Source organism: Phyllobates terribilis, unplaced genomic scaffold (assembly GCF_046119375.1).
Source record: "Phyllobates terribilis strain yellow unplaced genomic scaffold, ASM4611937v1 Scaffold_13__5_contigs__length_258822181, whole genome shotgun sequence".
In the NCBI taxonomy this organism is placed as follows: domain Eukaryota; kingdom Metazoa; phylum Chordata; class Amphibia; order Anura; family Dendrobatidae; genus Phyllobates; species Phyllobates terribilis.
Genome location: NW_027362773.1, coordinates 7408451 through 7552629, shown reverse-complemented (window position 1 = coordinate 7552629; position 144179 = coordinate 7408451).

The window sequence follows — 144179 nt, the reverse complement described above, 5'->3', positions numbered from 1 at the left end:
AATTTTCTGCACAGCGAACTCACATTTCTCCAGCTTAGCAAAGAGTGAATTATCACTCAATAACTGCAAAACGTCACGTACACTCTGCCAATGGGGCTCTAAATCTGGTGAATAAATCAAAATGTCATCCAAATACACAACCACATTCTTACCAATAAAAGGTCTCAGGATGTCATTAATAAGGTTCTGAAAAAATGCAGGTGCATTGGTAAGACCGAAGGGCATCACCAGACTCTCAAAATGACCTACCGGAGTGTTAAAAGCAGTTTTCCATTCATCACCCTCCTTCACGCGTAACAAATTGTATGCCCCTCGAAGATCAATTTTTGAGAACCACTTGGCTCCCACTAACTGGTTAAACAAGTCAGGAATTAACGGCAATGGGTAGAAATTGCATACGGTAATCTTATTAATTTCACGAAAATCCAGATATGGACGTAAACCGCCGTCCTTTTTCTTAGCAAAGATGAATCCGACTGCCACAGGCGACTTAGAAGGTCTAATGTGACCAGCAGCCAGGCTAGTCTCTATGTACTCCTCCAAGGCCTTTCTTTCAGGGATAGTAAGATTAAACAAGCGACTTTTGGGAAGAGTAGCACCTGGAACAAACTCAATGGCGCAATCATAATCCCTATGAGGAGGTAAAACTTGCGACTCCTCCTCCGAAAAAACCCTCCAAAAATCTTGAATAGGTACTGGTAATTCCCCTTTTTCCACAGCCGCAATGCGACCATTACAACATTTATCATAGCACTTCGGACTCCAAGACTTAATCACATTAGTAGATCAGTCCAACAAAGGATTGTGCAGTTTTAACCAAGGCAATCCTAGAACAACTGGAGAGGGCAAATTATCCAAAGCAACCAAGTCCAAAATTTCTTGGTGAACACCATTGATAGTGAGGGGAAATGCAGCAGTCTTGTGAGTAATACATTTCAAAGGAGTGTTATCAATTGCAACCACAGAAATAGGAGATGAGAAAGGTTTGGATTTCAATTTAAGTTTTTCCAAAAACCCTTTTTCAATCACATTAAGTGTTGAACCACAATCCGCAAATACCTGAAATTCAACCAAATCTCCCTGCAGAGTAGTACACTCAGAAAGGAACACTCCTGCAGAGCGTAAACAAGTTATACGGGTGTAACTGACCTTTTTTTTTTCTTTACTTAAACGACGCTCACAATACTTAATCAAATGATCAGCTTTACCACAATAAATACACAAACCTTCGGCAAATCTCCGATTTCTTTCCTGAGAGCGGAGTGACATCGCCCCCATCTCCATTGGTTCTCCGCTGTCAGAGCAGATTTTCTGGGAACTAGGACCTGAAGCTACAGGAGTCTTTACATCATTGACCTTGGACCTTATTCTCCTGTCCACACGAACAGCTAACTGCATAGCTTCCTGCAGAGTCTCAGGTGCAGGGAATGCAATTAGCAAATCCTTAACCCTTTCACTCAGACCAGCAAGAAATAAACTTTTCAGTGCCGAATCATTTTACTTAACTTCTGAGGCCCATCTCCTGAAGTGTGTGCAATAAATTTCAACATCATCTGACTCATGATTCAAACGTCTAAGTTCTGATTCAGCAGATGAGATTCGATCAGGATCATCATATATTCTGCCCCATAGCAGAAAAAAATTCCTCAACAGAACTTAAACACGGATCATTAGGTTGAAGAGAAAAGGCCCACCCCTGTGGTTCTTTGCGCAAAAGTGACATAATAAAACCAATGCGCTGTGATTCATTCCCAGAGGACCTCGGTCTCAAATGAAAATATAAAAAACAAGCATTTTTAAAGGAAAAAAAATCTTGCTGTTTGCCATAAAAATTATCAGGCAGTCCTACCTTCGGTTCCACAAAATGCACTCCAGGACAGCTACTCACGTGTTGCTGAAGCTCGGCCACCTCCAGAGACAATCCCTGCAGGCATTGAGCCAACTCCTGGAAGGAAACCATATTGATCCCCGAATTTCTTTCCTTTTAGGTTTTTTTTTTTTGGGCTGGACTTACTGTTATAATCTGCAATATAAACTAAGGAAAGAATGGGAAAAGCTGTCCCTACAGTAAGGCTAAGCTGAATCCCTACAATGTAGCGGGCAGCCTGTTCCTTGTGAACAGACCCCCCTTCGTCCTCGGCTAGTCTGAACGGAGACCTATAGAATAAAGAGAGGGGTCCCTGAAAGAACTAAGGACTGGGACAAAAATGGGACACCTTCTAACAGAAGTTGTTGCATAGCAAAAAGACAAACTGACAAAAAGTACTAGAGGTCCCAGAGGACCAAGCAAACTAGACAGAAATGGGTACCGAAACAGCTGGCTAGAGAGACAGGCACCCCTCATCCTGGTATGCAAGGCACCCCTCATCCCCAATCCTGGTATGTATGGCCCCATCATCCCTATCCTGGTTTGTATGGTACCCCTCATCGCTATCATGCTGCACACACACACAAAAATAAATTCTTACACTCACCTTTCTTCCCTGTGCTCCAGCGCAGCGTCCCGTTCTGCCATAGGCCGGGGAAGGAGTGTGGCACTGGAGTACACGTATGCCCATATCGCGCTGTCTGGCGCCATTTTGGTGAAGACACACTACAAATGTGTCTTCAGTAAAATGGCGTCAGACAGCGCGCTATGCGCATGCACCGATTCCGACACTGCGCTCCTGCCCCAGCCTCTGGTCAGAATAGAAGCACCGCGGCAACTCTCCTCCCAGTCAGGTAAGTATGTCCTTATGGAACCGGAGATCGTGGTATGCATTCAGTGTCTACGCATACAGAGATCTCCGGTGCTATACACTCGGTTAGGTGGATTTTCCCACTAACAGCATTTTTGAGGGCACGGCTAATGTTGTAGGACACGTGCTCATGTAATGCAGGGACGGCACACCGGGAGAAATAGTGGCGGCTGGGGACAGAGTACTGAGGGACGGCCGCCGCCATCAGGTTGCCGAAAGCTTCCGTCTCCACAAGCCTAAAAGGCAATATTTCCAGCACAAGCATTTGCGATATGTGTGAATTTAGAAGTGTGGCCTGTGGGGCATTAGCTACGTATTTGCACTTGCGTTCCAAGAACTGGGGTAGGGACAATTGAACGCTGCTACAAGGACGTGGACGTGCTTGCTGATGGTGCTAGTTGAGAGTGTTCTCAACGACAGCGTTCAACGACAGGTGTGCACGCACATCAGCGGAACAAGCAGTGGTGTCACCCGCAGACACTGTTACTGGACCCTGGGGTTCGACCCACTTAGTCTGGTGCTTTGCTGCCATGTGTCTGATCATGCTTGTGGTGGTCAGGCTGCTAGTTTTGCTACCCCTGCTGATGCTGGCCTGACAGGTGGTGCAAATGGCCTTTTTGGGGTTATCTTCAGGGTCTTTAAAAAGCAACCAGACTCGGGAAGACCTAACAGTTGTACTGGCAACTTTCTTCGTGTTGATAAGAAAGGGTTGCCTGCCTTCTGTCTGCAGCCACCACACTGCTTGTTCTTGCCTGTTGTGGTGCTATGCCTTCCTCCCCCTGTGTGCTGCTGTCCTCGCTCTGCATGTCACCTTGCCAGGTTGGGTCAGTGACTTCATCGTCCACCACCTCATCTTCCACTTCCGTACCCTGGTCCTCCTCCTGACTTTCTGGCAATTGTGTTTTATCATCATTCACCTCTTGTGACAGTTCCCATCATTGCCTTCATGTGACCGTGGCTTCTCAAATATTTAGTCATGGCTACATGCGATCTCCTTTCGCCACGCTTCAAGTGGACTGGACGAGAGTTCCGAATCTATAGATGGAAAAGTGAACAGCTCTTCGGAGTGTCCAAGTGTGGGATCAGTTGTATCTGAGCACTCAGCATGGTGGGAGGAAGGAGGATCAGGGTAAGGAATATGCAGTCCAGACTCACGGCTACTGAGACTTGGCTGGGTGATGGTGGTGGCTAAGTGACTGGAAGCATTATCTGCTATCCAACTAATAACCTTTTCACACTGCTCTGTGTTTAATAGTGGTGTTCTGCGGTCCTCTATTAATTGGGACAGGAAGGTCAAGCGAGAAGATGTGGGTGTTTGTTGTGGCACAAATTCCACAGCCTCAGCCTCGTCCTCTGCATGCACCATCACCATCTCATCCACCTTCCCGTCCCTTGCCACACGCCTTACCCATTTTAAATGGAGAACAATATTTTCTACGCTCACGACACATGGCTGTATTTGAACCGAAGTGATATGTGATACGTGCAATGGAAAGCAACAGATTTAAATAGCTGGCCTGTAGGCTACTATTTTTCACAGCGACCTGGTGTCAATAACTTCACTAACACACTGCAACAAAATTTACATGGAGGCCAGAAAGCTCACAACATGGACACGTGGACAAGTGCTTGTGGGCAGGGATCCCTGATGGCACACTGGGTTATCATAGTAAAAGCCGGGATCCAGTGGGACCTTGGGACCGAACACACCCTCCAGATGCCAAGGATTGCGGGCCCTGGGTCAATCAGGGTAGCCCCCACATTCTACATCTCCTGCAACTCCTCTTCTCCTCCTCCTCTTCAGCATCCATGTCTGAAATGACCACATCAGTCGCAAGCTGGAAGCACTAGAGCACTGCCTTGGCCAAGCGGCAACAGGCTGTGCTGAAGCTAATATGCTTAGGTGACAAACTACACAACGCAGAAGAGTTTTGGACAGCTCTAAAAGAGCAGGTAGATCTGTGGCTGACACCGCTCAACCTACAGCCAGGTATAGTCATGTGTGACAATGGTTGGAACCTGGTGGCGGCTCTGAGGCGAGGCGATCTCACTTTTGTACCATGCCTGGCCCATGTGCTTAACCTTGTGTTTCAGTGGTTTCTTAAAACCTACCCGGAACTGTCGGATCTGCTTGTCAAAGTACGCCGCCTGTTTGCCCATTTTAGAAAGTCAGCTACAGCTTCTGCCACTCTTGCTGTGTTTCAGCAACATTTGCAGCTTCCAGCTCACCGACTGGTGTGTGATGTCCCCACGCGTTGGAACTCTACATTGCAGATGTTGGGAAGGATTTGTGAGCAGAAGAGGGCAATTGTTAACTATATCAACAAGGCTGTTGGTATTCAGGTGAGACTCCACACATAAAACCTCAGGAGTGGACATGGAGGTCAGACATATGTACCATATTCCAAATCTTTGACGACTCCACCAAGATGGTGAGCGTCAATGATGCCATAATTAGCATCACCATCCCACTTCTCTGTCTTCTGAAACGCTCTTTGCTCTCAATTAAAGAGGATGCATTGGAGGCGGAGCACGATGAGATAGAGAAAGGAACCATTCAGGGTGATTAAGCACAGCACAGACTCATCTCATTTCAACCTGGATTGGGTGAGAATGAGGAAGAGGAGTAGGAGGAGGAGGAACAGGAGCTATTTTCCTGCGCTATAGACGGTACTACCTGCACAACTGTCATACCATCTGTTCAGCATAGATGGCCTGAGGACAGGGAGGAGGAGGAAGAGGAGGAGGATGAGGAGGAGAGCATGGTCAGTCGTCCTCTTGGTGAGGACACGGAAGTCTTGCCTGTTTGCAGTCTGGCACACATGGCTGATTTTATGTTACGCTGCCTTTCCCGTGACCCTTTCATTGTCCAAATTTTGGGTGACAGTCATTACTGGTTGGTGACGCTTCTAGACCCACGCTATAGGGAGAGTTTATGTCACTTATTCCCTTGCAGGACAGGCCTAATAAAATAGGGCAGTACAAGAAGGCCCTTGTTGCGGAACTATTAAAAAAATTCCCATCTGAAAACGCTGGCGGCAGAGGTCACAGTTCGTTGGACAAACTAGGAGTACAGGCGAGAGAGACACAAACGCAATCCAGCAGAGGCAGAGGAACACTGTCAAAATTCTGAGCCAGTTTTCGCAGACCGTCCCATCGCACAGGTCCTGAGGTGCGGGGGGTATTCTCACAAAGAGTGAAAGATTCGTAAGATGGTGAGTTAGTACCTTGCCGACCATAACAAAGTCCTCTGTGATTCCTCTGTGCCTTATAATGGGATATGCAACCTGGACACGTGGCATGAACTGGCTCTCTATGCCTTGGAGGTCCTTGCCTGCCCTGCTGCTAGCGTTTTGTCAGAGCGGGTTTTTAGTGCCTCCGGTGGAATTATAACCGATACGCGCACCCACCTGTCAAGTGAAAATGATGACAGGCTGACTCTTATAAAAATGAACAAGGGATGGATTGGGCTTGACTTCTCAACACCTCCGAATGAAAGCAGCATAACATAAACTCAAATACAGGGTCTTTATTTGGGGAAGTCTAACTCTATTCCCATGCACCTCTTTCTTCACACCCAAACATAGGTATACGCTTAATGATTTTGTCTATTTGCTCTAGTTCTCCTCCTTCTCCGCATCCTCATCCTCCACCACCATATCAGCACCATATTTACCATATCAACATATCTATTTCAAGGGGCATTGGAGTTTCTTCAAATTTTTGGTAGCCATTGCATTCACTGCATACGTAAACAGTATGGGAGACCCACTCCTTTTTAATGGGAACATGTCATACTCCTCAAAGTAGCCCAGCTCCATGTGTGTTTAAATTGTTAGTAGGGTTTTTCCTAACTTTTGGCAGCCGTTGGACTCACTGCATACCCTATCACTGTAGACCCTCTCCTTTCTAATGGGAACATGTCATTACTGTGGCCTAGCTCTACTTGTCTTTAAATTGTTAGTGGGGTTTTTCCTAAATTTTGGCAGCCATTAGACTCACCGCATATCCTATAACTGGATAGCAGACCCTCTCCTTTCTAGTGGGAACATGCCATTGCTGTGGCCCAGCTCTATGTGTGTTTAAATTGTCAGTGTGGTTTTTCCCAAATTTTGGCAGCCCTTGCAGTCACTGCATGGGCATTACCACTATGGAGACCCGCTGTTTTATAGTGGGAACATTTTTTTTACTGAGACCCTCCTCCATGTCTCTTCTAAGGGGCACTGAGGTGCATCCAAATTCTTGGCAGCCCTTGCAGTCACTGCATATGCAATAACAGTAGAAGAGACCCGCTCATTAATAATGGGTACAACAAAGCATAGCCGACTGCTGGACCTTTAAGAATATACGATGCAAAGTCATATACGGCACTTTTGTAATTATTGGGAGTGGTGCGCAAGTAGGGCATCCGGACTATAAATAACAGAATAAAGAACTTGCCACTCAAAGGAGAATATAGTGAAAAATAAAGTTCCTTTTATTGCTATCAGTTTAAGGTTAAATGTTTTCGGTCTAGCTGTAAACTTTCAGCAGAACTGAATGTCGGTACAGGGGTAGCATTTCTGCAGCAAGGCATGTCCTCTGAAAGTTGGAGGAGTGTCGACTCCAGTAAGGGAGGAAATAGGAGAGCAGGGCAGGCCAGGCAGGGGCTGATAGTGGGCGACTCAATTATTAGGGGAAAAGATAGGGCAATCTGTCACAAAGACAGAGATCGTCGAACAGTGTGCTGCCTACCTGGTGCTCGAGTCCGGCACATCGCTGAACGGGTTGACAAATTACTGGGACGGGCTGGTGAGGACACAGCAGTCATGTTGCACATTGGCACAAATGACAAAGTTAGAGGAAGGTGGAAGGTACTTAAAGATGATTTCAGGGAATTACGCTGCAAGCTTAAAGCAAGGACCTCCAAGGTGGTATTCTCTGAAATACTACCTGTATCACGTGCCACGCCAGAGAGGCAACAGATGATTAGGGAGATAAATAAGTGGCTCAGGAATTGGTGTAGGATGGAGGGGTTTGGGTTCCTGGAGAACTGGGCCGACTTCTCAGTTCGCTACAGGTTCTACGCTAGGAAAGGGCTGCACCTCAATGGGGAGGGTGCAGCTGTGCTGGGGGAGAAAATAGCTAGAAGGTTGGAGGAGTGTTTAAACTTGGGATTGGGGGGAGGGTATTCATTTTATAGGTGGGGAAGATAGTGCAGATAGTGTCCTGGGCACAAATAAAGAAATTGGGGTGGGGTTTGAACAGTCAATATAGTAAGAAGGAATAGAGGTACAGAGAGATACATAAAATGAAAGTACATTAATGCCAGAAGCCTCACGAACAAAATGGAGGAATTAGAATTCATTTTGTTGGAAAATAATTATGACATGGTGGGGATATCTGAGACATGGCTGGACGAGAGCCATGGCGGGGCAATTAATTTACAGGGCTATAGTCTTTTCAGAATGACCGTACAAACAAGCGAGGGGGAGGAGGGGTGTTTATATGTAAAATCATCCTTAAAACCCATCTTGCATGAGAATATAAGTGAATCTAATGAAAATGTAGAGTCCCTGTGGGTGGAGAAAATGGGAGGGGAAAAATAATAAATTACTGATAGGGGAGTGTTATAAGTCTCCAAAATTAATGGAAGCAGCTGAGAATATCCTCATAAAGCAAATAGATGAAGCAGCGACTCTAGGAGAAGTCATTGTTATGGGGGATTTTAACTAACCTAAAATAAATTGGGTAACAGAAACCTGTAGTTCAAGCAAACTGGTTCAGGACCCAACAAGAAGGGCTGCACTGTTAGACCTAATATAAACCATCAGGCCAGACCATAAAATCAAATATACGAGTTGGGGGTCACTTGGGTAATAGTGATCACAAAATAATAAGTTTTCATGTATCCTTTAATAAGATGTGTAGTAGAGGGGTTACAAGGACACTAAACTTCAGGAAGGCAAATTTCCAACAGTTGAGAGATGTCCTTAGTGCAATAAACTGGGACAATATTTGAGACATAAAATAGGACCTGTGCACAAACATGCTAGGAATAGGAGGAAACCACTATGGCTAAATAGAGCTGTAAGGGGCTCAATAAGTGACAAAAAGAAAGCATTTATAGAACTAAAGCAAGTAGGTAGTGATGAGCCCTTAAATAAATACAGAAAATTAAATAAATTCTGTAAAAACCAAATCAAGGCAGCAAAAATTGAGACAGAGAGACTCATTGCCAGAGAAAGTAAAAATAATCCCAAAATATTATTTAACTACATAAATAGTAAAAAACTAAAAAATGATAGTCTTGGCCCCCTTAAATACAGTCTAGGTGAAATGGTGGATGAGGAAAAAGCCAATATCCAAAATTATTTTTTTTCAACAGTATTTATACAAGAAAATCGCATGACAGAAAACAGGATCAGTGATGACAAAAATTCTCCATTAAATTCACTTGCTTAACCCAGTAGGAAATACGGTGGCATCTTAAAATCACTAAAGTTGACAAATTCCCAGGCCCGGATGGGATACACCCGCGAGTACTGCAGGAATTAAGCAACGTCATACATAGACCATTATTTTTAATCTTTAAAGATTCCGTAATAACAGGTTCTGTACCACAGGACTGGCGTATAGCAAATGTGGTGCCAATATTCAAAAAGGGGACAAAAACTGAACTTGAAAATTATAGGCCAATAAGCTTAACCACTACTGTGGGTAAAATCCTGGAGGGTTTCGTAAGAGATGCTATACTAGAGTATCTGAAGAAGAATAACCTCATGACCCAATATCAACATGGGTTTACGAGGGACCGTTCCTGTCAAACTAATCTGATCAGCTTTTATGAAGAGGTAAGTTCCGGACTGGACCAAGGAAAAGCAGTGGATGTTTTGTATATCGACTTTTCAAAAGCATTTGATACGGTTTCACACAAAAGGTTGATACGCAAAATGAGAACAATGGGGATAGGGGAAAATATATGTAAGTGGGTTAAGAACTGGCTCTGTGACAGGAAACAAATGGTGGTTGACTCAGACTGGGTCTCAGTTAACAGTGGGGTACCACAGGGGTCAGTATTGGGCCCGCTTCTTTTTAACATATTTATTAATGACCTTGTAGGGGGCATACAGAGTAGTATTTCAATATTTGCAGATGACACTAAACTCTGTAGGGTAATCAATACAGAGGAGGATAATTTTATATTACAGGAGGATCTATGTAAGCTAGAAGCTTGGGCTGATGAATGGCAAATGAGATTTAATGGGGATAAATGTAAGATAATGCAATTGGGCAGAGGAAATAAAATGTATAATTATATGCTTAATTGTAATTCACTGGGCAAAACTGTAACTGAAAAAGACCTGGGTGTATTGGGGGATGACAAGGTCACGATTGGTGGCTGCTGCAAAGGCAAATAAAATAATGGGATGCATTAAAAGAGGTATAGATGCTCATGAGGAGAACATAATTTTACCTCTATACAAGTCATTAGTGCGACCACACTTAGAATGCTGTGTACAGTTCTGGTCTCCGGTGTATAAGAAAGACATACCTGACCTAGAGCGGGTGCAGAGAAGAGCGACCAAGGTTATTAGAGGACCAAGTAATACCAAGACAGGTTATTACACTTGGGGTTATTTAGTTTGGAAAAACAAAGGCTTAGAGGTGATCTTATTACTATGTACAAGTATATGAGGGGACAGTACAAAGACCTTTCTACTGATCTTTTTACTCTGAGGCCTGAGATGGGGTCAAGGGGGCATCTTCTACGTCTGGAGGAAAGAAGGTTTAATCATAATAACAGACGTGGATTCTTTACTGTAAGAGCAGTGAGACTATGGAACTCTCTGCCGCATGGTGTTGTAATGAGTGATTCACTACTAAAATTTAAGAAGGGCATGGATGCCATTCTTGAAAAGTATAATATTACAAGTTATATATAGTGTTGAGCGAGCACTAAAATGCTCGGGTGCTCGAAGCTCGGGCCGAGCTCACCGTGAAACTTGGGTGCTCGACCCGAGCAACGAGCACAATGTTAGCCTATGGGAGACCTGAGCATTTTTGCACGGCACCCCCGGCAGTCTGTAAAAAGCCTAAAAAGTGCCAAAACAATAGTGACAGTGCTCAAATTACATGGGGGCAGCATGGGGATCGCCCCAGGAAGCATTTCTGACACCCAGGTCACTGCTGTCAACAACGTGGTCAGAGGTATTAAGCCACTTTTACGGGCTCACAATAAAACGTTCAAAAACGAAACTGAAACTGCTTTCCTGTGAAATATGTTAAGGAACATCCTTTCCAGGGTAAATACTTGTGTATAAGGTTAAATAAATAGCCAAAAACATAAATACTCCTCCATACCTTGGGCTATGTTCACAAGTAGCATTTTTTATGCGGTTTTGCAATTTTGTATTGCTTTCAACCGTGACAAATGCATTAACCGGGAAAGCATCTCTGACACCCAGGTGTAACATACCTGGTGGCGGGCTTGCATGGTGCACCATCTCTCACCATGCAAAATCGCAAGCTTGATCATCTGTCCAGTCTGCTAGCCTGACTTCTTTCCATGCTGTCTGCTTGCCTCTGTTCTGGCTGCTTAGGGCGGCGGCTCGGTCACTTCCTGTTTCTTGTTGCTGCGGTGGGCACACCCCTAATGCGTCCTCAGCCTATTGCTGTCAGTCACTGGATATTTAAACCAGCTTCACCTGGAAGCTGATGCATGAGCAACGCTTTCATTCAGTGTGCTCTTTGCCTCTGAATGTGCCAGGTCCTGTTCTGTTCTTATCTGTTTCCGCCGCTCTGGGGACTGTATTCCCAGACTGGCTCCTGTATCTCTTTCAGTAGCAGTTCCTGTCTGAACTGTATCCTAGCCTGTTCGTCCCGCCTTCTAGTGGCTGCATACCTAGATCTGTTATCTGTGTTTTATTGCCTGTCTGTCCGCCTTCCTGGAGGCTGTATTTCCAGGCCAGTCTGAACACGCTCCTAGCCTGTTCGTTCCACCTTTACTGGGGGCCGCGTACCTAGACTCGCTCCTGTATCTCGCTGCAGTGTCAGTTTCTGTCTGAACACTCAGTTCCTGTCTGAACACTCTCCAAGCCTGTTACCTGTCTTTCTCTATGTCCGTACCTTCACTTTTTCTCCAGAGTCTGAACCTGCACCTAACTCCTACTCGTTGTCGCTGTACTTCCGTTTTTGAGTTTAGAGTCCACTCGCTACTTCATTTCAAGTATCTTGTGTGTATCTGGTTCTGCCTTTCCCTTCCAGTCTGTTCCGTGTGAACAGAGCCCTGTCCCCTCTGCCCTGCATTTGCTCACCGCTCCGGCGGTTTATCTCTGCTCTGCCTTTGCTCACCGCTCCGGCGGTTCTTGCCCGCTCTGCCTTGCTCACCGCTCCGGTGGTTTCTGCCCGCTCTGCCTTGTTCACCGCTCCGGCGGTTTCTCTCTGTTCTGCCTTGCTCACCGCTCTGGCGGTTCTTGCCTCCTCTGCCTTTGCTCACCGCTCCAGGCGGTCGGGCTCTGCTCTGCCTTTGCTCACCGCTCCAGGCAGTCTTGCTCTTCTCTGCCTTTGCTCACCGCTCCAGGCGGTCTTGCTCTGTTCTGCCTTTGCTCACCGCTCCAGGCGGTCTCGCTCTGCTCTGCCTTTGCTCGCCGCTCCAGGCGGCCTCGCTCTGCTCTGCCTTTGCTCGCCGCTCCAGGCGGCCTCGCTCTGCTCTGCCTTTGCTCGCCGCTCCAGGCGGCCTCGCTCTGTTCTGCCTTTGTTCGCCGCTCCAGGCAGCCTCGCTCTGCTCTGCCTTTGTTCCCGCTCCAGGCGGTCTCGCTCTGCTCTGCCTTTGCTCACCGCTCCAAGTGGCCTCGCTCTGCCCTGCTCTTGCTCACCGCTCCGACGACCTCGCCCTGCTCTGCTCTTGTTCACCACTCCGGCGGTCTCTTTCCACTCTGCTGGTCTACCGCATCTGCGGTTCTGTTCCTGAATCCCCGTCTGTACTGGACCCTATCCAGCCTGTGCTCCAACCTGCTAGTACCTCCCCGTCTGCACGCCAGCCGTACTTGTCAGTACCCCCCTGTCTGCATGCCAGCCGTGCCTGCTAGCATCCTCCTGTCTGCACTCCAGCCGTGCCTGCCAGAGCCCACCTGTCTGCATGCCAGCCGTGCCTGCCTATACCCACCAGTCAGTGTGCCAGCTTAACCTGACTGTTCCTGTATTCTCCGGTGTGGGTCAACAGCCGTTTCCGTGGTCTGACCTGGAGTAGCACCTGGTCCCTCTGCTCGGTTCCTCCCTGGTGCACTGGCGTCGTTAGCTGTCATGCGACCTTGGTCGGATCGGGTAGATACTTAGTTACGCCCCTCCAGGCACTCTCCGGTTCATGGTCCAGTGGGATCACTAAACACGCACACGCCAGTCAGCCCGGGCGTGTGCATAACACCAGGTCACTGCCTAAAAGTGTGTCCATCAGAAGTGATCCTTGCCACATCAGTAGATGCAGACTTGCTACTATCCCCGTGCAAGTCCTTGTCCCAGGGCAGTGTTCAATTGTAACTCCCCCATTCCTTGCAATGCAAGCGCAAGTATGCAGCCTGCCACCCACCCACCCCCAGGCTGCAATACCATACTGCTAGCTTGCTTGCACTTGAAATGAGGCCTTTTGGGCTTGTGAAAGCAGACACCGGCCACCACGTCATGGCTGCATCGGAGGCCTGATATCCATACTCAGTCCCCAGCCGCCCGGCGGCCGAGTGTCCACACTCAGTCCCCAGCCACCAGGGGGTGGCTGGGTGTCAATACTCGGTCCCCAGAGGCCCCTATTTGTCCCGGTAACCTTCCCCACACTTTTCTTAGCCTGGCCTGCTTTAGGGCAGCATTGGCCGAGCCCATCAGACAGCCAGACTCCTCTGGTGGGCCCTAGCTTCTCCATCAGGGGAGTTGAGAGTGACAAGGTGAGGAGCATGATGATGATGATAGAAGTTATCATCGGCTTTGTTTTCTTGGAATGCAAGCGTAAGTGTGCAACCTGCCACCCACCCACCCCCAGTCTGCAATACCATACTGCTAGCTTGCTTGCACTTGAAATAAGGCCTTTTAGGCTTGTGGAGGCAGATGCCGGCCACCACGTCATGGCTGCGTCGGCGGCCTGGTATCCATTCTCAGTCCCCAGCCACACAGCAGTCGGGTGTCCACGCTTGGTCCCCAGCTACCAGGGGGTGGCCGGGTGTCCATAAACGGCCACTATTTGAAGGACAGCCTAACCACAAACACATGGACAAGTGAATGTGGCCAGGGATGGTCCATCTCACTGACGCCTTCACACTGGGTTAATATTGTGGAAGCCGGGACACAGTTGGACACTGGGATGCAACACGTCCTCCAGACATAGGGGATTGTGGGTCCTTGGTCAATCAGGCTTCAGCACAAAGTTCAGAAAGTTGACAGCAGCAGTGGTCAGCCTCCTACACAACGAGTAAATTATTCATGATCATGAGACCATCCATCTCCTTAGCTTTCTGTTCCTTGGAATGCAAGCGCATATATGTAGTAGCGGCTGGGCCTGCGGTGGTCAGAGTTTTGGCGCATATCCTACCTCCTCCGAGGATTGCTGGATGTTTTCCTGCTACTATCCCAGTTCTATGACTCCTGTTAAAACAAAGCTTCAGGTGATGAATGATGGATGAGGTGGTGACAAAGGAGAAAGAGCAGGAGGAACAGGGACCATTCATATCAATATCATGCCAGTCAACCACACATGTCTTGTAGGATATGTTTCTGTACCAAAAGGAGCGGTTCGGCTACACAGTTATAGGGCATACAGTGAGTGCAATGCCTACCAAAAATTTCGAGGCACTCCAATGCCCCTTGGAAGTGACATGGAGGTCAGAGGGCCTTAACTAAACCATTTCTTCCATTTATAGCAACTGGGTCTCCTGTACACTGCTGGCCTAAGCAGTGAATGGAAGGCTTGCCAAAAATTATGAGGAACTGCAATGCCCCTTGAAACAGACATGGATTACAGCGTACTAAAAATCTTCTGTAACGGGTCTGGAAGGTGGAACCTCTGAGCAACTATACAAAGGGGCAGTCCTTGTAAGGAAACGGGTGGCTCCCAGGGAAGGCGGGCAGGCAGTCACGGCTAGTGATGGGGACAGTCTCTGGGTAAGAGGGCAGGAGGTCACGGCAAGTGACGGGGACAGTCTCTTGACAGGCGGGTGGTCACGGCAAGTGACGGCTAAGCCTCCAGGTAGGCTAGCAGGCAGGTAGAAGGTGGACGCTCCCAGGTGAGCGGGCAAGAGTCTCTGGACAGGCAGGTGGTCACAGCGAGTGATGGCTGAGCCTCCAGGTAGGCTAGCAGGCAGGTAGCAGGTGGACGCTCCCAGGTGAGTGGGCGAGAGTCTGTGGACAGGCAGGTGGTCACAGCAAGTGACGGCTGAGCCTCCAGGTAGCCTAGCAGACAGGTAGCAGGTGGATGCTCCCAGGTGAGCGGGCGAGAGTCTCTGGACAGGCAGGTGGTCACAGCAAGTGACGGCAGAGCCTCCAGGTAGGCTAGCAGGCAGGTAGCAGGTGAGCGTTCCCAGGTGAGCGGGTAAGAGTCTCTGGACAGGCAGGTGGTCACAGCACGTGACGGCAGAGCCTCCAGGTTGGCTAGCAGGCAGGTAGCAGGAGAGCGCTCCCAGGTGAGCGGGCGAGAGTCTCTGGACAGGCAAGTGGTCACAGCAAGTGACGGCTGAGCCTCCAGGTAGGCTAGCAGGCAGGTAGCAGGTGGACGCTCCCAGGTGAGCGGGCGAGAGTCTCTGGACAGGCAGGTGGTCACAGCAAGTGACGGCAGAGCCTCCAGGTAGGCTAGCAGGCAGGTAGCAGGTGAGCGTTCCCAGGTGAGCGGTCAGATTGATCCATAGACAGACTGGCAGGGCTGGTAGGCAGACTGTCGGACCGAAGATAGATAAGAAACAGGCAGGAATCTGGCAGGTAACTGGCAACGGGACCTGAGGGCTGATGTTACAACTCTCCTGTTAGTTTTCTTTTAGTTTGCTGGTCACATGACCATTTTGCCTATTTAATCCGGCTCCGCCCTCCTGGCTTTGCTGGACTTCATTTGTATTTGCTACTGTTGAGCTAGCTTGTTGCTCTGTTGCCGTTCTCTGTTAGTTTTGCTAGGTCTTCTGACCCCTATGCCTTTTTGTTGTGTGTTTGTCTTTTACTGCTACTATTTCTGCTAGGAGGTGTCCAACTTTTCCCAGTCCCTAGATCTTGTAGGGATCCCTCCCTCACATCTATAGGTCTGCGTTCAGACTAGCCGAGGACTTTAGCGGGTCTGATCGCAGGATCAGGTTCCCCGTTACATCGTAGGGATCTAGTTTAGTTCTATTGTAGGGACAGATCTCCTCTCTTTCCTTAGTCTCTGTAGCAGATCATAACAGTAAGTCCAGCCATAAAAAAAAAAATTTTCTCTAAGGAAAGACCTCCAGTTTTCCATCATGGTCTCGGTGCAAGATTTGGCTCAACGCTTGCAGGGACTCTCTCTGGAGGTGACCAAGCTCCAACAACACGTGAGTAACTGTTCTGGAGCGCATTTTGTGGAACCTAAGGTACGTCTGCCTGATCTATTTTTTGGCGAACAACAAGATTTTTTTTCTTTTAAAAATGCTTGTCTATTATATTTTTGTTTGAGACCCGGATCCTCTGGTGATGAATCACAGCGCATAGGGATCATAATGTCACTTTTGCGCAAAGATCCTCAGGGATGAGCCTTCTCTCTCCAACCTAGTGATCCGTGCTTTAGATCAGTGGATAGTTTTTTTTCTGCTTTGGGTTTGTTGTACGATGATCCTGATCGTGTCTCATCTGCTGAGTCTGAATTAAGACGTTTGAGGCAGGGATCAGGTAATGTGGAAAAATATTGTTCTCACTTCCGTCGGTGGTCTGCCCAGGTGGGGTGGAACGATTCTGCTTTGAAAAGCTTGTTTCTTGCAGGGCTATGTGAAAGGGTAAAGGATTTACTGATTGCTTATCCCACACCTGGAAACTTGCAGGAGGCAATGCAATTAGCTATACGGGTGGACAGGAGACTGCGTGAAAGGGTTAATGAGAGCAAATCCCCTGCTATGTCAGCTTCGAGTCCTGAGAGGTTCTGTGCTGACAATGGAGAGCCGATGGAAATTGGGGCAATGGCACCCCGCTCTCAGGAAAAAGACCGCCGACTTTCTGAAGGCTTGTGTTTCTATTGCGGAAATTCTGGTCATTTTATTAAGAGCTGTGTGCTTCGTAAGAAGAAAGAAAAAAAAATGATCAGTCATGCTCGTATTGCCTGTTTAAATTCTAAGGGAGTATTCCTATCTGCCACTACTGCTGCTCAGGATGAATTAATTGAATTTGTCCCTGGCGCGACTCTTCCTAAGAGTCGTTTATTTAATCTTACTATTCCTGAAAGAAAGGCTTTGGAAGAATACATACAGACAAGATTGGCCGCCGGTCACATTAGGCCTTCCAAGTCTCCTGTGGCTGTTGGATTTTTTTTGTAAAAAAAAAAGATGGCGGTTTACGTCCTTGTCTGGACTTTCGTGAGATTAATAAAATTACTGTACGCAATCCTTACCCACTGCCATTGATTCCTGATTTATTTAACCAGTTAGTGGGGGCCAAGTGGTTCTCTAAAATTGATCTCCGGGGGGCATACAATTTGTTGCGCATGAAGGAGGGTGATGAATGGAAGACTGCTTTTAACACTCCTGTGGGTCATTTTGAGAATCTGGTTATGCCTTTTGGTCTCACCAATGCTCCAGCATTTTTTCAGAATCTTATTAATGATATCCTTAGACCTTTAATCGGCAAAAATGTGGTTGTGTATTTGGATGACATTTTGATTTATTCGCCGGATCTGGAGTCTCATTGGCGGAGCGTACGTGAGGTATTACAGTTATTAATGGACAATTCGCTTTTTGCTAAGCTGGAGAAATGTGAGTTCGCTGTACAGAGAATTAGTTTTTTGGGCTACATTATCTCCAGTGAAGGTTTTGAGATGGACCCGGTTAAAGTTCAAGCTGTGCAGGAATGGCCTAGGCCTATTGGTTTGAAATCGATACAGAGGTTTTTGGGTTTCGCCAATTATTACGAAAATTCATAAAAAAAATTTCTATTATTGTCAAACCGCTGACCGATCTCACCAGGAAAGGTGCTAATGCGGTTCAGTGGACTTCTGAGGCCATTGAAGCTTTTGTGTTTCTAAAGGAGAGGTTCACCTCTGTTCCCATCCTTATGCAGCCTGATGTGACTAAGCTGTTTTTGGTTGAGGTTGATGCTTCTTCGGTGGGGGTTGGTGCGGTGCTGTCTCAGGAAAACAAGGATGGAGTACATCCCTGTGCCTTTTTTTCAAAAAAAATTTCCGAGACTGAACTTAATTACGATATTGGTAACCGGGAATTGCTGGCGATTAAACTCGCATTTGAACACTGGCGTCATCTCTTGGAAGGTGCTGAATTTCCCATTCAGGTTTTCACTGATCATAAAAATCTGATCTATCTTGATGCTGCCAAGCGCTTGAATGCCCGTCAGGCTAGGTGGGCACTTTTTTTCTCGCGGTTTAATTTTTCCGTTACTTACATCCCGGGTACCAAGAATGTTAAAGCGGATGCTTTGTCTCGCAGCTTTTCTCCCATGGTCGGTGTTGAGGAGGAAGAGGAGACCATTTTACAAGAATGTGTTGTGATTGCTGCTTTGGACTCCGTTTTGGAGGATGAGATTCTTAACGCACAGGAGAATGCCCCATCTAACACTCCCCATGGGAGGTTGTTTGTGCCTAGGACCTTTAGGAGAGATTTGTTTGTTGAGTGTCATGAGTCTCGGTTGGCAGATCATCCAGGAATTTCTGAGACCAAGAGACTAGTGGGTCGCAGTTTTTGGTGGCCTGGATGGCAGAAGGAAGTCATTAAGTGGGTGTGCCAATGTACTGTGTGTGCAAGATCCAAGTCTTCGCATGCTCCTGCTGCGGGGTTGCTTTGCCCTCTGGAGGTTCCTAGTGCACCTTGGACACATCTGGCTATGGACTTTATTACTGACCTTCCTCCCTCTGAAGGTTTCACGGTCATCTGGGTGGTCGTGGACCGTTTTAGCAAGATGTGTCACTTGGTTCCCTTCATCAAACTGCCTTGCGCTAAGACACTCGCCAAGGCCTTTGTCAAGGAAATTGTCAGACTACATGGTGTTCCTACTGACATTGTTTCTGATAGGGGACCTCAGTTCGTGGCTCGTTTTTGGCATGCCTTTTGTAACAGGTTGGGAGTTCATTTGTCGTTTTTCATCCGGATATCATCCTGAGTCTAATGGCCAGACAGAAAGGAAGAACCAGGATGTTGAGCAGTTCTTGCGTTGTTTTGTGGCAGACAATCAAGAGGGGTGGTCTGAGTTTCTGCCACTTGCTGAATTTGCTCTTAACAACCATACATCCTCTTCTGCTGGGTGTTCGCCTTTTTTTTGTTGTTCTGGGAGACATCCGTCTTTTGGGTCATTTTCCAAATTGGTTTCGGCTGTGCCTGAGGAGGAGAGTTTTTCCGGTGATTTGGAGAGAGTTTGGACGGATGTCCGTGGTAATCTTCAGGAGGCTAACAAGAAATCTAAGAGGTACTTTGATAGGAAACGGCAAGAGGTTTTGTTTGCTGTTTCCTTCTAAAAAATTGGGTCCCAAGTTCGTAGGGCCCTTTAAGGTACTTCAGATAGTTAACCAATCTGCTTTTAGGCTGGAGGTTCCTACGTCCTGGAGGATTAATCCGGTGTTTCATGTTTCTCTGTTGAAAAAAGCTGATGTGTCGGATGGTGACACCTCTGCCACTGTTCCTCCGGTGGTGGAGGACGGGGAATATGAAATTTCCCGCATCCTAAATTCTAGACGGTATAGAGGGAGTTTGCAGTATCTCGTCGCTTGGAAGGGTTTCGGACCTGAGGATAACTCATGGGTGAGGGCGGATGATGTTTCTGCTCCCAGACTTGTCCGAGCGTTTCACAGGAGGTTTCCTGGTAAGCCTGGGCCTAGGGGATCCGGAGGATCCTCTTAGAAGAGGGGGTACTGTTACAACTCTCCTGTTAGTTTTTTTTTTGTTTGCTGGTCACATGACCATTTTGCCTATTTAATCCGGCTCCACCCTCCTGGCTTTGCTGGACTTCATTTGTATTTACTACTGTTGAGCTAGCTTGTTGCTCTGTTGCCGTTCTCTGTTAGTTTTGCTAGGTCTTCTGACCCCTATGCCTTTTTGTTGTGTGTTTGTCTTTTACTGCTACTATTTCTGCTAGGAGGTGTCCAACTTTTCCCAGTCCCTAGATCTTGTAGGGATCCCTCCCTCACATCTATAGGTCTGCGTTCAGACTAGCCGAGGACTTTAGCGGGTCTGATCGCAGGATCAGGTTCCCCGTTACATCGTAGGGATCTAGTTTAGTTCTATTGTAGGGACAGATCTCCTCTCTTTCCTTAGTCTCTGTAGCAGATCATAACAGCTGAAGCAGAGTTGAAAGGCTTTGCAACAATATTGCTCGGGCACCTCCATTTTGGAGGAGGTGCCTTATATATGGAGAGATCCTCCGGCCATTGGCCGGGGACTCTTTAGGACGGCACGCGCAGCCCGTTTAAGAGAGGGGGAGCGAAGGGCGCGCGCCCTAAGCACAGTGGCCGGGAAGGAGCGCGCGCTACCAGCAGAGTGGGAGGAAGACGCCGGTCACGGAACGGAGAGGTGAGGGGAACAGCGTCCCAGCCTAGCAGGAGGCCAGGACGCCGACGCTACAGTCCCCCCCCTTTAGGACCCCCCTTTTTTAGGCCAGACAGAAATTTATCAAGGATGAGAGGGGCATGGATGTTCTCCCGGGGCTCCCACGTTCTCTCCTCAGGACCAAACCCCTTCCAATCTACTAGAAAAAAGGTCTTTCCTCTTACCCTTTTGGTGGCCAGAATGTTCTCTACCTCAAACTCGTCTTCAGCAGAAACCGGAGCAGGAGACGTACCTGTAGACTTGGAAAAAGAGTTAAGTACCACGGGTTTGAGGAGAGATACATGGAAGGAGTTAGGGATCCGCAAGTTGGCCGGGAGTTTCAATTTATAGGCCACCGGGTTGATCTGTTTGATAACCTCCAGCGGGCCGATGAACCGAGGCCGTAACTTGTAGGAAGGAACCTTTAGCCGGACATACTTGGACGGGAGCCAAACTTTATCTCCAGGACGGAATTGTGGAGGATCCAGGCGTCTTTTGTCAGCGTGTTTTCTCATCCGCTCGGACGACTGAAGGAGTGCGGATCGGGTACTCTCCCAAATGGAGGAAAATTTGCTAATGAGGGATTCCGCAGCCGGATTGTCCACCGAGGTGGAGACGGGAAATGGGATCCGAGGATGCTGACTACAAAAAACGGGGATTTGGAGGAAGACTCGCTCTCGTGGTTATTGTAAGAGAATTCGGCCCATGGTAGGAGATCCACCCAGTCTGAATGGTGGGCATTAACGAAGTGCCAGAGGTAACTGGTCAGGATCTGATTGATCCGCTCCACTTGACCATTGGACTGTGGGTGGTAAGCGGAGGAGAAGTCCAGGGTGACGTCTAGCAGCTTACATGTGGCTCTCCAGAAGCGTGAGGTGAACTGAACCCCACGATCCGACACGATGTGGAGGGGCAGGCCATGAAGACGGAAGATGTGGCGGATAAAGTCTTTAGCCAGCTCGGGTGCAGACGGGAGGCCCGGCAGCGGAATGAAGTGAGCCATCTTGGAAAAGCGGTCAGCGACCACCCAAATGACCGTACAACCGGCAGAGACAGGGAGATCTGTTATAAAGTCCATAGCTATATGCTGCCAGGGGGCAGCAGGTACTGGAAGAGGAAGAAGGCGACCGGCTGGCAGGTGTCTCGGAACCTTGTTGCGGGCGCAGGACACACAGGCAGAAACAAAGTCTATTACGTCCTTGTGCAGGGTAGGCCACCAGTAGTGCCGGGTAATAAGCTGGAGGGTCTTTTTCTGACCGGCGTGGCCAGCTAGCTTAGATGAGTGACCCCAGTGTAGGATCTTCTCCCGATCAGGTACAGTTACAAACGTCTTAACGGGAGGGAGACGATTTAGATTCACGGGAGCCACCTGCATTACTCTGGCGGGATCGATGATGTGTTTAGGTTCCTCCTCGAGATCAGACACCAGGAAGGATCATGACAAGGCGTCAGCTTTGATGTTTTTGTCAGCTGGGCGAAAATGAAGAACGAAATCAAAGCGGGCAAAAAACATGGACCACCGGGCTTGGCGCGGGTTAAGTCTCTGGGCGTTCTGGAGATAGGCCAAGTTCTTGTGGTCTGTGTAAATTATTACCGGGTGAAGAGCCCCCTCAAGCAGGTAACGCCACTCCTCCAGTGCCAGCTTAATGGCCAATAATTCTCGGTTTCCTATAGAATAATTGCGCTCAGAAAAGGAGAAGAGTTTGGAGAAAAAGCCGCAGGTTACCATTCTTCCGGAAGATGACTTTTGGCTAAGTACTGCCCCGGCTCCGGAGGAGGAAGCGTCAACTTCTAGGCCAGATTCTCCTCAATATATTCTGACATGGACCGGGTCTCTGCAGCGGACAAAGGGTAGATGCGCCCATGGGGAGGAGTAGAGCCGGGTATCAGGTCGATTGGGCAGTCGTATGGTCTATGAGGGGGTAATGTCTCTGCTTCTTTTTTATTGAAGACATCCGCATAAGACCAATAGGGAACCGGTAGACCGGGTAGATTGACTGGGGTAGGAGAAGGACGAGCAGGATGAACGGGAACTAGACAAGTCTTATGGCAGTCCTGTCCCCAGCGAAGGACTTCTCCAGTCTGCCAGTCAAGCACGGGTGCATGTTTCTGGAGCCAAGGTAGGCCTAGCAAGAGTGCGTGAGAGAGTCCAGGCAGAACATGAAAGGAGATGCTCTCAGAATGCAGCATTCCCACCTGTAGAGTTAAAGATTTGGTGATGAGTTGGATGGGATGTGGTAAGAGGCCCCCATCCACGGCGGCGACAGATAAAGATACGGCCAGAGGTTTGGTGGGAATGCGGTATTTTTCTACCAGGGATTGAGAGATGAGATTTCCAGCACCTCCTGAGTCAAGTTGAGCCAGTTCAAAATAGCGGTTCTCTCCGCAGATGATAGAGACTGACAGCATCAGGGATGGAGAGGGTTTACTTTTGTCTAGGGCGACCTCTCTGAGCGATCCTAGACACACGCGTTTCCCGACCTCTCTGGGCAGGAACGGATCCGGTGCTCCTTACTGCCACAGTAGAAGCAGCTCCCCTCGGCACGGCGTAAGTCTTAACGGGTTTTGACCATCTTGGTCTGGTCGACCTGCATAGGCTCAGGTGAGTGTGTCTGGGGAGTAACGGAGGGAGTGACGGGTTTCTGTAAGGTAGGGGCTAGACGTGGAAACCTCCTCTCACGGGTGACCTCTTTGGCACGTTCCTGGAACCGGATGTCAATCCGGGTGGCAAGTGTTATTAAGTCGTCGAGAGTGGTAGGAATGTCCCGACCAGCGAGTTCATCTCTAATACGGCCGGACAGACCCTCCCAGAAGACAGACACCAGGGCGTCATTATCCCAGGCCAGCTCCGAAGCAAGGGTACGGAACCTTATGGCATATTGACCCACGGTGAGGTTTCCTTGATGGAGGCGTAGCAGAGATGATGCGGATGAGGTCTTCCGTCCAAGTTCATCGAAGACTTTCTGGAAAGCCATGAGAAAGGCTGGCAGGTCGGACACCAGGGGGTCTCCTCTCTCCCATAGAGGATTTAGCCAAGCCAGTGCCTCCCCCGTGAGGTGGGACATGATGAAGGCTACTTCGGCCCGGTCGGAGATAAACTGGTGGGACAAGAGTTCAAAGTGCAGGGTGCACTGGTTTATGAAGCCCTGAGCTTGAGCGGGGTCACCTCCGAAGCCAGGAGGTGCAGAAAGCCGGGGTCCGGGACAGGATACCATGGTATTGGTGGGCAGCGGCGCTGCCGGGTTGCGAGTCATGACACTAGCGGTGGTTGCAGGTGGAGCAGTGAGAATGTCCAGGCGAGAGTTGACATTTCGCAGGTGACTCAGGATGGACTCCTGTTGGGACCTCTGACGGGACAGTTCATGACCTGGACAAGCAGGTGTTCACGGCAAGTGACGGCAGAGCCTCCAGGTAGGCTAGCAGGCAGGTGGCAGATGTGCGCTCCCAGGTGAGCGGGCAAGAGTCTCTGGACAGGCAGGTGGTCACAGCACGTGACGGCGGAGCCTCCAGATAGGCTAGCAGGCAGGTAGCAGGTGAGCGCTCCCAGGTGAGCGGGCAAGAGTCTCTGGACAGGCAGGTGGTCACAGCACGTGACGGCGGAGCCTCCAGGTAGGCTAGCAGGCAGGTAGCAGGTGAGTGCTCCCTGGTGAGCGGGCAGACTGATCCATAGACAGACTGGCAGGGCTGGTGGGCAGACTGTCGGACCGAAGATAGATAAGAAACAGGCAGGAATCAGGCAGGTGACTGGCAGGTGACTGGCAGGTAACTGGCAACGGGACCTGAGGGCTGAAGCAGAGTTGAAAGGCTTTGCAACAACATTGCTCGGGCACCTCCATTTTTTAGGAGGTGCCTTATATATGGAGAGATCCTCCGTGCATTGGCCGGGGACTCCTTAGGACGGTGCGCGTGGCCCCTTTAAGAGAGGGGGAGCTCGCGCGCGCGCGTCCTAAGCACAGTGGCCGGGAAGGAGCGCGCGCTGCCAGCAGAGCGGGAGGAAGACGCCGGGCACGGAGCGGAGAGGTGAGGGGAACAGCGTCCCTGCCTAGCAGGAGGCCGGGACGCCGACGCTACATCGTGATTATTGTAAGAGAATTCGGCCCATGGTAGGAGATCCACCCAGTCCGAATGGTGGGCATTAACGAAGTGCCGGAGGTAACTGGTCAGGATCTGATTGATCCACTCCACTTGACCATTGGACTGTGGGTGGTAAGCGGAGGAGAAGTCCAGGGTGACGTCTAGCAGCTTACATGTGGCTCTCCAGAAGCGTGAGGTGAACTGAACCCCACGATCCGACACGATGTGGAGGGGCAGGCCATGGAGACGGAAGATGTGGCGGATAAAGTCTTTATCCAGCTCGGGTGCAGACGGGAGGCCTGGCAGGGGAATGAAGTGAGCCATCTTGGAAAAGTGGTCAGCGACCACCCAAATGACCGTACAACCGGCAGAGACAGGGAGATCTGTTATAAAGTCCATAGCTATAAGCTGCCATGGGGCAGTAGGTACTGGAAGTTGAAGGAGGCGACCGGCTGGCAGGTGTCTCGGAACCTTGTTGCGGGCGCAGGGCACACAGGCTTAAACAAAGTCTATTACGTCCTTGTGCAGGATAGGCCACCAGTAGTGCCGGGTAATAAGCTGGAGGGTCTTTTTCTGACCGGCGTGGCCAGCTAGCTTAGACGAGTGACCCCAGTGTAGGACCTTCTCCCGATCAGGTACACTCACGAACGTCTTACCGGGAGGGAGACGATTTAGACTCACGGGGGCCACCTGCATTACTCTGGCGGAATCAATGATGTCCTTAGGTTCCTCCTCTAGATCAGACACCAGGAAGGATCGGGACAAGGCGTCAGCTTTGATGTTTTTGTCTGCCGGGCGAAAATGAAGAACGAAATCAAAGCGAGCAAAAAACAAGGACCACCGGGCTTGGCGCGGGTTAAGTCTCTGGGCACTCTGGAGGTAAGCCAAGTTCTTGTGGTCCGTGTAAATTATTACCGGGTGAAGAGCCCCCTCGAGCAGGTAACGCCACTCCTCCAGTGCCAGCTTAATGGCCAATAACTCTCGGTCTCCTATAGAATAATTGCGCTCAGAAGAGGAGAAGAGTTTGAAGAAGAAGCCGCAAGTTACCATTCTTCCGGAAGGCGACTTTTGGGTAAGTACCGCTTCGGCTCCAGAGGAGGAGGCGTCAACTTCCAGGAAGAATTGTTTGTTGCCGTCCGGACGATGCAGCACCGGTGCGGAAGAGAAAGCCTGTTTTAAGGAAAGAAAGGCCTCCTCTGCTTCGGGCGGCCATTCTCTGGGATTAGTGCCCTTATGGGTGAGCGCAGAGATTGGGGCAGTCCGGGAAGAGAAGTGCGGTATGAAGAGGCGGTAGTAGTTGGCGAAGCCCAGGAACCGCTGAATAGCCTTCAACCCCTCTGGTCGAGGCCACTTCTGGATGGCAGACAGTTTCTCAGGATCCATTCGTAGGCCGGTCTGAGAGAATATGCAGCCCAAAAACAGAAGCGAGGTCTGCTCAAAGAGGCATTTCTCATATTTAGCATAGAGGTGGTTCTGCCTGAGCCTGAGCAAGACCTGACGAACATCCCTCCGGTGAGTGAGAAGATCCGGAGAGAAGACCAAGATGTCGTCTAGGTACACCACTATGCAGGAGTAGAGAAGGTCCCGAAAGATGTCATTGACCAACTCTTGAAAGACGGCGGGAGCATTACAGAGACCGAAGGGCATTACCAGGTATTCATAGTGGCCGTCCCGGGTGTTGAATGCCGTCTTCCATTCATCCCCCTGACGGATACGGACCAGGTTATAGGCCCCACGGAGGTCCAGCTTGGTGAAGATTCTAGCCCCCCTCAGACGGTCAAATAATTCCGGAATGAGCGGAAGGGGGTATTTATTCTTTACCGTGATCTGGTTAAGGCCTCTATAGTCTATACAGGGACGGAGTGAGCCGTCCTTCTTTTTGACGAAGAAGAAGCCTGCTCCCGCCGGGGAGGTAGATTTCTGGATAAATCCCCGGGCCAGATTCTCCTCAATATATTCAGACATGGACCTGGTCTCAGCAGCGGACAAAGGGTAAATACGCCCACGGGGAGGAGTAGCACCGGGTATCAGGTCGATTGGGCAGTCGTATGGTCTATGAGGGGGTAATGTCTCTGCCTCCTTTTTATTAAAGACGTCCGCATAAGACCAATAGGGAACCGGAAGACCAGGTAGATTGACTGGGGTAGGAGAAGGACGGACAGGATGGACAGGAACTAAACAAGTCTTATGGCAGTCCTGTCCCCAGCGAAGGACCTCTCCGGCCTGCCAATCAAGCACGGGTGCATGTTTCTGAAGCCAAGGTAGGCCTAGCTAGAGTGCGTGAGAGAGTCCAGGCAGCACGTGAAAGAAGATGCTCTCAGAGTGCAGCATTCCCACTTGCAGGGTTAAGGATTCGGTGATGAGTTGGATGGGACATGGTAAGAGGCCCCCATCCACGGCAGCGACAGATAAGGGTACAGCCAGAGGTTTGGTGGGAATGCGGTATTTCTCTACCAGGGACTGAGAAAAGAGATTTCCGGCATCTCCAGAGTCAAGTTGGGCTAGTTCAAAATAACGGTTCTCCCCGCAGATGATAGAGACCGACAGCAACAGAGATGGAGAGGGTTAACTCTTGTCTAGGACAACCTCTCTGAGCGATCCTAGACACAGGCGTTTCCCGACCTCTCTGGGCAGGAACGGATCCGGTGCTCCTTACTGCCACAGTAGAAGCAGCTCCCCTCGGATCGGCGTAACTCTTGATGGGTTTTGACCATCTTGGTCTGGTCGACCTGCATAGGCTCGGGTGAGTGCGCCTGGGGAATAACGGGAGAAGTGACGGGTTTCTAAAAGGTAGGGGCTAGACGTGGAAACCTCCTCTCACAGGTGACCTCTTTGGCGCGCTCCTGGAACCGGATGTCAATCCGGGTGGCAAGTGATATTAAGTCGTCGAGAGTGGTAGGAATGTCCCGACCGGCAATTTCATCTTTAATACGGCCGGACAGACCCTGCCAAAAGACAGACACCAGGGGGTCGTTATCCCAGGCCAGCTCCGAAGCAAGGGTACGGAACCGTATGGCATATTGGCCCACGGTGAGATTTCCTTGACGGAGGCGTAGCAGAGATGATGCGGATGAGGTCTTCCGTCCTGGTTCATCGAAGACTTTCCGGAAAGCCGTGAGAAAGGCTGGCAGGTTGGACACCAGGGGGTCTCCTCTCTCCCATAGAGGATTTAGCCAAGCCAGTGCCTCCCCCGTGAGATGGGACATGATGAAGGCTACTTTGGCTCGGTCGGTGGAAAACTGGTGTGCCAACAGTTCGAAGTGCAGAGTGCACTGGTTAATGAAGCCCTGGGCCTGGCAGGGATCTCCGCCAAAACGAGGAGGGGCGGAGAGGCGGGGACCGGGAAGAGATGCCATAGTGTTGATGGGCTGCGACGGTGACGGGGAAGTAAGTGTGCGAGTGGAGGCAGCTCCCGATGAGGTAGTCAATGTGTCCAGGCGGGAGTTAACACTACGCAGGTGACTCAGGATGGACTCCTGTTGGGTCCTCTGATGGGAAAGTTCATGACATAGGTCCGAGAGCGAGGGAGCTTGGGTGCCACCGGGTTCCATGGCCCAAGCAAACTGTAACGGGTCTGGGAGGTGGAACCTCTGAGCAACTATACAAAGGGGCAGTCCTTGTAAGGAAGCGGGTGGCACCCCAGGGAAGGCGGACAGGCAGTCACGTCTAGTGACGGGGACAGTCTCTGGGTAAGAGTGCAGGAGGTCACGGCAAGTGACGGGAACAGTCTATTGACAGGCGGGTGGTCACGGCAAGTGACGGCTAAGCCTCCAGGTAGGCTAGCAGGCAGGTAGCAGATGAGCGCTCCCAGGTGAGCGGGCAAGAGTCTCTGGACAGGCAGATGGTCACGGGAAGTGACGGCAGAGCCTCCAGGTAGGCTAGCAGGCAGGTAGCAGGTAAGCGCTCCCAGGTGAGCGGGCAAGAGTCTCTGGACAAGCAGGTGGTCACGGCAAGTGACGGCAGAGCCTCCAGGTAGGCGAGCAGGCAGGTAGCAGGAGAGCGCTCCCAGGTGAGCGGGCAGACAGGTCCATAGACAGACTGGCAGGGCTGGTAGGCAGACTGTCGGACCGCAGGAATGTCAGCAGATAGACACGTATCAGGCAGGTATCAAGCAGGAAACTGGCAGGTAACTGGCAGGTAACTGGCAGGTATCTGGTAACGGGACCTGAGGGCTGAAGCAGAGTGATAGGCTATGCAACAACATTGCTCAGGCACCTCCATTTTGGAGGAGGTGCCTTATATATGGAGAGGTCCTCCGGCCATTGGCCGGGGACTCCTTAGGACGGCACGCGCGGCCCCTTTAAGAGAGGGGGAGCGCGCGCGTGCCCTAAGCACAGTGGCCGGGAAGGAGCGCGCGCTGCCAGCAGAGCGGGAGGAAGACGACGGGCACGGAGCGGAGAGGTGAGGGGAACGGCATCCCATCAGGGACGCCGACGCTACACCTTCTACCCATTATTGGGGAGTGGGTCTCCCTTAGTGTTCGCCTGTGCATTGAAAAGCAACAGCTGACTAACATTAGGAGGACATGCAATGCCCGTTGGAAGAGACCTGGAGGTTAGAGTTAATTAAAAACAACATTTCAATGCCTGTTGGAAGAGCTGTGGAGTTCAGAGTGGTTTAACAAGACAGTTTTAATGCCCCTTGGTAGAGACGTGGAGATCACAGTGGAATAAAAAGGCAATATCAATGCCCCTTCGAAGAGTGGTGGAGGTCGCAGTAGCTTAACAAGATGGTTTTAATGCCCCTTGGTAGAGTGGTGGAGGTCGCAGTAGCTTAACAAGACGGTTTTAATACCCCTTGGAAGAGTGTTGGAGGTCACAGTAGCTTAACAAGATGGTTTTAAAGCCCTTTGGCAGATACGTGGAGGTCACAGTAGCTTAACAAGATGGTTTTATTGCCCCTTGGAAGAGACGTGGAGGTCGCAGTAGCTTAACAAGACAGTTTTAATGCCCCTTAGAAGAGTGGCGGAGGTCGCAGTGGAATAAAAAGACAATACCAATGCCCCTTGGAAGAGACGTGGAGGTCACAGTAGCTTAACAAGATGGTTTTAGTGCCCCTTGGAAGAGTGGTGGAGGTCACAGTAGCTTAACAAGACGGTTTTAATGCCCCTTGGAAGAGTGGTAGAGGTCGCAGTGGAATGAAAAGACAATATCAATGCCCCTTGGAAGAGACGTGGAGGTCACAGTAGCTTAGCAAGATGGTTTTAATGCCCCTTGGAAGAGTGGTGGAGGTCGCAGTAGCTTAAAAGGACAGTTTCAAAGCCCCTTGGAAAAGACCTAGAGGTCACAGTAGCTTTACAAGATGGTTTTAATGCCCCTTGGAAGAGACGTGGAGGTCACAGTAGAATAAAAAGACAATATCAATGCCCCTTGGGAGAGTGGTGGAGGTCGCAGTAGCATAATAAGACGGTTTTAATACCCCTCGGAAGAGTGGTGGAGGTCGCAGTAGCTTAACAGGCCAGTTTTAATGCCCCTTGGAAGAGTGGTGGAGGTCGAAGTAGCTTAACAAGACGGTTTTAATGCCCCTTACAAGAGCCATGCAGTACAGCATATTAAAAACATTATTCCCATTATTCGAGAGTCGGTCTCCCATACTTTTTGCCTATGCCTTCCAAGCAAAAGCTGCCAAAAATTAGGACGGAGGAACTTGCAATGCTGGCAACATGAACCATGGTGGTATAGTGGTGGTGGAGACTGAGGAAGTAGAAGAGCAAAATACAACCGAAATGAGGGAGCATATACCCATGTGTGGATGTGAAGCGGTGCATGGGAATGCACCTCCCAAAATAACACATTGGATTTGACTTTATTTTACTCTGCTGTCATTTGGTGGCGATGAGTAGTCTGGCTAAATCCAGCCCTTGTTCATTTTGATAAGGGTCAGCTTGTCAGCATTGTCAGCTGACAGGCGAGTGCGCTTATCAGTTATAATTCCCCCAGCGGCACTAAAAACACGCTCCGATAACTCACTAGCGGCAGGGCAGGCCAGGACCTCCAAGGCGTACAGAGCGAGTTCATTCCAAGTGTCCAACTTGGATACCCAATAATTAAAAGGCACAGAGGAATCACGGAGGATGCTGGTACGGTCGGCAAGGTACTCCCTCACCATATTTTGAAACTTTCCACTCCTTGTGACAGTTCCCCATGCTTCAGGACCTGTAAGCTGGGTGGGTCTCAGAAAACTGGCCCAGAATGTTGACAGTGTTCGCCTGCCTCTGCTGGATTGGAGTTGCATCTCTCTCGCCTATACGCCTCGGTTGGTCAATGAACTGTGACCTCTGCCACTAGCGTGTTCAGATGGGAATTTTTTTAGCAGTTCTGCAGCAAGGGCCTTCTGCTACTGCCCCTCAGGAATAAGAGGGTGAAAGTTCTCCTTGTAGCGGGGGTCTAAAAGTGTCACTAACCAGTAATGACTCTCACCCAACATTTTGACAACGCGAGGGTCAAGGTTAAGGCAGCGTAACATAAAGTCAGCCTTGTGTGCCAGACTGGTAATGGGCAAGACTTCCGTGTCCTCACCAAGATGACGACTGACCATGCTCTCCTCCTCCTCCTCCTCCCTCCTGTCCTCAGACCACCCACGCTGAACCGAAGGTATGACAGTTGAACAGGTACTACCATCTACAGCGCATGATACCAGCTCCTGTTCTTCCTCATCCTCCTCCTCCTCCTCCTCTCCATCATTGTCCCCCAACACACGTTGGGATGGGATTAGGTTGGCCTGTGTGTAATCACCCGTTACGGCTTCTTGATCCATCTCATCATACTCTGGCTGCAATGCATTCTCTTTAATTCTCTGCAGAGAGCATTGCAAAAGACAGACAAGTAGGATGCTGACGCTAATGATGGCGTCATCGCCTCTCATTATCTTGGTGGACTCCTCAAAGTTTGTCAGGATGGTACATATGTCAGTCATCCAGGTCCACTCCTGAGGTCTTATGTGTGGAGTCTGACCTGAATATCGACGGCCTTGTTGCAGCTGGTACTCCACAACTGCTCTCTTTTGCTCACAAATCCTTTGCAACATGTGGAGGGTAGAGTTCCAACATGTGGGGACATCACACACCAATTGGTGTGCCGGAAGCTGCAAATGCTGCTGCAACACAGCAAGGGCGGCGGAAGCTGTAGCCGACTTCCGAAAATGAGCTGACAGGCGGCGTACTTTGACAAGCAGATCTGGCAACTCGGGGTACGATTTAAGAAACCACTGAACCACGAGGTTAAGCACATTAGCCAGGCATGGTACGTGTTTTATCTCGCCTCGCCTAAGAGCTGCCACCAGGTTACGGCCATTGTCACACACGACCATGCCTGGAGGTAGGTTCAGCGGTCTCAGCCACAGATCTGCCTGCTCTTTCACAGCTGTCCACAACTCACAAGCAATGTGAGGTTTATCACCTAAGCTTATGAGTTTCAGCACAGCCTGTTGCCGCTTGGCTGAGGCAGTACTGCAGTGCTTCCAGCTTGTAACTGATGGGGTTATATCTGAGATGGAGGCTGAACAGGAGGAGGAGGAGGAGGATGATGCGCAGGAGCTGAACACTGTGGGGGCAACTCTGACTGACATAGGGCCCGCAATCCTCGGTGTGGGGAGCATGTGTTCCATCTCAAGGTCCGACTGGGTCCCGGCTTCCGCTATGTTTACCTATTGTGCCATCAGGGAGATGTACCATCCCTGGACACAAGCACTTGTCCACGTGTCCGTTGTCAGGTGGACTCTCCCAGTACCTGCGTTGTTGAGGGCACGGCAGATGTTTTGGGACACGTGCTTGTGTAGTGCGAGGATGGCATACTGGGCAAAATAGTGTCGGCTGGGGACCGAGTACCGAGGGACGGCCACCGCCATAAGTTTGCAGAAGGATTCTGTCTCCACCAGCCTAAAAGGCAGCATTTCCAACGCAAGCAGTCGTGAAATGTGCGAATTTTGGACTGTGGCTTGTGGGGCGTTGGCTGCGAATTTGCGCTTTCGTTCAAAGCTCTGGGATATGGACAATTGAACGCTGGGTTGTGGAGGGGGACGTTGATGCTGTTTCTTGAGAAACTGCCATAACAAGTGAAGACTGAGAGGAGGGGGCATCTTTGCATGCAGTATGGACACGAGATTGCCTTGCACGCACAACAGGGGGTTCTCTTACACACAAAACAGCGGAAGAAGCAGTGGTGACATCCGCTGACACTGGTCGTGGACCCTGGGGTTCGCCCCACAAAGTTGGGTGCTTTGCTGACATGTGCCTGATAATGCTGGTGGTGGTCAGGCTGGTAGTTTTGTCACCCCTTCTGATGCTGACATGGCAGGTGGTAAAAATGGCCTTTTTGGGGTTATCAGCAGAGTCTTTAAAAAATTTCCAGACTCTGGAAGACCTACCGGTTGCATTGGCAACGTCCCTCATGTTGGTGTTACGGGGAGCTGTTGCCCGCCTTCTGTGTGCCGCCACCACACTGCTTCTTCCTGCCTGTTGGGGTACTCCGCCTCCCTCCCCCTGTGTGCTGCTGGCTTCGCTCTGTGTGTCCTCCTGCCACGTTGGGTCAGTTACTAGATCATCCAACATCTCCTCCTCTTCCACTATCGCACCACGATCCTCCTCCTCACTTCTTGGCAATTGTGTCTCATCATCGTCCACCTCTTTTGACAAATTGCCAGTGTCGACTCACTCTGGCCATGGCTGTTCAAAGATTTGGGCCTTGCTACATGGGATCTCCTCTTCCACCACTTCTAGCAGAGCAGGCGAGGGGCACAAATATGGAAATGGACCAGTGAACAGCTCTTCAGAGTGTCCAACTGTGGGATCAGTTGCTGTCAGATGACACTCGGCATGGTGGGAGGAAGGAGCATCAGGGTGAGGAGGAGTATGAGGTCGAGACTCACGGCTACTAAAACTTGACCGTGTGGAAGACAGACCGGAGGTGGTGGTGCCCAGGTAACTGGAAGTATTATCTGCAATCCAATTAATAACCTGTTCACACTGATCAGTTCGCAATACTGGTGTTGTAGTGTGCTTCCCTAGTAATTCGGTCAAGAAGTGGGAGCGAGAAGATGTGGCTGTTGGTTGTGGCACATTTTCACCTTGGCCAAGGCCCCATCCTCTACACGCACCAGCACCAAAACGTCCAGTTCCACATCCCTTGCCACGCACCTTGCCCATTGTAAATGAAGTAAAATAGCTTAGATTCGCACTGTCAATGGAAAAAGGGTAATAAAAAGGAGATTAGAACTGTGGAAGAGGAAAATCACAGTTCTATTTCTCTGGCATACATCAGAATCTTTTAAATAGATATATTTGTGTCTGAGCAGTCAGGGAGACACTATTACTGTTTTTTTTACGGAAAAAAGGCCAAAAGCTGGATAATACAGAGATTTGAACCATGCAACTGCAAAACCAAACTTCTAGTTATCTGGTCTACACCAGAATATTTTAAACAGATATATTTGTGTCTGAACAGTCAGGGAGACACTATTACTGTTTTTTTCACGGAAAAAAGGTTAAAATCTGGATAATACAGAGATTTGAACCGTGGAACTGCAAAGCCAAACTTTTAGTTATCTGGCCCACACCACAATATTTTAAACAGTGTGGCAAGACGACTCGCTCCGCTCTCCCGGAGGTAGACTCAGGACACACGTTCTCAGGTTACCTTTCTGCTGGTTTATCATCTGGCATAAACTCATGCAGGGTTCTGCAGGAAAAATAAACAAGCCCCCCCTGGATTAAACAGAAAAACTAACCAAAGTATAGCTCAGTCCATAGATGAGCGGGTTCCGCCCGCTCTCGGTAGCATAAACTGCACAGGTAACAAGCTCTGCAGCTTCCACAATACTGTCTGGAGACTTCCCTCTCCAGACCACACTCCAGAGAAAAATAAAAGGACTGAGCTTTTACACATTGCTCAGCTACACCCTGAGGAGAGGTAGGGGGAATGGCGTCCCGCCCTCTTTGCCATTCCCATAAAACCGCACACCCTTTAACAGAGTATATATACCAGCATATAACACGCTGGCAGAAAAATAAAGTAGGTCTTAGTTCACACAGGAGAGCATCCTGAGTGACACATACCTCCTCTCACATATAAAACCAGTGACACTGTCACATATTCCCCCCCTCTGCCCAAAGCTGGGGGTTTGGGCGCCTTCTGACACCAGGCAGGGAATCCTAGAGAGGGCATCTGCATTCCCATGTAACTTCCCGGGCCTATGCTCCAAGTGAAAGTTAAAATCTTGAAGCTCTAGGAACCATCTAGTTACCCTGGCATTTTTACCCTTCTTCTCCCTCAACCATCTTAATGGGGCACGGTCTGATACTAATTTAAACTTCCTGCCTAGTAGGTAATATTTCAGTGTATCCACGGCCCATTTTATGGCTAAACACTCTTTCTCTACTATGGCGTAGTTCTTCTCGCAGGAGGACTGCTTTCGGCTTAGATAGAGAATGGGATGTTCTTCCCCATTTATTTCTTGGGAGAGTACAGCTCCTAGACCATCCTCTGAAGAATCTGTCTGGACCACAAATTATTTCTTGAAGTCTGGAGCGACCAGGACCGGCTGCTTGCACAGTGTTAGCTTCAACTGTTGAAACGAGGTCTCCGTTTCTTCCATCCATTTCACCATGGTTGATTTGGTGCCTTTTAGAAGATCCGTTAGTGGTGCGGCAATCATAGCAAAATTCGGGATAAACCACCGGTAGTATCCCACCATTCCCAGGAATGCTCTCACCTGCTTCTTCAAGAGCGGTTGTGGCCAGGATTGAATTGCCTCCACTTTCTTGATTTGCTGCTTTATTTCACCTCTCCCAACAACATAGCCCAGGTACTTGGCCTCCTCTTTTCCTATGGCACACTTTCTCGGATTTATGGTAAATCCTGCCTTTCTTAGCGCCTCCAGAACGGCCTGTAGTTTAGGTAGGTGACTAGCCCAGTCTGGGCTAAAGACCACAATGTCGTCGAGGTTGCCTGCGGCATACTTCTTATGTGGGGCTAGGATCCGATCCATAGCCCTCTGGAACGTGGCTGGGGCCCCCTGTAGTCCGAATGGCATCCGCGTGAATTGAAAACACCCATCAGGTGTTGAGAAAGCCGTCTTCTCCTTAGCCATCTGGTACATGGGGATCTGCCAGTAGCCCTTCGTCAGGTAAAGAGTGGTGATGTACCTGGCTGGTCCAAGCCTCTCGATGAGTTCATCGACGCGGGGCATCGGGTACGCGTCACACTTGGATACCTCATTCAGCCGGCGATAGTCATTACAAAACCTCCACTCTCCATTGGGTTTCGGCACAAGGACGATTGGGCTCGACCACCCTCTCTTTGACTCCTCTATTACCCCGAGGTAGAACATCCTCTTCACCTCAGCAGAGATCACCTCCTGGCGTGCTTCCGGAATCTGATACGGCTTCAGATTCACTCGTACGTGCTGCTCTGTCTGCACGTCATGCTCTACCACTTGAGTATGCCCCAGCAACTCTGAGAACAGCTCCCGATTCCACTGTAGTAATTCTCGACACTGTTGCTTCTGGGCTGGTGATAGAGTCTCTGCAATAGTGACTTCCTCACCTTGCCTTCTGGTGCAGCTCCCAGGAGAGGAGTTTCCACAGGTTCATGGTCCAGCCACGGCTTGAGCAAATTTACATGATATATTTGATGCGGCTTTCTTCGGCCAGGCTGGTGGACTTTTATAATTAACCTCGCTGACTTTTTCCACAACCTCATATGGACCTTGTCATTTGGCGAGGAACTTGCTCTCGTCTCAGTCCGAGGCTACAACACTGTCAACCCATACTATCCGTCGGTGTCTGAATGAAAAGGGACTGTATGGTAGGATACCCGGGAAGACCTCACTTCTTACACCAAGACATAAAAAGCCAGGCTGGAGTTTGCCAAAACTTACCTGAGAAAGCCTAAAATGTTTTGGAAGAATGTTCTCTGGTCAGATGAGACAAAAGTAGAGCTTTTTGGGAAAAAGCATCAACACAGAGTGTACAGGAAAAAAAAGAGGCATTCAAAGAAAAGAACACGGTCCCTACAGTCAAACATGGCGGAGGTTCCCTGATGTTTTGGGGTTGATTTGCTGCCTCTGGCACTGGACTGCTTGACCATGTGCATGGAATTATGAAGTCTGAAGACTACCAACAAATTTTGCAGCACAATGTAGGGCCCAGTGTGAGAAAGCTGGGTCTCCCTCAGAGGTCATGGGTCTTCCAGCAGGACAATGACCCAAAACACACTTCCAAAAGCACTATAAAATGGTTTTAGAGAAAGCACTCGAGACTTCTAAGGTGGCCAGCAATGAGTCCAGACCTGAATCCCATAGAACACCTGTGGAGAGATCTCAAAATGGCAGTTTGGAGAAGGCACCCTTCAAATATCAGGGACCTGGAGCAGTTTGCCAAAGAAGAATGGTCTACAATTCCAGCAGAGCATTGTAAGAAACTCATTGATGGTTACCGGAAGCGGTTGTTTGCAGTTATTTTGGCTAAAGGTTGTGCAACCAAGTATTAGGCTGAGGGTGCCAATACTTTTGTCCGGCCCTTTTTTGTAGTTTTGTGTGAAATGATTAATGATTTGATTTTTGCTTCATTCTCTTTTGTGTTTTTTCCTTGCAAGCAAATTAAATGAAGAGAATAATACCAAAGAATTTGTGATTTCAATCATTTCCAGGAAGAAACTGAGTATTATCTGACAGAATTGCAGGGGTGCCAATACTTTTGGCCAGCACTGTAGCACCCGCCGTCTGTATGGCCCCGGCACTAACAGCTGTTCCACTATCTCACTGCCCCTCAGTTTGTCCACCCGATATAGCAACTCCCCCTGCACTGCAAAGTGGGGGAATCTGGTGTCGGCTCCCAGCTCTTGGGCAACCCTATTACATACAGTAACCTGGTCGAACGCCCCTTTTAAGGTCAGGTCTCGAACTTGAGCAGTCCCAAAGTACTCTCTGGACACCGCAGGGAGGTCGGCCTCCTCGGTCACCGTCTCACCCTCATCATCGACAAGGACGCACAGTGGGAACTCCTCCATCTGAGATTTCATCGGGGGTTCTTCTTCAGGGACCTGGCTTTTCCCCATGCTACTTAGTCCAGTTCCCTTCCTCCACAAGTCCCAGAATAAGGAAAAATCACGGCTCAATATGACGGGGTGTATCAGGTTTTTTACTACCCCGACTTCATGGGACTGGGCACCACAGTCTGTCCCCACTGTCACTGTGGCCACGGGATAGTCCTTGGTGTCACCATGGATGCACCAAACGCCCTGGGTTTTGGAAGGGATCAACTGGTGGGGAAGGGTTGCTCTGATCAAGGTCACCAGACTCCCGGAGTCCAACAGCCCAAGCACTATTACGCCATTATTGGACACTGCACACACCTGCGGCCCCTCGCCGGGTCGACAGTCCACGCCACAGGCTGGATAGGCATAATAGGAGACCTGTCTGCCTAGGCTGCAGTCCATGGGCTCAGGGGATATTTGACACCTGGTGGCTACATGTTAAGGGTTGTGACACCGCCAACAAACTATATCTTTACCAACCTTTCTAATGGTACCTTCAGTGGGAGTGGGACGTCCCCAGTGATGGCTCTAGACCCCTTCCATGCTGAACCCGCCCCCTTTTCGGTATCCCAGTAGGGAGAAGTGACTGCATCCGGGTTCCCAAGAGATCTCTCAACTACCTGGTATCTCTCTACCAGGCCGATGAAGTCATCTGCGTTTTGGGAATCACCCTGGGCAACCCAGGTCTGTACTGGCTTGGGAAAGGAATGCATGAATCTGTCAATCACCACCCGCTCAACCATCTGGGCCGGAGTGGAGGACTCCGGTTGTAGCCACTTCTGAACAAGATGCAGGAGATCAAACATCTGCAAGTTAGGGGGTTTGTCGCTAGCATACGCCCAGTGATGAACTCGTTGGGCTCTCACCGCCATATTTACTCCAAGACGTGCTAAGATCTCTGTCTTTAGTTTGGGTTACTCCTTAGCATCATGCAGCGCCAAGTCAAAATACGCCTTCTGGGGTTCACCCGATAAATATGGCACCAGAACCTCTGCATCATCCCCAGGGGTCATCTTCTGCATGGCCCGCCTTACCGCCTTCCTGACGTGAGAATCATCAGTCGGCCCTGGGGGTAAGGCGTCTGCCCTGCTCTGGATGGCGTCCGCCAAAAGCTGTATCTGCTGTTGCGCCTCCTGCTGGTGCTGCTGCTGCACGCTCTGCTGGGCCTGCTGCATACTCTGCTGGCTCTGTAGGTGTTGCTGCTGCATGCTCTGTTGGCTCTGGACCAGGTGCTTAATGAGCTCCTCCATGCTGCTGTATTTCTCTGGCTGGCAGGCAGCCTTCACCCAGGACATCCACCGGTCTTTGTGGCAGGTACACGTGTTCCTGGAATCCTGCCTGCATTCTCCACCAACTGTGGCAAGACGACTCGCTACGCTATCCCGGAGGCAGACTCAGGATACACGTTCTCAGGTTACCTTTCTGCTGGTTTATCATCTGGCATAAACTCATGCAGGGTTCAGCAAGAAAAATAAGCAAGACCCCCCTGGGTTAAACGGAAAAACAAAACAAAGTATAGCTCAGTCCATAAGTGAGCGGGTTCCGCCCGCTCTCGGTAGCATAAACTGCACAGGTAACAAGCTCTGCAGCTTCCACAATACTGTCTGGAGACTTCCTTCTCCAGACCACACTCCAGAGAAAAAAAAAATGACTGAGCTTTAACACATTGCTCAGCCGCACCCTGAGGGGAGGTAGGGGGAATGGCGTCCCGCCCTCTTTGCCATTCCCATAAAACCGCACACCCTATAACAGAGTAAATCTACCAGCATATAACAGGCTGGCAGAAAAATAAAGTAGGTCTTAGTTCACACAGGAGAGCATCCTGAGTGACACATACCTCCCCTCACATATAAAACCAGTGACACTGTCACAACAGATATATTTCTGTCTGAACAGTCAGGGAGACACTATTACTGTTTTTTTTTAATGTAAAAAAGGCCAAAACTGGATAATACAGAGATTTGAACCGTGCAACTGCAAAACCAAACTTCTAGTTATCTGGCCTACACCAGAATATTTTAAACAGATATATTTGTGTCTGAACAGTCAGGGAGACCCTATTACTGTTTTTTTATGTAAAAAAGGCCAAAAGCTGGATAATACAGAGATTTGAACCGTGGAACTGCAAAACCAAACTTCTAGTAATCTAGCCTACACCAGAATATTTTAAACAGATATATTGGTGTATGAACAGTCACAGACACACTATTTTTATTTATTTTTTTTTTGGGGGGGGGGGATACCAAAAGGTTAATAAGACGCGTATTTGTACAGTCTGACTGAGGAACAAAAAAATACAGGATTTAGATGAAAAAAAAGGATTTTTCCTGGCCCCTGAGACCTGGGGATAAGTCTAGCAATTTGACCAGCAGGAGCACACAGGACTGTAATGCAGTGTTTGTTGGTATAGCCACTGCATCTCCTATACAGCCTGCCTCCCTGATATCTGGGATGGATATTAGTCCTGAGAAGGACTGTTTGTTTGATTTGGCAGGCTTTAGAGACCCTACACTAACTATTTTGCAGTATAAATCTCTCCCTAGCACTGCAGCACTGAACCTACACTGTCTGATCTGGAGCGACTGTGTCCAAGATGGCTGCACCCAGTTTTAAATACTCGAGGTGACACTGTGCGGCCAGCCAATCACTGTAATGCCCACAAACAACATGGCTGTGGCATTACAGTGACTGGCTGGCAATCCCTGCATGTTCATTGGCTCTGTAAAGAGCGCCAAACATGCAGGGCGGAGACCCGAGCTCCCGTCTGAGTAACCCGGAAATGCTCGGTGCTCGCCGAACATCCCTAGTAGCGAGATGCTCGGGCGAGTACTGAGCAGTGTCGGCATGCTCGCTCAACACTAGATATATCTATACAGTATATACTAGATTCTTTCATACGGCGTTGATCCAGGGAACTAATCTGATTGTCTTACAGAGTCAGGAAGGATTTTTTTTCCCCAATGTGGAGCTTAGTGTTTGCCAAATTTTTTTTTTTTTGCCTTTCTCTGGATCAACATGTTAGGCAATGGGTTGAACTAGATAGTCTTAGTGTTCCTTCAACCTTAAAAACTACAGTATGTTACTATGTTACTATGAATGTATGGAACTGGAACTATGTGGATTACTGCGCATGTGGCTGTGAGCTGCGTCACTTAGGAGAGGGCAGCTAAGGGGAACTAAGAGGAGTTGTTGAGTACCAGCTTCAACACACCCATCGGCATTCAGGTTAGCCTCCGCATGTAAGAATTGATGATTGGGCATGGATGTCTGACATCTGTGACGTCCTCCAAAACTTTGAGGACTCCACCAAGATGGTGAGTGTCGACGACGCCATAATTAGTGTCATATCCCGCTTCTCTGTCTACTGAAATGCTCGGTGCTCACAGTTAAAGAGGAGGCATTGCAGGCGGAGTATGGAACTATGCTGCCCAGACTCATCTCATCTCAATGTGGATTTCGTGATTATGAGGAGGAGAAGGATGAGGAGGAGAACATGGACAGTCATCCTCTTGGGGAGGACAGGGAAGTCTTGGCTATCTTGGAAGTCTTGATACCCCTCTTTCAGTCTTTGAGAAAGCTGTATGACTTTCGCTTAATGACCTTCAGTGGCCTAAACAGTAGCTTTGCTTATGCATGCAATTTCTGAAAAGACATTGCAGATCAGGCCATTGTCCAAATCTGTAGTGATTAAATTAAAGGTTTAAAGAAAGATTTTTTTCTGTGACTCCGCACCACCGAGAAATATGAGCTGATGTTGGACGGGCTGCCATTGCTTATGCAACAAGTTCCATTAAAGGACTTCCTGGGAGAAATGACAGCCTGAGTAGATATGGTTTCCCTCTATGCCCGTCCTTTTACCGAGCTAAAGAACATGGCTGTGGTGAAATACAACTCTCACCGAGAATCAGTGTCAGACTGAAGAACATTGAGCCCAACATAGGATTTGATTCTGATTGACGAACCATTTCCCCCACTAAAGAGCCCCATAGCAGATGCACGGTTTGTGCTATGAACTCTCCTGAAGGAGAAGCCCGGGCCCACCGGAGGAGTCTCCGGTTCTCTGGTGGGCCCGTCCAACACTGCAGGGAAGCATCCCTGGCTAAGAAAATTGTGTGGGAAGGTTCCTGGACACTCTATGGCTGTTTTTTTAATATGGACTGGCTTCCATACCATCCCTGGCCACATTCACTTGTCCACGTGTTTGTGGTTAGGCGGTCATTCCCAGTAAGTGCACTGGGGAGGGCACAGGTAATGTTCTGGGACCCATGCTTGTGGAAGGCGGGGATGTCAATGGGAGAAATAATGGAGGCTGGGGACCGAGTATGGAGACCTGGCCACCGCCGCCATGAGATTTGAAAAGCTTCTGCCTCCCCGAACCTAAAATGCAACATTTCAAGTGCAAGCAGCTGTCCAGAAATGTGGCAATTTAGTATTGCGGCCTTAGGGTGGGTGACTGGCTGCATGCTTGCGCTTGCATCCCAAGTAACAGAAAACTAAAGAGATGAATGGCCTCATCATCATCACAACCTGAAAGGTTTCTGCTCTGAACTCTCCTGATGGAGAAGCCATGGCCCACCGGAGGATTCTCCGGTTCTCTGGTGGGCCCATCCAACCCTACCGAGAAGCAGAACTGGCTAAGAAAAGTGTGTGGGAAGGTTCCCGGACCCTCTATGGCTGCTTTTTTACTGTGGACTTGCTCCAGCAATCCATAAGATTGCAATCCATTAGATCCCTTCGCTGGGTCCTTAATGTCCAGCGTATCCAGTTCAAACTATTAACACAGATGTACAAAGCCATCCGTAACCTTTTTTCTCCATACGTAATCTCCGGTCCTCCCAAAACCTCCTACTTTCCACACTTATTTGTTCCTCACCCAATAGCCTCCAATACTTCTACCAAATATCCACCATCCTCTGTAATTCTGTGCCTCAACACATCCGATTAGCCACCCCATTCGGATCCTTCAGACACAACCTGAAAACCCATCTCTTCAAGACAGTCTACAGCCTGCCATTGCCTCGCTGCCTCCTTACCTCAACACCACTGGAGCTAATGCAACTCCACGACCTACTGTCTCTTTCCCCACCATCCTTTAGAATGTAACTGTTACGGGTCCGGGTGGTGGAACCTCTGTGCCGCGGTGCAAGGAGGGACCCAGAGGGGCGTAACTAGGTATCAACCAGAACCGACCCTGCTCGGATGGCGGCTAACGACTCCGTGACCAGGGCGGATCCGGGCAGAGGGACCAGGTGCTACTCTGGGGACGACCTTGTAAGAGAGCAGGTGGCTCCCACGGGTCAAATGGCTGGGACTGAACGGTATGACGGAGGGGCACAGCAAGCAGGCAGAAGTCTCTGGTAGCTGACAGGTGGTCACGGTACGTGACAGCAGAGCAAGTAGTAGTCTCTAGGTATATCAGGCAGGTGGTCACAGCTAGTGACAGCAGGAGCCTCCAGGTAAGCTATCAGGTGGTCAGGGCAAGTGACGGCCAAGCAGGCTGAAGTCTCCAGGCTAGCAGGCAGGTGGTCACGGCAAGTGACGGCCAAGCAGACTGAAGTCTCTAGGCTAGCAGGCAGGTGGTCACGGCAAGTGACGGCAGAGCCTCCAGGTAGGCTAGCAGGTAACAGGCAGGTAACAGGCGAGTGCTCCCAGGTGAGCAGGTTAGCAGGCACGGCAGGTAGTAGGCAGGTAACTGGCAGGTGCTTCCTGGTAATCAGGTGGACTTGCCAATAGACTGACTGGCGGATGACCGGGGACAGACTGTCGGGCTGGAGAGTAGACAAGAAGGCAGACAGGACTGGAAGTCAGGCTGGCAACGGGACCTGAGGGCTGAAGCAGAGGTAAGTATACTTGTGCAACAACTTTTGCTCGGGCACCTCCATTTTGGAGGAGGTGCTTTAAATATGGAAGGTCCTCCGGCTATTGGCCGGGGACTCCTTAGGGCGGTGCGCGCGGCCCCTTTAAGAGAGAGGGAGCGCGCGTGCGCGCTAAGCACAGTGCCCGGGAAGGAGCGCGCGCCGGCCGCTGCAGGAAGAGGAGTGCTGGAGGATGCCGCGTGGGGAGCGGTGAGGTGAGAGGGACGGCATCTCTGTCTGACAGGAGGCAGCGACGCCGAAGCTACAGTAGCGCCCCCTTTATGCCCCCTCTTTTTTAGGCTGGCAAGAAATTTTTCAAGGCGAAGCGGGGCCCTGATGCACGGGATACTCCAGCAAGGAGGGAAAAGTTTTGGAAGATGCTGAAGAAGTGTCTTGCTGACCATACCAATGTCCTCCGTGATTCCTCTGTGCCTTATAACTATTGAGTATTCAAGCTGGACATGTGACATGAACTGACTCTATATGCATTGGAAGTCCTGGCCTGCCCTGCTGCTAGCATTTTGTCAGAGCAGGTTTTTAGTGCCGCCAGGGGCATTATAGCTAATAGGCGCATCCGCCTGTCAACTGAAAATGCGACAGGCTAACTCTTATCAAAACGAACAAGGGCTAGATTGGCCCAGACTTCTCATCACCACCAGATGATAGCAGTGGAACATAAAGTCAAATCCAGTGGCATTTTTGGTGGGGTATATTACTATGCACCTCGTCACATGCAGACATGGGTATATGCATCCTGATTTTGTCTATTTCCTGCTGTACTTCTCCTTCTCCTCATCCTCCACCATCATATTACCAGGGTGACTGTAATGCAACACCCACATAATTTTCAGGGTGTTTATGATGCCCGAAGGAAATAGTTTTAGAGACCTACCTCTAACATTCTGCATGTTATACAGTATATTCTGTTCATTTATACCCCCAAGGGTAAATGTTTTTCAGCCCATGCACTTAGTGCATGAGCATTACCAGTATAGGAGACCCAGTCCTTAACAACGGCAAATTTTTTTTTAATGAGGACCTCCTCTACGTCTCTTCAAAGGGGTATTGACATGAGTCAAATTTTTGGGCAGCCCTTGCAGTCATTTCATGGGCATTACCAATATAGGATACCCACTCCTTAACAATGGGAACATTTTTTTTACTGAGGCCCTCCTCTATGTCTCTTCAAAGAGGTATTGGGGTGTGTCCAAATTTTTGGCAGCCCTTGCAATCACTGCATACATAATAACAGTATAGGAGACCCACTCCTTTGTAAAGGAAACATTATTTTTACTGAGGCCCTCCTCTATGTCTCTTCAAAGGATATTGGTGCGCATCCAAATTTTTAGCAGCCGTTGCAGCCACTGCATACGCAATAACAGTATAGGAGACCCACTCCTTTATAATGGGATTTTTTTTTATACTGAGGTCCTCCTCTATGTCTCTTCAAAGGGGTATTGTGTGCTTCCAAATTTTTGGCAGTCCTTGCAGTCCACTGCATATGCAATAACAGTATAGAAGACCTGCTCCTTAATAATGAGAACAACAAAGCATAACCGTTTGATGGCCATCTAACAATAGTGAGAGCTGACTGCTGTCCCTTTAACAATAGAAAGGGCCGCCTGATGACCCTGTGAAAATAGGTTTTTCGACTTTCAGAATCCCTCCTTCTTAAATTAAACAGGATGTGACTGATCATGTCTCACACACTACATAGGCAGATAATGTAGTAAAATGTTAAAATTACATTTACTGGTGAATGTATTTATCACAGTTGAAAGTAATGCAAAAGTGCAAAAACGGATCAAAAACGCTACATGTGAACATAGCCCTTGCAGTCACTGCATACGCAATAACAGTATAGGAGGCCAACTTCTTTAAAATGGAACATTTTTTTTTACTGAGTCACTCTTCTATGTCTCTTCAAAGGGGTATTGGGGTGTGTCCAAATTTTTGGCAGCCCTTGCAATCACTGCATATGCAATAACAGTATAGAAGACGCGCTCCTTAAAGGGAATCTGTCACCCCCTAGGAGATATCAGACCTCTAATATGGGCATACCGGTTATAGAAATGTAAATCTATACAAACCTGTATGTCCCATATTAGCGGTCTGCTTACAGAGAAATGTAGTTTTATAAAATCGGTTTTCATCTGCTTGGTGCCCGGAGGACGAAAATAAATCCCCGCCTATCTGCTTAGGAAGCCCAGAAATACCCACCTATCAGCTTATTTTGCATTTTTCCCCTCCCCAGCACTTCACAGGGCGCCGTGACGTGCACTCTTCTCATTGACATCCTGCACATGCGCAAAGCGTTGCTAACATCAGGAGCGCTTTCTTTCCTCCCAACCCTATTTTTCCCTGCAGTGCTCTAGTGCGCAGGCACCAGGGAAGTCACTGTGTCACTAGAGCACTGCAGGGAAAAATGGGTCTGGGAGGAGAAAAAGAGCTCCTGATGTCAGCAGCGCTTTGCGCATGCATGGTGTGTCAATGAAAAGATTGCACGTCACAGGGCCATGTGATGTGCTGGGGGGGTGAGACAAATGCAAAATAAGCTGATAGACGGGGATTTCTGCACTTCCTAAGCAAATAGACAGGGATTTCTTGGCGTCCCCCGGGCACCAAGCAGTTGAAAACCGATTTTCTGAAACTACATTTCTCTGCAAGCTAATATGGGACATACAGGTATGGATAAATTTACATTTCTATAACCCGTATGCCAATATTAGAGGTCTGATATCTCTCAGGGGGTGACAGATTCCCTCTAATAATGGGAACAACAAGGCATAGCCATTTGATGGCCCTCTAACAGTAGTGGGGGCAGACCTCTGGCCTTTTGACAATAGTAAGGGCAGCCTGATGTTCCTGTAAAAATAGGTGTTATGACTTTCAAAGTCCCTCCTTCTTAAATGAAACAGGATGTGTTTAATCATGTCTCACACACCACATAGGCAGAAAGGTAGTAAAATGTTAAAATGACATTTACTGGTGAATATATTTTTCACTGTTGAAAGCAATGCAAAAGTGCAAAAATGCATCAAAAATGCTACCTGTGAATATAGCCCAAGGTGTGGAGGAGCATTTTTTGTGTGTGTGTTTTTTTTTCTCTATATACAAGTCATTACCCTGGAAAGAATATCCTTTAAATTTTTTTTCCAGAAAACCGGTACCCGCCACGGAGCCAGCAGTGAAGCTGGGAGCAGACCCAGGCCGCCGGAAAGATGAGTATAAGGTTATTTTTTATTTTTTACATTCTAATTCTTTTTTTTTTAAATTATGTTGGTCACACAATATAAATCCATGCCAGTTGCATGGATTTATATTGTGTGACCAACTTTCAAGCACTTTTCCAAGTGATGCTAAAATCACTTTTGTTGACAAAACCATGCAAAATCGCATGCTAAAAACGTTTGACAAATGACTGTCCCTGGCAGAAAAAATGCATGTAAAATCGAAATGCGTTTTTTCTGTCAGGGAGATGCAGAAACGCTCAAGAAAAATCCGCAGCATTTCTACATCGTGGGTACATAGCCTTATTGTGAGTTCATAAAAGTGGCTTAATACTCTGACAACATTGTTCATAGCAGTTACCTGGGAGTCAGAGATGCTTAAAGGGGTATTCCCCATGCTGTTCCAATGTCATTTCTGCACTATACCAATCGATTTAGGCAATCTTTAGGCCCCCTGTAGACCTCCAGGGGAGGCCGCCCGAAAAATGCTCGAGTTTCCCATTGACTTATATTGGTTCCGTTGCTCGAAGCAAGCACTCGAGTATTACGATTTGCTCGACCCAAGCAATGAGCACCTGAGCATTTTAGTGCTCGCTCAGCACTACTTCTGTGTTTCATGAGCATTTTCAATTCTGTACAGCTAGTCACAAATTACATATTTAATAGAACTAAACAGAACATGTCTATTTTTAATAGAACAAAAGAATCCTCTTCAGTAGCATAGAGTCATGGGGCTTTTAAGGCTATGTTAATGGAGGCACAATTTAAAATTAAGCCTCTAAGCCTTCACATCTGTTCTCCTTTCTAATTTTAAATATACAAAGAAAATATAAATCATTATAGCTCTGCATCAGGAGATAATTCAAATATAGACATGTATCTCAGGCTGGATACATCTACTTTATATAATTGCTTTGTACTATTCTTATTTAATATTAGTGAAAAAGTGAACAATATGCAAATTAGATTTTTTTTATTTTGTTTTGCACATATGTTTTGTCTTATTTCTGCCAGTGTGAAGGAGATTATCATCATCTCACTCATATGCAGCCTTTGCTAATAAATTGTTTACAGATATTGCACAATTTAAATAGTTTCTTTTCCTTATGCATGCTGAACTGGATAAATGATATAATATTGACTGCACAGAAAAATAAAACATTTTCTTTATTTCTTCTCTCTGTTGTGGAGATATTAGCAATCAAAGTATTTGGCACCGAATAAGTTATCTTTTTTAAAGTCCAAATGGGTGTTGTCACATAGTTTTCATGGGGGGCATGTGCTTCTTCTCCCTGTATGAGTTATTCAATTATAAGCAGTGAGTAGAGATGAACGAATATTTCAATGTTCGGTTCGGAAATGATCGTCGAATATTTAAACATTCGCCAAATTTATTCGTCAATTGTTAGAAGAACATTTCCGAACACCATAGGATTCAATAGGGGACAAAAAAAATCATATACAACTCCTTCAAATGGGCCCAAAAAATAAAGGGTAGACACCAGGAAAGTGCCATCAATTGACCCTGAGTACAAGAGCTATAATTATTATTACTATTACAGCAACATTTATTCCGTGAAGAGTTACATGTGAAAAGGAGTCACCGACTGGTACAAGAGGAGACAGGACCCTGGCCGCGAGGGTGCACAAACAATGTACAAGGGATGGGTAAGGGTACAGTAGGTCAGGGTAAAGCTAGTTGTGCAGCAGTATGCTGGAGCGAGGGTTACCGCAGATTGTACGCTTGTCACAAGAAGTCGGTCCTCAGCTTCCTTTTCAAGGTTTCCACGATAGGCGACAGTCTGATGCCTTGGGGTACAGCGTTACACAGTAGGTGAGATGCACGGGACAAATCTTGTATGCGATCGTGGCAAGAAGGGATAAGAGGGAAGTAGAGAAGGAGATCTTGGTAGGATGGGAGGTTGCGTGCAGGTAACTAGTACAGGGAGACTAGGTCACACATGTATGGAGGAGACAGGTTTTTGATGGCTTGCCAAAGTTAGGCCTTTCAACTAGAGTCTCTAGGCAACAGGAAGCCAGCGCAGGTATTGACAGAGGGGACAAACCTGGGAATAATGGGGTGACAGGTGGATTATTCATCCAGCACAGTTTAGGATAGATTGGAGGGATGCGAGAGTGGTAGAAGGGAGGCCACAGAGCAGGAGCTTGTAGTAGTTGAGGCGGGAGATGATAAGGAAATGCACTGGTGTTTTTCTAGATTCATGGTTGAAGAATGTGTGGATCCCTGAGATACTTTGGAGTTGGAGTCAGCAGCAAGTGGAAAGGGCTTAGATTTGACGTTTAAAGGACAGATCAGAGTCAAATGGTGGGACTGGGAAGAGTGGGCAGCCGTTTACTTTGATGGATAGATCAGTTGAGGGGAATGAATGAGATGGTGGAAAGATAATGCATTCTGTTTTATCCATGTTAATTTTTACAAATCTAGCAGAGAAGAAAGATGAAATACAGGACAGACATTGTGGGATTATGGAGGTGATATCAGGTCCAGAGAAGTAGATCTGTGTGTAGTGTTGAGCGATACCTTCCGATATCAGGAAATATCGGATCGAATTGGATCGGGCTGATACCCAAAAAGTATCGGATATCGCCGATTCCGATACCGGAAATCAATGCAAGTCAATGGGACACAAATATCGGAATGAAAATAAACCCTTTCTTTCCTTGTAGGTTAATTCTACATGAAGGAAAACAGCTAACAATAATGTAGAATGTATTGGGGGAGGTGTTTGCCCAAATCGATGGGAACAGTGCTCACAGTGAAACATGAAAAGCCGGCAATTCAGCAGCGGCATACACCGGTACTCGACAATTTAGAACAGAAAGAATAGAGCTTCACACATAGATTAGATAGATAGAAACATGTCAGTCACATATATATGAAGTACAGTGACAGTGTTGCTTACTGTACTTGTCATTTAGTGTAAAGGATTTATTTAAAAAAATATTAGTGTTTTCATGCACCGTCTCTTTAAAAAAGCCGGCCGGCAATTCAGCAGCGGTACCCGACAATTTATAACAGAAAGATAGAGCATCACACATAGATTAGATACATAGAAACATGTCAGTCACATATATGAGAAGTACAGTGACAGTGTTGCTTACTGTACTTGTCATTTAGTGTAAAGGATTTATTTTAAAAAATATTAGTGTTTTCATGCACCGTCTCTTTAAAAAAGCCGGCCGGCAATTCAGCAGCGGTACCCGACAATTTACAACAGAAATAATAGAGCATCACACATAGATTAGATAGATAGAAACATGTCAGTCACATATTGTGACGGGGTATGCGGCAGAGCAAGAAGAGACCACCAGACTAAGAACGATCCAACGGGATTTATTAAGGCAGGCAGCATACCAAATCAAAAATCCATGTTATTCCTAAGGTTCATAATAAGTCCACAATCACCGACGGGCGTGAGGTCTTGCCGCAGCTAAGAGCCCCCACACTTCTTCCTCCAGAGATCTCCCAACACAACACTGGTCACGCATAAGTCCATTGTCTTGGTCTACCGGGAACAGTCCAAGGGTAGGGGAGGAGAGGTTTCCCCCCTCCTAGTCGATGGTTTAGTCCATGTCATGGCTCCAATGTGTCTATAAAGATGTGTACTGTGAGTTCTCCCCCTGCTTAAGAGAACAATGGGGAGTCCTCTAGTGGTGTTGACACAAGCCCAAGTTAAATTATGGTTGAGGAACAAAGATCTGGGAAAGAGCATGGGTATTTACATCACATCATGACATTTTATACAGAAATGCAGGACAGGGAAAACGATGTACCATGACAATTCCTTCCCCTCCAATTTTGTGTACATATGAGGGACCTCTACAGGTCGCTTGTTAAGTACACACAGGCAGGGCTGACCGGACTCAGGGCTCCTCCTGCCTGGACAGTCCATCTGCATTTTGGTGTTGGCTGCCTCTTCTATACTGTACTGTAAAGTTATAGGGCTGCAGAGCCAGGCTCCATCGTAGTAAGCATCCATTGTCCCCAGAGGCTCTGTTCAGCCAAGTGAGGGGATTGTGATCAGTAACCACAGTGAATTCTCATCCATACAGATACAGCTTTAGTTTCCGGAGGGCCCACACTATAGCCAGACATTCTTTTTCTACAGTTGCATAGGCCACTTCTCGGTCCAGCAGTTTCCTGCTGAGGTAGGCGACGGGGTGCTCGTCCCCCACTGCATTCACCTGGCTGAGTACAGCTCCCAATCCATAAGCAGAGGCGTCCGTCTGCACAATGAATCGCCTCTTGTAGTCCAGAGCAGCCTGAACAGGGTCACAGACCAGGGCGTCCTTCAGCCAGTTAAAAGCCTCCTCACAGGCTGGAGTCCAGATTACCAGCCTGGGCATTGTTTTCTTGGTCAGGTCAGTAAGAGGCTTGGCCACAGTGCTAAAATGAGACACAAATTTTCGATAGCTAGCAGTGCCCAAAAAAGCCATAACTTGTTTTTTAGTTTGGGGTACAGGCCAGTCTCTAATAGCCTGGATTTTTGCAGGTTCTGGACGGAGCTTCCCTCCCCCTACTCTATGCCCTAGGTACTGGACTTCACCCATCCCCAATTGACATTTATCGGGTCGAATGGTTAGGCCGGCTGCAAGAATCAGATCAAGAATAACGGCTACTTGATTCAGATGTTCCTCCCACGTCTGTCTAAAGATGGCGATATCATCTAAGTAGGCACAAGCAAAGTCCCCACATCCCCGGAGGATCTGATCTACCATTCTCTGGAAGGTTGCCGGGGCATTTTTCATTCCAAAAGGCATGCTTAGAAATTCATACAGACCAAAGGGTGTTATAAAAGCGGACCGTCCTCTCCCTTCCTCCGTCAGAGGAATTTGCCAGTATCCCTTACTGAGATCTTAGGTAGTGACATATCGGGATCCAGCCATTCGGTCTAGAAGTTCGTCAATACGGGGCATTGGGTAAGGATCACTGACAGTATGGTCATTAAGTCGTCTGTAGTCCACACAAAATCGAGTACTCCCATCCTTCTTTGGTACTAACACCACAGGAGAGGCCCAAGGGCTATGAGAGGCCTGGATTACCCCCAGCTGTAACATCTCCTCTAGTTCGTGCTGCATGGTGTTTCGAACTGATTTAGGTACCCGGTAAGGAGCCTGTTGTATGGGACGGATACCCTGAGTGTCTACATGATGTTGGGTGATGGTGGTTCGACCTTGTTGAGATGAGAAAGCAGCCTGTCTCTGTTGAAGCACTCCCAGCATCTGGTCTTTCTGTAAGGGGTCCAGGTGATCTCCCAGAGGAACCTGTTCCACAGTGGACGGGGCTCTCGTGGCTTCCACGAGATCCGGTAGGGATTCCTCTTCCTTGGGACTGTCTTCTGAAGCTAGTCGACAGCTTGCTATCATTGGAAGGTGACGGTCGTGGTATTCCTTAATCATATTCACATGGACAGTCTTTTGTCTTAGTCCCTGATCATCTAGAGCAAGAAGGTAATTGGTGTCATTTAGTTTCTTGAGAACCCGGAAGGGACCCTCCCACGTGGTCTGCAGTTTATTTTGTGGATGGAGAATAATCATTAAGACCGGTTGTCCTTCTACAAACTCCCGATAGCGTGCTTTACGGCCATACCAGGTCTTCTGTCAGGTTTGAGCCATATGCACATGACTCTGGGCGAAACTAGCAAGTTGAGCCAGGGTTTCTCGCAGCTTTAGGACATAAGGGACAACAGGGGCTCCTGTATCTTCAACTTGCCCCGCCCAGTATTCATTGAGCAGAGTTAAGGGTCCTCGGACCTTTCTTCCATAGAGGAGTTCAAAGAGGGAAAACCCGGTGGACTCCTGAGGAACTTCCCGATAGGCAAACAAGAGATGGGGTAGGTACTTCTCCCAGTCTGAATCTCTTTCCGTGAAGGCCCTCAGCATATTCTTCAGAGTGCTGTTAAATCGTTCACAAAGTCCATTTGTTTGTGGATGATACGGTGTCCTTCGAATCGCTCGTACTCCACAGGTGCGCCACAGACACTGGACTAGTTCTGACATGAACTGGGAGCCTTGGTCCGACAAGATCTCACTGGGAAATCCTACTCTGGTGAAAATGGTAACCAGGGCCTCGGCCACCTTGGCTGCAGAAATTCTGGACAAGGCCACAGCTTCCGGATATCAGGTGGCATAGTCCACAACAGTGAGAATGTACTGCTTTCCTGATCTACTTGGCTTAGCTAGAGGCCCAATGATATCAACAGCTACTCTTTGAAATGGCTCTTCTGTGATAGGGAGTGGTTGCAGAGGGGCCTTTGGGTGATCTCCGGGTCGCCCTTTACGCTGACATATATCGCAAGTTCGGCAGAAATGCGCCACTGCCTGAGAAATCCCTGGCCAATAGAAGGTTTGAGTCAATCGTCTCTCGGTGCGGGTTTTGCCTTGATGGCCAGCAGCAGGGATACCAAGAGCAAGGTGTCGTAAGGGAATCCTGTATTTATGAGGAACAATCATCTGTTTGTTACAAGTCCAGGGCTTATTTGGGGAGGCAGCATTGGTAACCCTATACAAAAGTCCATTTTCTCGGATAATCCTTTCCCTGTTCTCCCCTAACTGCCCTGTCTCAGCTCGTGCTCTAAAACTAGCTAGGGTGGGGTAAGTATAGACCTCTTGTCGAAACTGAACTCTATCCCAGGTATCACTCACATTGTCCCCACAAGAAGAATCACTCACCGGCAGTGTCGGTGGTTCTGCTGGCCTCATTTCCATGGATGAGTTGTATGCGTCCCCATCTGCTGCTCTCTTGGCTTGACTTCTGGTTACCGCACCGACGAAGTGGCAATACAGATGTCCCACATCATTTCCTAAAAGAACGTCTGCGGGGAGGCCGCTCATCACACCGACCACGCATTGTTTGGCCCCAAAGCCATAATCCAGGGTCACCCTCGCTCTTGGAATATATCTCTGGGTGCCTCCAGCCAATTCAATGGCAATTCCTGGTCCCTTTTGAATTGCTTCTGGCTGAAGTACGCGGGGATCGGCTATGGTGAGAAAAGCCCCTGTGTCACGGAAGCCAACAACCTTTTGGCCATCCAGCACGACCTCCTGTAAATGTTTGTGCTGACGGTCAGAAGAACAGGTGGCTGGGGCTCGCACCCCATAGACTCCTGGTATGGGAGCCAGGGTATCGGAGTCACTTGGCAAGTCGTCAGGGACTGAATCCAGCTCTTCTCCTGGTGAGGGTGTCTGTAGATAATGAACCGGCAAAGGCGGTCTGTAGCTGTCCTGCCTCCAAACACCTGGACATTGGAATTGCAGATGCCCAGGCTGCCCACATCTATAACATCTGCGCTCTGGGACTCTTCCTCCACGTCGCCGTCCCGAAGGCGGAGCAGGAGTAATGCGAGGCACAGTCACATGAAGGTCACCATGAGTGGATGGTCTATTGGGATAGTGAGTATGGGAGGCAGAAGGACCAGGGGCCACCATTGTCAGGGGGTTGGTAGTTCTTTACTCACTGAGTAGTAATTTTTTCCATTGAGGCTTGATGGTGAGAGCCTCATCCGCTAGAGCTGCAGCTTCCTCCACCGTGGCTGGTCTCCTTTCATGCACCCATTCTCGGATCTCAGCGAGACACTTGAAGTAAAACTGCTCTTTCAAGATGACCTGGAGGAAGGCCCCCCAAGTTAAGGCCTCCTCTCCCTCCAGCCAGCGATGACATATTTGTTTGAGTCTGTGGGCATACATCTTGAAGGACACCTCCTCATCACAGGCCAAAGTACGAAACTGGGTCCTATAAGTGTCTGGGGTCACAGCGTAGTGTTCCAGAATAGTCCGTTTAATGTCTGCATACTCACAGTCCCCCCGAGGGTCCATAGCTCTATAGGCTGCGGCAGCTCCACCCTCTAAGTGCCCCAGCAGATATCGGACTCGCTCCCTTTCTGGGACTTCCATTAATCGACACTGAAGCTCAAAGTCCTGGAAGAAGCCCTCAATGTCACCTGCAGCCTCCTGGAACGGCTTGAAATCTTTGTGGGACACTCTGGGGAGTTCCCTCATGGTGGGTGCTGGGGTTACAGTCTGTCTGGCGCTTCTAGCTACTTCCAAAGCTATCTGCCTCTCCAGCAATGCCATCTCCTTAGCTCCTCACATGACCTCCATCTTATAGTCTATGGAGACCTCATCTCCCATCATTGCCATCTCCTGCTCGTACCACACAGCCCACTGACTTTTTTGGGTATTTACCTCTGCCTGTCACCTTTCCTCCATTGGCCGTGGAGGTGCTTCCTCAGCATACTCTTGCAGGCGCACTCCTTCCAAAGCCTCAGTTAGCTGCTCCTTTGAGAGTCCCTTGTAGCTGACCCCCAGTTCACGGGCCTTTGTTTGTAGGCTCAACTCAGTCCAGTTCATGTACTCTGAGGCTCTGGTTCCAGCAGTGGATGGGCCGTTGTCCTCCATTCCTTCCGCTGCCAACCAGTTTGTGACAGGGTTTGCGGCAGAGCAAGAAGAGACCACCAGACTAAGAACGATCCAACGGGATTTATTAAGGCAGGCAGCATACCAAATCAAAAATCCATGTTATTCCTAAGGTTCATAATAAGTCCACAATCACCGATGGGCGTGAGGTCTTGCCGCAGCTAAGAGCCCCCCCACTTCTTCCTCCAGAGATCTCCCAACACAACACTGGTCACACATAAGTCCATTGTCTTGGGCTACCAGGAACAGCCCAAGTGTAGGGGAGGAGAGGTTTCCCCCCTCCTAGTCGATGGTTTAGTCCATGGCATGGCTCCGATGTGTCTATAAAGATGTGTACTGTGAGATCTCCCCCTGCTTAAGAGAATAATGGGGAGTCCTCTAGCGGTGTATTTACATCACATCATGACATTTAATACAGAAATGCAGGACAGGGAAAACGATGTACCATGACACATATATAATAAGTACAGTGATAGTGTTGGTTACTGTACTTGTCATTTAGTGTTAAAATAAAGGATTTATTAAAAAAAAAATTGGCGTGGGATCCCACATAATTTTAGTCTCTAGCAGAGGTTAAGCAGACAGCTGGGGCAGATGTTTGAAGCCTGGGAAGGGGGTAATACCAACGGAGCTTCCCAGGCTACTAATATCAGCCCCCAGCTGAATACCTAGCCTTTACTAGCGATTAAAATGGGAGACCCCCCCAAAAAAATGACGTGGGGTCCCCCCTATTTTAATCGCTAGCAAAGGCTAGGCAGACGGCTGGGGGCTGATATTAATAGCCCAGGAAGGGTGCCATGAATATTGGCCCCCTCCCAGGCTAGAAACACCAGCTGTCAGCTGCCCCAGAAATGGCGCATCCATAGGATGTGCCAATTCTGGCACTTAGCCTCGCTCTTCCACGCTGCCCTGGTGCGGTGGCAGGGGGTAATAGGGTTGGGGTTCATGTCAGCGCCAGCTGCCATGAAGCCCAGGTTAGTAATGATGGGCGTCTATAAGACACCCCCATTACTAACCTACAAAGTGTTAAAAAGAAAAAACACAAACTACACCCAGAAAAAAATAATTTATTTGAAATAAAACACACCATTTTATTTAATTCTTAGTTTACTTAAAAAAAATAGTTACCTGTCCACGTTCCTGCGCTGATCTCCCATAAACAGCTGTCACATCTGGAGATGGTGAAAGCTGTGCATGGCTGCTGTAAGCTCACGCTGCCGGCAACACGTCCGCTCCCGGCAGCGTGAGACCTGACTGAGGTCACCGGAGTGCATTCAGTCAGCGCAGCTCCGGAGACCTCCTTTACAGCACTACTGTACCGTGGGAATTTCTCACGGTACAGCAGAGCCGTAAAGGAGCTGACCGGAGCAGCGCTGCCTGAACTCCGGCGAACCCGCTTATGCAATGACGGGGCTGCTTTACGGCCCTGTCATTCTAGCGGCGGCAGCGGTTCAGAGCCGTCACATTCTATGTGGCTGCTCTAAACTGGAGATCATCGTGGGACACTCGTGGATTACTACAGAGGGGTAAGGATAAGGTTGTGGTTTATTATTTTAGATTTTATTACAGGAGATCGATGGCTTCGGGGAATTAGGTGTCTAGGTGAGTATAGGTGTATTTTTTTATTTTTTACTTTATTTTAGGTGGCAATCGGCGGGGACAGGTAACGTATAAACTAATTTATTTTAGGTAACCACTGGCCACCAATGACATGTATTTAAAATTTATTGGGGACATAGTAGGGCAATTTAAATAGCAGGATCAGGCTGATGGGAATTACTGCTCCCATCGAGCTAATCCTGCTGGCACGAGTGGATGGGGGACAGACATAGGCCGATGGGAGTAGTAGTGTCACATCGGCCTATGTCTGCCTGCACGCACACACTAATCATGATGGGCTGATGGTCTGGGAGGTGAGGCTGACCTGTGCGGCCGTGGGAAAGTTCATGTGAGTTCATGCAATGCAGTCAAGCATGAACTCACATGAACCCTCTGAGGGCACCGCGGTGACTTCAAATGAACAGCTGATCGGCATCACCTGAAACCTCAGCTGTTCATTTGAAATAACCGGCAGGAGAGCGCAGCACAGAACGGGAAAGCCGGCGGTGAAGTCTTTTCATTGCCGGCTTCCCCGCCCGGGTCCTTTGCTCCCCACTCCTTGGTGCTGTGCTCCCCGCCCGGTCCTAACTTACGATCGGGGTGGGAGGTGGCGAGGGGAGCGGAGGATTGGGGTGGGAGGCTGAGGGGAAGCGAGTATGGGGCTGAGTGATTGTTTAAAAGCTGGCGGGCGGTAAAAAGCCGCCGGCTTTTAAACAATCAGGAGAATTCTCCCACGCTGGGATGGCATTCTGATGACAGGCTGGATCGCAGCTGAGCGCTGCCATCCAGCTTGTCATCCTTCAGAGACACTGCAGAGCTCAGGCATTATGGGAGCTTCCGATTCCGGTATCCGATATTGTAAAAATATCGGAACTCTGTATCGGAACTCCGATACCGCGAATATCGGCCGATACCCGATATTACAGTATCGGAATGCTCAACACTATCTGTGTATCATCAGCATAGAGGTAATACTGAAAGCCATGAGACTATGAGCTGTCCCAGGCTACAGGTGTAGATGCACAAAAGACTGGGTCCTAGAACTGAACCTTACGGGACACCGACACATAGGGGGTGAGATGAGGAGGCGGTATCTGAGTAGGAGACATTCAATGTCCTGTAGGTTAGGTATGAAAAGATCTAAGACAGGGCCAAGTCTGTGAAGCTGAGAGATGAGAGTCTGTAGTAAGAGGGCATGGTCTTCTATGTTGAAGGCAATTGAACGGTCTAGTAGGAGGAAGACAGAGTAGTCTTGCTAGGATTTGGCAGTTAGTATCTCCTTGGTGACTTTAGTCAGGACAGTTTCAGTGGAATGGTGAGGTCAGGAGCCAGATTGTAAGCAGTCAAAGAGGGACCAGGAGAGGTGGGAGGACAATTCAAAATAGATGTGTTGTTCCAGTAGTTTGGAGACATAGGGGAGAAGTGAGATGGGGCGATAGCTAGACATATGATAGGTCAAAGGAGGGCTTTTGGAGGTTGGGTGTGATCGAGGTATGTTTGAATCATGAGGAAAAGACGCCAGTTGTTAGTGACAGTTTGAAGAGGAGAGATAGGCTTGGGATGAAGCCTGTGGTATGGTTTGGAATGAGGTGGGATGGTATTGGGTCAAATTCACAGATGGTGAGATGTGATTTGGAGAGCAAAGATGATGTTCTGTGATGGCGGAGAAGCTGGTGTTGGAGGAGAGTTGAGTCGTTGTGAGAAGGGGCTGTTGAGACTTTAAGCAAATGCTTTGCCCTATGTTATCAAGCTACTGCTTAAAGAATGAGGCTAAGTCTTCAGCTGAGATGAGAGGAGAGGAGAGGGAGGGGTAGCACTTGGACAGAGGAGGGACTTAAAAGTACTGAATAGCTGTTTAGGATTGTGAGACACGTATGATATGAGAGAAGAGAAGTAGATTTGTTTTGCTGCAGTGAGCAATTGTGCAGCATTTTTAATACTTATCTTACTGTATTCCACTCCCTTTCTTTGTAAGTTGAACAGCAGTATGCCTTTTAGATGAGGGGCAGGAAGAACATGTGCTCCAGTAGATGACAAGCGCTGGATCAAGTGGCCTCTACCCCTCTTCCTCCACCTTAACATCACATACAGTACAGTCCTCAGAGGTGGCACCCCAATTACCTTTGTTTTCACCCATGTCACAACTCTCCCACTAGAGAACTGACTGTGGGGAAGGGCAGATGGGTGAGTCTGCAGAGTTGTTCACACATTCTATTCTGGGGCATCAGAGGTCTGATCCAAAGCTACACAGACTCAAGAAGGGGAAAGCATGTGTAATGATGCCCAATATTATTTTCAGTTGATCCTGCCTAGACGAAGTAGGGTCCAAGAAGAATCCAAAGTCTCGTCACCAGACGATAACCCCTGGGGCTGGGCATGGATGGCTTGGAGAAAGAAATAAATGCACACCAGAACAATGAGAACTAAACTAATATACCACAAGGGTTGTAAAACTAAACTACTAAACAGCTAAGGTTGGAGAAAGAAACAAATACACACCAGAACATGGAGAACCAAGATAATAGAAAACAGTAGTTGGAGAGCTAAATTAATAAGACAATCGGGGTTGGATAACTAAACTACTAAACAGCTAATGTTGGAGAATGAAACAAATACACACCAGAAGATGGAGAACTAAGCTAATAGAACACAGGGGTTGGTGAACTAAACTAATAAGACAACAGGGGTTGGAAAACTAACCTACTAAACAGCTAGGGTTGGAGAACTAAACCACTACACACAAGGGAATGGAAAACTTAACCACTAGACACCAAGGTGTCACTAGACAGTAAGTGTTGGAATCCCCAAGGCTTGTGGGACAAACCTCTGTATCTAACACTTCCTCCAGTGCTTCTGCATCCTCCAACTCCTTTAGGACCTCCACCTGCACCCTCAACCTTTGCCTTAATGAGACACACATTCCAATAGTGCGGAGAGAATCCCCCCACCTCCGCACTGCGCAGCCAGGGGTCAGCACAATCAGGCAGTGTTAAAATTAATATGCCTTGCAAATCGCAGTCATACAGCTGAAGAGTTGTGGACAGCTCTCCAGACCGACTTTGAGTAATGGCTGTCTCCACTGTACCAAGAGCAAGGGAAGGCCGTGTGCAATAACGGTGCAAACCTGGTGGCGGCCCTGCGCTGAAGCAACCTCAGACGTGTACCTTGCATGGCTCGCATCCTCAACCTGATAGTACAGCAATTTCTCCGTCACTATCCCGGCCTGGAAATACTGCTGCAGAAACCACGGTCTCTGCATGCTCACTTAAAAATACAAAAATGAGCAGGATCTTTAGTATAAAAACCAGACTACTAGACAACGAGAAAATTCCTTCATGATGATAGAGGCCACCATCTCCTTAGCTTGCTGGTACTTTTCTGTTGGAATGAGCTGGTCTCCAACCAACCAGGAATATCCAATGAATGGCATGCCATAATTTGGTATTAGCACCCAGAAGCAAAGCCATCCATAATTTCCGTACCTTAGGAATTTTATTTGGTAGACAGGCTGAGCAAACATTGGTTTCTCACAAAGGAGCTGAAGTCACTGAGTGGCAGTAGGTGTAAGTTTCTCCAGCATGATCTGTTTGTTATTGTTAGATATCAGAGGGAGAACATAACTGGGCTTTGCCAGGTGCCATATTGCATCTTAAGTCTTATAGACCCTACACTTGCAGCCTTACATTCTACAGCATGGTGGGGAAGGAGACAGTAGGTTGTGGAGTTGCATTAGCTCTGGTGGTGTTGAGGTGGCTGCAAGGCAATGTCAGGCTATAGGCTATCTTGAAGAGATAGTTTTTCATGTTATGTCTAAAGGATCAGAATGTGGTGGCTAATCAAAGTAACAGTAACATCGTTTTTAAGGTTGAAGGAAGACTAAGTATATCTAGTTCAACCCATAGCCTAACATCTTGATCCAGAGGAAGGCAAAAAAAACCTCATGTGGCAAACACTAAGCTCCACATTGGGGAAAAAAATCCTTCCTGACTCCGTACGACAATCAGACTAGTTCCCTGGATCAATGCCCTATCAAGGAATCTAGTATATATAACCTGTTATATTATACTTTTCAAGAAAGGCATCCATACCCTTCTTAAATTTTAGTAGTGCATCACTCATTACAACATCATGCGGCAGAGAGTTCCATAGTCTCACTGCTCATACAGTAAAGAATCAGCATCTGTGATTATGATCAAACCTTCTTTCCTACAAACGTAGACGATGCCCCCTTGTCCCCGTCTCAGGCCTCAGAGTAAAAAGATCAGTAGAAAGGTCTTTGTACTGTTCCCTTATATACTTGTACATAGTAATAAGATCACCCCTAAGCCTTCGTTTTTCCAAACTAAATAACCCCAAGTGTAATAACCTGTCTTGGTATTGCAGATCCCGCAGTCCTCTAATAACCTTGGTTGCTCTTCTCTGCACCCGCTCTTGTTTAGCTATGTCTTTCTTATACACCGGAGACGAGAAATATTTACAGTATTCTAAGTGTGTATTCTAAGCAGTAGTGACTTGTATAGAGGTAAAATTATGTTCTCCTCTTGAGCATTAATGCCTTTTTTAATGCATCCCATTACTTTATTTGCCTTTGCAGCAGCTGCCTGACACTGGCCACCAAACATGACCTTGTCGTCCACCAATACATCCAGAACTTTATCAGTTACAGTTTTGCCCAGTGATTTACAATTAACCATATAATTATACATTTTATTTACTCTGACCAAGTGCATTACCTTACATTTATCCCCATTATATCTCATTTGCCATTTATCAGCCCAAGCTTTAAGTTTACATAGATCCTCCTGTAATATAACATTGTCCTCCTCTGTATTGATTACCATGCAGAGTTTAGTATCATCTGCAAATATTGAAATACTACTCTGTATGCACCCTACAAGGTCATTAATAAATATGTTAAAAAGAAGCAGGCCCAATACTGACCCCTGTGGTACCCCCATGTTAAATGAGACCCAGTCTGATTGTGTTCCATTAATAACCACCCTTTGTTTCCTATCACTGAGCCAGTTCTTAACCCTCTTACATATATTTTCCCCTATCCCCATTGTTCTCATTTTATGTATCAACCTTTTGTGTGGAACCGTATCAAAAGATTTTGAAAAGTCCATAAACACAACATCCACTGCTTTTTCGGCCCAGTTCTCTAGGAACCCAATCCCCTCCTTCTAACACCAATTCCTTAGCCACTTATTTATCTCCCCAATCTCCAGTTGCCTCTCTGGCATGACACATGATACAGGTAGTATTTCAGAGAATACCACCTTGGAGGTGCTTACTTTAAGCTTGCAGCCTAATTCCCTGAAATCATTTTTAAGGACTTTCCACCTTCCTCTAACTTTGTCATTTTTGCCAATGTGCACCATGTCCTCACCAGCCCCTCCCAGTAATCTGTCAACCCGATCAGCGATGTGCCAGACTCGAGCACCATGTAGGCACCACACTGTTCGACGATCCCTGTCTTTGTGACAGATTGCCCTTTCTGTTCCCCTAATAATTGAGTCCCCTACTACCAGCACCTGCCTGGCCTGCCCTGCTCTCCTATTTCCCCCCTTACTGGAGCTGACACTCCTCCAGCTTTCAGAGGACATGCCTTGCTGCAGCAGTGCTACACCTGTGCTGACACCCCCCTCATCTGCCAACTTTGCAAAATGGGTATTGTACTAGACAGAAATGTTAAGTAAAAAGAAATGTAAAGAATTATTAAAATACAGACAGCAATTCAGTCCAAATTCCTCCCTTCCAAACTCCCTGAATCTAAGTCACTGAAAAACAAGTCACATACTTACTTCCGTTTGCACTTATACTCCGGTAGCACTCAGCTTGTTCACACTCGCTAAGGAAGAAGATTTAAAGAGTTTTTTCCCTTAGCAGCAATCCAACCTACAGCTCAATTCACTTCCAAAGGACTGGATGCCCCAACCAGCTGCCCCTTATAAATCCTTATTATAACCCCTCACCCTTAATTAACCCCTTGTGAGTATAGCTATATCTCAAGATTTAAGTGCAATGTAATTAACCCTTAAATATACAGGTAGTAAAATAAGAGACTGTAAAACTGGTGAGAGAAAATAGGTTTTAATGGGTATTTTCTTCAGGATTCCCAATTACCTATTCACTGAAAAACATGTCACATACTTACTTCCGTTTGCACTTATGCTTCGGTCACACTTAGCTCATTCACACTCGCTAAGGAAGAAAATTTAAAGAGTTTTTTTTCCCTTTAGCAGCAATACAACCTACAGCTCAATACACTTCCAAAGGACTCAATCAGACGTGTTGAGGCACAGAATTCCAGAGGATGGGGGATATCTGGTAGTAGTATTGGAGGAGATTGGGTGAGGAACAAATAAATGTGGAGTGAAGGAGGTCTTGGGAGGACTGGAGATTACGTAAGGGAATATATTGGGAGATTAGTTCAGAGATGTATGGAGAAGAAAAGTTCTGGATGGCTTTGTACGTCTGTGTTAGTAGTTTGAACTGGATTAGCTGGGCAATTGGGAGCCAGTGAAGGAATCTTATAGATTGCAATCTTATGGATTTCTGGAGCCAGTCACATTAAAAAAGCAGCCATAGAGTGTCCGGGAACCTTCACACAGACTTTTCTTAACCAGGGCTGCTTCACGGCAGGGTTGGACGGGCGCATCAGACAAGCGGAGACTCCTCCGATGGGCCCTGGCTTCTCAACCAGGAATGTTCATAGTGCAAACCTTTCAGGTTGTGATGATGATGAGGTCATCCATCTCCTTAGTTTTCTGTTACTTGCCATGCAAATTGCCTTTTCAGAGAAAAAGAGGACTTGTACTCTATAGCGCCACCTATTGGAAGCAGCAATCCTACAAGTCACAATCAACCCTTTAACTAATCATGCAATATGACTTAGGATAAAAGCCAAATCAGAATCTCAATTTGCAGACACGGTGTTTCAGGCTGTTGGTCCTCGTCAGTGCAAAGTATGAGAACTGGTTTGGCTAGGTGAGAGGCTCTGGACTGAGGTCTAAGGGGTAACGTTTCTCCTTATGGAGAGTGACACACCAGCTCTGGCACGTCAAGGTAAGGAGGCTTATTCGCCATGCAATGCTCCTCTGGGAAATTGAATATGCAAATTGCCTCTTCAGAGAAAAAGAGGACATGTACTCTATAGCGCCACCAATTCGAAGCAGCAATTCTACAAGTCACAATCAACCCTTTTAACGAGTCGTGCAATATGACTTAGGATAAAAGCCAAATCAGAATCTCAATTTGCAGCCAAGGTGTTTCGGGCTGTTAGCCCTCATCAGTGCAAAGCATGATTTGGCTAGGTGAGCTCCTCTGGACTGAGGTCTATGGGGTAATGTTTCTCCTTATGGAGAGTGACACACCAGCTCTGGCACATCAAGGTAGGGAGGCTTATTCACCGTGCAATGCTCCTCCGGGAAATTTGTTACTTGCCACATTTCTGGACAGCTGTTTGCACTTGAAATGTTGCCTTTTAGGCTCGTGGAAGGGTAAGCTTTTCATAACCTCATGGTGGCGGCTGGATCTCAATACTCGGTCCCCAGCCACCACTATCTCTCCTGGTGTCGTCCCTGCCTCCCACAAGCACGGGTACCAGAACATTACCCATGCCCTCCCTAGTGCACGTAATGGGAAGGACTGCCTAACCACAAACACGTGGACAAGTGAATGTGTTCAGGGATGGTACTTCTCACTGGAGCCAGTCCACAGTAAAACAAAACAGCCATAAAATGTCTGGGAACCTTCCCACAGACTTTTCTTAGCCAGGGCTGCTTCTCTGCAGGGTTGCACGAGCCCACCAGAGAACCGGAGAATATTCAGGTGTTCCCCTGGCTTCTCCTTCAGGAGAGTTCATAGCACAAACCTTGCATCTACTATGTGGCTTCTGAGCGGGGGAGAAAGGTGGTCCCTCAGAATCAAATCCTCTTGTGGGCCCAATGTTCTTCAGTCTGACACTGCTTCTCGGTGAGAGTTGTATTTCACCACAGCCATATTCTTTAGCTTGGTGAAGGGACTGCCATAGAAGGAAACTGTATCTACTCCAGCTGTCATTTCTCCAGGAAGTCCTCTAATGCAGCTTATTGCATAAGCAATGGCAACCTGTCCAACATCAGCTAACACTTCTCGGTGGTGCTTAGTCACAGACAAAGATCTTTCTTTAACCTTGAATTTAATCACTACAGAGTTGGACAATGGCCTGATCTGCAATGCGTTTTGATAAATAACGTGCATAAGCAAAGCCATGGTTTAGGCCAATAAAAGTCATTAAGCAAAACTCTTTCCCACAGACTGAAAGAATGGTATCAAGACATCCAAGACAGTCAAGAGTTACCTGTCCTCCTCAAGAGGACGACTGTCCATGTTCTCCTCCTCATCATCCTCCTCCTCATTGTCACCCAGTCTGCATTGAGATGAGATGAGGCTGAGCTGCATAGTTTCTTGCTCTGCCTGCAATGCCTACTCTTAAACTGTGAGCATCGTGCATTTCAGTAGACAGAGAAATGGGATGGTGACACTAATTATGGCGTCATTGCCGCTCACCATCTTGGTGGAGTCATCAAAGTTTTGGAGGACGGCACAGATGTTAGACATTCATGCCCACTCATTAGCTCTTATGCGAGGAGGCTGACCTGAATTCCGATGGCATGTTAAAGCTAGTACTCAACAACTGCCCTCTGCTGCTCACAAATCATTCTCAACATCAGCAGTGTTGATTTCCAGCTGTTGAAGCACTGCCAAGATGGTGGAAGCTATAGCTGACTTTCTGAAATTGGCACAAACTTGTTATACTTTCACAAGCAGCTCTGGCAGATCTGGAGAGGTTTCTAGAAACCGCTGAACCACTAAGTTGAGCAGATTTAGTGCTCTCTCACTACTAACGTGTACCCCTGTATGGAGAACATTATCAGCACAAAAAAATGAAAAGATGAAATATAGCCTGATTTATATATCACAGTACTAAGAAAACCAATTTCCATTATATCCTGTGTACCACTTTGACAAAAATGTCTGCACCATTAAATTCAGTAGAGTAGAACTAGTATAATGGTGACTGACAACTCTTCCACTACAGCCAACCCAGCAGATGGAGACCCAATCAGGATTCTCCACATTTCCAAAAATTAGTGGCAGACACCAGCAAAGTGGCATCATTTTCATCAGAGTAGAAGTAGTTTAATGGAGACAGAAACCTCTTCAACTACTGCCAAATCCAATAGATGGAGATCCCATTAGGATTCTCCACATTTCCAAAAGTTAGTGGCAGACACCATCAAAGTGACATCAATTTCATCAGAGTAGAAGTAGTTTAATGGAGACCGACACCTCTTCCCCTACAGCCAACCCAATAGATGGAGACTCAATCAGAAGTGCTAACATTTCCTTAAGCTAGGGCTTAACACCACCAAAGTGGCATCAATTTCACCAGAGTAGAAGTAGTTTAGTGGAGACAGAAACCTCTTCCACCTCAGCCAAACCCAATAGATGGAGACCGAATCAGGATTCCCCACATATTCAAAAATTAGTGGCAGACACCAGCAAAATGGCATAAATTTCAGTACAGTAGAAATTGTAGAATTAGGAATGACACCTCTTCCACTACAGCCAACCTAGTAGATAAGCCACAAAAACTCTTTAAATCTTCTTCCTTAGCGAGAATGAACGAGCTGAGTGTGACCAGAACGTAAGTGCAAACGGAAGTAAGTGTGTGACTTGTGATTCAATGAATAGGTAATTGGGAATCCTGCAGAAAATACCTGTGTGAATCACTGTGAGTTGTTGAATTGTAAACTGCTGAGTGCTTTTCTACCTGATTAATTTTACTGGGCTTTTTAAAACCTATTTTCTCAGAACAGATTTACAGTCTCTTATTTTACTAACTGTGTGTTTAAGGGTTAACTACATTGCATTTAAATCCTGAGGTGTAGCTATACTCACAAGAGGTTAATTAAGGGTGAAGGGTCATAATTAAGGGTTCATAAGGGACAGCTGGTTGGGGCATCCAGTCCTTTGGAAGTGCATTGAGCTGTAGGGTGCATTGCTGCTAAAGGAAAAAAACAAACCTCTTTAAATCTTCTTCTTTATCAAGTGTGAACGAGCTGAGTATGACCAGAGCATAAGTGCAAACGGAAGTAAGTATATGACTTGTTTTTCAGTGACTTTGGAGTTAGGGAGTTTGGAAAGGAGGAATTTGGACTGAATTGCTGTCTGTATTTTAATACTTCTCTAAATTTTTTTTTTACTTAACATTTCTGTCTAGTGCAATCCCTATTAGGAAATGAGCTCAATTATCGACAATGCTATACAGTGTACATCTTGCCACATGTATGCAATACTTGAGCAGCCAGTCGTGGGTGCATACTGCTGTGCGAGATGTGTGCACGTTGTGTGTTTGGAAGCCCAGGTACTGGAGCTAAATGAGCATCTGGCAGCACTGAGATTCATTGACAATATGGAAAGGAGTCTGCTGCTTACTGAGCAGCTGCTCACTGGGGTATATGTGGAGGAGGGTGGTAGTAGGGAGCTGCAGGACAGTAAGGCAGCCAGGTGGGTGAAAGTTAGAAGGAGGGGTAGAGGGAAGAGTGACAGGGAGGCTAGTTCTGATCTGGCACACCCCAATAAGTTTGCAAAGTTGGCAGATGAGGGGGTGTCAGCAGAGGTAGTACTGCTGCAGCAAGGCATGTCCTCTGAAAGCCGGAGGAGTGTCATCTCCAGTAACGGGGTAAATAGGAGAGCAGGGAAGGTCAGGCAGGTGCTGTTAGTGGGGGGACTCAATTATTAGGGCAACAGAGAGTGCAATCTGTCACAAAGACAGGGATCGTCGAACAGTGTGCTGCCTACCTGGCGCTCGAGTCTGGCACATTGCTGATCGGGTTGACAGATTACTGGGAGGGGCTGGTGAGGACCCAGCGGTCATGTTGCACATTGGCACAAATGACAAAGTTAGATGAAGGTGGAAGGTCCTTAAATATGATTTCAGGGAATTAGGCTGCAAGCTTAAAGCAAGGACCTCTAAGGTGGTATTCTCTGAAATACTACCTGTATCACGTGCCACGCCAGAGAGGCAACGGGAGATTAGAGAGATAAATAAGTGGCTCAGGAACTGGTGTAGGAAGGAGGGGTTTGGGTTCCTGGAGAACTGGGCCGACTTCTCAGTTGGCTTCAAGTTCTATGCTAGGAAAGGGCTGCACCTCAATGGGGAGGGTGCAGCTGTGCTGGGGGAGAAAATGTCCAGAAGGTTGGAGGAGTGTTTAAACTAGGGATTGGGGGGGGAAGTATTCATTTTATAGGTGGGGAAGATAGTGCAGATAGTGACCTGGGCACAAATAAAGAAATTGGGGATGGGGTTAGAACAGTCAATATAGTAAGAAGGAATAGAGGTACAAAGAGATACATAAAATGCATGTACACTAATGCCAGAAGCCTCACCAACAAAATGGAGGAATTAAAATTAATTTTGTTGGAAAATAATTATGACATGGAGGGGATATCTGAGACATGGCTGGAGGAGAGCCATGACTGGGCAGTTAATTTACAGGGCTATAGTCTGTTCAGAAATTACCGTACAAAACCCATCTTGTGTGAGAATATATGTAAATCTATTGAAAATGTAGAGTCCCTATGGGTGGAGATAAGGGGAGGGGAATAATAAATTACTGATAGGAGTTTATTATAAGTCTTCAAAAATAATGGAAGCAGCGGAGAATATCCTCATAAAGTCAATAGATGAAGCAGCGACTCAAGGAGAAGTCATTATTATGGGGGACTTCAACTATCCTGAAATACATTGTGGGACAGAAACCTGTAGTTCAAGCAAAGGTAATAGGTTTTTGACAACTATGAGGGACAATTACCTTTCACAACTGGTTCAGGACCCAACAAGAAGGGGGGCACTGCTAGACCTAATATTAACCAACAGGCCAGACCGCATATCAAATATACGAGCTGGGGGTCACTTGGGTAATAGTGATCAAAAAATAATAAGTTTTCATGTATCCTTAAATAAGATGTGTAGTAGTGGGGTTACAAGGACATTAAACTTCAGGAAGGCAAATTTCCAACGGTTGAGAGATGATCTTAGTGCAATAAACAGGGACGATATCCTGAGGTATAAAACTACACAAAGAAAATGGGAGACATTTATTACATCATGAAGAGGACCTCTGCACAATATATACCCTATAGGAATAAACATGCTAGAAATAGGAGGAAACCACTATGGCTAAATAGAGCTGTAAGGGGCGCAATAAGTGACAAAAAGAAAGCATTTAGAGAACTAAAGCAAGTAGGTAGTGATGAGGCATTAAATAAATACAGAAAATTAAATAAATTCTTTAAGAAACAAATCAAGATAGCAAAAATTGAGACAGAGAGACTGATTGCCAGAGAAAGTAAAAATAGTCCCAAAATATTCTTTAACTACATAAATAGTAAAAAAACTGAAAAATGATAGTGTTGGCCCCCTTAAGAATAGTCTGGGTGAAATGGTGGATGAGGATGAGGAAAAAGCCAATATGCTGAATGATTTTTTTTCAACAGTATTGACACAAGAAAATCGCATGACAGAAAACATGATTAGTGATGACAAAAATTCTCCATTAAATGTCACTTGCTTAACCCAGCAGGAAGTACGGCGGCATCTAAAAATCACTAAAGTTGACAAATCCCCGGGCCCAGATGGGATACACCCATGAATATGGCAAGAATTAAGTAACGTCATAGATAGACGATTGTTTTAATCTTTAAAGATTCTATAATAACAGGGTCTGTACCACAAGACTGGCGTATAGCAAACTTGGAAATGATAGGCCAGTAAACGTAACTTCTACTATGGGTAAAATCCTGGAGGGTTTCCTAAGAGATGCTATACTAGAGTATCTGAAGAAGAATAACCACATGACCCAATATCAACATGGGTTTATGAGGGACTGTTCCTCTCAAACTAATTTGATCAGCTTTTATGAGGAGGCAAGTTCTTGACTGGTTCAAGGAAATGCAGTGAATGTTGTGTATATGGACTTTTCAAAAGCTTTTTATACGGTTCCACACAAAAGGTTGATACATGAAATGAGAACAATGGGGATAGGAGAAAATATATGTATGTGGGTTAAGAACTGGCTCAGTGATAGGAAACAAAGGGTAGTTATTAACCCCTTAACAACATCTGACGTACTAATACGCGTCTGTGCCCTGGGACTTAAGAGCCAAACCCGTATTAGTTCGTCATCGCGATCGCGCGTGCACACAGGCTGTGCGGGTGCGATCGCCGCCGGGCGTCAGCTGATTGTCACAGCTGACACCCGATACTATGTGCAGGGAGCGGTCCTGCACCGCTCCCAGCACATTAACCCCTGCGATGCTGCGATCGAAGTCGATCGCAGTCAATCGCAGCATTGCGGGGGCAAGGGGAGGTGATCGCAGATACTCACCTCCTCTTCCGGCTTCCAGCGCTGTCTGCAAAGGCTTCCCGGGTGTTGTCATGATGACCCGATGTCGTCATGACAACATCCGGGTCACCAGATAGCAGGAAGATTGTTTGGACATGCGCAGTGCATCTCCAAACAATCTTCTCACTGTGCAGCGCTGATAGCCTGTATGACACAGGGATGGTGCTGCATTCCTGTGCCATGCAGGCGATCAGAGAAAAAAAGTGAAAGTCCCAGAGTGGGACAAAGTAATAGAGTATAAAAACTGTCAGTAAGTGAAAAAAAAAAAAAATTGCAAAAATATAAAAAAAAATAAATAAAATAATCCACCAAAAATAAAAATATATTGTACCCATCAATAAATATTATTATAAAAAAAAAACAAAAAAAACAATAAAAGTACACATATTTGGTATCGCCGCGTCCAGAACAACCTGACCTATAAAACTGTCCCACTAGTTAACCCCTTCAGTGAACACGGTAAAAAAAAAAAAAAAAAAAACGAAGCAAGAAACAATGCTTTATCACCATACCGCCAAATATAAAATGGAATAATACGCGATCAAAAAGACGAATATAAATAAAAATGGTACCGCTGAAAACGTCATCTCATCGCGCAAAAAACAAGCTGAAACGCAGCTCCATCAGCCGAAAAATAAAAAAGTTATAGCTCTCAGAATAAAGCTATGCTAAAAAATATTTTTTTCTATAAAATTGCTTTTATTATGTAAAAGTGCAAAACATAGAAAAACGATATAAATGTGGTACCGCTGTAAACGTACTGACCCGAAGAATAAAGCTGCCTTATCACTTTTACCACACGCGGAAAAGAATAAAAAAAAAAAAAAACAATTCCTGAATTGTTGGTTTTTGTTTATTCTGCCTCCCAAAAATCGGAATAGAAAGCGATCAAAAAATGTCACGTGCCTGAAAATGGCACCAATAACAACGTCAACTCATCCCGCAAAAATCGAGCCGTCACATGACTGTCTGCCAAAATCTGGAAAAATTATAGCTCTCAAAATATGGCGATGCAAAAAATAGATTTTACAAAAAATGCGTCTTTTTGTGTGTGACAGCTGTCAGTCATAAAAACCCCATATGATTCTGGCATTGCTGTAATCACACCGACCCGAAGAATAAAGTCATCTAATCGCTTATACCGCACGAGGAACGGCGTCAAAAATAAACTCTTGGGTTAGGATTGGGCTAGGGTTAGGGCTGGGTTTGGGGTTAGGGTTGTGCTAGGGTTAGGGTTGTGCTAGGGTTAGGGTTGTGCTACGGTTAGGGTTGTGCTACGGTTAGGGTTGTGCTATGGTTAGGGTTGTGCTACAGGTTAGGGCTGGGGTTGGGGTTAGGGTTGTGATGGGGTTGGGATTTTTTTCAAAACTAAGAAAAAAGATGACGATATGGCGACTAGTGTTGAGCGCAAGTGCTCGCTACTTGAGTTTGCATCGGGTGCTCTGGTATGCATTGAGTATCGTGGGTATTTGAGTGATATGCTCGAGTCTCTGCCCCATATGCTTCGCGGACAAAAAAACTTTACAGGGATTGCCTGCCATGCACGAGCGATCCCCGCATGTTTTTTTTAGGGTTTCTAATAACCGTGAAACATGCGGAGCAGGGACTCGAGCATGTCACTCGAGCACACGCTGTACATGGTGCATACCTGAGTACTCGATGCAAACTCAAGTAGCGAGCACTTGCGCTCAAGACTAATGACAACTTATTCAATATGATGACCTAATGTAAACAAATTCTGTGTCGTACCTTTGGGTTCAAAATGTTCACTATACACCTTAATAAAATCCTTGAGGGGTAGAGTTTCCAAAATGGGGTCACTTGCGGAGGAGCTCCACTGTTTAGGCACATCACGGGCTCTCCAAACGCGACATGGTGTCCGCTAACAAATTGAATGGAAAATCTGCTCAAATTGTTAGCGGACGCCATGTTGCGTTTGGAGAGCTACTGCGTGCACAAACATTGGAGCTCCCCCAAAAGTGACCCCATTTTGGAAACTAGACCCCCCAAGACACCTATCTAGATGCATAGTGAGCACTTGGAACCCCCAGGTGCTTCACAAATTGATTCGTAAAAATGAAAAAGTGAAAAAAAAAACACTTTTTCATATTTATGAATCAATTTGTGAAACACCTGGGGGTTCCAAGTGCTCACTATGCATCTAGATAGCTGCCTTGGGGGGTCTAGTTTCCAAAATGGGGTCACTTGTGGGGCAGCTCCAATGTTTGGGCACACAGGGGCTCTCCAAACGCAACATGATGTCCGCTAACAATTTGAGCCGACAATTTGTTAGCGGATATCATGTTGCATTTGGAGAGCCCCTGTGTGCCCAAACATTGGAGCTCCCCCACAAGTGACCCCATTTTGGAAACTAGACCCCCAAGTCACCTATCTAGATGCATAGAGAGCACTTGGAACCCCCAGGTGTTTCACAAATTGATTCATAAATAAGAAAAAGTGTTTTTTTTATACGTTTTCATTTTTACGAATCAATTTGTGAAGCACCTGGGGGTTCCAAGTGCTCACTATGCATCTAGATAGGTGCCTTGGGGTGTCTAGTTTCCAAAATGGGGTCATTTGTGGGGGAGCTTCAATGTTTGGGCACACAAGGGTTCTCCAAACGCAACATGATGTCCGCTAACAATTTGAGCCAACAATTTGTTAGCGGATACCATGTTGCATTTGGAGAGTCCCTGTGTGCCCAAATATTGGAGCTCCCCCACAAGTGACCCCATTTTGGAAACTAGACCCCCAAGGCACCTATTTAGATTCATAGTGAGCACTTGGAACCCCCAGGTGTTTCACAAATTGATTCATAAATATGAAAAAGTGTTTTTTTTTCACTTTTTCATTTTTACGAATCAATTTGTGAAGCACCTGGGGGTTCCAAGCGCTCACTATGCATCTAGATAGGTGCCTTGGGGTGTCTAGTTTCCAAAATGGGGTCACTTGTGGGGGAGCTCCAAAGTTTGGGCACACAGGGGCTCTCCAAACGCGACATGGTGTCCGCTAGCAAATTGAATGGAAAATCGGCTCAAATTGTTAGCGGACGCCATGTTGCGTTTGGAGAGCTTCTGCGTGCATAAAAATTGGAGCTCTCCCACAAGTGACCCCATTTTGGAAACTAGACCCCCCAAGGCACCTATCTAGATGCATAGTGAGCACTTGGAACCCCCAGGTGCTTCACAAATTGATTCGTAAAAATGAAAAAGTGAAAAAAAAAACACTTTTTCATTTTTATGAATCAATTTGTGAAACACCTGGGATTTCCAAGTGCTCACTATGCATCTAGATAGGTGCCTTGGGGGGTCTAGTTTCCAAAATGGGGTCACTTGTGGGGGTGCTCCAATGTTTGGGCACACAGGGGCTCTCCAAATGCAACATGGTATCTGCTAACAAATTGTCGGCTCAAATTGTTAGCGGACATCATGTTGCGTTTGGAGAGCCCCTGTGTGCCCAAACATTGGAGCTCCCCCACAAGTGACCCCATTTTGGAAACTAGACCTCCCAAGGCACCTATCTAGATGCATAGTGAGCACTTGGAACCCCAAGGTGTTTCACAAATTGATTCATAAATATGAAAAAGTGTTTTTTTTTTTCACTTTTTCATTTTTACGAATCAATTTGTGAAGCACCTGGGGGTTCCAAGTGCTCACTATGCATATAGATAGGTGCCATGGGGTGTCTAGCTTCCAAAATGGGGTCACTTGTGGGGGAGCTCCAAAGTTTGGGCACACAGGGGCTCTCCAAACGCGACATGATGTCCGCTAGCAAATTGAATGGAAAATCGGCTCAAATTGTTAGCGGACGCCATGTTGCGTTTGGAGAGCTTCTGCGTGCATAAAGATTGGAGCTCCCACACAAGTGACCCCATTTTGGAAACTAGACCCCCCAAGGCACCTATCTAGATGCATAGTGAGCACTTGGAACCCCCAGGTGCTTCACAAATTGATTCGTAAAAATGAAAAAGTGAAAAAAAAAACACTTTTTCATTTTTATGAATCAATTTGTGAAACACCTGGGGGTTCCAAGTGCTCACTATGCATCTAGATAGGTGCCTTGGGGGGTCTAGTTTCCAAAATGGGGTCACTTGTGGGGGTGCTCCAATGTTTGGGCACACAGGGGCTCTCCAAATGCAACATGGTATCCGCTAACAAATTGTCGGCTCAAATTGTTAGCGGACATCATGTTGCGTTTGGAGAGCCCCTGTGTGCCCAAACATTGGAGCTCCCCCACAAGTGACCCCATTTTGGAAACTAGACCTCCCAAGGCACCTATCTAGATGCATAGTGAGCACTTGGAACCCCCAGGTGCTTCACAAATTGATTCATAAAAATGAAAAAGTGTGTTTTTTTTTCACTTTTTCATTTTTACGAATCAATTTGTGAAGCACTTGGGGGTTCCAAGTGCTCACTATGCATCTAGATAGGTGCCTTGGGGGGGGTCTAGTTTCCAAAATGGGGTCACTTGTGGGGGAGCTCCAATGTTTGGGCACACAGGGGCTCTCCAAACACAACATGGCGTCCGCTAATTATTCAAGCAAATTTTACAATCAAAAAGTCAAATGGCGCTCCTTCCCTTCCGATCTCTGCCGTGCGCCCAAACAGCGGTTTTTCCCCACATATTGGATATCTACGTGCCCAGGGGAAATTGCACAACAAATTTTGTGGTCCATTTTTTCTTGTTACCTCTGTGAAAATAAAAAAAATTGGGTCTAAAGTAACATTTTTGTGAAAAAAGTTAAATGTTCATTTTTTTCTGCCACATTCAAAAAATTCCTGTGAAGCACCTGAAGGGTTAATAAAGGTCTTGAATGTGGTTTTGAGCACCTTGAGGGGTGCAGTTTTTAGAATGGTGTCACTTTTGGGTATTTTCTGTCATAAAGACCTCTCAAAGTGACTTCAAATGTGATGTGGTCCCTAAAAAAATGGTTTTGTAAATTTTGTTGGAAAAATGAGAAATCGCCGGTCAAATTTTAACCCTTATAGCTCCCTAACAAAAAAAAAATTGGTTCCAAAATTGTGCTGATGTAAAGTAGACATGTGGGAAATGTTATTTATTAACTCTTTTGTGTGACATATCTCTCTGATTTAAGGGCATAAAAATTCAAATTTTGAAAATTGCAAAATTTTCGAAATTTTTGCCAAATTTCCATTTTTTTCACAAATAAACGCAAGTGATATCGAAGAAATTTTACTACAATCATGAAGTACAATATGTCTCGAAAAAACATTCTCAGAATCAGGGGGATCCGTTGAAGCGTTCCAGAGTAATTACCTCATAAAGTGACAGTGGTCAGAATTGTAAAAATTGGCCTGGTCATTAACGTGCAAACCACCCTCGGGGCTTAAGGGGTTAATGGAACACACTCAAGCTGGGTCTCAGTTAACAGTGGGGTACCACAGGGGTCAGTATTGGGCCCGCTTCTTTTTAACATATTTATTAATGACCTTGTAGGGGGCATGCAGAGTAAAATTTCAATATTTGCAGTTGACACTAAACTTTGCAAGGTAATCAATACAGAAGAGGACAATTTTATATTACAGGAGGATCTATGTAAACTAGAAGCTTGGGCTGATAAATGGCAAATGAGTTTTAATGGGGATAAATGTAAGGTGATGCAGTTGGGCAGAGGAAATAAAATGTATAATTATATGCTTAATTGTAAAACACTGGGCAAAACTGTCACTGAAAAAGACCTGGGTGTGTTGGTGGACGACAAGCTCACGTTTGGTGGCCAGTGTCAGGAAGCTGCTGCAAAGGCAAATAAAATAATGGGATGCATTAAAAGAGGCATAGGTGCTCATTAGAGATGAGCAGTGTTCGAATCGAACTGTTCGCCAATCTCAAATTCGAGCTGTTTTGGGCGGTGTTCGAGCCGTTTGACGAACCTGAAAGATTTGAAAAAAATCCGGCTGTTCGAGGTTATGTTCTATAACTGTTCGTGCACCCAAATCGTAACTGGATTTTTTCACAGTAATGCTGATAATCAATGTTAATACACAGTTTGAGTGTACCGCGGGGCAGGGGGAGGGGCATGGGATGGATCTCTGCAGAAAAAATGAAGATCTCCATTTTTTTTTCTCTTTCCCGCATTTACAGTGGGGAGGTGCAGTCTGTCAGCCTATCAGCAGCGCACACACGTAGCTAAGTGCTTTTTTTCACACAAGCAAGGGCATGTGTCAGTGGCTTTGTTTGTCACATGTCCTTGCCCTATAAGTCCCAGCCATTTTCCCAGTCGCCACCGTTTTCTCACTGCTGCATCTGAGTGTTAGATGGTGCTGCTGCTGTTAGCGCTATATTGTGTAACTGAATTGCAAGCAAATTTTCTCTTAAATAGACAGAAAGGTTTAGGGAGTAGGGACTAGTTTATAATTGCAGCCCTTTTGAGGGCTAGGTTACAGCAGTTCCTAGCACTTTTAGCAGGCACGTCTGTGCTCTTAAATCGACAGATAGGTTGGGAGTAGTGACTAGTTGTAATTCCAGCCCTTTTGAGGGCTAGGTTACATCAGTTCCTATCACTTTTTGCCATGCAGGTCGGTTTTAGTGCTGTGCAAGTGTTTTTCACATCATTTGGCTAAATCTAGCTAAGCCAATCCTTTTGGGACACTTGCAGTGTGTGTTAGTCAGTGGAGTAGCCTATCTGTGTTGCAAGCTACACCACCTGTGTATGAAATACAAATTTTTTACTGCACCTAGCCAAGCTTTTTGGGCCTGTTACAGTGTGTGGTACTCAATCTATTAGGCCATCTATACCAAGCTCCACCAGCTTTGAAATTAATAATAATTTTTAGCTCCATCTAGCCCAGAAAATAATTTTTGGCTTAGTAGCAGTGTGTGGTACTCATTCTATTAGGCCATCTATACAAAGCTCCACCATCTTTGAAATTAATAATAATTTTTAGCTGCATCTTGCCTGTAAAATAATGTTGGGCATATTAGCAGTGTGTGGTACTCATTCTATTAGGCCATCCATACTAAACTCCACCAGCTTTCAAATTACTAATAATCTAATAATTTTTAGCTGCATCTTGCCTGTAAAATAATTTTGGGCATAGTAGTAGTGTGTGGTGCTCACTGTATTAGGCCATCTATACCAAGCTCCACCAGCTTTCAAATTAATAAGAATTTTTAGCTGCATCTAGCTTGGAAAATAATTTTGGGCTTAGTAGTAGTGTGTGTTACTCATTGTATTAGACCATCTATACCAAGCTCCACCAGCTTTGAAATTAATAATAATTTTTAGCTGCATCTTGCCTGGAAAATAATTTTGGGCATAGTGGTAGTGTGTGGTTCTCATTGTATTAGGCCATCTATACCAAGCTCCACCAGCTTTCAAATTACTAATAATTTTTTAGCTGCATCTTGCCTGGAAAATAATTTTGGGCATAGTAGTAGTGTGTGGTACTCATTGTATTAGGCCATCTATACCAAGCTCCACCAGCTTTGAAATTAATAAAAATTTTTAGCTGCATATAGCCCATAAAATAATTTTGGGATTAGTAGCAGTGTGAGTTACTCATTGTATTAGGACATCTATACCAAGCTCCACCAGCTTTCAAATTAATAATAATTTTTAGCTGCATCTTGCCGGAAAATAATTTTGGGCATATTAGCAGAGTGTGGTACTCATTCTATTAGGCCATCTATACTAAGCTCCACCAGCTTTCAAATTACTAATAATTTTTAGATGCATCTTGCCTGTAAAATTATTTTGGGGCTGTAGCAGTGTGTGGTACTCATTCTATTAGGCCATCTATACTAAGCTCCACCAGATTTCAAATTAATAATAATTTTTAGCTGCATCTTGCCTGTAAAATAATTTTGGGCATATTAGCAGTGTGTGGAACTCATTCTATTAGGCCATCTATACTAAGCTTCACCAGCTTTCAAATTACTAATAATTTTTAGCTGCATCTTGCTTGTAAAATAATTTTGGGCATAGTAGTAGTGTGTGGTACTCATTGCATTCGGCCATCTATACCAAGCTCCACCAGCTTTCAAATTAATAATAATTTTTAGCTTCATCTCGCCTGGAAAATAATTTTGGGCATAGTAGTAATGTGTGGTACTCGATGTATTAGGCCATCTATACCAAGCTCCACCAGCTTTGAAATTAATAATAATTTTTAGCTGCATCTTGACTGTAAAATAATTTTGGGCATATCAGCAGTGTGTGGTACTCATTCTATTAGGCCATCTATACTAAGCTCCACCAGCTTTCAAATTACTTATAACTTTTAGCTGCATCTTGCCTGGAAAATAATTTTGGGCATAGTAGTAGTGTGTGGTACTCATTGTATTAGGCCATCTATACCAAGCTCAACCAGCTTTGAAATTAATAATAATTTTTAGCTGTATCTTGCCCGGTAAATAATTTTGGGCTTAGTAGCAGTGTGTGGTTCTCATTGTATTAGGTCATCTATACCAAGCTTCACCAGCTTTGAAATTAATAATAATTTTTAGCTGCATCTTGCCTGTAAAATAATTTTGGGCATATTAGCAGTGTGTGGTACTCATTCTATTAGGCCATCTATACTAAACTCCAACAGCTTTCAAATTACTAATAATTTTTAGCTGCATCTTGCCTGTAAAATAATTTTGGGCATATTAGCAGTGTGTGGTACTCATTGTATTAGGCCATCTATACCAAGCTCCACCAGCTTAGAAATTAATAATAATTTTTAGCTGCATCTAGCCCGGAAAATAATTTTTCTTCCCAATAGTGGTAGCAATAGAAATATGAGGCGCGCGCCTGGCTAACAATAATATACGCTTCATAACAAAAAACACCAGCCTAGAGCACTGCATTAATAAGATGGCATCATCGTCTCTCCCAGTGCTAGGCCTACTATGCCGGCTAGCATTCCTGTGCCTAAAACACAATGTATGGGTCCGCGCCAGCCACGATGCTGAGGGGTCTAAAGCTGCTGCTAACTCTTTATCACAATTCAATTGGCAGATTTTCACAGATCTCCTCTCCAACGCCCACCCATCGGGCAACAGTTGCCCACCCTCCCTATGGGATCTAGTGGCGAATAGTTGATGCCATTAATCAGAGCATCAGTTGCCCTGTCGACGTGGCTAGCATACGGTAAGGCATGTGAAGAGTGGACACGACTAGTAGCAGGCAGACAGGTTTACCAATGTGAACAAGCCAGATTACAAGTCACCATAGAATTTCTTCACCAGCTAATGATGAGGGGCATATCAGGGGTATCAACGCAGCGGTGTCTGACCGGAGTAGCATTTGACATCCAATTACTGAATTGAGGAGATGTGACAAAGAGATTCATCATCAGACAATCCATAAAAGGGTGGAAAAGGGGTCATCCAAGTCAGGAGTGTAGACGTCCCGTCCCGTGTCACTAAAACTGATTTCTCACATCACATACCTAACACCATTAACATGACACTCACAATTTGAAGCAACACTACTGTCTACTGCATTTGCGATCGCCTTCTTCGGGGAGCTATGCATAAGCAAATTAGTCCCTCAATCCAAAATTACCACCAGTGGAGGCTTATTACACCAGGAGGTAGTCATAGCCAATAATGCAATACGTCTACACATACGCCAATCGAAAACGATTCCAGCGGGCAGGGGCACTTTGGTACTTCTACAAGCCACAAACGGTACACTGAGTCGGGTAACAATAGTAAAAACATATTTAACCATCAGATCACAAAGTAATTTCTTCCTATAACATATTGATGGGACGTCATTATCAAGATACCAGTTCCAAGCTATATTTAATAAATGCATAACATCGGCAGGCAACCACCCCAAAGATTACGGGACACACTCATTCCGCATAGGTGCGGCCACGGAAGCAGCAAGCGCAGGACTGTCAGAAACGGAAGTTAAGAGGATAGGGAGATGGCGATCCAAGTGTTTGGCGAGATACATAAGACCGGACTTGTTATCTTAACATTGTTTGTTTCTTTTACAGGTGATGCTAAGCCAACAGTGTGGGTGATAGGCCACTCGTATATATATTGGGCAGAAAAAAAGGCGAAAGTCCGCCCAGGCGGGAGGAAATTAGAGTTTCATTACACATATTTCAACTGGAGAGGTATTAGAGGCCTGCTATGGCCACAGGTACTAATGCAGGTAATCAAGGTAGGGAGAGAGGCAAGAGGTCCGGTCATCTTAGTCATACAGGTCGGGGGAAACGCAGGGATTTGTGCTTACACAAATCAGCAACGCTATTCAAATCAACTAAAACTGCAGGGAACCCTATTCTGTACTATACTAGGTCTCCACAAACTCTGCCTAAATAGTGCTATTATTATTATTTATTATTATAGCGTTATTTATTCTATGACGCTTTACATGTGAAAAAGGGTTATACATAGCAAAAACAATTACTGGTACAAGAGGATCGAGGACCCTGCCTGTAAGGGCTCACAATCTACATGGGATGGGTGAGAATACAGTAGGTGAGGGTAGAGCTCCTCATGCAGCGGTGTGGTGGAGCGAGGGTTACTGCAGGTTGTAGGCTTGTTGGAAGAAGTAGGCCTTCAGGTTCCTTTTGAAGATTTCCACGGTAGGCAAGAGTGTGATGTGTTGTGGTAGAGAGTTCCAGAGTAGGGGAGATGCACGGAGAAATCTTGTATGGAGTCTCTGGGCAATGGGGAGCAAGTGAAGTGATTGACAGAGGGGGAAGGCTGGGGAGTGTCAGGGGGACAGGTGTATTAGTCGGGCAGCAGAGTTTAGGATAGATTGCAGGGGTGCAAGAGTGCTAGATTGGAGGCCACAGTGCAGGGAGTTGCAGTAATCGAGGCTGGAGATGATGAGGGCGTGCATTAGTGTTTTTGCAGAGTTGTGGTTGAGGAATGTGCGGATCTGGGAGATATTTTTGAGTTGGAGTCAGGAGGAAGTGAAAAGGGCTTGAATATGTGATTTGAAAGAGAGGCTAGAGTCCAGGGTTACCCAGAGGCAGCAAGATTGCAGGGCAGGAGAGAGTGGACAGCCATTGATTTTGATGGATAGGTCACATGGGGGGTTGAGTGAGATGGTGAAACACGATGATTTCAGTTTTATCCATGCCACGTTTTAGAAATCTAGCAGAGAAGAAGGATAAGTTAATGAACAGACATTGGGGGATTCTGGTTAGAAAGGAGGTGATATCGTGTATCGGGTCCAGAGAAGTAGATCTGTGTGTCATCAGCATAGAGAGGATACTGAAAGCCGTGGGACTCTATGAGCTGCCCCAGGCTGATGGTGTAGATGGGGAAGAGCAAGGGTGTCAGGACTAAACCTTGGGAACACTAACAGATATGTGGTGAGATGAGGAGGTGGTGTGTGAGTGGAAGATGCTGAATGTCCTGTCTGTTAAGTATGAGGTAATCTAAGATAGGGCCAAGTCTTTGATGCCAAGAGATGAGAGAGTCTGTAGTAAGAGGGAATGGTCTACTGTGTCGAAGATAGATGACAGGTCCAGGAGGAGGAGGACAGAATAGTGTCACTTGGATTTGGTGGTTAGTAGGTTGTTTGTGACTTTAGTAATGGCAATTTCAGTAGAGTGGTGCGGTCAGAAGCCAGATTTTAAGCAGTCAAAGAGGGAGCAGGAGGAGAGGTGGGAGGAATGTTCAAAATGTATGTGTTGTTCAAGTAGTTCTGAGGCAAAGGGGAGAAGTGATACGTGTCGGTAGCTAGTCAGAGAGGATGGGTCGAGGGAGGGCTTTTTGAGAATGGGTGTGATCGAGGCATGCTTGAAGCATGAGGGGAAGACACCAGTTATTAGTGATAGGTTGAAAAGATGGGTTACGGTTGGGATGAAGACTGTGGCAAGGATAGGGTTGAGGTGGGATGGGATTGGGTCAAATTCACAGGTGGTGAGGTGTGACTTGAAGAGTAAAGAAGAAAGTTGATCTTCCATAATGGTGGAGAAGGTGGATTTGGAAGAGGAAGATTGAGTAGATATGAGAAGGGGCAGTTGGGGCTTTAGGCAAAAGCTTTGTCTGAAGGTGTCAATCTTCTGTTTGAAGAATGAGGCAAATTTCTTGGCTGAGATGAGAGGGAGGTAGTGCTGGGGGATGGTGGAGAGAATTGAAAGTGTTGAATAGCTGTTTAGGCTTGTGAGAGAGGGAGGATATGAGATATGAAAAGTATGTTTGTTTTGCTGCAGTGAGTGTGAACTTGAAAGTACTGTGGGACTGTTTGAATACTATGAAGTGCTCGTTGCAGTGGGACTTTCTCCATCTCCGCTCAGCAACCCTAGAGGCCCGTCTCAGTTCTTTAGTCAGGTTTGTGTGCCAGGGTTGACTGTTGATTGTTTGGGGGATGACCAAATTGAGAACTGCAGCTGTTGTGGTTTTATATAAAGCAGCAGCAACATCTGCATCATGTAAGGAACTTCTGTCTATAAGAGGTAGAAGGGATTCAGACAATAAATGTAGGTCAAGGTGCTTGAGATTTCAGTGAGGGTGTGCAAGTTTGTGGAGTGGGGATTGTGCACCTGGAGAGGAAAGGGAAGAGAATATAAGTATGTTGTAGTCAGAAAGAGGGAGAGGTGAGTTAGAGAGGTTAGATAGGGAACAGAGGTGAGAGAAGATGAGGCCCAGTGTGTGGCCATCTTTGTGAGTGGCTGCAGAAGACAATTAAGCAAGGCTGAAGGAGGAAGTGAGGGATAGAAGCTTAGAGACAGATGAATCGGAAGTGTCATTGGGGATGTTGAAGTCGCCCATGATGATAGTGGGGATGTCAGCAGAAAGGAAGTGAAGTAGCCAAGTGGTGAAGTGGTCGAAGAAAGTGGTGGCTGACCCTGGGGGTGGTAAATGACAGCCAGTTTGGAGGTTGGAGGGGGAGTAGATAATCAAAAGAGGGGAAAGTAATGGAGGGTGGAGGTGGAATTGGGGAGAAGAAGCAGTTATCTGACAGGAGAATACCAACTCCTCTGCCATGCTTGCCACTGGAGCGGGGTGTGTGGGAAAGATGGAATCCACCATAAGAAGGTGCAGCTGTAGAAGCTGTGTCAGAGGGGGTGAGCCAGGTTTCTGTGATGCTGGGGAAGGAAAGTTTATTAGTAATGAAAAGATTATGGATGTAGAAAAGTTCATTGCAGACAGAGAGAGTGTTCCATAGAGCTCCTGTTGGAGGGACTGGGGAAGTGGGGGCAGGGCAGATGGGTATAAGGTTAGAAAGGTTACCAAAATTTGTGATAGGTCATGGATGAGAGGTAGAAATGACTGTGGGGATTTGGTGAGGAGGACCAGGATTTGGAGAGATATCACTAGCAGTGAGGAGGAAGAGAGAAAGTGTTAGTAGGTGGGAGCAGGAGAGGACATAAGGTGGCATGAGGTATCTGTCTGTGTTTGAGAACAGAGGATTGAATATTGAGGAACAGTTCTGAGGAGGAGGTGAAATGGATGGGGAGGATGGAGGGAGAGGTGAAAAGTTCATTACTAAGTGTAGGGATTAGGGGGGTTAGTAGAAAGTGAAGGACTATAGGGGAGAGAGTGAAAATATATAGAAACATTGCTTAATGTGAATGTGTACTATCTTTTAAGTGCGTAGTTAAAGAGGGTGTAAAGTGTGGTTAGGTGACTGCTATCAGAAGGATTAATATTTTCTTCAGAATGAGCCCTTACAAGGACTGTTAGAGTTGATTTATAATAGTGGTGCGGAGTCTCTGTTTAAAATAACCTCCAATTAACTCCCTTGCTCAGCTGCAGCTCTCCCTACTCTGTGTCTTTTACTGGTAGACTTGAGACGAGCATAGGGTCCCGGGTCTTAATAGACACAATGACGCTATGCGGCCAGTTATTCACTGTAATGCCACAACCAGCATGGCTACGGCATTGCAGTGACTGTCACGCAATCCCTGCATGTTAATTGGCTGCCTAATATATGCCATTGATATAACACTTTAAGTGTGTGTATATATATATATATATATATGTATATGTATATAACATATGTATATTTTCAATTTTGACTCTCTGTTGCTGAGATGTTAACATTCAAAGTATTTGGCATCTAATAAGTTAACTCTTTTAAGTCCAAATGGGTATTATTACAGATTTTTCACCAGGGCATTTTCTCTTCTCTCTGTTTGAGTTGCCTAATCATATGCGGGCAGCAACATAAGAAAATAACTGGCCCCCACAATAGCTTCATTTTCTCAGTGTGTGAGATGTAATGACACAGGTCTTATTACATGAGGGGGCAGCACAGCTGAGTTTAACTACATCGTATTACAAACTCTTTTTAGTTCTCCTTCTCTCTCAACAAAGTCAGCTCTACTTTACTGTGTCACCCCACACAACCTGTCTGGTGCTGAACCACGCTCATGTCAGTGTGACGTGTACTGTCATCTAGCACTGCAATCACTGCAAAGAGATTACAAGATTTAGTGAGCACAGGAGACATAAGTGTGGCTCATATTCAGACAGGCAGTGAGGGGGGAGATGCAGTACAGAAGATCTGGCTGTGTTATGAGAAGAAGAGAGCTGATTGATAGAAGAGTTTGTAATGTGTGAAGAGTTTCAATCGCTTTCAGGCAGCTGGTGGCATTTACCCAGATACAAGAAGGCAAAGTGGTTGAGTCCAAACAGGTGAAGTTTATTATGTCCATAAACTTCAGAAGACTCCAAGAAAAACTAAACAGCCTTTACAGCATAAAGGTACAACAGAAGAAAACAATGTCCTCAGCAAGTACAGGGTCACCTGTGTAGAGTTAAGTCTTTTAAAGTCTGCAAAAAATCACAGGTCCCTTCACCTTTACAGAGTCAAGACTACCTTTACTGCCAGACAACTCTGGGCAGCTTAGCCCCCTTTTACTTCAGCTGCACCTCTTGGATTGGAGGAAGAGAACAATCAGTCCCACCCTGCTCTTCCAGTTGGTCCCAAAATCCATGCACGTTACAACACCTCTCAGAACTATATGTGCTGGAGCCTTCTTTTCTGGGTTTCACATCAACAAGGCTAGATACTTCAATGACACACATACTCCATCCAGTATCTGTCCAGCTGCTTTCTTGCATGTGACACAGCTAAACTTGGCGTCACTTTTTAATCATGAAGGAGGTGGGACTAGGAGATCAGATCTGTATCATTATGTTTGTCAGAATAAAAAAACTAAGTTGTTGTGGCGGGGGCTGTTATTCTTCTGCTGTATTGCTCACTGCTAGTGATGAGTGAATTTGTTTGAAATCCGATCTTACAACTTAAATTCGACACAAATATGGCACTTTCGGATTTGTGATCGGAAATGTGAGCAAAATTTCTTAAACACGGGAAAAATTGGCAACGTTCGGCGAATAAATGCGGGACCGTGATTGAGGGGCAAATACAGCATTTTTAACTGTTTTGCTAGCATAGTACTTGTGTATGATGAGCGGGGGCATGTGGTAGATGAGTGTGGGGGCTGGTGAAAGCTCAGAAAAGGTCAGATAAGTGGCGCACTTGCAATTTTTTTTTCTGTAAGCAGTAACTTTAAGTCAGGAACGCGCGACTAGCCAATCAGAGCGCAGGAAGCATCCACACTGTTCAGACCCAAGGACTTCTGCAATTGGTGGCTGAAATAACCTGTCCTCTCTATATGAAAACCGGCCATGCTCCCTCCGCACCATTTTATCCATGTTATTGAAAGAGACAGATGCTGCTGAGTGTGCTCCTCCTGTGTAATGAGAGATATTAGCTAGATAGATGGGCGCTTGTTTGGAAGTAAGATAGTGCAGATAAGTCCTCTGCTGTGTACCTGTTCAATTTTTCTTGCAGAACTTTTTTTTTTTCTTGTGCAATTACTGAGATTTTGACAGAAAGTGCAGGGCTCATGCCATAGAACAGTGTTGTGCATCGGTTGCACTGCGATCCATGCAGGAGTATACTTAAATCTATTTTTGCACTTGCTAATGTGATAAAGAAAGCAAGCAAGCCCTTGTAGGCAACTTTTGGATTTTGTGTGTTTGAAATTCAGTTATTTGCAGAGTTTGTCAGTGCAGAGCTTCTGAGTGCAGAGCAGAACAACATTTTTTTTTCATTTGCTAATGTGATAGTGCAAGCTGTGTTAGGCAATAGTGTTGATCAAGCATGCTCGTTGCTCGAGATTTACGAACATGCTCCGGCGAGCACCTATTATCTTCAGCATGCTCGGGCGTTAAGTTTTCGTCGCTCCATGAACATGATTTGTGACTGTTTGACAGCTTTAATACATGTGAGGAATGCTTGTTTTTCCAGCATTCCTCACATGTATTAAAGCTGTCAAACAGTCGCAAATCATGTACTCGGAGCGACGAAAACTTAATGCCCGAGCACGCTGAAGATAATAAGTGCTTGCCCGAGCATGCTCGTAAATCTCGAGCAACGAGCATGCTTGATCATTACTAATAGGCAAGTTTGCCATTTTTTGCTGGGTGAACTTCAGCTGCATGCACAGTAAAACAAATATATTTTTTCTGTTGGCAGGCAGAGTCCACAAAAGATTTTTTTGTGTCGCAAATGTGATACACTCTGCTAAAAGCAACCTACTATCTTAGTGGAAAACAAAAGCAGTTGGAGCGCCAATGGTGAAGAGCCTGAGGTTTGGGGGGGGAATGAAGGGGGAGGATGTTGTGACCACTCACCTGGTCCTGTTGTGCAAAGGAGCCCCGCACAACAAGGGAAAACACTTCCAGGTGGGAGTCTGTAAGATGACTGCAGCTTAGCAGTCTCTACTATCTTAGTGGCAGTGAACCTCAGCTGTTTCCAGAGTAAAAAAAACAGCAAAGATTTTTTTTGTGTGGCAAACATCATTCAGTCTGCTAAAAGCCACCTACTATCTTAGTGGTGGTAAATCTCAGCTGTTTTCAGAGTAAAAAAAAGAAATTTTTTGTCTTGCTAGGAAGAGTCCACCAAATATATGGCAAACGTCATACGTCAGCTAGTACGTTAGTGGCGGTGAACTTCAGCTGTTTTCAGAGTAAAAAATATATATTTTTCCTGTTGCTGGCCACAGTCCACCAAAGATTTTTTTTTGTGTGGCAAACATCATACACTTTGCTATACGTCAGCTACTACGTTAGTGGCGATGAACCTCAGCTGTTTTCAGAGTAAAAAAAAATACTTTTTTGTCTTGCTAGGCAGAGTCCACAAAAGATTTTTTTGTGTTGCAAACATGATACACTCTGCTAAAAGCCATCTTCTATCTTAGTGGTGGTGAAATTCAGCTGTTTGCAGAGCTCATGCAGAGTAAAAAAAATATCTATTTTTTACTTTGACTAACGTGATACAGCAGGCTATATCTGAATTGAAATATCTTGGAGCATATCTCGTATGTTCTACAGGCCTCACCTACAGTCAAAAAATACTTTCTTCGATTCCTAACATTACACTGCTGGGGATAACTCCATTTGAATTAGTTTGGAGAATATCAGATATGTTATACAGGCCTCATCCACAATAAAAAATACTTTCTTCTGTTACTAATGTGATACAGTAGGTGACATCTCAGTTTGAAATTGTTCGTAGCATATCTCCTATGTTATACAGGCCTCATCCACAGTAAAAAAAAGAAATTTTTTGTCTTGCTAGGAAGAGTCCACCAAATATTTTTTTTGTGTGGCAAACATCATACGTCAGCTAGTACGTTAGTGGCGGTGAACTTCAGCTGTTTTCAGAGTAAAAAATATATATTTTTCCTGTTGCTGGCCACAGTCCACCAAAGATTTTTTTTTGTGTGGCAAACATCATACACTTTGCTATACATCAGCTACTACGTTAGTGGCGATGAACCTCAGCTGTTTTCAGAGTAAAAAAAAATACTTTTTTGTCTTGCTAGGCAGAGTCCACAAAAGATTTTTTTGTGTTGCAAACATGATACGATCTGCTAAAAGCCATCTTCTATCTTAGTGGTGGTGAAATTCAGCTGTATGCAGAGCTCATGCAGAGTAAAAAAAATATCTATTTTTTACTTTGACTAACATGATACAGCAGGCTATATCTGAATTGAAATATCTTGGAGCATATCTCGTATGTTCTACAGGCCTCACCTATAGTCAAAAAATACTTTCTTCAATTCCTAACATTATACTGCTGGGGATAACTCCATTTGAATTAGTTTGGAGAATATCAGATATGTTATACAGGCCTCATCCACAATAAAAAATACTTTCTTCTGTTACTAATGTGATACAGTAGGTGACATCTCAGTTTGAAATTGTTCGAAGCATATCTCCTATGTTATACAGGCCTCATCCACAGTAAAAAAAATACTTTCTTCTGTTACTAACTTCATACACTAGGGGACATCTCAGGGTGCCAAGGGAGAGTGACTCACTGTGATCGAGGGGGGTTGGCGATACCAGAAAAACTGTTAGTGAAGGTGTTAGTAAAGGCGAGGAACAAACGGAAGAGGAAGAGGTGATGGGTGTGCAACAGTCAAAAAAGGAAGAGGATAATCATCCCCTCTCTGTTTGTGTTTGGTGGGAGGGGACAGCGGAAACAAGCATCAGAATTACCCAGCCACCAAGACAGCATGGGCTTGAACCTCGGGAAAGAGCCCGACATATGAGTGTGTTCTTGCTGCTCTATCTGCAACATGATCCCAGTATAGTTATGATTTGAAATATTGCTGGCTTCTGGGTTGCCACTCTGTTAGATCCATGTTATAAGAGTAAATTTTGCTAGATGCTTTCCGCCCTGGAAAGGGACCCGTGAATGACGGAGTATCAAAGCACACTTTTACACAACCTTAACATAGGTTTTCCCCAATCGAGCAGTGAGGCACACAAAGTTCATCGCAGCTCTACACTTCCCACCTCCGACACGTCAAATCATCAAAGCCAAAATATTAGCAGCAGCAGAAGTGTAAGTAGCAGAAGTAATTTCTGTGAGTCCTTTCACACATTTTTTTAGACCAGCTCATGCACCTCCACAACAGAATACAAGTCTGACAGGTCGTGAACTACTGGAGAGGTTTGGCTGTAGTGGAAGAGATTTTGATTAATAATTCTACAATTTCTACTGTAGTGAAATTAATGCCACTTTGCTGGTGTCTGCTACAAATATTTGGAAATGTGGAGAATCCTGATTGGGTCTCCATCTATTGGGTTTGGCTGTAGTGGAAGAGGTTTCTGTCTCCATTAAACTACTTCTACTCTGGGGAAATTGATGCCACTTTGGTGGTGTTAGGCCCTAATTTAGGGAAATGTAAACACTTCTGATTGAGCTTCCATCTACTGGGTTGGCTGTACTGAAATAGCAGTTGGTCCTAATTACACCATTTCTACTGTAGTGAAATTGCTGCCACTAATTTTTGGAAATGTGGGGAATCCTGATAGGGTCTTCATTAGTGTTGAGCGAGCACTAAAATGCTCGGGTGCTCAAAGCTCGGGCCAAGCTCACCGTGATACTCGGGTGCTCGACACGAGCAACGAGCTCAATGTTAGTCTATGGGAGACCCGAGCATTTTTGCAGCGGCACACCCGGCAGTCTGTAGAAAGCCTAAAAAGTGCCCAAAACGATAGTGACAGTGCTCAAATTACATGGGGACAGCATGGGGATCACCCCAGGAAGCATTTCTGACCCCCAGGTCACTGCTGTCAACAACGTGGTCAGAGGAATTAAGCCACTTTTACGGGTTCACAATAAAACGTTCAAAAATTAAACTGAAACTGCTTTCCTGTGAAATATGTTAAGAAACATCCTTTCTAGGGTAAAGACTTGTGTATAAGGTAAAATAAATAACCAAAAACAAAAATACTCCTCCACACATTGGGCTATGTTCACAAGTAGCATTATTTATGCGTTTTTTGCAGTTTTGTATTGCTTTCAACCGTCACAAATGCATTCACCGGGAAATGTCATTTTAACATTTTACAACCTTTTCTGGTCATGTACTGTGTGACACATGCATACAGTGCTGAAAAGACATGGGAAGAGAATGGGGAAGACCCTTGGAAGCATCTCTGACACCCAGGCCATTGCGTAAAAGTGTGCCCATCAGAAGTGATCCTTGCCGCATCAGAAGATGCAGACTTGCAACTATCCCTGTGCAAGTCCTTGTCCCAGGGCAGAGTTCAATTGTACCTCCCCCATTCCTTGCAATGCAAGCGCAAGTATGCAGCCTGCCACCCACCCAACCCCAGGCTGCAATACCATACTGCTTGCTTGCACTTGAAATTGGGTTTTATAGGCATGTGGAGGCGGAATCTGGCCACCATGTCATGGCTGCATCAGCGGCTTGGTATCCATACTCAGTCCCCAGACGCCCGGCAGCCGGGTGTCCGCGCTTGGTCTCCAGCCGCCAGGGGGCGGTCGGGTGTCCATACTCGGTCCCCAGCCACCCCTATTGGTCCCGGTAACCTTCCCCGCACATTTCTTAGCCTGGCCTGCTTTAGGGCAGCATTGGCTGAGCCCACCAGACATCCAGACTCCTCTGGTGTGTCCTGGCTTCTCCATCCGGGGAGTTGAGAGTGCCAAGGTGAGGAGCATGATGATGATGATAGAAGTTAGCATCTGCTTTGTTTTCTTGGAATGCAAGTGTAAGTGTGCAGCCTGCCACCACCCTCCCCAGGCTGCAATACTATACTGCTAGCTTGCTTACACTTGAAATGAGGCCTTTTAAGCTTGTGGAGGCAGATGACGGCCACCATGTCATGGCTGCATCGGCGGGTGTCCATAAACGGTCCCCAGCCGCCCCTATTTGTCCGGTGGGCCTTATACACAAGCGCGCATACCAAAACATTACCTGTGTCCTCCCCAGTGCATTTAGTGGGAAGGACAGCCTAACCACAAACTCATGGACAAGTGAATGTGGCCAGAGATGGTCCATCTCACTGATGCCTTCACACTGAGTTAATATTGTGGAAGCCGGGACAATGGGATGCAACACGTCCTCCAGACATAGAGGATTGCGGGTCCTGGGTCAATGAGGCTTCAACACAAAGTTCAGAAGGTAGACAGCAGCAGTGGTCGGCCTCCCACAAAATTAGTAAATTATTCATGATCATGAGGCCATCCATCTCCTTAGCTTTCTGTTCCTTGGAATGCAAGCGCATGTATGTAGTAGCGGCTAGGTCTGAGGTGGTCAGCGTTTTGGCGCATATCTTACCTCCTCCGAGGATTGCTTGATATTTTCCTGCTAATATCCCAGTTATATGACTCCTGTTAAAACAAAGCTTCAGGTGATGAATGATGGATGAGGTGGTGGCAAAGGAGAAAGGGTCTCCCTTAGTGTTCGCCTATGCACTGAAAAGAAAAAGCTGGCTAAAATTAGGAGGAAATGCAATGCCCGTTGGAAGAGTCATGGAGGTTAGAGGTAATTAAAAACAACATTTCAATGCCCCTTGGAAGAGCTGTGGAGTTCAGAGTGGTTTAACAAGACGGTTTTAATGCCCATTGGAAGAGACGTGGAGGTCACAGTAGCTTAACAAGATGGTTTTAATGCCCCTTGGAAGAGTGGTGGAGGTCACAGTGGAATAAAAAGACAATATCAATGCCCCTTGGAAGAGTGGTGGAGGTCGCAGTGGAAAAAAAAGACAATATCAATGCCCCTTGGAAGAGTGGTGGAGGTTGCAGTGGAATAAAAAGACAATATCAATACCTCGTGGAAGAGACGTGGAGGTCACAGCAGCTTAACAAGACTGTTTTAATGCCCCTTGGAAGAGTGGTGGAGGTCGCAGTGGAATAAAAAGACAATATCAATGCCCCTTGGAAGAGTGGTGGAGGTCGCAGTGGAAAAAAAAGACAATATCAATGCCCCTTGGAAGAGTGGTGGAGGTTGCAGTGGAATAAAAAGACAATATCAATACCTCGTGGAAGAGACGTGGAGGTCACAGCAGCTTAACAAGACTGTTTTAATGCCCCTTGGAAGAGTGGTGGAGGTCGCAGTGGAATAAAAAGACAATATCAATGCCCCTTGGAAGAGTGGTGGAGGTTGCAGTGGAATAAAAAGTCAATATCAATGCCCATTGGAAGAGTGGTGGAGGTCGCAGTGGAATAAAAAGACAATATCAATGCCCATGGAAGAGACGTGGAGGTCACAGTAGATTAACACGACAATTTTAATGCCCCTTACAAGAGCCATGCAGTACAGCATATTAAAAACATTATTTCCATTATTGGGGAGTGGGTCTCCCATAGTCTTTGCCTATGCCTTTCAAGCAAAAGCTGCCAAAAATTAGGACGGAGGAACTTGCAATGCTGGCAACACGGACCACGGTCACCCTTGTGGTATAGTGGTGGTGGAGGCTGAGGATAAGGAGAAGAGCAAAAAACAGCCGAAATGAGGAAGCGTAAACCGATGTGTGGGTGTGAAGAGGTGCATGGGAATACACCTCTCGAAATAACACAGTGGATTTGACCTTATGTTACTCTGCTGTCATTTGGTGGTGATGAGAAGTCTTGCCCAATCTAGCCCTTGTTCATTTTGATAAGGGTCAGCTTGTCAGCATTGTCAGTTCACAGGCGAGTGCACTTATCAGTTATAATTCCCCCAGCGGCACTAAAAACACGCTCCGATAACACCCTAGCCGCAGGGCAGGCCAGGACCTCCAAGGCGTACAGAGCGAGTTCATTCCAAGTGTCCAGCTTGGATACCCAATGATTAAAAGGCACAGAGGAATCATGGAGGACGCTGGTACGGTCGGCAAGGTACTCCCTCACCATGTTTTGAAACTTTCAACTCCTTGTGAGAGTACCCCACGCCTCAGGGCCTGTAAGCTGGGCGGGTCTCAGAAAACTGTCCCAGAACATTGACAGTGTTCCCCTGTCTCTTCTGGATTGGAGTTGCATCTCTCTTGCCTGTACGCCTTGGTTGGTTCACGAACTGTGACCTCTGCCGCTAGCGTGTTCAGATGGGAATTTTTTTATCAGCTCTGCAGCAAGGGCCTTCTGGTACTGCCCCATTTTTGTAGACCTCTCCACCTCAGGAATAAGAGAGTGAAAGTTCTCCTTGTAGCGGGGGTCTAAAGGTGTCATCAACCAGTAATGACTGTCACCCAACATTTTGACAATGCGAGGGTCACGGTTAAGGCAGTGTAACATAAAGTCAGCCATGCGTGCCAGACTGGCAAGGGGCAAGACTTCCGTGTCCTCAACAAGATGACGACTGACCATGCTCTCCTCCTCCTCCTCCCTGTCCTCAGGCCACCCACGCTGAACCGACGGTATGACAGTTGTACAGGTACTACTGTCAACAGCGCATGATACCAGCTCCTGTTCTTACTCCTCCTCCTCCTCTCCCTCATTGTCCCACAATGCACATTGGGATGAGATGAGGCTGGACTGTGTGTAATCGCCCTTTACGGCTTCTTGATCCATCTCATCATACTCTGGCTGCAATGCCTCCTCTTTAATTCTCTGCATAGAGTGTTGCAAAAGACAGACAAGTGGGATGCTGACGCTAATGACGTCGTCATCGCCACTCACCATCTTGGTGGACTCCTCAAAGCTTGTCAGGATGGTACATATGTCAGACATCCAGGTCCACTCCTGAGGTCTTATGGGTGGAGTCTGACCTGAATATCAATGGCCTTGTTGCAGCTGGTACTCCACAACTGCTCTCTTCTGCTCACAAATACTTTGCAACATGTGGAGGGTAGAGTTCCAAAATGTGGGAACATCACACACCAGTCTGTGAACCGGAAGCTGCAAATGCTGCTGCAACACAGCAAGGGTGGCGGAAGCTGTAGCCGACTTCTGAAAATGAGCTGACAGGCGGCGTATTTTGACAAGCAGATCTGGCAACTTGGGGTACGATTTAAGAAACCGCTTAAACACGAGGTTAAGCACATTAGCCAGGCATGGTACGTGTGTGATCTCGCCTCGCCTCAGAGCCGCCACCAGTTTATTGCCATTGTAACACACGACCATGCCTGGATGTAGGTTCAGCGGTCTCAGCCACAGATCTGCCTGCTCTTTTACAGCTGTCCACAACTCACAAGCAGTGTGAGGTTTATCACATAAGCTTATGAGTTTCAGCACAGCCTGTTGCCGCTTGGCGGAGGCAGTACTGCAGTGCTTCCAGCTTGTAACTGATGTGGTGATATCTGAGATGGAGGCTGAACATGATGAGGAGGAGGATGCGCAGGAGCTGTACACTGTGGGGGCAACTCTGACTGATATAGGGCCCGCAATCCTCGGTGTGGGGAGGATGTGTTCCATCCCAAGGTCCGACTGGGTCCCGGCTACCACTATGTTTACCCAGTGTGCCGTCAGGGAGATGTACCGTCCCTGGACACAAGCACTTGTCCACGTGTCCATTGTCAGATGGACTCTCCCAGTAACTGCGTTGTTGAGGGCACGGCAGATGTTTTGGGACACATGCTTGTGTAGTGCGGGGATGGCACACCGGGCAAAATAGTGTCAGCTGGGGACCTAGTACATGGGACAGCCACCGCCATAAGGTTGCGGAAGGATTCCATCTCCACCAGCCTGAAAGGCAGCATTTCCAATGCAAGCAGTCGTGAAATGTGCGAATTTAGGACTTTGGCCTGTGGGGCGTTGGCTGCGAATTTGCGCTTTCGTTCAAAGGTCTGGGATATGGACAATTGAACGCTGCGGTGGGATGTGGAAGTGGACGTTGATGCTGTTTCTTGAGAAACTGCTTTAACAAGTGAAGACTGAGAGGAGGGGGCATCTTTGATTGCATTATGGACAGGGGATTGCCTTGCACACACAACAGGGGGTTCTCATACACTCAAAACAGCGGAAGAAGCAGTGGTGACACCTGCTGACACTGGTCGTGGACCCTGGGGTTTGCCCTACAAAGTCGGGTGCTTTGCTGACATGAAACTGATCATGCTGGTGGTGGTCAGGCTGGTAGTTTTGTCACCCCTGCTGATGCTGGCCTGGCAGGTGGTACAAATGGCCTTTTTGGGGTTATCAGTAGTGTTGAGCCACCCCCGTAGTGTTCGAGTTCGGTTCGGTTCGTCGAACACCCGTGTGTTCGCCGAACTGTTCGTCGAACTGTTCGTCAAACACCTTCGAACACCGTTAAAACCAATGGCAGGCAAACAAAAACACATAGAAACACATAGAAAACACCTTCAAAGGTGTCCAAAAGCTGACAAACTGCTCAGAAGACACAACTAACACATGGAAAAGTGACAAGTACATATAGTCATGCGAAAAGAAAAGAGGTGGAGGAGTAAAAGGAGGGGGAGACACAGATATAGGCATGTCATGCCCTTCTAAAATCCAAAAAGTGAGAAGCCGACACGGCCAGTCCGTTCCTGCCCGTGCCACCTCCGTGTCGCCGGGTTTGTGCCAGAGCCGCGGTGAACCCTGACGGCCAGCCCCCCTCTCCCAATACTGGTGCCTGTCCGCTGGTGGGTCGAGAGAGCCCCCCTGTGGTGGAGGCAGCTCTAAGCTTTTTAATTTAAATTGTCTCTCTAATTTGAATGAATACACTTTAAATCCATTTACAAGGATCTATTGGAGGGCAAGTCTCATGCCAGCAGCCGCGTAATTCCAGCTCCAGTAGCGTCCACTAAAGCTGCTGCAGTTAAAAAGCTTTTATAAGGATCGAGCTTGGCTGTCCACCGCAAGGCATCCTACTGCCAGTCCCAGCCCCTATGCCTTGGGGTGCCTCCTGATGCTCTTCACTGAGTATCCCGTGGTCCCGAACCATTTCCTTTGAAAAAATTAAGTGTCCAAACTACAGGTGGTGTAGCTTGCTTAACAGCCGGGATAATCCGCTGACTAGCAGACACTGCTACTAGGCACAAAGTATTTCCTGGGCTAGATGCAGTTAAAAATTTGTAAGTAGATACTCTCGTTGGATGCTGAGAAAGCATTCCATAGAGTCTCCTGGCACGCCATATATGATTATCTTAAAAAGCTTGGGGTAGGCGTCTAGGGGACCCTTTTATAGCCAAAATCACGGCCCTGTATCACAATACGTCACCTAGGCTGAAGATAAATGGAACTGTAGCACCCTGAGGGCTCGGTTGCTACAGACGTATTGCACCTCACCCAGAGGTGTGATATCTCACTCTCAGGTAAGGATGGAGTGTGGATCAGGACCCGACACCTGCATGCATTACACCACATTGCCGTGGGGCAGGGCGACCAATATGCCCCTGAGATGGGCACGACAGTCCCTGTCCCTGGCTGGAGTGGGGGGAGGGAACACTGAGGAAGGGGAACCCTGTAGTGCAGGAGCAGGTAGGAAGCAGTTCCTGGGTGCATTGAGAAGGGAGTATAAAAGGTGGGCACCATCTTAGTTCAGTGCAGAGAAGTCTGAGCAGAAGTGGCAGGGAGCAGGGGCTCTGCATGAGCTCTGCTCCGGAGGCGGGCCTAGTAACAGAGGCCCAGGCCTGCAAGAGGGAGAAGGAAGGAAGAGGAGCGGAGAAGGCTCCAGGAACGAGGAATGAAGGGATCCCAGGGGTGCGGACGGGCGAGTCGCCACCGCACGCCCGAATCCACCTGCGTGGAGGGGTCAGGCCAAAGGGGGAGACCGGTCCCCGAACTAGTGGAGGCAGGAAACGACCCTCAGCTAGAAACCGGAGGCTCTGACATTTTATGTGGCGCAGCCCCTTGCTACACCCGCTAGGAAGGCACCACATAGGGTCAGGGAAACTGGCGCCAAGTTTACCAAGAGGAGGCCCGAGGCAGCCGGACAGAAGTGTTGGTAAGAAAGGCCAGACAAAGGACACACAAAGGGGGTCCTGTGAAGCGCTCCAAAGTTATCTGGGAGTTGTCTGAGCCCCTCACCTGCTGAGCACAGTACGACGTGGGCAGCCGTTACCTGCAGACGTGGTCTGGATAATAAGAACTGTGAGTAAAGGCCCTGAACTGCATCACTGACTCCGTGTCGTTACTGCTGCTGCCCTGCACCATCACCCCCATCCTCCGCATACACTGTCCTGAGGCTATACTCCTCCCATGGGGAGTTATGCTACGCTCTGCTGCACCCACAACACCAGCCTTAGCGGTCTGCCCTGTAGCGGCGGTTCACTCTGACCGCAATCCACGGGTGGCGTAGTCGGACATTTAAACATCAAAACCACATAAATAGTTCCGCCACTGGTTTGACCGCCCTGAGCCATGGAACCGGATCGCCGCCACGAAGACTACAACCACCAGCATCCACCAAAAAGGGTCCGGCTCCGGGTGTCCCAAGGCCCAGGGGGTGCGTCAGAACATTTTCATCACCTTTCACAATCACCAATGGGACAAGGCAGGGATGTCCTCTGTCCCCTCTCTTATACATCCTAGTGACGGAGCACCTGCTCTCATCAATTCGCCATAACCCCAATATTAGGTGGATTGAGGTGGGAGGCACCGAGTACAAGTGCTCTCTATTTGCTGATGATGTCCTAGTATATATCACTCAATCACATATATCCATCCCTGCTGTTATGGCTGAAATAGATCACTTTGTTACATGGTAAAATTTTAAAATCAATGCAGCGAAGTCTGAGGCCCTCGATGTCTCCCTCCCTAAATCCATATAGGATTTCATCCAGTCCAACTTTCCCTTTGCCTGGCCCTCACAGGGTATCAAATACTTAGGAATTCCTATTCATAGAGACCTCTCCCATCTATGTTATCTTAATTTTGGGCCCTTTATTGAACAATTCCATACAGACCACGGTTGGCAAGTTAGAACTGTAAGATTCACTACGTGAACCGCTGGTGTTTTGTGGAAAAGCACATGTACACCGCGTTCCAAATTATTATGCAAAAAGTGTTTAGGAGTGATAAGGGAAGAATTTGTTTGTTTGTCAGTTAAACTCATTGATGGTGATGTGTGTCAGGGCTCTTTATATCACTGTAAGCAATTGCAGACACCTGTGCTAATTAGTTTGGCAGGTGTGTCCAATGAAAGGCAAGACTACTTAAGAAGGTTCTCTCACATTATTAAGCAGCCTACATTTTCTGCCAAAATGGGAAAGAAAAAGGATGTGTCGGCTGCTGAGAAGCAACAAATTGTGGAGTGTTTAGGTCAAGGCATGACTACAATCAACATTGTGCGATGATCAGGATGAAGTGTCTTGGCAATCAAGAAGTATGTAGCTGATTCACAGTACACACGTGTGCGTGCTGATAAAGGCAAATTGAGGACTCTTTCCTACAGGCAATTACGTCAGGTTGAAAGAGCAGAGGCAAAAAAGCCTTGTCATAGCAGCAGACAAGTTTTTGAAACTGCTTGTGCCTCCAACGTCCCCCGAACAACAAGATGCAGGGTCCTTCAGAGGTTTGCAGCTGTGCATACGCCATCCTGTCGACCTCCTCTATCCACTTCACACAAGCAGAAACGGCTCCAGTGGGCCAAACATTACATGAAGACTGATTTCAAAACTGTTTTGTTCACGGATGAGTGCTGTGCAGCGCTCGATGGTCCAGATGGATGGTGTGGAGGATGGCTGGTTGATGGACACCCCACGCAAACACGGCTACAGCGCCAACAAGGAGGAGGTGGAGTAATGTTTTGGGCTGGAATCATGGGGAGAGAGATTGTCGGACCCTTTAGGATCCCTGAAGGCGCTAAAGATGAACTCCATAATGTATGTGGATTTTCTCAAACAGTACTTCCTGCCATGGTTCAAGAAGAAGAACCGTGTATTTCACAGCAAGATCATTTTTCTGCATGATAATGCACCATCTCATGCTGCACATAAAACATCTGCATCTCTGGCTGATATGGGCATAAAAGGGGACAAACTTATGGTGTGACCCCCATGCTCCCCTGACCTCTACCCCATTCAGAACCTTTGGAGCATCATTAAAAGGAGTGTCTATGATGGCGGGAGGCAGTTCACATCTAAGCAACAGCTCTGGGAGGGTATTCTGTCCTCATGCAAAACAATTGAAGCAGAAACCATCCAAAACCTGACAAATTCAATGGACGAGAGAGTTCAGAAGCTCCTTTCGAACAAGGGGTCCTATGTGAAAATGTAACATCACCTAGAATAAAGTTTTGAGTTGAAAACTGTTTGATTTCAGTTTCTAACAACCTGCTAATGCTTATAATTTCAAAAATGACCATTTTTTTGGTCTTTATTAAAATGAAAAGGTTGATCGAAAAGTTTGGGGGATCTAAGAGTGTGGCAACCCAGTAGTCATGATTACTTCGAATTCTGACAATATGAGGGTCATGCTGCAGGTAGTGCAGCAAGAAGGCATTTATGTGTCTTGCGCATCTCGGAGCCCCAAAATTATTTTCCGGGCTAGATGCAGCTAAAAATTATTTTTAATTTTAAATCTGGTGAAGCTTATTATAGATGGCCTAATAGGATCAGTGCTGCACACTGCTACAAAGCCCAAATTATTTTCCAGTGAAGATACAGATAAACATGATTAGTAATTTGAAAGCTTAAAACGGTTGGTAGGGTGATTTTAACCAATCATCAAGCTTTTACTCTCCCCAGGATGACACAGGGGTAGAAAAGTCGATTCGGATCCATGATTTGTTCATCTTTATGAACGTGAGTCTGTCTACATTATCAGTGGAGAGCCGCGTGCGCTTATCTGTCAGCACACCACCAGCAGCGCTGAACACACGTTCAGACAGAACGCTGGCTGCGGGGCATGACAAGATCTCCAAGGCGTAAGTGGCTAGCTCCGGCCTTTTATCCAGATTGGAAGCCCAAAAAGAGCAAGGGTCCAGTGACACAGTCGTGGCTTCAATGTTTACTTGGAGATACTCCTGTACCATCGTCTCTAGGCGTTGACTATGTGTCAGACTTCTTGTCTCCTGTGGCCTTGCAAAGGATGGGCTAAAAAAGTGGTGAAATGATTCCGCAAAATTGATGTTACCAGCAGATACTGTGGTTCTGTTACGGTTTGAGTGCTGAACACTTGACGGTCCCACGGTTGGCAAGTTGGAACTGTGAGATTCACTACGTGCACCACTGGTATTTTGTGGAAAAGCACATGTAAGATTCTGCAACAGTCTCTGCTGATAGTCCTGCATGCGTGCATCCCTATCTATGGCAGGAATAATTTCTGCAAATTTACTTTTGTACCGGGGATCTAACAGTGTGGCAACCCAGTAGTCAGGATTATTTCTAATTCTCACAATTCGAGGGTCATGTTGCAGGTAGTGCAGCAAGAAGGCATTCATGTGTGTTGCGCATCCAGGAGCACCAAGTCCCTGTTGTGTTGGTGGCGAGGTAACAATCATGCTTCCTTCCTCTGTCCTCTCCCCCCAACCTCGCACAACAGAAATGTGATCAAGGTCTCCCTCATCTGATGAGTCTTCCATCAGTTCGTCCTCCACTTCTTCCTGGGCTCCTGCACCTTCCTCACTAGTTTGGCTGCTACCATGCGCCCTGGTAAAATCATCTCCCCCACCCTCACATGCCTGCCGCCTTGGTGCTGCCGACCGTCTGGACCTTGCAGATGTTAGCCCTTCCGCATACAACTCCTCCTCCTCTACTTACTCCACCTCCTCTTGTGCCACCACCTGACTCCGAATTCTGTTTAACATGTGCTCCAGCATGTAAATCACCGGAATAGTCATGCTGATAATGGCATCGTCAGCACTAAACATCTTCGTCGCCATTTCAAAACTGTGCAGAAGGGTGCATAGGTCCCTGATCTGAGACCACTCCTCCAGCGTGATTTGCCCCACCTCTGAATCTCGTTGGCCCAGGCTATACGTCAGAACGTATTGCACCAGGGCTTGTCGGTGCTGCCACAGTCGCTGCAACATGTGCAGAGTTGAATTCCACCGGGTAGGCACATCGCATTTTAGCCGGTGAAGTGGCAGGCCCAACGACTTCTGTAGAGATGTAAGTCGCTGAGCTGCGGGATGCGAACGGCGGAAGTGAGCCCACAGCGACCTTGCCCTCTGCAGAAGGCCATCTAGTCTGGGATAGTGGGCTAAAAATTGCTGGACAACCAGGTTCAACACGTGAGCCATACAAGGCATGTGTGTGACATTGCCCCGGCGAAGGGCCGCACCCAGGTTTGCAGCATTGTCGCACACGGCCTTCCCTGGTTTCAGGTCCAGTGGAGACAACCATTCATGAAATTGGTTCTCCAGAGCTGACCACAACTCCTCAGCTGTGTGACTCACATTTCCCAGACATTTCAATGTAAAAACCGCCTGATGACATTGAGCCCTACTGCCAGCATAGTAAGGAGGTGTGCAGGATCCCTTCTGTGCAGTTAGAAAGCTTGTGGCATGACCAGACAGGCTTTGGGTGCAGGTGGAAGACCGAGAGGAGGTTGAGGAGGCAGAAGCAGTGGAGGAACTTTGACATAAAGAGGATTGACGCACAACTCGTGGGGACGGCAAGACTTGGACAGCAGCCCCTTGTCCTGCTGTCACCATAGTTACCCAGTGCCCAGTCAGCGACATGTAACGCCCCTGTCCATGCCTACTCGTCCAAGTGTCTGTGGTGAAATGCACCCTGTCACACACAGAGTTTCTCAAAGAAGCGGTGATGTTGTGTGCGACATGCTGGTGGAGCGCAGGCACACCTTTCTTTGAGAAGTAGTGCCGACTGGGCATCTGGTACTGGGGCACTGCGACGGACATAAGGTCTCGAAAATCCTCTGTGTCCACCAGGCGGAAAGGCAGCATTTCTGTTGCCAAGAGCTTGCAGATGGTGAAATTCAACCTCTTAGCTTTCTCATGGCTAGGAGGAAATGGTCTTTTACTTGTCCACATCTGAGGGACCGAGGGCTGGCTATTGTGCTTAGACGGGGTTGATAAGGGTGTCCCCGGCAAACTGCCGGTCTGTGAGGAAGATGCAGGCGGACATGTTAGGTTGCCTTGATCCAAAGGTGGTGCTATCGATGTCGGACAGCGCTCAACACCAGCTGGTGTTACCACCTCCAAAGAAAATGATGACCTGCCAATCACGCTGGCTGTTGCGGGTAAAAAGGTGGCAGGTCTGCGCCCCAAAACAGGTGTGACTGCTGTCCCCCCAGTCACAGAGGATGAAGAGGCCGCGGATGTACAAGATATGGCAGACGGTGGTTGGCCCGGCCGGCTAGGCCGCATTGTAGCACACTGAGCTTCCCACTGCAACTTATGCTTCATGTCCATGTGCCGGTTCATGCATGAAGTACTCAAACTATGTATTTTTTGGCCTCTACTTAGCTTTTGCTGACAAATGTTACAGATAACACGAGTTGGGTCATCTTTATCGATCTGAAAAAATGCCCAGGCTATGCAAGGCTTAGCACCCATGCGACCTGAAGAGCCACCATGACTTGTGGTGAGAGGCAGAGTTGTGTTTGAGGATGCAGTTGTTGACGTGCTTCCAGTACTACGTCTCTGTCCAGGAAGGCGCAACCTGACCTCGTCGTCACTAGCATCTTCCTCCACCTCCTCTGCTGACCTCATCTCTTGGCTGACTGTGGGTTGACAGTAAGTGGGATCTCCGACCTCATCATCATCACCCTGTGCGTTATCACACCCGTCGTCCTCAGAGCCAACCTGTTCCTGCCCTGACAAAAAACTAAAGTTGTCGCTCCAATCAGGTATTTGAGTCTTATCATCGTCTTCCTCATTGTCTCCACCAACAGGAGTTACAGTTTGGGAATGAGGGTCTACATTATGGTCAGAACCTTCTGCGTCTGGTCCTGGATCCGACTCATAAAGATTCTGGGCATCAGTGCAGATCATTTCCTCGTCTGGATTCACAGAAGCGCTGGAGTCGACCTCTGATTCCCAGGCTATAGTATGAGTAAACAGCTCTGCAGACTCAACCATCTGTTCTACCTCATACTCAGACGGGCAGTTGGAGATTTGGGAGCTGTGAGGAAGCAAGTGCGATTTGGGTGACACCTTTGAGGACTGGAGTATTTGTGATGTTGAAGTTGATGTGGAGGAGAGCCCACTTAAAGGAGCACTTGATATCCGTTGAAGCACCTGCTGTTTTTGTGCCTCATCTGGAATTTGTAGCGATTGGCGTGGCCGTAAGAAAGGGATCTTATCACATTGTCCGCTAAAAGAAGTAGACATTTTAGTTTGGCTGGAAGATGGTCTTTCTTCTGCACCTACCCCACGGACACAACCTTTTTTCCCCTTCCCAACACGCCTATTCCCCTTTCCACCAGCAGCAGGCCTTTTTCCACTCATTTTGGTGGTTAACTAATTCACAACTCTGGAGTTGTTTGCACAAAAAAACAATGGATGGTAACCGAGCAGAGCTGAGTGGCCAAACTGTGGTATTAGGCCAAAACTATTGGCTAGGTTAGATGCAGAAAAAAATTATTTTTAATTTGCAACCTGATGGAGGTCAGTATAGATGGACTAATAGACCAAGTCCCACACACCGCTAGAAGCCCAAATATTTTTTCAGAGCTAGATGCAGAAAAAAATTATATTCAATTTGCAACCTGCTGGAGGTCAGTATAGAAGGACTAATAGAACAAGTCCCACACACTGCTAGAAGCCCAAATATTTTTTCAGAGCTAAATGAAGAAAAAAATTATTTTTAATTTGCAACCTGATGGAGGTCAGTATAGATGGACTAATAGACCAAGTCCCACACACTGCTAGAAGCCCAAATATTTTTTCAGAGCTAGATGCAGAAAAAATTATTTTTAATTTGCAACCTGATGGAGGTCAGTATAGATGGACTAATAGACCAAGTCCCACACACCGCTAGAAGCCCAAATATTTTTTCAGAGCTAGATGCAGAAAAAAATTATATTCAATTTGCAACCTGCTGGAGGTCAGTATAGAAGGACTAATAGAACAAGTCCCACACACTGCTAGAAGCCCAAATATTTTTTCAGAGCTAAATGAAGAAAAAAATTATTTTTAATTTGCAACCTGATGGAGGTCAGTATAGATGGACTAATAGACCAAGTCCCACACACTGCTAGAAGCCCAAATATTTTTTCAGAGCTAGATGCAGAAAAAAATTATTTTTAATTTGCAACTGATGGAGGTCAGTATAGATGGACTAATAGACCAAGTCCCACACACCGCTAGAAGCCCAAATATTTTTTCAGAGCTAGATGCAGAAAAAAATTATATTCAATTTGCAACCTGCTGGAGGTCAGTATAGAAGGACTAATAGAACAAGTCCCACACACTGCTAGAAGCCCAAATATTTTTTCAGAGCTAAATGAAGAAAAAAATTATTTTTAATTTGCAACCTGATGGAGGTCAGTATAGATGGACTAATAGACCAAGTCCCACACACTGCTAGAAGCCCAAATATTTTTTCAGAGCTAGATGCAAAAAATTTTTTTATTCAATTTGCAACCTGATGGAGGTCAGTATAGATGGACTAATAGACCAAGTCCCACACACTGCTAGAAGCCCGAATATTTTTTCAGAGCTAGATGCAGAAAAAAAATATTTTTAATTTGCAACCTGATGGAGGTCAGTATAGATGGACTAATAGACCAAGTCCCACACACTGCTAGAAGCCCAAATATTTTTTCAGAGCTAGATGCAGAAAAAAATTATTTTTAATTTGCAACCTGATGGAGGTCAGTATAGATGGACTAATAGATCAAGTCCCACACACCGCTAGAAGCCCAAATATTTTTTCTGAGCTAGATGCAGAAAAAAATTATATTCAATTTGCAACCTGCTGGAGGTCAGTATAGAAGGACTAATAGAACAAGTCCCACACACTGCTAGAAGCCCAAATATTTTTTCAGAGCTAGATGCAGAAAAAAATTATATTCAGTTTGCAACCTGATGGAGGTCAGTATAGATGGACTAATAGAATGATGCTATGCCCAAAAGATTTTACTTCACTAGGTGCAGTAAAAAAATTGGTATTCTATACACAGGTGGTATATCTTGCAACACAGATAGGCTACTCCACTGACTAACACACTCTGCAATAGGCCAAAAAGGATTAGCTTTGCTAGATTCAGCCAAATGCTGTGAAAAAAAACTTGCACAGCACTGGCACAGACCTGCCTGGCAAAAACTGATAGGAACTCATGTAACCTAGTCCTGAAAAGGACTCCAATTACAATTAGTCTTTACTCCCACAACCTATCTATTTAAGAGCACAGACCTCCCTGATAAAAGTCGTAGGAAATGCTGTAACCTAGTCCTTAAAAGGACTGCAATCACAACTATTCCCTACTCCCAAGCTATCTGTATATTTGTGCGAAAATTGGCTTGAAATTAACAAGGTATAGCGCACACAGCAACAGCGGTGCCGTCTAACACGCAGCTGCAGCAGTGAGAAAATGGTGGCGACGGGGAAAATGGCTTGGTCTTATAGGGCAAGGACATGTGACATACACTGCCAATGACACATGCCCTTGCTTGTGTGAAAAAAAGCACTTCGCTCCGTGTGTGCGCTGCTGATAGGCTGACAGATTGCACCTCCCCACTGTAAATGCGGGAAAGAGAAAAAAAAATGGAGATCTTCATTGTTCCTGCAGAGATCCATCCCCTGCCCCTCCCCCCACCCCGCTGTACACTCAAACTGCATATTAACATTAATTTTCATCATTACTGAGAAAAAATCCAGTTATGATTTTGGTGCACGAACAGTTATCGAACATAACCTCGAACAGCCGAATTTTTCTCAAATTGTTCGTGTTCGCCGACCGGCTCGAACACCGCCCAAAACAGCTCGAATTTGAGATTGGCGAACAGTTCGAGTAGAACAACGCTCATCTCTAGTTATCAGCAAAGTCTTTAAAAAATTTCAAGACTCTGGAAGACCTACCGGTTGTACTGGCAACGTCCCTCGTGTTGGTGTTATGGGGAATGGTTACCCGCCTTCTGTCTGCGGCCGCCACACTGCTTCTTCCTGCCTGTTGGGGTACTCTGCCTCCCTCCCCCTGTGTGCTGCTGGCCTCACTCTGCATGTCCTCCTGCCACGTTGGATCAGTTACTATATCATCCACCACCTCCTCCTCCTCCACTTGCGCACCACGGTCTTCCTCCTCACTTTGTGGTAATTCTGTCTCATCATCGTCCACCTCTTGTGACAAATTGCCAGCGTCAGCTTCCTGTGGCCGTGGCTGTTCAAATATTTGGCCATCACTACGTGGGATCTCCTCTTCCACCACTTCAAGCGGAGCAGGCGAGGGGCCCAAATATGGAAATGGACCAGTGAACAGCTCTTCAGAGTGTCCAACTGTGGGATCAGTTGCTGTCTGACGACACTCGGCACGGTGGGAGTAAAGAGCATCAGGGTGAGGAGTATGCAGTCGAGACTCACGGCTACTAAGACTTGACCGTGTGGAAGACAGACCGGAGGTGGTGGTGCCCAGATGACTGGAAGTATTATCTGCTATCCAATTAATAACCTGTTCATACTGATCAGTTCGCAATAGTGGTCTTGTTGTTGTGTGCTTCCCTAGTAATTCAGTCAAGAACTGGGAGCGAGAAGATGTGGCTGTTGGTTGTGGCACATTTTCAACTTGGCCACGGCCCTCTACTCTGCACGCACCATCACTAGAACATCCAGTTCCACGTCCCTTACCACGCACCGTGCCCATTGTAAATGAAGTAAAATAGCTTACACTCGCACTATCTATGGCAAAAGGGTAATAAAAAGGAGATTAGAACCGTGGAAGAGGAAAACCACAGTTCTATTTCTTTGGCCTACACCAGAATCTTTTAAATAGATATATTTGTGTCTGAACAGTCAGCGACACACTCAAATTGTTTTTTTTTTATGGAAAAAAGGCAAGCATGTTGATAACACCCAGATTTGAACCGTGGAAGAGGAAAAACACAGTTCTATTTCTCTGGCCTACACCAGAATCTTTTAAACAGATATATTTGTGTCTGAACAGTCAGCGACACACTCAAACTGGGTTTTTTTAAGGAAAAAAGGCAAGCAGGTTGATAACACCTAGATTTGAACCATGGAAGAGGACAACCACAGTTCTATTTCTCTGGCCTACACCAGAATCATTTAAACAGATATATTGGTGTCTGAACAGTCAGCGAGACACTGCAAATTTTTTTTTTATGGAAAAAAGAAAACAAAAGTGGATAATATAGAGATTTGAACCGTGGAACTGTAAAAACCACAGTTATTATTTCCTGGTGTTTACCAGACTTGTTAAAATAGATATATTTGTGTCTGAACAGTCAGCGACACACTCAAACTGTTTTTTTTATGGAAAAAAAGCAAGCAGGTTGATAACACCCAGATTTGAACCGTGGAAAAGGAAAAACACAGTTCTAGTTATCTGGCCTACACCAGACTCTTTTAAACAGATATATTTGTATCTGAACACTCACAGATACACTCAATTTTTTTTTTTTTTTTTGGGGGGGATACCAAAAGGTTAATAAGACACGTATTTGTACAGTCTGACTGAGGGAAAAAAAAAAACAACAGGATTTAGATGAAAAAAAAGGATTTTTCCTGGCCCCTGAGACCTGGGGATAAGTCTAGCAATTTGACCAGCAGGAGCACACTGGACTGTGATGCAGTGTTTGTTGGTATAACCACTGCGTCTCCTATACAGCCTGCCTGCCTGATATCTGGAATGGATATTAGTCCTGAGAAGGACTGTTTGTTTGATTTTACAGGCTTTAGACACCCTACACTACCTATTTTGCAGTATAAATCTCTCAGTGCTCAGCAGCACTCTCCCTACACTGTCTGATCTGGAGCAACTGTGTCCAAGATGGTGGCGCCCGGTTTTAAATACTCGAGGTGACACTGTGCGGCCGGCCAATCACTGTAATAGAAAAAATAAAATAAATTCAGCTCAGCTGGTTCTCACATGCTCCTGGTGCAGGGAAGCCTGGTAACATGTGGTCTCACATAGTAGATACAATATAAATGTAAGAAGAAACTGGCTTCCAGGAATATAAAAATTTCCAATTTTTTTTTTTTTTTATTGATAGTTCAGATCAGTTCAGGTAATGAGATAAAAATTCAATAGATAAATCACATCATAGAATCCAGCTACGCTTTTCGACCATGATACTATGCTATTTGTCAAAGCTGATGAACTGCTGGACAGGCAGAGTATATATACTGGGCTGCCCATCAGAAAAGCTTAATTAGCTTATTATCTTTCATGTGTGACTAGACCCAATGCTCACATGACTCAGACCTGCTTTTCTGATGGGCAGTCCAGTATATATATATATACTCTGCATGTCCAGCAGTTCATCAGCTTTGTCAAAAAGCATAGCATCATGCTCGAAACGCATAGCTGGATTCTATGATGTGATTTATCCATTGAATTTTTATCTCATTACCTGAATTGATCTGAACTATTTTTCTATAAAAAAAAAAAAAAATTGGGGAAATTTTTATATTCCTTGAAGCCAGTTTCTTCTTACATTTATACAATCACTGTAATTCCCACAAACAACATGGCTGCGACATTACAGTGACTGGCTGGCAATCCCTGCATGTTCATTGGCTCTGTAAAGGACGCCAAACATGCAAGACTTAGACCCGAGCTCCCGCCTGAGTAACCCGGAAATGCTCGGTGCTCGCCGAACATCCCGAGTAGCGTGATGCTCGGGTGAGAACCGAGCAGTGTCAAGCATGCTCGCTCAACACTAGTCTCCATCTATTGGGATTGGCTGTAGTGGCAGAGATTTCTGTCTCCATTAAACTACTTCTACTATGGTGAATTTTATGCCACTTTGATGGTGTCTGCCACTAATTTTTTGAAATGTGGAGAATCCTGATTAGGTCTCCATCTATTGGTATGGCTGTAGTGGATGAGGTTTCTGTCTCTATTAAAGTACTTATATTCTGGTGAAATTGATGCCACTTTGATGGTGTCTGCCACTAATTTGTTGAAATGTGGAGAATCCTGAATGACTCTCCATCTATTGGGTTTGGCTGTAGTGGAAGAGGTTCCTGTCTCCATTAAACTACTTCTACTCTGGTGAAATTAATGCCACTTTGCTGGTGTCTGCAATTAATTTTTTGAAGTTTGGAGAATCCTAATTTGGTCTCCATCTATTGGGTTTGGCTGTAGTGGAAGAGGTTTCTGTCTCCATTAAACTACTTCTACTCTGGTGAAATTGATGCCACTTTGGTGGTTAGGCCCTCTCTCAGCACTGCTGCCAGCCCTCTGTTCCGCAGTTGTGGTCACGTAAAAGATTGTTTACTCCTACTCATGACAAAGCTAAAAAGTTGAACACCACCATCTCCAATCTGTAGGCCATGGAAATGGTGGTTTTAGGCCCTATTTTTTTTAAACGTGAACAGTTCTGATTGGATCTTCTTTAGTGATGAGCGAGCATGCTCGCTACTGCTCACCCGAGCATCTCACTGCTAGAGATGCTCGGCGCTCGGTGAGTATTTCCGGAGTTGATCAGCGGGAGCCCGGGTCCCCTCCCTGCATGTTTGGCTCTCTTATCAGAGCCAATCAACATGCAGGGATTGCCTGCCACGCACTGGAATGCCGCAGCCATGTTGGTTGTGGCATTACAGTGATCGGCTGGCCGCACAGCATCATCAGGTCTATATCAGAGTTAGTGCCGCCGTGCTTGTCACAGTCACTCCGAAATCAGACAGTGTAGGGAGAGGTGCTGCTGCGTCAGGGAGAGATTTGCTTGTGTATTAGGTAGTGTAGGGAGAAAACAAGCACATTACACATATCCATCTTAACAAACAGTCTTTCTGAGGATTAATCCATCTGCAGAGATATCAGGCAGGCAGTGTATATAGCAGACTGCAGTTCATTTAGCACAAGAGGCTACATTCCAGTTCCGTGTGCTGCTGCTGCTGCTGCTGTTAGACATTTCTAGACCTAGGCCCAGGTCTCAGGGGCCAGGAATATTTTTTTGGGGATCTTAATCCTCAGTATTTGCTTAAAAAGCAATCCAGAGAACACCGTTTTTCTGTGCCATTTGTGTTAGGCCGGTTCGCAGGAGAAGGGCTTTCTCGCGGCGTCCGGCCAGGCCCTTTCCTGCTGGTCAGTAATTGTCAGCATTTAGGTTTCGTTCAAGGGATTCTACACTGTGTGCAGAATTATTAGGCAAATGAGTATTTTGATCACATGATACTTTTTATAAAGGTTGTCCTACTCCAAGCTGCATAGGCTTGAGAGCCAACTACCAATTAAGTAAACCTGGTGATGGGCATCTCTGTAATAAGGAGGGGTGTTGACTAATGACATCAACACCCTATAGTGCTGGCCAAAAGTATTGGCACCCCTGCAATTCTGTCAGATAATACTCAGTTTCTTCCTGAAAATGATTGCAATCACAAATTCTTTGGCATTATTCTCTTCATTTAATATGTCTTCAATGAAAAAAACTCAAAAAGAATTGTCCTAAATCCAAATTGGATATAATGCCACACCAAACCTAAAAAAGGGTGTGGACAAAAGTATTGTCACCGTCTGAAAAATCATGTGATGCTTCTCTAATTCGTGTAATTAACAGCACCTGTAACTTACCTGTGGCACCTAACAGTTGTTGGCAATAACTAAATCACACTTGCAGCCAGTTAACATGGATTAAAGTTGACTCAACCTCTGTCCTGTATCGTTGTGTGTAGCACATTGAGCATGGAGAAAAGAAAGAAGACCAAAGAACTGTCTGAGGACTTGAGAAACCAAATTGTGAGGAAGCATGAGCAATCTCAAGGCTACAAGTCCATCTCCAAAGACCTGAATGTTCCTGTATCTAGCTGTTTGTCCATTTCACCATACTCCACCCTCTCTTAGCACTGTATCCAGCCCTCTTTCCCGCAGTTGTGGTCACATAAAAGATCGTTTACTCCTACACATGACAAAGATAAGAGGTTCAACACCACCATCTCCAATCTGTAGACCACGGAAATGGTGGTTTTAGGCCCTAATTTTTTTTAAATGTGTACAGTTCTGATTGTGTCTCCATCTATTGGGTTGGCTGTAGTGGAAGAGGTGTTGGTCCCCATTATACTACTTAAACTCTAGTGAAATTGATGCCACTTTAATGGTTTTAGGCCCTAATTTATTAAAATGTGAGCACTCCTGATTGTAACATACATAGTAACCTAGTAACATAGTTTTTAAGGTTGAAGGAAGACTATGTCCATCTAGTTCAACCCATAGACTAACATGTTGATCCAGAGGAAGGCAAAAAAAAACATGTGGCAAACACTAAGCTCCACACTGGGAAAAAAAAATCCTTCCTGACTCCATACGGCAATCAGACTAGTTCCCTGTATCAACACCCTATCAAGGAATCTAGTATATATAACCTATAATATTATACTTTTCAAGAAAGGCATCCATGCCCTTCTTAAATTTTGTAGTGAATCACTCATTACATCATGCGGCAGAGTGTTCCATAGTTTCACTGTTCTTACAGTAAAGAATGCGCATCTGTGATTATGATTAAACCTTCTTTTCTCCAGACGTAGAAGAAGCCCCCTTGTCCCCTTCTCACGCCTCAGAGTAAAAAGATCAGTGGAAAGGTCTATCCCCTCAAACAGTGCCTTGTGAAAGTATTTTGCCCCCTTGAACTTTTCTACCTTTTGCCACATTTTTGGCTTCAAACATAAAGATATAAAATTCTAAAATTTTGGGTAAGAATCAATAACAAGAGGGACAAAATCGTGAAGTGGAACAAAATTTCTTGGATATTTTAAACTTTTTTAAAACATTAAAAACTGAAAAGTGGGGCGTGCAATATTATTCGGCCCCTTTACTTTCAGTGCAGCAAACTCACTCCAGAAGTTCAGTAAGGATCTCTGAATGATTCAATGTTGTCCTAAATGACTGGTAATGATAAATAGAATCTACCTGTGTGTAATAAGGTCTCTGTATAAGTGCACCTGCTCTGTGATAGCCTCAGGGTTCTGTTTCAAGTGCAGAGAGCATCATAAAGACCAAGGAACACAACAGTCAGGTCTGAGATATTGTTGTGGCAAAGTTTAAAGCCGGATTTGGATACAAAAAGATTTCCCAAGTTTTAAACATCTCAAGGAGCACTGTGCAAGCGATCATATTGAAATGGAAGGAGTATCAGACCACTGCAAATCTACCAAGACCCGGCCGTCCCCCTAAACTTTCATCTCGAACAAAGAGAAGACTGATCAGAGATGCAGCCAAAAAGTCCATGATCACTCTGGATGAACTGCAGAGATCTACAGCTGAGGTGGGAGAGTCTGTCCATAGGACAACAATCAGTCGTACACTGCACAAATCTGGCCTTTATGGAAGAGTGGCAAGAAGAAAGCCATTTCTCAAAGATATCCATAAAAAGTCTCGTTTGAAGTTTGCCACAAGTGACCTGAAAGACACACCAAACATGTGGAATAAGGTGCTCTGGTCAGATGAAACCAAAATCGAACTTTTTGGCCACAATGCAAAATTATATATTTGGCGTAAAAGCAACACAGCTCATCACCCTCAAAACACCATCCCCACTGTCAAACATGATGGACCTGCTTTTCTTCAGCAAGGACAGGGAAGATGGTTAAAATTAATGGGAAGATGGACAGAGCCAAATACTGGACCATTCTGGAAGAAAACCTGTTGGAGTCTGCAAAAGACCTGAGACTGGGACGGAGATTTATCTTCCAACAAGACAATGATCCCAAACATAAAGCAAAATCAGCAATGGAATAGTTAAAAAATAAACGTATCCAGGTGTTAGACTGGCCAAGTCAAAGTCCAGACCTGAATCCAATCGAGAATCTGTGGTAAGAGCTGAAAACTGCTGTTAACTAGAGTTGAGCCACCCCCGTAGAGTTCGGATCGGTTCATCGAACACCCGTGTGTTCGTCGAACTGTTCGTCGAACACCGTCGAACACCGTTAAAACCAATGGCAGACAAACAAAAACACATAGAAACACATAGAAAACACCTTCAAAGGTGTCCAAAAGCTGCCAAACTGCTCAGAAGACACAACTAACACATGGAAAAGTGACATATAGTCATGCGAAAAGAAAAGAGGTGGAGGAGTAAAAGAAGGGGGGGACACAGATTTAGGCATGTCATGCCCTTCTAAAATCAAGAAAGGCTGGAGTAAAAATCTAAAATCAGCCTACCAACACCCAGACGTCGAGACAAGAAAATTAAAAAAATAAATATCTTTAGGTAGAATGGCGGTTCCATTCAGAACACTTTCCTTACAAGACGTAGTGGTATCCCCGCTGTGAGTTGAGAAAAAATGGAACCCAATAGATTCGGACTAATCCACCTTTTGTCATATCCAAGGGGCAGGTCAGTAAACAACAACATCGACGAGGAACCCAGTGCAGTAGTATATACTATACATCCTTTGACAAGGCAATCAGGCAGGTCAAGAAGTTGGGGTGGGGCACCCTAATGGCCAAAACAGACATTGATGCGGCGTTTTGGTTGCTTACTACCTGTGCCTCCGAATAGTGTCTACCTATTGGGCTACTTCTGGGAAGGAGCATGCTATATAGATCGCTGTTTGCCCATGGGGTGGTCCAGATCCTGCTCACTATTTGAGGCGTTTAGTTGCTTCCGCGAATGGGTTGTAATGGATTTTTCTAAGGGGGCACATATTATCCATTACCTCGACAACTTCTTATGCCTGGACCCAAAAGATTCGCCACAGTGTGAATACACGTGGTAGTCCACCTGTGAGAAGGAGAGAGCTGGAGGGAGAGTGGACAACACAGAGCTGAGGGATTATATGGAGAACGGAAGAAGGAAAGAGGGCGAGGGAGGTAAGGGAGTACGGTGGAAGACCGACCTGAGCTCCCCCATGTTCCTGCTGGATGGGGAACAGCCCTTGGAAGAAAAGCTGCTTGCACATCCCTTTGAGGTTACGGGTGCGAGCGGGCAGAGGGACTACGCTGGAGTGCGAAGCTGACACGGCCAGTCCGTTCCTGCCCGTGGGACCTCCGTGTCGCCGGGTTTGTGCCAGAGGCGCGGTGGACCCTGACGGCCAGCCCCCCTCTCCCAATACTGGTGCCTGTCCGCTGGTGGGTCGAGCCCCCCCGCGGTGGAGGCAGGTCTAAGCTCTGTAATTTAAATTGGCTCTGTAATTTGAATGAGTACATTTTAAATCCGTTTACAAGGATCTATTGGAGGGCAAGTATCATGCCAGCAGCCGCGGTAATTCCAGCTCCAGTAGCGTCCACTAAATCTGGTGCAGTTAAAAAGCTTTAATAAGGATCGAGCTTGGCGGTCCACTGCAAGGCGTGCTACCTCCAGTCCCTGCCCTTTTGCCTTGGGGCGCCTCCCCGATGCTCTTCACTGAGTGTCCGGGGGGCCCGAAGCGTTTCCTTTGAAAAAATTAAGTGTCCAAACCACAGGTGGTGTAGCTTGCTTAACAGCTGGGCTACTCCGCTGACTAGCAGACACTGCTACTAGGCCCAAAGTATTGCCTGGGCTAGATGCAGTTAAAAATTTGTAATTAGATCTACAGGCGGTGGCTACTCCACTGACTAGCAGACACTGAAGCTTTGGAGCAGACCTCTGATTCCCAGGCTATAGTATGAGTAAACAGCACTTCAGACTCAACCATCCGTGTTACCCCAAGCCATTGTGTATGTAGCTTCTTACGGTTAAAAGGGGCGGATAGAGACACTACCCACCTGGAATTGACGATGCCAACATCATGTAAAACACAGCATGGGGACTCCAAAAAGAGTCTCCATTTTTTCCAAAAATTGTGGCACAGACACCACTTAAGTGGCATCAGTTGTCCCAGCATTGCTTAAAATGGTTGGTGAGGTGATTTTCCAAAATCCTCAAGCTTTTAGTCTCCCCAGGATGATACAGGTGGGGCAGATGGTGGTTGGCCCGGCCCGCTAGGCCGAATTGTAGCACAGTGAGCTTCGCATTGCAACTTATGCTTCATATCCATGTGACGGTTCAAGCATAAAGTACTCAAACTATTGTTTTTTTGGCCTCTACTTAGCTTTTGGTGACAAATGTTACAGATAATATGAGTTGGGTCATCTTTAGCGATCTCATAAAATGCCCAGGCTATGCAAGGTTTAGAGCCCATGCGACTCTGCTACTAGCAATACTAGCAAATGATTGACTGGGTTAGATGCAGTAAAAAATTATTAGATACACAGGCGGTGCAGCTTGCTTCACAGCTAGGCTACTACGCCCAAATTATTGCCTGGGCTAGATGCAGCTAAAAATTCTTATTAGATACACAGGCGGTGTAGCTTGCATAACAGCTGGGCTACTACGCCCAAATTATTGGTAGACTCTATACTAAATAAGGAAGGAGTTACTAACTGTGGTCGCCCCTCCGTGGGCCGTGGCGATTGGTCATCCCCTTTCGCTGCCCCTTACTCAACGAATTCACAAACATCTCCCGTCGGTTTGGAGTCCCATTATGCCCAACAAAAACCATAGGCCCCACAACAAAGCTATAGTTCTTAGGCATCGAAATCGATACCACAGCAAGGTTGTTCCGCCTCCCATGGGAAAAAATACCAAAACATTACACCTGATCAAGGGTTTTTGTGCAGTATGGAAAGTAACACTACAGCAGATGCAAGTATTACTAAGTCTCCTCGTGTTTGCGAGCTGGGTGATGCCAGTTGGAAGAGTTTTTTCTCGTCATTTATCGCCCGCAACAAAAGGGGCATCAAAACCGAATCATAGAATAAGAAACAGCAGGCAGCTACGGGCGGACTTAGAGGTGTGGAAAACCTTCTTATAATCATTCAACGATCACACGTTATTTATGTCAGCAGAACAGTCCAACGTTTAACTAAGATTATTCACTAGGGCGGCAGAATCAGGCGGATATGCAGCGATACTAAATAACCAATGGTGCACAAGCTTATGGCCTCCGTATTGGGCAGAACAAGTGCTGACAAAAAAACAGACAGTCCGGGAACTGTTTCCAATAGTGTTAGCAATAGAAATATGGGGAGCGCACCTGGCTAACAAAAATATACTCTTCATAGCAAAAAACACCAGCCTAGCGCACTGCATTAATAAGATGGCATCATCGTCTCTCCCAGTGCCAGGCCTACTATGCTGGCTAGCATTCCTGTGCCTAAAACACAATGTATGGGTCCGCACTAGCCACGATGCTAAGGGGTCTAACGCTGCTGCTAACGCTTTATCACAGTTCAATTGGCAGATTTTCACAGAGCTCCTCCCCAACGCCCACCCATCGGGCACCAGTTGCCCACCCTCCCTATGGGATCTAGTGGTGAACAGTTGATGACATTAATCAGAGCGTCAGTTGACCCGTCGATGTGGCAAGCATACGGTAAGGCATGGGAAGAGTGGACACAACTAGTATTAGGCAGACGGGTTGACCAATGTGAACAAGCCAGATTACAAGTCACCATAGAATTTCTCCACCAGCTAATGATGAGGGGCTTATAAGGGGCGTCAGCGCAGCGGTGGCTGACCGGAGTAGTAATTCACTTCCAACTACTGAATTGGGGACATGTGACAAAGCGATTCATCATCAGACAATCCATAAAAGGGTGGAAAAGGGGTCAGCCAAGTGAGGAGTGTAGACGTCCCGCCCCGTGTCACAAAAACTGATTTCTCACATCACATACCTAACACCATTAACATGACACTCACAATTTGAAGCAACACTACTGTCTACTGCATTTGCGATCGCCTTCTTCGGGGCGCTATGCATAAGCAAATTAGTCCCTCAATCCAAAATTACCACCAGTGGAGGCTTATTACACCAGGACGTAGTCATAGCCAATAATGCAATACGTCTACGCATACTCAAATCGAAAACGGTTCCAGTGGGCAGGGGCACTTGGGTTCTTCTACAACCCACAAACGGTACAATGAGCACGGTAACAATAGTAAAAACATATATAACCATCAGATCACAAAGTAATTTCTTCCTATCACAATGGATGGAACGCCATTATCAAGATACCAGTTCCAAGCTATATTTAATAAATGCCTAACATCTTCAGGGAACAACCCCAATGATTAAGGGACACACTCATTCTGCATAGGCACGGCAACGGAAGCAACAAGAGCAGGACTGTCAGAAACGGAAGTGCAGAGGATAGGGAGATGGTGATCCACGTGTTGGCGAGATACATAAGACCGGACTTGTTATCCTAACATGGTTTGTTTCTTTTACAGGTGACGCTAAGCCAACAGTGTGGGTGATAGGCCACTCGTATATATATTGGGCAGAAAAAAGGGCGATAGTCCACCCAGGCGGGAGGAAATTAGAATTTCATTACACATATTTCAACTGGAGAGGTATTAGAGGCCTGCTATGGCCACAGGTACTAATGGAGGTAATCAAGGTAGGGAGAGAGGCAAGAGGTCCGGTTATCTTAGTTATACAGGCTGGGGGAAACGACCTAGGTCATCACAACAGCGCATAACTAATGGCAATAATGAAACTAGACACTGAGTGCTTCAGAGAATTTTTCACAAAACTAACTATAGTATGGTCAGAGATTGTGCAGATAGCGGTATGGCAAGGTGGGCGAGACATCACGGCCATCGAACGGACAAGGCGGGTAATAAATATTCGGATGGCAAAATTTATAAGAGACAGAGGCGGTGTAGTGATACGACACCGACAACTGGAAGGAGATAAAGCAGGCCTCATACGTCCCGACGGTGTTCACTTGATGGATATTGGACTGGACATATTCCTGTCAGGACTTCAGGACTGAGTGGAACAAGCGTTAAGAGTGATGGATGGGGGTCGGAGTCCTGCATACGAGTACGCAGGATCCTCCGTGGCCTGGAAATAGAAAGGACATGTTGGAGAGTTACACTTGTTGGCCAACTTGCCGGTGTGGAGACACAGGGCATGCTGAAACAAGCTGAATTATTTTGGAAATAAAATGCCTTTCTAATGGAATGACTATAAAGAGTTAATAAAGCTGTGACCGATCCTCACCCATCCAGTTGTAAGAGTTACATTAGTGTATTGTCAAGGAAAGGGGGGCGGTAGGGGGGCTGAGCGTCTGGGTTTGGTTGGGAGTCCCCACAGTCTGCCTAGGCTAGATGCAGTTAAAAATTCTTATTAGCTACACAAGCAGTGCAGCTTGCTTCACAGCTGGGCTACTATGCCCAAAGTATTGGCTGGGCTAAATGCAGTTAAAAATTCTTATTAGATACACAGGCGGTGCAGCTTGCTTCACAGCTGGGCTACTACGCTGACTAGCAGACACTGAAGCTTTGGAGCAGACCTATGAGTAAACAGTTCTTCAGACTCAACCATCTGTGTTACCCCAAGCCATAGTGTATGCAGTTTCATATGGTTAAAAGGGGGGGGAAACCGACCCAACCCACCTGGAATTGACGATGCCAACGTCACGTAAAACACAGCAAGGGGACTCCAAAAAGAGTCTCCATTTTTTCCAAAAATTGTGGCACAGACACCACTTAAGTGGCATCAATTGCCCCATTGTTGCTTAAAACGGTTGGTGAGGTGAGTTTACCAAATCCTCAAGCTTTTAGTCTCCCCAGGATGACACAGGGGTAGAAAAGTCCTTGCGGATCCATGATTTGTTTATCTTTATGAATGTGTGTCTGTCTACATTGTCAGTGGACAGCCGCGTGCGCTTATCTGTCAGCACACCACCAGCAGCGCTGAGCACACGTTCAGAGAGAACGCTGGCTGCGGGGCATGACAAGATCTCCAAGACGTGAGTGGCGAGCTCCGGCCATTTTTCCAGATTAGAAGCCCAAAATGAGCAAGGGTCCAGTGACACAGTCATGGCTTCGATGTTCACTTAGAGATACTCCTGTACCATCCTCTCTAGGCGTTGACTTTGTTTCAGACTACTTGTCTCCTGTGGCCTTGCAAAGGATGGGCTAAAAAATTGGTGAAACAATTCCACAAAATTGCTGTTACCAGCAGATACAATGTTACTGTTACGGTTGGCAAGTTAGAACTGTGAGATTCACTATGTGCACCACTGGTGTTTTGTGGAAAAGCAGATGTAAGATTCTGCAACAGCCTCTGCTGATACTCCTGCATTCGTGAATCCTTTTCTATGGCAGGAATTATTTCAGCAAATTTACTTTTGTACCGGGGATCTAAGAGTGTGGTAACCCAGTAGTCAGGATTATTTAGAATTCTGACAAACCGAGGGTCATGTTGCAGGTAGTGCAGCAAGAAGGCACTCATGTGTCTTGCGAATCCAGGAGGACCAAGTCCTTGTTGTGTTGGTGGCGAGGTAAGAATCATGCTTCTGTAGCACCCTGAGGATTCGGCTGCTACAGGAGTATTGCACCTCAACCCAGAGGTGTGGTATTCCACTCCCGGGCAAGGATGGAGAGTGGGACTGAGCTCGGTAGGCTGCATGCACTACATACATCCCATTTCCGGGGGGCAGGCCGACGGTACTCCCACTTAGAAATGTGCAGGTACGACAGTGTCTGTCCCTGGCTGGAGTGGGAGGGGGTTGGTACATCCCTGCAGTGTAGGGGCAGATAGGGGGAGCAGTCTGGGTAGTGATAGGAGCTCATTGGGTGCTGGTCACCTGAGCTCACACATAGAGGGATATATAAGGAGGGCACCATCAAAGATCAGGGTCAGTTGTAGAGGAGCCTGTCAGTGAGTGACAGAGAACAAGTCAGCAGAGAGGAGGCGCTGAAGGAAAGAGTGGCCCTGGAGAGAGAGAGTGGAGCAGAGAAGGACCCAGAGGGGGAAAGCAGAAGGGACCCAAGAACCCAAATTAGAGCACCAGGTGAGGAGTCAGCACAAGGGTACCGGAACCCAAACTGGTGGGGGCAAAGACATACCCTAGCCAGAGACCGGAGGCCGTGGGCAGTGTCTGCCACGGCCACCCACCACATCCACCCCGAAGGCATACCACGTGGAGGGTCAGGGAACCCAAGGCCAAGGGTCTCCCAACAGAAGGCCCGAGGGAGCTGGACTTAGGTGGATCCCTGGTGGGGACGGCTGAAGAAAGGACAGAGGGAGAGCTCAGGGCCACGCTCCGGACTTGTTTGGGGGTTGGCCGGATCCAGGACCTGGTGGACGCAGCACGGCTCGGGTGGTCACTTGAAGCTGGAGTGACGGGGACATCAGCAGTGAGTAAACACCCTAAACTGCACAACCCGACTCTGTCTTTAATTGCCGTCTGCACAGCACCACCACAACCCCCATCCTCTGCACCTGTCCCCCTGAGGCTATACCCCTCCCGTTGGGGGTTATCCTATCAAGCTGCACCACACCATCAGCCTCAGCGGACCCTGCTGCAGCGGCGGCCACAGTGACCGCAACACAACGGGTGGCGTAGTCGACATGAAGAACTTTACAACATCTGTAGGACTGCCACATAACACTGAGTTTGACACCCTGGGCACGGGCCGGGTCACAGCCGCTCGGAGACTACAACCCCCATCTGATCCGGTGCCGGGTATTCCCCTCAAAAGGAATATGTCCCAGGGGGCGCGTCAACTTTGGCGTAGTCGGCAGGATTACGTGCCCGCAACAACCGGGTACTGCGTGCCTGAGGAAAAGAACACCGTTACCTCAAAAAGAAGTCTCCTGCCGGTTCCGGAGGGTCCACGCCATCGGACTCCATCACCAGTCGTTTCCCGCCGGTTGTCCGCCATTTCCAGCTTGTTCCCGCCATCTGCCGAGTTTCCCGCCACTGGGAGACGATTCCCGCCATTTCCAGCTTTTTCCCGCCTTGGAAGAGCAGCGGACGCCATTATGGGCGTGCCAAAGGAGGGCAGGAGGCCACTTCCCATCGTTGGCCGGGACCGAAAATGGCGCCAAAGGTGGAAACCGCCCCCACCAACAGAGACTGTGATGTTAGAGGTGTCTGTCAGCATGAAAGAACTGCCCCTGGAGCTGACAGTCACCAAGTTGCCCCGGGACCGCCCTCGAAGTAGGAGGAGACTGAACAAAAGAGCGAAGATGGGTGTCGCCTGGAGCAGTGGAGAGCGAGCGCACCCGGAGGCAGGAAGCCTGGAGAGGAGTACCGGAGGAGCATACCCGGAGATGGAGAGGGAGCAGAGCAGCACCGGCCCGCTGGCCAGGAGCCTGCTAGAAGAAGAGCAGAGCAGCACCGACCCGATGGTCAGGAGCCTGCTAGAGTCCACGACCCCGCTAGGTCTAGCGGAGATCTTAGCACAGCTCCCCCGAGACCGGGAGTGTGCACAAACTGCCCTGGAGGGCCTCGCAAGGAGGATGGCCCGGGTACAGCGCAAGATACTGGCGGAGTGGAGCCGGGAGATGGCCCAGCAAGCTGGAACCCGTCAACGGAGCACGCTACCCTGGAAGAGGACACCGACTGCCTCTGAGGATGGCGTGGGAGGACCCAAGGCCGGAGACGGCGCTGAAAAGGGAGCCGAACGCATGGAGGCAGGTAAAGGGGACGCCTATACCCCACACCGGGAGACCGCCCACCTGACCCAGCTCCCCGTCGCAGAGCCCGAAAGTCCCCCTTCCGTGCCCGTAACCGCCATGTCACCGCTAAGGACTAGGCCCCGACCGGAAGCCGTTGCCGCGACCCCCGTGACGTCATACGCCCCGACTCGGAGCGTGACCAAGCAGGAAGAGCCTCCGGCCTGGTCGCAAGGCCCAGTATCCCCGGGTGCCGCATCACCAACAGCGCCCCCTACCTCCGCGGAGCCTCCGGCCTGGTCGCAAGGCCAGGTAGCCCAGGGCGCCGCCGTATTAACGGTGCCCTTTACCTTCCAAGTGCCCCAGGCCTGGCCGCAAGGCCTGGGCAACCCGGGCGCCACTACCACCGCGCCCGCACCCGCAAGACCAAGGGTGCCGCGTTTGGGAGAGGACCTCTTTAACCAGCTCACATGGCCGGACGGGCGGCCCTTCATCTGGCCCGAAGAGTTTTGTGAGCTGGAGCGGCAGCAGAGACTAGGGCCCTTGTGTGAGCCCCTGATCCCGGCTCCGAAGCCCGTGACTCGGGTCTCGCCTCCTCTGGAAGAAGCTCAATTCGCGTGGGACCCCACGGGAGAAGATTTGATGGGGTTCACCCAAGAAACTCGGGCAGCTGCAGCAGAGCGCACTGAGTGCTGCCGTCAGCAACTCGCGGAGTTCGCAAGAGAGCGGGAGGAGAGGCGGGTCAGAGAACAACAGGCCCAAATCCGGAGCGCGGAGCAGAAGAGCCGGACCAGGAGGGACCCCCGTGCAGCGCATCGTCCCCGCACCATCGGGACGGTGATCAAGTTCAACCAGCAGCATGGGTGGGGCTTTATTCGGGACCGTAACAACCTCGGTGACGTTTTTGTAACACGCAGAGACGTCGAGTCCCACCTGCCGGAAGGTCACAAAGGCCGTGACCTCTACATCGGAGATGAGGTCACTTTCACCCGGCACAAGTGTGCCAAAGGACCTTACGCCCTCCACGTACACCGCCTAACGGAGGAGGAGTTGCAGTGCGGAGAGGAGGAGCAAGAGGACCCGGACGGGTCTGAAACAACACCGTATTACCAAGAAAGAGCAGGAGGAAGCCGTCGTTGAGGACGGTAGCGAGAGAAACTGTAAATAGTTACCCGTCGGGGTACCCAAGAAACCGTGGCTGCTTTAAAATTTAGTCCCCGTTGGGACCAGTGAACTGTTTACCCGTGTTACCCTAATCCCACAGGCTGAGGACTGTGAGCAGCCATTCCCTTCCCTTTACCTGGCCGAGGACTGAGAGCGGCCACCCTCATCCCTGTATATAGTTGCGCTTCCTAAGGCGCCCCCTACTGGTATTACTGGAAACCATCTTTAACAAAGAACTGTCGCACTTTGCCCGGTCATCAGTCGTAGAGTGACCGGAGGAGAAGTAACAAGAGAATGTTTTCTACGAGAAAGTTATTTATATATATATATTTATAAAATGTTTTATATGTTTTATATGTTTATGAAAAAAAAAAAAAAATGTATGTTTTTGGAGGTGTTTTTGTCTTACAGCCCGAGGACGTGCTGTGATTTACCAGGGGGGAATGTAGCACCCTGAGGATTCGGCTGCTACAGGAGTATTGCACCTCAACCCAGAGGTGTGGTATTCCACTCCCGGGCAAGGATGGAGAGTGGGACTGAGCTCGGTAGGCTGCATGCACTACATACATCCCATTTCCGGGGGGCAGGCCGACGGTACTCCCACTTAGAAATGTGCAGGTACGACCGTGTCTGTCCCTGGCTGGAGTGGGAGGGGGTTGGTACATCCCTGTAGTGTAGGGGCAGATAGGGGGAGCAGTCTGGGTAGTGATAGGAGCTCATTGGGTGCTGGTCACCTGAGCTCACACATAGAGGGATATATAAGGAGGGCACCATCAAAGATCAGGGTCAGTTGTAGAGGAGCCTGTCAGTGAGTGACAGAGAACAAGTCAGCAGAGAGGAGGCGCTGAAGGAAAGAGTGGCCCTGGAGAGAGAGAGTGGAGCAGAGAAGGACCCAGAGGGGGAAAGCAGAAGGGACCCAAGAACCCAAATTAGAGCACCGGGTGAGGAGTCAGCACAAGGGTACCGGAACCCAAACTGGTGGGGGCAAAGACATACCCTAGCCAGAGACCGGAGGCCGTGGGCAGTGTCTGCCACGGCCACCCACCACATCCACCCCGAAGGCATACCACGTGGAGGGTCAGGGAACCCAAGGCCAAGGGTCTCCCAACAGAAGGCCCGAGGGAGCTGGACTTAGGTGGATCCCTGGTGGGGACGGCTGAAGAAAGGACAGAGGGAGAGCTCAGGGCCACGCTCCGGACTTGTTTGGGGGTTGGCCGGATCCAGGACCTGGTGGACGCAGCACGGCTCGGGTGGTCACTTGAAGCTGGAGTGACCGGGACATCAGCAGTGAGTAAACACCCTAAACTGCACAACCCGACTCTGTCTTTAATTGCCGTCTGCACAGCACCACCACAACCCCCATCCTCTGCACCTGTCCCCCTGAGGCTATACCCCTCCCGTTGGGGGTTATCCTATCAAGCTGCACCACACCATCAGCCTCAGCGGACCCTGCTGCAGCGGCGGCCACAGTGACCGCAACACAACGGGTGGCGTAGTCGACATGAAGAACTTTACAACATCTGTAGGACTGCCACATAACACTGAGTTTGACACCCTGGAAACGGGCCGGGTCACAGCCGCTCGGAGACTACAACCCCCATCTGATCCGGTGCCGGGTATTCCCCTCAAAAGGAATATGTCCCAGGGGGCGCGTCACTTCCTTCCTCTGCCCTCTCCCCCCAACCTCGCACAACAGAAATGTGATCAAGGTCTCCCTAATCTGATGAGTCTTCCATGCCCATCGCCAGTTCATCCTCCACTTCTTCCTCGGCTCCTGCACCTTCCTCAACAGTATGGCTGCTACCATGCGCCCTGGTTAATCCCTCTCCCCCACCCTCCCATGCCTGCCGCCTTGGTGCTGCCGACCGTCTGGAGATGTTATCCCTTCCACATACGACTCCTCCTCTACTTCCTCCACCTCCTCTTGTCCCACCACCTGACTCCGAATTCTGTTTAACGTGTGCTCCAGAATGTAAGTCACCGGAATAGTCATGCTGATAATGGCATCGTCAGCACTAAACATCTTCGTCGCCATTTCAAAACTGTGCAGAAGGGTGCATAGGTCCCTGATCTGAGACCACTCCTGCAGCGTGATTTACCCCACCTCTGGATCTCGTTGGCCCAGGCTATACATCAGAGCATATTGCACCAGGGCTTGTCGGTGCTGCCACACCGTCGCTGCTACATGTGCAGAGTTGAATTCCACCGTGTCGGCACATCGCATTTCAACCGGTGAACTGACAGGCCCAACGACTTCTGTAGAAATGTAAGTCGTTGAGCTGCGGGATGCGAACGGCGGAAGTGAGCACACAGCAACCGTGCCCTCTGCAGAAGGCCATCTAGTCCGGGATAGTGGGCTAAAAATTGCTGGACAACCAGGTTCAACACGTGAGCCATACAAGGCACGTGTGTGACATTGCCTTAGCGAAGAACCACACCCAGGTTTGCAGCATTGTCGCACACGGCCTTCCCTGGTTGCAGGTCCAGTGGAGACAACCATTCATGAAATTGGGTCTCCACAGCTGACCACAACTCCTCAGCTGTGTGACTCACATTTCCCAGACATTTCAAAGTAAACACCGCCTGATACCATTGAGCCCTGCTGCCAGCATAGTAAGGAGGTGTGCAGGATTCCTTCTGCACAGTTAGAACGCGGGTGGCATTACCAGACAGGCTTTGGGTGCAGGTAGAGGACCGAGAGGAGGTTGAGGAGGCAGAAGCCGTGGAGGAACTTCTAGATAAAGGAGATTGACGCACAACTCGTGGGGACGGCAAGACTTGGACAGCAGCCCCTTGTCCTGCTGTCACCAGAGTTACCCAGTGCCCAGTCAGCGACATGTAACTCCCCTGTCCATGCCTACTCGTCCAAGTGTCTGTGGTGAAATGTACCCTGTCACACACAGAGTTTCTGTAATGCACACGCCTGGACTAACTGGCGTGTGCATGATTAGTGATTCCACTGTGCCATGAACCGGAGAGTGCCTGGAGGGGCGTAACTAAGTATCTGCCCGATCCGACCAAGATCGCACGACGGCACGCGACGCCAGTGCACCAGGGAGGAACCGAGCAGAGGGACCAGGTGCCACCGCAGGTCAGACCCCGGACACGGCTGTTGACCCACACCGGGAAATAAAGGAACAGGCAGGCTAGAGTTCAGGCTGGGTAGGGTCCAGTTCAGACTGGGAGACGGGTTCAGAGCCGCAGATGCGGTAATCAAGCAGAGCAAAGCGAAACAGCAAAACCGCAGATGCGGTGGACAGGGCTGAGCAGAGCGAAACCGCAGACGCGGTAGACAAGGCTGAGCAGAGCGAAACCGCAGACGCGGTAGACAAGGCTGAGCAGAGCGAAACCGCAGATGCGGTAGACAAGGCTGAGCAGAGCGAAACCGCAGAAGCGGTAGACAAGGCTGAGCAGAGCGAAACCGCAGACGCGGTAGACAAGGCTGAGCAGAACGAAACCACAGACGTGGTAGACAAGGCAGAGCAGAGCGAAACCGCAGACGTGGTAGACAAGGCTGAGCAGAGCGAAACCGCAGACGTGGTAGACAAGGCTGAGCAGAGCGAAACCGCAGATGCGGTAGACAAGACTGAGCAGAGCAAAACCGCAGATGCGGTGGACAAGGCTGAGCAGAGCAAAACCGCATTTGCGGTGGACAAGGCCAAGCAGAGCAAAACCGCAGACGCCGTGGACAGGGCTGAGCAGAGGAAAACCGCAAGTGTGGTGGACAAGACTGAGCGAGCAAGAACCGCCGAAGCTGTAAGTAAGACAGGAAAGAGATAAATCGCCGAAGCGGTAAACAAAGATAAAGCAAAGGGGACAGGGCTCTGTTCACAGGGAACAGACTGGAAAAGAAAGGCAGAACCAGAAACACACAAGGTACTTGCAAAGAAGTAGCGAAAGGACTCCAACTCACAAACGGAAGTACAATGACAACGAGTAGAAGTTAGGTGCAGGTTCAGACTCTACAGAAAAAGGGAACAAACGGACATAAAGACAAATCAGGTAGGAAGCTAGGAGACAGTTCAGACAGGAACTGTACTGCAACAAATACAGGAGCGAGTCTGGGTATGCTTCCCCCAGAGGGCGAGACGAACAGGCTAGTAGCGTGTTCAGACCGGCCTGGAAATACAGCCTCCAGGAAAGCAGACAGACAGCTGACTAGAGTACACAGACAGGACACAGTTCAGACACGGGAACTAATACCGCAAGGCAGAAAACATAGACAGGACCTGGACATCAGTGACAAGAAGCCAACTGACAGAACAAGATGGTCAGGCATGGATTCCAAGGAGGAGCTGGTTTAAATACCAGGTGACAGACAGCAATAGGCTGAGGATGCATTAGGGGTGTGTCTGCAGCAGCTACAAGAAACAGGAAGTTCAGCGGGCGTCGCCCCAAGCAGCCAGAGCAGAGCAAAGCAGACAGTAAAGAAGCCAGAGTGGCAGTCAGGACTGGAAATTAAGTGCGCTCTCTTGCACAGTGGGAGATGGACCACTATGCAAGGACGCTGCCAGGTATGTTACAGTACCCCCCCCACTTACTCCCCTCTTCTTCAGGCCTGCCAGATTCTTCCGCAGGGAATTTGAGGGCCAATCCCTCTCTTCAAGGAGATTACTTCTACTGTCCACAAGAAGAGACAAAACTGGTCTCATCTGGGTAGCTAGGATGCTACCTCCTATCCAGCCATCCTCAGCAACAGACGAAACGGGTGGAGTACCAGGAACATCACACAAGGAAGTCTCTCTCCACTTATTATCAGGTAGCACCCCAGAGGGTTCAGGAGACAACTGGAAGTCCTCCGCTGGGTTGGAGGGGTGCAGAGACTCGGGGGTAACCTTTGCTTCGGGATACATCTTGTCAAGCTCACAGGATGAAATGGGCGAGGTATCAGGTACAAGGTGTAGAAAAGTCACTGTCCCTTTGTTATCTGGTGGTACCCCGGAGGATTCAGGAAACAACTGGAGGTCCTCCGCCAGGTCGGAAGAATGCAGAGACTCGGGGGTAACCTCTGCTTCGGAGTACACTAGGTCGGACTCACTGGACGAAGCGGGCGAGGTATCAGGTACAGAGTATAGGAAAGTCTCTGTCCATTCGCTACCAGGTAGCACCCCGATGGGTTCAGGAGACAATTGGAGGTCCTCTGCCTGGTCGGAGGGGAGTAGAGACTCAGGGGTAACCTCTGCTTCCGACTACACTAGGTCGGACTCACTGGACGAAGCGGGCGAGGTATCAGGTGCAGAGTATAGGAAAGTCTCTGTCCATTTGTCATCAAGTGGTATCCCGGAGGATTCAGGAGGCAACAGGGAGTCCTCCGCCAGGTTGTAGAGGTGCACGGACTCAGAGGTAATCACTGCTTCGGAGTACCCTTGGTCAGGCTCACCGAGTAAAGTGGGTGAAGTATCAGATACCGGGTGCAGGAAGTCCTCCTGTGTGGATTCTGGGTGGGCAGCAGTCTCTTCGGGCAGGAGAACTGGTGCGCTACCCACGCATATAACCCGTCGGGGCTGCTCCGGGATACTGGGAAGTGAAGCTTCAGCAGGGACTTCAAGGTTGGGGTCAGGAGGTCTTTGGGAGGACAGACCCTGGCGTGACGGCTTATCTCTACGCCTACCACGTCTGGACTGCCTCTTGAGGTTGGGAGATGTATTCCGGAGAGCGTAGTCATCCTGTATGGATTCTGTGTGGGCAGTAGTCTCTTTGAGCAGGAGGACTAGTGCGCTACCCACACACATTACCCATCGTGACTGCTCCGGGATATTGGAAAGTGAAGCTTCAGCAGGGGCTTCCGGGTTAGGGTCATCGAAGACCATTAGAAAGGCCACCAGGAAGGCCTGCAGGTCCAGGACGATAGGATCCTGTGCGTCCCAGAGGGGGGTGATCCATTTCAAGGCATCATCTGCTAGGTAAGACATCATGAATCCCACGTTAACCCGATCGGTGGGAAAATAAAGAGGGTAGAACTTGAAGTGTAGCATGCATTGCTCCACAAATGCACAACTCTGTCTTGGATCCCCATAGTACCGTGGCGGTTCTGCAGGAATTGGTGCAGAAAGCTCCATCTGGACGGGTGCGTAATTTGCCTGGAACTCAGCTAGTAGCAAAAAAAAATAATAATAAATTTCTTCTAGATGCACGTATTCGCTGGAAAACGTCTCAGAGAGCGAAGGCCGGGGGCTTAACGGGAACCATGGCCTGAGCATGCTGTAATGCACACGCCCGGACTAGCTGGCGTGTGCGTGATTAGTGATTCCACTGTGCCATGAACCGGAGAGTGCCTGGAGGGGCGTAACTAAGTATCTGCCCGATAAGACCAAGGTCGCACGACGGCATACGACGCCAGTGCACCAGGGGGGAACCGAGCAGAGGGACCAGGTGCCACTCCAGGTCAGACCTCGGACACGGCTGTTGACCCACACCGGGGAATACAGGATTAGGTAGGCTAGAGTGCAGGCTGGGTAGAGTCCAGTACAGACTGGGAGACGGGTTCAGAGCCGCAGATGCGGTAATCAAGCAGAGCAAAGCGAAACAGCACGTGTTGTAGACAAGGCCGAGCAGAGCAAAAACACAGACGCGGTTGACAAGGCCGAGCAGAGCAAAACCGCAGATGCGGTGGACAAGGCTGAGCAGAGCAAAACTGCAGATGCGGTAGACAAGGCTGAGCAGGGCAAAACCGCACATGCGGTGGACAAGGCTGAGGAGAGCAAAACCTCAGACGCGGTGGACAGGGCTGAGCAGAGCAAAACCGCAGACGCGGTAGAAAGGGCTGAGCAGAGCAAAACCGCAGACGCGGTAGACAAGGCAGAGCAGAGCAAAACCGCAGACGCGGTAGACAAGGCTGAGCAGAGCGAAACCGCAGACGCGGTAGACAAGGCTGAGCAGGGCAAAACCGCAGTTGCAGTGGACAAGGCTGAGGAGAGCAAAACCGCAGATGCGGTGGACAGGGCTGAGCAAAGCAAAACCGCAGACGCGGTAGACAAGACTGAGCAGAGCGAAACCGCAGATGCGGTAGACAAGGCTGAGCAGAGCGAAACCGCAGACACGGTAGACAAGGCTGAGCAGAGCGAAACCGCAGATGCGGTAGACAAGGCTGAGCAGAGCGAAACCGCAGACATGGTAGACAAGGCTGAGCAGAGCGAAACCGCAGACGCAGTAGACAAGGCTTAGCTGAGCGAAACCGCAGATGCGGTAGACAAGGCTGAGCAGAGCGAAACCGCAGACACAGTAGACAAGGCTGAGCAGAGCGAAACCGCAGACGCGGTAGACAAGGCTGAGCAGAGCGAAACCGCAGACGCGGTAGACAAGGCTGAGCAGAGCGAAACCGCAGACGCAGTAGACAATACTGAGCAGAGCGAAACCGCAGACACAGTAGACAAGGCTGAGCAGAGCGAAACCGCAGACGCGGTAGACAAGGCTAAGCAGAGCAAAACCGCAGACGCGGTGGACAAGGCTGAGCAGAGCAAAACCACAGACGTGGTGGACAAGGCCGAGCAGAGCGAAACCGCAGATGCGGTGGACAGGGCTGAGCAGAGCAAAACCGCATTTGCGGTGGACAAGACTGAGTGAGCAGGAACCGCCGAAGCGGTAAGTAAGACAGGACAGAGATAAATCGCCGAAGCGGTAAACAAAGATAAAGCAGAGGGGACAGGGCTCTGTTCACAGGGAACAGACTGGAAAAGAAAGGCAGAACCAGAAACACACAATGTACTTGCAAAGAAGTAGCAAAAGGACTCCAACTCACAAACGGAAGTACAATGACAATGAGTAGAAGTTAGGTGCAGGTTCAGACTCTGGAGAAAAAGGGAGCAAACGGACATAAAGACAAAACAGGTAAGAAGCTAGGAGATAGTTCAGACAAGAATAGCAACTGCAACAAAATGCAGAAACGAGCCTAGGTAAAGCCAAGTGCTGGTTCAGACACTGCAGAAAAAGGGAACAAACGGACATAAAGACAAAACAGGTAGGAAGCTGGGAGACAGTTCAGACAGGAACTGTACTGCAACAAATACAGGAGTGAGTCTGTGTATGCGGCCCCCAGAGGGCGAGACTAACAGGCTAGGAGCGTGTTCAGACAGGCCTGGAAATACAGCCTCCAGGAAGGCAGACAGACAACTGGCTAGAGTACATAGACAGGACACAGTTCAGATATGGAAACTGATACCACAAGGCAGAAAACATAGACAGGACCTGGCACATCAGTGACAAGAAGCCAACTGACAGAACAAGATGCTCAGGCATGGATTCCAAGGAGGAGCTGGTTTAAATACCAGGTGTCAAACAGCAATAGGCTGAGGACGCATTAGGGGTGTGTCTGTAGCAGCTATAAGAAACAGGAAGTTCAGCAGGCGTCGCCCCAAGCAGCCAGAGCAGAGCAAAGCAGACAGTATGGAAAGAAGCCAGAGTGGCAGTCTGGACTGGAAATCAAGTGCGCGCTCTTGCACAGTGGGAGATGGACCACTATGCAAGGAAGCCACCAGATATGTTACAGTTTCTCAAAGAAGCGGTGATGTTGTGTGCGACATGCTGGTGTAGCGCAGGCACACCTTTCTTTGAGAAGTAGTGGCGACTGGGCATCTGGTATTGGGGCACTGCAACGGACAAAAGGTCTCGAAAATCCTCTGTGTCCACCAGGGGGAAAGGCACCATTTCTGTAGCCAACAGCTTGCAGATGGTGAAATTTAACCTCTTAGATTTGTCATGGCTAGGAGGAAATGGTCCTTTACTTGTCCACATCTGAGGGACCGAGGGCTGACTGTTGTGCTTAGACGGGGTTGAGTAGGGTGTCCCCAGTAAACTGCCGGTCTGTGAGGAAGATGCAGGCAGACATGCTAGGTTGTCTTGATCCAAAGGTGGTGCTCTCGATGTCGGAGAGCGCTCAACACCAGCTGGTGTTTCCACTTCCAAATAAATGATGACCTGCCAATCACACTGGCTGTTGCGGGTAAAGAGGTGGCAGGTCTGCATCCAAAAACATGTGTGACTGCTTCCAGTACTCCGTCTCTGTCCAGGAAGGCGCAACCTAACCTCGTCATCAATAGCATCCTCCTCCACCTCCTCTGCTGACCTCATCGACTGTCTGTCTGTGGGTTGACAGTAAGTGGGATCTCCAACCTCGTCATCATCACCCTGTGTGTTCTCACTCCCGTCGTCCCCAGAGCCAACCTCTTCCTGCCCTGACTGAAAAGGCAACTTGTCGCTCCAATCAGGTATTTGAGTCTCATCATCGTCTTCATCATTGTCTCCACCAACAGGAGTTACAGTTTGGGAACAAGGGTCTACATTATGCTCAGAACCTTCCTCATCTGATCCTGGATCTGACTCATAAACAATCTGGGCATCAGGGCAGATCATTTCCTCGTCTGGATTCACAGAAGCTCTGGAGCAGACCTCCGATTCTCAGGTTATAGTATGAGTAAACAGCTCTGCAGACTCAAACATCTGTGTTACCCCGCACTCAGAAGGGCAGCTGGAGACTTGGGAGTTGTAAGAAAGCAAGTGCAATTGGGGTGACACCTCTGAGGACTGGAGTATTTGTGATGTTGAAGTTGAGGTGGAGGAGAGCCCACTTGAAGGAGCTCTTGATATCCATTGAAGCACCTGCTGTTTTTGTGCCTCATCTGGAATTTGTAGTGATGGGCGTGTCCGTAAGAAAGGGATCGTATCACACTGTCCACGAAAAAAAGTAGACATCTTAGTTTGGCTGGAAGATGGTCTTACTTCTGCAGATGTTACTGTTGCTTTAACACCTACCCCACGGACACAACCTTTTTTACCCTTTCCAACACGCCTATTCCCCTTTCCACCAGCAGCAGGCCTTTTGCCACTCATTTTGGTGGTTAACTAATTGACAACTCTGGATGGAAACCTAGCAGAGCTGAGTGGCCAAACTGTGGTTCTAGCCCAAAGGATTGGCTGGTTAAACAATTTTATTAGATACACAGGTGGTATAACTTGGTTAAGATGTGCTACTACAATGAGTAACAGACACTGCTACAGGCCCAAATGGATTTACTGGGCTAGATGCAGTAAAAAATTGTTCTCAAATACACAGGTGGTGTAGCTTGGTACAGATTGGCTACTACAATGAGTAACAGACACTGCTACAGGCCCAAAAGAATTTACTGGGCTAGATGCAGAAAAAAATTATTAAATACACAGGTGGTGTAGCTTGAGACAGATGGGCTACTCCACTGACTACCAGAAACTGCTACTATGCCCAAAAGGTTTTACTTGGCTAGATGCAATAAAAAATTGTTATTTGATAGACAGTGGTGTAGCTTGGTACAGATGGGCTACTAAAATGAGCAACAGACACTCCTACAGGCCCAAAAGGATTTACTGGGCTAGATCCAGTAAAAAATTGTTATTAAATACACAGGTGGTGTAGCTTTGTTCACATGGGCTACTACAATGAGTAACAGACACTGCTATTTGCCCAAAAGGATTTACTTGGCTAGATGCAGTAAAAAATTGTTATTAAATACACAGGTGGTGCAGCTTGGAACAGATGGGCTACTACAATCAGTAACAGACACTGGTACAGGCCCAAAAGGATTTACTTGGCTAGATGCAGTAAAAAATTGTTATTAAATACACAGGTGGTGCAGCTTGGTTCAGATGGGCTACTCCACTGACTACCAGACCCTGCTACTATGCCGAGAAGATTTTACTTGTCTAGATGCAGAAAAAATTGTTATTTGATACACGGTGGTGTAGCTTGGTTCAGATGGGCTACTGCAATGAGTAACAGACACTGCTACAGGCCCAAAATGGATTTACTGGGCTAGATGCAGTAAAAAATTGTTATTAAAAACACCGGTGGAGTAGCTTTGTTCAGATGGGCTACTACAATGAGTAACAGACACTGCTACAGGCCCAAAAGTTTTTACTGGGCTAGATGCAGTATAAAATTGTTATTAAACACACAGGTGGTGTAGCTTGGTTCAAATGGGATACTACAATGGGTAACAGACACTGCTACAGGCCCAAAAGGATTTAGTGGGCTAGATGCAGTAAAAAAATGTTATTAAAAACAACAGTGGAGTAGCTTGGTTCAGATGGGCTACTACAATGAGTAACAGACACTGCTGCAGGCCCAAAGGGATTTACTGGGCTAGATGCAGTAAAAAATTGTTATTAAATACACAGGTGGCGTAGCTTGTTACAGATGGGGTACTAAAATGAGTAACAGACACTGCTACAGGCCCAAAAGGATTTACTGAGCTAGATGCAGTAAAAATTGTTATTAAATACACAGGTGGTGTAGCTTGGTTCAGATGGGCTACTACAATGAATAACAGATACTGCTACAGGCCCAAAAGGATTTACTGGGCGAGATGCAGTAAAAATTTTTTATTAAATACACAGGTGGTGTAGCTTGGCTCAGATGGGCTACTACAATGAGTTACAGACACTGCTACAGGGCCAAAAGGATTTACTGGGCTAGATGCAGTAAAAAATTGTTATTAAATACACAGGTGGTGCAGCTTGGTACAGATGGGCTACTACAATCAGTAACAGACACTGCTACAGGCCCAAAAGGATTTACTTGGCTAGATGCAGTAAAAAATTGTTATTAAATGCACAGGTTGTATAGCTTGGTTCAGATGAGCTACTTCACTGACTACCAGACACTGCTACTATGCCCAAAAGATTTTACTTGGCTAGATGCAGAAAAAATTGTTATTTGATACACGGTGGTGTAGCTTGGTTCAGATGGGCTACTACAATGAGTAACAGACACTGCTACAGGCCCAAAATGGATTTACTTGGCTAGATGCAGAAAAAATTGTTATTTGATACACGGTGGTGTAGCTTGGTTCAGATGGGCTACTACAAGGAGTAACAGACACTGCTACAGGCCCAAAATGGATTTACTGGGCTAGATGTAGTAAAAAATTGTTATTTGATACACGGTGGTGTAGCTTGGTTCAGATGGGCTACTACAATGTGTAACAGACACTGCTACAGGCCTAAAAGGTTTTACTGGGCTAGATGCAGTATAAAATTGTTATTAAACACACAGGTGGTGTAGCTTGGTTCAAATGGGATACTACAATGCGTAACAGACACTGCTACAGGCCCAAAAGGATTTACTGGGCTAGTTTTGGTATTTCAGACCACCCAGTCCTCTAATAACCTTGGTCGCTCTTCTCTGCACCCTCTCTAGTTCAGCTATGTCTTTTTTATACACCGGTGGCCAGAACTGTGCACAGTATTCTAAGTGTGGTTGCACAAGTGACTTGTATAGAGGTAAAATTATGCTCTCTTCATGAGCCCTAGTGTTGAGCCACCCCCGTAGTGTTCGAGTTCAGTTCGGTTCATCGGACACCGGTATGTTCGCCGAACTGTTCGTTGAACAGTTCATCAAACACCTTCGAACACCGTTAAAACCAATGGCAGGCAAACAAAAACACATAGAAAACACTTCAAAGGTGTCCAAAAGCTGACAAACTGCTCAGAAGACACAACTAACACATGGAAAAGTGACAAGTACATATAGTCATGCAAAAAGAAAAGAGGTGGAGGAGTAAAAGGAGGGGGAGACACAGATATAGGCATGTCATGCCCTTCTAAAATCAAGAAAGGCTGGAGTAAAAATCTAAAATCAGCGTACCAATGCCCAGACGTCGTGACAAGAAAGTTAAAAAAATAAATATCTTTAGGTAGAATGGCGGTTCCATTCAGAACACTTTCCTTACAAGATGTAGTGGTATCCCCATTGAGAGTTGTGCCAAAAACGGAACCCAATACATTCGGACTAATCCACCATTTGTCATATCCAAGGGGCAGGTCAGTAAACGACAACATCGATGTGGAACCAAGTACAGTAGTATAAACTGTACATCCTTTGACAAGGCAATCAGGTGGATCAAGAAGTTGGGAAGGGTCACCCTAATGGCCAAAACAGACATTGATGCGGTGTTCCAGTTACTTACTACCTGTGCTTCCGAATAGTGTCCACCTATTGGGATGGTTCTGGGAAGGAGCATACTATATAGATTGCTGCTTGCCCATGGGGTCCTCCAGATCCTGCTCACTATTTGAGGTGTTTAGTTGCTTCCTCGAATAGGTTGTAATGGACATTTCTAAGAGGGCACATATTATCCATTACCTCGACAAGTTCTTATGCCTGGGCCCAAAATATTCGCCACAGTGTGAATACACGCAGTAGTCCACCTGTGAGAAGGAGAGAGCTGGAGGGAGAGCGGACACCACAGAGCCGGGGGATTAGATGGAGAACTGAAGAAGGAAAGAGGGCAAGGGAGGTAAGGGAGTACAGTGGAAGGCCGACCTGAACTCCCCCACGTTCCTGCTGGGCGGGGAACAGCCCTGGGAAGAAAAGCCTCTTGCGCATCCCTTTGAGGTTACGGGCGCGAGCGGGCAGAGGGAATACACTGGAGTGCGAAGCCGACACGGCCAGTCCGTTCCTGCCCGTGCGACCTCCGTGTCGCCGGGTTTGTGCCAGAGGAGCGGTGGACCCTGACGGCCAGCCCCCCTCTCCCAATACTGGTGCCTGTCCACTGGTGGGTCAAGCCCCACTGCAGTGGGGGGGAGTAACATCTGCAGAAGAAAGACCATCTTCCAGCCAAACTAAGATGTCTACTTCTTTTCGTGGACAATGTGATACGATCCCTTTCTTACGGACACGCCCATAGCTACAAATTCCAGATGAGGCACAAAAACAGCAGGTGCTTCAACGGATATCAAGTGCTCCTTCAAGTGGGCTCTCCTCCACCTCAACTTCAACATCACAAATACTCCAGTCCTCAGAGGTGTCACCCCAATCGCACTTGCTTCCTCACAGCTCCCAAGACTCCAGCTGCCTGTCTGAGTATGGGGTAACACAGATGGATGAGTCTGCACAGCTGTTTACTCATACCATAGCCTGAGAAACGGAGGTCTGCTCCAGAGCTTCTGTTAATCCAGACGAGGAAATGATCTGCACTGATGCCCAGAATCTTTATGAGTCAGATCCAGGACCAGATGAAGAAGGTTCTGAGCATAATGCAGACCTCATTCCCAAACTGTAACTCCTGTTGGTGGAGACAATGATGAAGACGATGATGAGACTCAAATACCTGATTGGAGCGACAACTTGACTTTTCGGTCAGGGCAGAAAGAGGTTGGCTCTGAGGACGACGGGTGTGAGAACACACAGGGTGATGATGATGAGGTTGGAGATCCCACTTACTGTCAACCCACAGACAGCCAGTCTATGAGGTCAGCAGAGGAGGTGGAGGAGGATGTGACTAGCCCAGGGGATGGGGATGACTCGGTACCTGGGCCTTTGCCTGGCCTTTGGGATGTTGCAGTGGTCGGCTCCCGGGCCCTTACCCTGGGGTCACTCTTTAAAAGGGTGGATAATTGCTAATTTTATAAGAGTTCGTGACATCACCTGTGATAGCTGGTGAGAAGCACCAGCGCTGCAGCAGTCCACTGAGGCCGGTGATAAGGCAGCTCAATGGTATAGCTCCCCACAGGGCAGCGTATGCAGGGGGAATGCAGGACAGACGAGACCCAGCTGGGTCAGAGCAAGAACGGGAATGGACAGGGTAGTCACTTCAGTACCTTTTACTGGTGGAAATTCAGGCACATCCTGGAGCACTGTAGGGTGAAGGGTGCATATCAGGATCCTCCCCAATGAGCAGCTGTAGGGCCTCCTGTTTCTTGCCTCTGCGTAGTAAATTTCTGACCTGCCTGGAGCTAGGCCTAACTTTGTCTCTGTCCTGCGCTGGCTGACCTTGTGGTAGGGCCTTGTCTTGGAGTTCACGCTCCCAGTATGCGGGGCCTAAGCGTCTCCTGGCTCTGTTACGTATCAGCACCTTAGCGATCCTGGGACTTGTAGTTCTCCAGGTATTCCGGTTATGCCTTACTGGGTCATAGAGATCCCGGTAAGCTCGGATCCGGTGTCCGGTAAATGCTTCAGGGTGAGCTGGTTAAGCTCCTCTGCCCCCTATGTACTAACTCTCCACTCGCCTTTGGCCTACTCGGGCCCTCACTAGGCTATACACACTAACGGCAGCTTGCTGCGCTTCACCGATCTTATGGTGCCGGCACACCTTAAGCTCTAACTGAGCTCCCTGAATCTAGCTAGCAGGAGCCTCGTGGAGCATCGTGCTCCATTGCTGAACTATTAACTGAGTTCTCTAGACTAGACTGAGCTCCACTGCAGACTGACATCTCTTACGCTTCTCTACTGCAGGAACTCTTCAGAGGAACTGAACTGCCTAGCTCCACCTTCCCTATTTATATCCCTAACAGGCTCCCTCTGCTGGTCTGAGGTGGAAGGTGAAGATGTGTGAATGTTTATGGGGGCCTCTTGTGGAGGATTCCATCAATGTACTCTTCTAGGATCTGTGATACCAAGCACAGCTGGGCGTCACAGATGCTATTGACGACGAGGTTAGGTTGCTCCTTCCTGGACAGAGACGGAGTACTGGAAGCACGTCAACAACTGCATCCTCAACCACAACTCTGCCTCTGACCACAAGTCGTGGTGGTTCTTCAGGTCGCATGGGCTCTAAGCCTTGCATAGCCTGGGCATTTTTTTCAGATCGATAAGGATGACCCAACTCATGTTATCTGTAATATTTGTCACCAAAAGCTAATTAGAGGCCAAAAAATCCATAGTTTGAGTACTTCATGCATGAACCATCACATGGATATGAAGCATAATTTGCAGTGCGAAGCTCACTGTGCTACAATGCGGCCTAGCGGGCCGGGCCAACCACCGTCTGCCCCATCTTGTGCATCCACGGCCTCTTCATCCTCTGTGACTGGGGGGACAGCAGTCACACATGTTTTTGGACGCAGACCTGCCACCTCTTTACCCGCAACAGCCAGTGTGATTGGCAGGTCATCATTTCATTTGGAAGTGTAAACACCGACATCGATAGAACCACCTTTGGATCAAGGCAACCTAACTTTTCTGCTTGCATCTTCCTCACAGACCGGCAGTTTGCCGGGGACACCCTACTCAACCCCGTCTAAGCACAACAGCCAGCCCTCGGTCCCTCAGATATGGACAAGTAAAAGACCATTTCCTCCTAGCCATGACAAAGCTAAGAGGTTGAATTTCACAATCTGCAAGCTCTTGGCTACAGAAATGCTGCCTTTCCACCTGATGGACACAGAGGATTTTCGAGACCTTATGTCCGTCGCAGTGCCCCAGTACCAGATGCCCAGTCGGCACTACTTCTCAAAGAAAGGTGTGCCTGCGCTACAAAAGCATGTCACACACAACATCACCGCTTATTTGAAAACTCTGTGTGTGACAGGGTGCATTTCACCACAGACACTTGGACGAGTAGGCATGGACAGGGGCGTTACATGTTGCTGAGTGGGCACTGGGTAACTATGGTAACAGCAGGACAAGGGGCTGCTGTCCAAGTCTTGCCGTCCCCACGAATTGTGCATCAATCCTCTTTATCTTGATGTTCCTCCACTGCTTCTGCCTCCTCAACCTCCTCTCGGTCCCCCACCTGCATCCAAAGCCTGTCTGGTAATGCCACAAGCTTTCTAACTGTGCAGAAGGGATCCTGCACTCCTCCTTACTATGCTGGCAATAGGGCTCAACGTCATCAGGCAGTTTTTACTTTGAAATGTCTGGGAAATATGAGTCACACTGCTGAGGAGTTGTGGTCAGCTCTGGAGACCCAGTTTCATGGATGGTAGTCTCCACTGGACCTTCAACCAGGGAAGGCTGATTGCGACAATGCTGCAAACCTGGGTGCGGCCCTTCTCCGAGGCTATGTCACACACGTGCCTTGTATGGCTGATGTGTTTAACCTGGTTGTCCAGCATTTTTTAGCCCACTATCCCGGACTAGATGGCCTTCTGCAGAGGGCACGGTCGCTGTGTGCTCACTTCCGCCATTCGCAACCCGCAGCTCAATGACTTACATCTCTATAGAAGTCGTTGGGCCTGCCAGTTCACCGGCTGAAATGCGATGTGCCGACATGGTGGAATTCAACTCTGCACATGTTGCAGCGACTGTGGCAGCACCGACAAGCCCTGGTGCAATATGTTCTGACGTATAGCCTGGGCCAATGAGATCCAGAGGTGGGGCAAATCACGCTGGAGGAGTGGTCTCAGATCAGGGACCTATGAAGTTGACGTACCCCCTGGGCCGTGGGGTGCCCAGACCCGGGCCGGTAGAAGCTGGGGGTTGTAGTCACTGTGGCGTTGACCCGGTCCGTGACCCAGGGCGGTCAATCCAAGGGTAATTTGTATATATGGATTTTATAATGTCCGACTATGCCACATGTGGAGTGCGGCCAAAGGGGCCGCCGCTGCGGAACCATCCTCTGAAGCTGATGGTTTTGCAGCAATGGTATTATTACTTCCCACAGGAAGAGTGTAGCTTCAGGGCAGTGTGGGTGGATGATAGTGGTTGTAGTGCAGGGAGTCAGTAATGAACACAGAGTCCGTGTGATGCAGTCCCAAGATCTTTACTCACAGTTGTTGCAGTCCAGATTACAGGTATCAGAGCAATCTCCCCCGTCGTGCTGTGCATACTCAGTGAGGGGATCAGTCCACCCCCAGATAGCTCCGGAGTACTTATCAGGACCCCCTTCTGTGTGTCATTTCCCTGGCCTTCTCCCTGCACTTCACACCCAGTGACACTTCTATCCGGCATCCTCGGGCCTTGGCAGGTGATGTGTGTTCCGTCCCCTGGGTCCTATGTGGCTACCTTCTTAGTGAGACTGGTGTGGACTTTGGCCTGCAGTACATGAAATGCTGCAGCCTCTGGTTTCTAGTTGAGCCTTGCTGTTTCTCCACTAGTTGAGGGACCGGTTCCCCTTATCTGGCCTGACCCCTCTACCTCCTGGTAGAAGCGGGTGTACGGGTGGCCTTCTGCAAGGCCCATACCCCTAGGGTCCCTTCAGTTCCTGGAGCCTTCCTGCTACCACTCCTCTTTTCTCTCCTTCAGTCCTGGGCGGGTCTCCCAGGCTAGACTCATCTCCGGAGCAGAGCTCATGCAGAGCCTCTGCTCCTGTCCCTTCTCCTCCTCTGACTGGCTTGCTCTTTCTAAGATGGCTTCCTATTTATACTCTCCCTGTCATGTGCTCCCCTAAGCTGCTTTCTCCACCCACACCCACTACATAGGACCCTCCCGCCAGCTAGGGACCTGGGACTGTGCTCTCCCTTAGGAGCAATCTCGCCCTACCCACACTGTGGGTATGTGTTGGATGCAGGTGTTAGGGTCCCGAGCCATACTCCTTCCTTACCTGAAGGTGAGATACCACACCTCTGGGTGAGATGCAGCACCTCTGAGGCGACTGAACCCTCAGGGGCGCCACACACCCTTCTGCATAGTTTTGAAATGGCGACGAAGATGTTTAGTGCTGACGATGATGACATTATCAGCATGACTATTCCGGTGATTTATATGCTGGAGCACACTTTAAACAGAATTCAGAGTTAGGTGGTGGGACAAGAGGAGGTGGAGGAAGTAGAGGAGGAGTCGTATGCGGAAGGGATAACATCTCCAAGGTCCAGACGGTCGACAGCACCAAGGCGGCAGGCATGGAAGGGTGGGGGAGAAGGATTAACCAGGGCGCATGGTAGCAGCCAAACTGTTGAGGAAGGTGCAGGAGCCGAGGAAGAAGTGGAGGACGAACTGGCGATAGGCATGGAAGACTCATCAGATGAGGGAGACCTTGGGGGGAGAGGGCAGAGGAAGGAAGCATGATTCTTACCTCACTACCTACACAAAAAGGACTTGGTCCTCCTGGATGCGCAAGACACATGAGTGCCTTCTTGCTGCACTACCTGCAACATGACCCTCGGGTTGTCAGAATTCGAAGTAATCCCAACTACTGGGTTGCCACACTCTTAGATCCCCGGTACAAAAGTAAATTTGCCGAAATAATTCCTGCCATAGAAAGGGATTCAAGCATACAGGAGTGTCAGCAGAGGCTGTTGCAGAATCTTACATGTGCTTTTCCACAAAACACCAGTGGTGCACGTAGTGAATCTCACAGTTCTATCTTGCCAACCGTGGGACTGTTGAGTCTTCATCACTCAAACCGTAACAGTAACACAGTATCTGCTGGTAACAGCAATTTTGTGGAATCGTTTCACCACTTTTTTAGACCATTCTTTGCAAGGCCACAGGAGACAAGAACTCTGACACATAGTCAACGCCTAGAGAGGATGGTACAGGAGAATCTCCAAGTGAACATCAAAGCCATGACTGTGTCACTGGACCCTTGCTCATTTTGGGCTTCCAATCTGGAAAAATGTCCGGAGCTCGCCACTCACGCCTTGGAGATCTTGTCATGCCCTGCAGCCAGCGTTCTCTCTGAACGTGTGTTCAGCGCTGCTGGTGGTGTGCTGACAGATAAGCGCACGCGGCTGTCCACTGAGAATGTAGACAGACTCACGTTCATAAAGATGAGCAAATCATGGATCCACAAGGACTTTTCCACCCCTTTGTCATCCTGGGTAGACTAAAAGCCTGAGGATTTGGTAAAATCACCTCACCAACCATTTTAAGCAACTCTGGGGCAATTGATGCCACTTAAGTGGTGTCTGTGCCACAATTTTTTGAAAAAATGGAGACTCTTTTTGTAGTCCCCTTGCTGTATTTTACATGACGTTGGCATCGTCAATTCCAGGTGGGTTGTGTCGCTCCCACCCCCCTTTTCACTGTAAGAAACTACATACACTATGTCTTGGGGTAACACAGATGGTTGAGTCTGAAGAGCTGTATACTCTGAGGTCTGCTCCAAAGCTTCACTGTCTGCTAGTCAGCGCAGATTTTTTAACTGCATCTAGCCTTGGCAATACTTTGGGCGTAGAACCCCAGCGGCAAAGCAAGCTGCACTGCCTGTGTATCTAATAAGAATTTTTAACTGCATCTAGCCTAGGCAGACTGTGGGGACCCACAACCAAACCCAGACACTCAGCCCCCCTACCGCCCCCCCTTCCCTTGACAATACAATATTTTAACTCTTACAACTGGATGGGTGAGGATCGGTCACAGCTTTATTAACTCTTTATACTCATTCCATTAGAAAGGCATTTTATTTCTAAAATAATTCAGCTTGTTGCAGCATGCCCTGGGTCTCCTCACCGGCAAGTTGGCCAACAAGTGTAACTCTCCAACATGTCCTTTCTATTTCCAGGCCACGGAGGATCCTGCATACTCGTATGCAGGACTCTGACCCCCATCCATCACTATTAACGCTTGTTCCACTCCGTCCTGGAGTCCTGACTGGAATATGTCCAGTCCAATATCCATTAAGTGAACACCGTCGAGCCTTATGAGGACTGCTTTATCTCCTTCCAGTTGTCGGTGTTGTATCACTACACCGCCTCTGTCTCTTCTAAATTTTGCCATCCGAATATTTATTACCCGCCTTGTCCGTTCGATGGCCGTGATGTCTCACGCACCTTGCCATACCCCTATCAGCACAATCTCTGATTATACTATAGTTAGTTTTAGGAAAATTCTCTGAAGCGCTCAGTGTCTAGTTTCATTATTGCCATTAGTTATGCGCTCTTGTGATGACCAGGGGAGGAGTCCTGAGGAGATAATTTGCATATTCCCACTGCATTTTGGGGTAAGTGAAGAGTCTCCGCGAGCTCAAAGAACACTGGATTTTGGCTGTTGGAGCTGAAAAGAGGACATCGGTAAACCAGGGGAGGAGTCCTGAGGAGATAATTTGCATATTCCCACTGCATTTTGGGGAAAGTGAAGAGTCTCCGCGAGCTCAAAGAACACTGGATTTTGGCTGTTGGAGCTGAAAAGAGGACATCGGTAAACCGCGCGCCTACCGGCGCGCGCATTTTGAAGCTTTTTTTTTAAGCTTTTTTCACTGTTTTCAGAACATTAACAATAAGAACATGGGAGAGTCCAGGAGCCATTTGGTGAGCTGCATATCCTGCTACATGTTCACAGACTTGCCAGTGGAAAAGCCAAACTTCACATGCCAGAAATGCAAGCTTGTGTCCCTGTTGGAGGAAAAGTTGCGAAATCTAGAAGAGAGGTTAACTACCTTAAAAATCATTAAGGAAGGTGAAGAGTTCTTAGACAGAGCAGAATTATCTCTTCATGATTCAGAAAGAGAAGAAATTCGAACTGCACCTGACGAAACAGAGGAATGGAAGCATGTGACCCAGAGAAGCAGGAGGATCGAGAGGCAGTCAGCACCCATACTGCTCAGGAACCAGTACCAGGCTCTCACGCAGGAGAACCATGAAGAAATACAGCAAAATAAGACTTTGCCAGCAATGAATAACCTTGTAAGCCCTCAGAATCCTCCTGGATGGAGAAAGAAGAATGTTGTGAAGAAAAAACGGAGAGTGGTGGTCATGGGGGATTCCCTGTTAAGAGGAACAGAGGCCGCTATCTGCAGACCAGACATAACCTCAAGAGAAATGTGCTGTCTTCCAGGAGCAAAAATTAAAGATGTGTCTGACAGGATATCAAGACTCTTCAGACCTACAGATCACTACCCATTCCTGCTAATACATGTGGGGACAAATGATACCGCAAGAAAGGACCTGGAAACCATCTGCAGTGACTTTGAAGACTTAGGCAAGAAAGTGAAAGAATTGGGAGCGCAGGTGGTCTTCTCATCCATCCTCCCAGTGGATGGCCATGGAACAATGAGGTGGAATAAGATTCTACAGGTGAACAACTGGCTACGTCGATGGTGCCGTCAACAAGGATTTGGATTTCTGGATCACGGAATGAATTACCTATACGATGGACTACTTGCTAGAGATGGGGTGCACCTTACGAAGACTGGAAAACATGTATTTGGAAGTCGCCTTGCTACACTCATCAGGAGAGCTTTAAACTAGAACAATGTGGGAAGGGAAGCAAAAGACCAGAAAAAGCCATACAGCTGACAAATACTATTGAG